This window comes from Melanaphis sacchari, unplaced genomic scaffold, assembly GCF_002803265.2.
Source record: "Melanaphis sacchari strain LSU unplaced genomic scaffold, SCAv2.0 Contig31_pilon_pilon, whole genome shotgun sequence".
Taxonomy (NCBI): domain Eukaryota; kingdom Metazoa; phylum Arthropoda; class Insecta; order Hemiptera; family Aphididae; genus Melanaphis; species Melanaphis sacchari.
Genome location: NW_020271193.1, coordinates 3,685,600 through 3,829,778, shown reverse-complemented (window position 1 = coordinate 3,829,778; position 144,179 = coordinate 3,685,600). Strand labels below are relative to the sequence as shown.

The window sequence follows — 144,179 nt, the reverse complement described above, 5'->3', positions numbered from 1 at the left end:
ACATAATTTACATAATAATAGGCACATACTTGAAAATATTTTCACTATCTTATTACATGTATAAAACACTTGACTTGATATGTGGATTTAGTATACCTACTTAAACATAGTAGTTACCTATACTATAGTCAAAATTTATACTTGTACACGGTCCTTCAAATATAATGCCAATGTCAATAAAATATTTCGTTCACATTTAAATGGCTCAATTTTTCATATACTCCAAGCTTAATTACTTATTATAAACACATACTTGTACCATATATAGGTTTATAAATACATGTAAAAAAGTGTTAAGTAAAATTTATTACGTGTGCAGGAGAATTTGATGTACCCCATAAATATATGATATATTAAATAAACCTCAAAGTATGTATATTCAAACCTAAGAAGAAAGTAAAACTATGTAAAGACAATAATGTATACATTTATGACGCCCTGAATAAATGCGAAAAAACCAGTCGGACTACCTTGAACGAGAAACTCTGTGTTCAACGGTACTTTCCATTGAATCTTGTGATGCTAATAATTGTGTGTCAGTAATAAAAACAATTAAAAATACCAATTTTCTAAACTTCCGATTTATGTTTGTCAACATTTTTTTAGTTGATTTACTTTTGTTTTATTATAACCTTTTGTACATATTATGTACAATAATGAGAATCGTATATTGTTAACAATGTTAAAATTGAAAATATCCCGAAGAAAGTTCATTAAAATTTTTTTAAATGGTCAATTATTGCATTACGTTGCGTTGTACAAATTAGAGTAATAAGTGAGTGGTACATAGTTTAAAAAAATGTTAATTATAAACAGTGGTTACATAAATGAAAGAAAATTATTTCAAGTTAAACGAATCAATCGTGCAGTGTTAATTAATACGAAGACAGAGAAAATGAACAAATTAATTTTGCTATTATGTTTATTAAAATTTTTTTAAATTTTTTTAAATTTGCTTGATCAAACTTTTGATTTATTTTCATCAGATAATTTGGTAGAGTTTGAATGCGGCTCATAAAAACTTTCTAAACTGATTTCGGAAATGATTTAAAAGACTACGAGAGAACTCACGTTTTCAAACAACACTAAATGGCCATAACATATTTATTTTATATACTCGAATGAGTGCGGTTTTCTGGTGACAGTTATGCCTTAAGATATGTTATTTAAACTGTGGTCAACATTTGTTTGTTTGTCTAATATATATATATATATGTGTGTGTGTGTGTGTGTGTGTTTATATGTTTGTTTTGAATTAAGAGAAACCGCATGATTTATTTCTTCTCCAATTTCAATAGAACGTGCTATAAAATAAAAATAATATACATTGTATACTAAGAAAATATTTTAACGACGAACAATGCATGTAATTTAATAATATGTGTGTAATGTGTATATATTAATAATCGTTAATGATATTGAATTGATTAACTATTTTTTTTTTAAAGGAATTTTAAAAACAATTTAAAGCAAATAATACATCGACTGTCAAAAAATGACTGTTTATAATATATTTCAAAATCTATATCAATTAAAAAAAAATATTTATGCACATAACATAGATAAATACATTACATAATAAAATCTTATTACTAGTACCTATATATTATTTTATGATTACAAAATTCTACCTGGACTAGGTATTAAAGAAACTGAGCAGTTTTATAATTTTGATCAGATTGCCTAGATGCCCAGATGACCTAGAGGCATTTGAAATAAATTTAAATAAAAATATGAAATTTGTAATTAAACACCAGTGATGATTAATAAATTTCTTAAATAAAATTCAATAGAAATCTATTGTTTTTTTAAGTTCCAAAATTATTATTAAATCACACCGAAAATGCAAAGAACGTACCTACGTAGTGTATAATTTGTATAGCTTTATAGCTATATAGATAAATTTCATATTTATAATCATTCGCTTCAGAGCTTCGAAAAATTGCTAAGAATGTTTTCATGGTCCGGAGGTGTATATAATAATTTCGATTTTCTTGTCGTCTTAGCCATGTAGCAAAAAAAATTTAAAAATATTCATATTATAAAGTAGGTACAAAGTACATACAGACGAAAGCCCAAAATGCATGTTGTCAAAAACTATTAAGATTCAACTAGAAACATTTGTGAGATGCGATGTAATCATCGTCTAACAAAATCCATAATAATACAAAATTTGTTATTGAATTAATGTAATCAATACAAGTTATAACTACTACTACTACTACTACTAATACTAATAATAATAATAATTTATGAATAATAGTCACACTATGTAATAACAATCGCCACATCGATAATAATATATGTACATTTCTAATCCCCGTATAGTATAGTGGCTGTTTAAACGTTATATTATTATTGCAACTCGAATGGAAAGTATAAATCATAATCGGCGTTCATCACTTTCACGGGGGCTTGATGCAATCGTCAATATTATTCGTTACACGTCCGAAAACGCTGTCCAATAGGTATAATATAATAATAATAATATTATACACATACGTTAAAAGAGGCATCCGTAAAATATTAGGAATAAAATTATCATAATATTGAATACGAAAATGCTGTGTTTTTGCTATTCTGGCGTCAGCACAATATTCGGTGACCTGACAATCAATCGTACTGTGAAATAATAATAAATATCAATTTAATGCAATAATATAATATTATTATAATAATAATACGTCTAGTAAACGAAATAGTCGCTGGTCGTCAGTTGTTTATTATATAATACTACTATATAGTATGTACACTATGATAGGTACGACCAGCGTGTTTCATCGTTCGGATATCGATGCAGAACCACGAGTACGCATGTTACGAGTATAGATAATAACAATTATTTTTGTCGGGTAAGAAACGGTTATCAATCCTTATAATAACATCATATTATTATTTTATTATTAACTACCTCTAACCACTCGTTTTTTCGTCAGTTTATTCTCGTCAATGTTTAGTTATTATCTATGAACAAAATTTCAAAAAAACCAAACGCCGTGTCTAGTTTTGAAACGAGAAACCGACGAGGATGTGGCGACTGTCCGATGAAAGCGTTGCTAGGAATATTATTTTAGATTAACATTTTACTATAAAAATAACCAAGTCCGACGACTCTTCTCCAGAACCGGTTTGCAGAGTGATTCATAATCCATAAACATTATTTTTAATTGAATTCGGCTACATTCGAGCTACACGAATGAAATAAATGCGTTGATGTTTTTAGTGTCTCCTCGACGATGCGATGATAATAATTTATAATTAATAATAATAAAATCGTATTCACAAAATTTTTAATTATTCATAGTACTGTGAGTTGAATTTTTTTTTTAAATTTCGTTACTTTCTTCTGCAGTTTTGCAATTTCTATAGATAAGATAATTGACATTATTAATTTACCGTAAATTATCATTAAAAACGTATTATTTATTTCATTATACCTTCACGGGTTTATGAGAATATCTTTAAACACGTTTTCAAAAATTGAATTTATTATGTAAATCTTGCAAAATCGAAAAAGAAAAACTAATTGGTAATACCTGATTTTAAAATACGAATTATCTTGAATTTTGACTGAAAATGATTTATATTTCAATATTATGGAAATGGAGCGCGAACATTTTATTAGTAATAATAGGCTACTGTTCTAATGTTGCACCTACAGAGGTATAAAATTAAGAATTATAGTGACCTTATAAAAAATCGAATAAAATCATGGATAATAATTGCTGTCAAAGTTATCCTCGATATCACAGTGAAGCAAGTAACAAATATTATTAATATTTATTAAACTTCATTGAAATTTTAAGAAAGTAAATAAAGGCCTTAGTAAAGTAGATATATACCTTTTTTAGTTAACGGGACGCGTGCAGACCGTGAAACTATAATTGTATGACTTGCTCGCGTTGTCGTGCGATAGCGAATGTTTTTTGACGATGTCCGTTTTAAGATCTGTCGGAAAGTAAAATATGACGTCAATCGATCTATGTGAGGTTCACACAATACGGATATCCGATAGATATCTGGTGGAGATTACTCGTAGACAAGCACGAGATATTATATCGACGATGAAACAGAATATAAGCGCGTTCGTATCTATATATGTATATTATAAGCGAGTAATACTGACTATTAAATTATTATTACTATTTCCGGTATGCGGAATCATTATGTATATACTGTGTATATATTTTGTTTTATTATTGTTATTAGTATATAATACGCGAATCAAATGCGCGGTGGAAATTTTGTTGGTGATATTATAAAGAGTGAGAAAAAAAAATATGGAAAAAAATGTACACCGTTGATAATTTGTCGATTTGACACACCGATATCACCGTGCACTTGTAATATTAACACGTGTATATAGACAATCATTAGCGCATTATCGAAATGTATAAGATCGCAAGAAACGGTAAAGTCACGCGGCTTTCTATGAGTGGTCCGCGAACCTCCGCGCCCGTTTTCTGTATACGATAAATTTTTTCTTCGCTGAAAAACATTTTTAGACGATTTATTATTATTTTACGAACATGAGGAAAAATTAATTTAATAAATCACTTTACGCGTTCGCGGTGTTATTGTCATTTGTTATTATTTTGGTTTTTTACACACGTGTAGATCGAGTGTTGTTCGTAGAAGCTGTCTCCTCATAACACTGCTTTTAAATACCCGTAAAATGCGTACGTTATAATATCGTGTCAAGTGTCAACTGATATATAATATACTATTATAATAATATAATACCACATAGACATCGAGTGACGTGCTATTAAAGTGCTAGTTATTGGCTACATATCTTTTTTGACTGCAGTGTACGAATAATGAGGAAATGCCGTTGTCACTAATATATTATGTAGGTATTATACATCGGCACTTACGCGTTGTATAAACGGCATTATACATTATAATGTTACTAAAGTTGTGTGTAGACTAAAATTGGTAGGTAGTCTTTAGTAGTTTACAATCATCTTCTGCCGAAAAACTTATAAGTAAGGGATAATCATCGTATACACATTAAAAACAATTTTGAATAATTTTGATATGATACGAAATTATAGAAAATATGTATTAAAAATAATAACGATTGAAACACAAAAAAAACCAAGTAGATTTGATATCTTAATCCCTCCCATCATGTTTACGAAACTGTATATATTATATAATATATACATACATTTAAAATAATAAATCTTTATAAATTAAATATATGAGGCAATATAATATATTAAATAATTAATAACGTCAGAAGCTCATTTGGTTCTGAAAAAGATTATAGGAGACTCGCCTTACACATTTTGTAGTCACGCTAATGAGTATTACTACTTAATGGCTACCGATTATAATATATTTTACCTACCTATAAGTATGTGTGCGTAGTGCGTACCTAATATAGTTTTGTGCTTCAAATATTACATAACGTTTGTTAGCATTTTGATGATTTTGAGAACTTATGCAAGTAGTAATATGACTCTTATATAAATATTTACATTTTAGTAGATTACCAACTATATTTCATTAACTTGACCTGCATTAGTATACTATTAATAATAAAGTTATGTATGATGCGTTTTCACTATAATTTATGGATTATTGTTCTAACTATATAGGTTTACTATGTCTCATAATTGTTACTCAATAAATGATTTCTACAAATTAAAATGCAATGCAATTAATATATCTAACTTATAATAAATTATAAGTAATATATTTATGACGCGATTCCAAGTGATTATCACGTTTTATTCCAAATATAAACATATTTATTAGGTTAATCGATAGTAGATATCTATTTAAGTTTCATTATCTTAGTGTACTAACTTACAGATTACACCAATCAAATAATTTGTAAGTTATTTGTTACCTAATTATAATTATGTGAAAATTCAAAACATAATAATAAAATTTTATAAGAGGTTGAAGGTATATAACAGCATTTTTCAACTAGTTGTTTATTTTAATTTTAAAATACTACGACGCACAAACAGCATCATCTCTGAACTAAAAAAATCTTAATAATCAATAATAAATCCTCAACTTGACGTTTTTCAAAATATATTTCTAAACTGGTAATATTCTAGAAAAAATATTTTAGTTGCCTTCTTGACTACATAGTATATCATCGATTAATTCTGGATTCTACAAACAATTTTTTAATATATGTGTCTACTAATCATTAAGTTTATAAAGACTTGATGGTTTAAAAAATTATTTTTGTATCTGTCATTTCTTTTGACACCCATCACGGACATTCAAAATATTTTCAAAGCCTGTGATAAACCAATTTAATCGCATTTGAATAATAATTAATATAACCACCATAATAACTTGTATCCACTCGATTTTATGAAAATATATAGAAACAAAAATAAAATATATTATTTTTTTTAATTAAAAAAAGAATTATTTTTATGTCCAAGAAAATACAAACATACCATACCGTATAATATGTATAATATATACATGTAATATAAAATTTTAATTTTCAAATTTCTGTCATTATATTTATTTTAAGTTAAAGAAAGGCCATATAAAATATTATTCATTTAAAATTTAATAAAAAAAATTGTTGGAAAGTGTTTTATGAATCATATAAGTTTACTAATTAAATAATAATAGTCATAGTACATTCTGCAATTTATTGTAAACATAGCATGTGAGAAAAAAGAAAGTGTTTTTTTTTCTCCGTAAAAGATGTTTGTTATTTGTTCAAGTCCAGAAAAAATTAGCCACTCCACGTTTATATTACAACGACTCTCGTAATCGTCGAAGTTTCACCATAGAGCAACGTAAATATTTTTTCTATTTTTTAAATGAATTTTGTTCTCAATAACAACTGTACCATTTTTGATATCATCGAACATGAAAATTACTAATATTCTATATTTATTAGACACAAAATTTATTTTTAACAAGTAGACGATAACTTCTTCAATCGGGTAACCTTGAAAATAAATCGAAATTATCGCGGGGAAGCATACATGCTATGCTATTCATACATGACCAACCAAGGTCTCGATTTCTTGACCAGTTTAACCACTTTCACGATAGATCTAATAAGAGAAGGAAAAAAACTAAATGTGAAAAGAAAGTATTTGGGCCACCCAAATCCTGTATTATACTTCCGTTGGTTGACAAAAAAAAAAATTCGCAAATGCAAGAAAAAATTAATTTGATGAAAAATTCAGCAGGTTTTCAAATGAATAAAATCCCAATTTAATTGTTTCAATTCTTACAATGACAAGAAGTTAAATTTATTGTTTTGGATTATTTTAATATAATGTAGTTCTTTCATAGTTTGTACATCAGTTTAGTTAAGTACATCAATATTCAATAGTCAGCATATGTTTTCCAATTACAAAATTTTCCTCTTTAATATTTTGCTTTTATAACATATGTTTAAATTATATATATATTTAGAGCAAAATAATAACAGTACACTTTTTTTTTCAGTGGCCGACGCTAGTGGACGTTATTCGTCACAGCTGTTTTTCGGTAATGATTTTTGGTTGGGGTCTCATACTCTCTGCAAGGAATTACAGAACAAAGCGACCAATCAATATGTGCCGCCGTTTGAAGCTGAATTCTATGTTGCGAAATTGGCAATAAAATTACATGATCAATTAACCCCTAAAGTAAGTACCTGCAACTATGTCGTCTAATAATAATTAGCAATATATAATACAACATACGTATTACTATATTAGAATAATAAGATAGTGCAAGTTGTATCATACTTTGTAATATACCTATAGAATTTGTGCAGTTATTATGAGTTTATGATTTTAGGTAGGTACCTATATACCCATTAAATTATATAATAAGATTTGACATCTGACTAACGAGTAAAACCATAGACTAACAGTTTAATCCAAATGGTGTTATACACGCCATTTAGGTACATATTATTATATTGTTAACGCGTGTTGTATATTATTATTCATTATAATACGTTGGGGCAAACGATGATTTAGTAGGATGTGCTGTCACGGACATAAATGAAAAATTATAGTATGTATATATCATATATATATATATATATATATATATGTAAATAAAAACAAGAGTCATGTGATGATAATAGATAAAAATATTACAACACGATAGTTTATATAAAATATACAAAAATGTCAAAACTCAAAGGTCATAAGGCTGTAGGTTGTCAACATTTTCAAAATGATAAATTATCATTTATCAGAGAAAGCACAATAATTACGATAGTCAACTATTTGTTGATGATAATCTTAGTCTAATTTTATTTTAATAATAATATATAAACCAAGTAGCAAATGTACACAATTTCAAAAACTTGAGTTTTTTTTAAAAAAAATTTTACTGCATATAATTTTCATATTGAATATTTCACATTTCATTATTTTCAAACTCCATTTATGAGTTTTGTGTATTATAACATTCAGATTTTTATTTATTTATTTTCATTTTTATCGATACTAAAATTGATGGGCTAATGGCTAAGATTGTTTATTGATTTGCATAGATAAAGTTTTTTAAGTACATTATGCCCCGTCGTAATTAACTATTTAACTTATCATAAATATTTGGATAAAAAAAAAAATGTGGTATTAACGATGGATATAATGTACGAGTATATACATTTAAATAAAATATATAAAGGCGTTTCAATTACAAACAATTATTATAATGTCTCATAGAATATTTAATGCTTATTTAAAATTATATTATGGTAACAAAAAATATTTGTTTTTATAGACTAGATTGATTTCACTTGGTTTGTGTATGCCAAAAGATTGCAGTTCTACGGATGTGCAAAATATGGTTAATGTTACCAAGGATGATAGTGGATCTAATTATCGCAGTTATAGTGTGCTCAATGTTAGAATTGTTCCAGGTACATACAGGTTGTGGTCGGATATTAAATTTCAAATATTATTGTAAGTGAAGATAACTGGATTTTAAATTTAATATTCACTTGAAAAACATCTAATATTATTATATTCATTTCGAAAATATAGATTGTTATTCATAAATATTTGATATTATTTTTAATAGTTTGTTTTTCATGGGTTTCAGGTTTGTTGTTGGGATAGTATCTTTATTGACAGTGATAGGATCAGTATATGAAATGATATTAGAACGTCGAAAAGTAAGAGAATTAAAAAAAAGGCGTATAGATCAAGGTAACAATAATGAAAGTGATTCTAAAGTGGAATTTACATTGGACAAAATGCATGCTATTGAAAAGATGCATAATATGAAAGATTGCGGAAATGGTGGTGAAACGTTATCAGACCAAGACATGTTATTTAAAGGTAAAATATATAAATAAATTAACAAACATATAATATTTACTATAATAAATTACTAAAATATTACGTTTGTGATGAATTAAAAAATTAATATTTAAAATGAAAGTAATTGAATTATTTTTTTCTTACTTATTTGGAAATTTAATCAAGTTTTCGATCAATAAAACTATTACAGGTGTATTTGAAAAAAATGTAAATGCGTTTAAAGATTAGACTCACGACTAATGATTCCATAAGATATTAAAAACATTAAATAAATAACTATACCAGTTGTAATAAAGAATTAACACTGTTAAAATATTTTTAACTAAATATTCAGTTATGAATAATTTTACTGATTCAATAAATTGTCCTTCAAAATGATAATTAATATTCTATAAACATTTTTCCTATGCTTTGTTATTATTAATAATAAGCCAATTTAAAAGTTAATTTATTATTTTGTTCAATTTCGTTATTGTTTATTTTATTTGTTTGTTCATTTTTTGATAATTAATATTCGTTAGACTACTAGAAATGGTATACGAGTATACATTGAATCTATAAAAATATATCTGAAAACTGTGATTGAATTGTATTGAATATTTAAGACATGTTTAAGACTTATTGTTAAATCCAATAAGTTAAAGTTGACTGTATTTTTTCAGTAGATAGGCGCACTTATATTGTCTATCTTAAACCAAAACATTCCATTCGAACATATTCTTATTTCTTTGTATACAAATATATTATATCCATGTAAACTAAAAGATAATGTACCTACGATTATAATTTCTTATTTTTCTGCTGCTGCATTGTTTTTATTGTACTTAAATACTATGAGTTGGTACCTAATTTCATAAGTTAGGTTGCTGATTACATAAAAACTGTTTTCTACAGTTCTAGATAATCACTTTTTATCCTAACATATTTAATACACGATGGAAAATCTATTAATGCATAATTTGTGGTAAATAAAATATTTTCTGGTGTAGATTTTCAATTGTATTTACAAATGAAAATGCTTAACAATTCATATAATATAATCTATGCTTACATTATAGATTAAATTAATTTTTTTATAACTTTATATTTCATTACATTTTACATTCATGCTACATGACTTTGTTTTGTATAGTTAGTCGCAACGAACAAATTATATTGGCTTTTTCGGCTGTAAGTAATGGCCGAAAAATTTTACATTGCGGACCAGCGCCATCTGAATCGTTGACTTGTGTACACGGACTTCGATTTTTAAGTTTGGCGTGGGTTATAATGGTACACACGTATTTACAAGTGTTTTCAATCGCAGGTTAGTTCAACGTTTGTATAAATGCATAAATGATAAATGGATTTAAATGATGACATCGAAAACTAATGATTAACAATATATTATTATTTTGTTTTAATATGAACGTAGAAAACAAGACATTACGGACATTGACTGAGAGGAACTTTATGTTTCAAACAGTGAGCAACGCAACATTTTCAGTAGATACTTTCTTTTTTATCAGGTAAAATAAATAGCAATAATAAAAATTGCAATAATTTCTAATTTTACGTTGCCGACATATTTGTTTGTTCGCAGTGGTCTATTGGTTACTTATTTGTATTACAAGACGACCAACAAAAAAGATGGACCAGAAATAGCTGTATCTCGAACTCCGAAATGTAGTTCTTCTATTCTGAAAAATGATACGATTAAATTTTTAAAACTGCTGGGATATAGATTTATCAGGTAATTTTATAAAAATAACTAGTATAATAAGCAATAAATATATATATATTTTTTAATCAAATATCTATTTAATTACAATTTGGGGAGTAAATTTTAAATTTGAATGTTAATGTATCTCCAATTTGGTAAGATAACTATTGATTGATATAATTATTTATACCTATAATTAATATCTCATTTACTATTCTTATAATCTTAACATTCAATAACTAGTTAGTAATTAAAAGTTAATTTTTCTTCAGACAAGTAATAAATTATCATTTGATAGATAGATATCTTAATGCATTTATTTAGTTTTGAACGAACAAATCCAAACAACTTACGAGCACGTTTAAAAACACGATAAGACAATATTTTTATCCAAATGTATGTCCTTAACTTAATAAAATATAAATAAGTTTTATTTTATTTTATAATGTTTCAAAATTATATTACTATCTAAAATAATTTTCGTAATATAAATTGAATATATAATTACAATAAATTGTCCATGAAATGTAATGAGAAAAATAATATTTTACATTAAATTTGAGCTGAGACGATAATAATACCTAGGTATTATGAATACGAATAAAAAAAATCATGCGTTATGTCTCGATTAGCAGTTGGACTAGGTCGATTTACACTTAACGTCAATTTTCTATCATTGCACACACTAATTTCATAAAATTAATAAATCATTGCAATAACAAAATATGTGTTCAGCGCTAGGAATAAAAAACACTATTAATTAGACGTCTGACACAAATTGTATAATAATAATTATAGTTCAAATATTACTTAGATAGTGATAGTAAAGCTATAGTTAATAACATTGCGTTAAGATCGTATACGTTGCTGACCATGCTTTATGATTGTAATAATATTATACTGCAGGTACAGCTATTTAAAAATTGACTAATACACGAGCCTACCGACGGGAAATTATTACGTTTTTAGTACATAAACCCGAAATGTGTGTAACCAGCATATTGGTTATATTATATTATTATGTCGTAATACTCGTATAATGTCGTTAGATTTGATTTTATTGACCTACAGAAAATAAAATACCTACGATAAAATAATGATAGGAAATATTATCACATAAGCAGTAGGTAAGTCTGGATGTCTGATTACTATAATTTCGCGGTTATGTTAAAATTCGTTAGAAACAGTTGACCGTAAATAACACGAGATTTCAATGTTAAAATTAATCCGAATAATAGATGATGTGAGTGTACTTGCAGCAAACTTGGACGGTAACTCTTGTTAAATCGGAACAGTGTTTTGCAAGGACCTACTTTTACTTGAACGTCAATATGCAACGAGTTCAAGTGCGTTCAAGTTATTTTTGAGATTTTTTTCTATCTTTCTTATATCTCAACTAAACGTTATAATAAGATATTGCGTAAAAATGAATAAGTTTATAGTATGTGTAAGCTAGTTGATGTCACATAAGCAATTTACACACGTGTCTTCCGTTTATAGGCACAACACGCGCTATAGATAGATCGCAAAAACAAGAAAATTATTTATTCTCCTCTGATCGCCTTATTAATATTTAGGTTGTGTCTTAACGTGTATACAAATTGAATCAAAACTGTTTGTAGTTTTCTAGTTTGATAAAGGTTGCTCATTAGTGCACTCTATTAATTCAATATAAACGAATGCATTTCATTTTCAAAAACTTATTTTACATTTAATGATTTAAATAATTGCTTAAGTATAATAGCAGTAGATATTATAAGATTTCAAAACTAATATTTTATTACAATACGCGTTTCATAATAGTCATAAACTATGTATACAAAATCATTATATTATATAATTGAATATATACTATGAAGACAATCAGGAGTAACGAGTTTTCATTCAATTTTTTTACAAAAAATAAAACGCGTTTTGCTAAGTTTGTAATACCATTATGTCTCTCCCGTTCATCAACAGTTGTTCAAAAGAAAAAAAACTATTTGATAATTAAAGTTAATATTATAGTGAAAGCAGACAACATTTTAATCATATTTTGTGTACGTATAGTATTTTCGTGCGTTTAAACTGTTATAAAACATAATTAAACGTATATAATTTCTATTGTTATGAAGAAAAAACGATACTATCAACATATCTTTATTGAAAAGACTCACAGTTGTAATCACGGAGCGTTCATTAATATCGTGTATTCTGTGTGCAGCGAGTATCATAACAATATGTATAAACACATATAAATAAATTAAAAGTACTAACTGTAACACGTATTGGTATTATTCATAAAATAATGGTAAGTTTATGAATGAATGGTTTATAGCGTCATTCTGACTATGGTGGATACTTTTTTATTTTTTGCATAATATTGAGAATTTGGTCGACAAAAAAAAAATATATATATAATCATCTCCTTTTTTTCTGAGAATCCTCTTTTTACTTTTTAAGTATGAACAGTGACTCCACACAGTAACTTACTTTATGATACGATGATAAATCAGAATTGATAATAGTCGAAAACCATGATAGACAATTATGCCTGATAAGTACGCGACATTTAGAAATGTCAAAGACAAAATATGCTTCTGTATGATTAAGTATTTTTACGTAAGTGAAAAATTATCATCAAATTACAGAAATTTTTAAAGAAACTAGTTGCATAGCACTATAGCATGGTTATAAGTTTTAGTGTGTAATTTTGGGGTTTTTTTTTTGTTATTTTCTTTAGTCACAATAAATTGTCACATGCTTATTTTAAGTGGTCTTCCAGTGTTCGATTTTTATAATACACGTGTGAAAGTTTAGGACGACTTTCGTTTTTCATTCCGAAAAGCATACCAGATAAAAAGAGTAAATCATCATTTTTATTACATTGTCGTGGAGAAATAAATTATGAAATTAAAGTGGTCTTTATATTAATCGTTTTCCTATTTTCTTTTCTAATTAAAAATACAAATTAAAAAATATTTATTACTCTAAAATAGTTCTTACTAAGTAATAAATACTAATAATTACTGCACATAACTATTTTACATACTTTTAAGATTATCCATTTAAATTTTATTCTTAATACTTTTACCTACTTAACTTTTAATTTTATGTTAAATTCAGCAATGATGCTTCAGCTTCATTAACTTTTTTGAACATTAAATCTAGTTAAAATATAATATTACTGATTAGAGTGTTTTTAAATTAATTTGTAAGACCATCTAAAAATAGTTATTAGAATATAAAATATTCGTTTATTTGATTGTTTAAAATTTATTATTTTAACTATATTTAATAAACACGAAATAAATTAAATTCTAATCATGTTTATATACAAATTGTAATGTACTTACATACTAATTTTTTAGATTGACGCCAGCGTACATGGTCGTTCTTTTAATGGCGGAGGTGTCTAGCCGATGGCTTCGAAACATTTCCGTCTTTGAACCAGAGAACAACAACCACATAAGTTGCGCTAATTATTGGTGGAGAAATATGCTTTACATAAACAGCTTATATCCCAGAAGCGAAATGGTGATTATCTATTTATTATTTATCTATTCATTGGGCATTAGTCATTTCAAACATTTTACGTTTTTTACAGTGCATGTTGTGGAGTTGGTATATGTCCAACGACACGCAATTTTATGTTTTAGCAGTCATACTACTACTTGTTTCTGCCAGGTAAATAATTAATCATTGACCTTAAAATATGATTTTATTGTATTATGAACATATACAAAATATATATAATGGTCACAAAGGTACTATTGAATTAAAAATGCATTGTCAAATATTTGGCCCCAAAGAGAATTTCATAGTTACACAAAACATGAATGCATTACGACTAAACGTATACAAGAGACATTTTGTTTTTAGATAATTGAATAGAATTGAAATAAAATTGTAAAGTGTTGCTATACATAAGTCAATTATTATTATTTTTATTATAGACATTTTAAAGGAGCAGTTATTGGATTGGTGGCGTTCTTAATTGGATCATGGGTCGTCACAATATTTATTGCAGTACATTACAATTTTAGAGCAAGGTAAAAAGTTACAAAATATTCAATTTTAAGTTGTTTTATAAACATATAGCCAATACTGAAAGTTTGTTGATTTTATTCAGCTAATGTCGTTCAATAAATAATAAAACAAATTATTAAAAAAAAGAAATAATAAGTAAAAATAATTTATTAAATTATTATATTAAATGTGAAAATCATTTTTTACCTCTCTTTATAATATTTATAATAAAATAGAATTTTTTTTAAAGGATAGAGGAACCATTTGGATTATTTGATCAACTTTATGATAAACCATGGTCAAGACTTGGACCATATTTGTGCGGCATGTTCGCTGGATGGTTTTTGTTTGTTACTAAATGCAAATTAAAAATGTCTTTCGTAAGTATAAATTCATGGCTATAAAAACTTAAATATATTTCAAAATAAAACGTGTTTAGGTTCGTATCTTATCATAATGTGTCTTTTAATTTTTTTTTTATAAAAAAAGTTGTGAAATGGGTCACAATAGTTGCTGAGTCGTTAATATAGTTAAATTTAATTTGAAATTATTTTTATTGTTATCATATTTGCATTGAAAATTATAATCAATAACAGTAAAACAAATCAATTGTTTATTTCGGAAAATTGCCGAAGGCTTAATAATTACATTTTAATTAAAATATTTAACTTTGGATAACTGCATATAATTACCTACTTAGATAAATAATTATAACTTTAATCTAATTAAGGCATCAGTAAACAGCTACAGTTGTATTTAATTTTTCTTTTTTAAATAATGCATTTTATTTTTTAAATTAAGCCAATTATAAATAAAAATGTATAATATAATTGTATGTATGCTGTTTTTTAAGAATTTACTTTTACACTGATAGGGATATTATTTTTATGTTTAAAAGCTAGAATAACTTAAGCATATTATATTAATTAATAGTATATTATACTATTTTAGAAATTATAAAAGTATATAAATTAAATTTAATATTTATTTAGTTATCATTAAAATCAGTTCATATTTCAGTTGATTTAAAAACATTATAATGGTGTAACGTCTCAGTGAATAAATTAATATTAATTTTTATGTGTGTACGATTAGGTATGTTTTGAAAATCATAGTTTTTTTTTTGTTCAAATAAAACAAGTATAAGTAGTGATGTAATTATATAAAAATTATATAACATAATATATATCTATTAATTATAAATTATCCCATTTTCGGTATATTTTAACGATCGCTAAGTGAACATGCGTGAATAATTGAAAAGTAAGCCGATATAAACCATTCATCTATATTTATATATTATTTAGTTATTGGCATTTTTTCGAAATTTTAATATTAAATCGTTGTTTGTGTGTAAGAAAATAAATAAAAGAAAATTCAACATTAAAAATTGTGATAAAATTATACAATTACTTAAAAGTGTATAAAAAACAACTTTTAGTGTAAAATTTATAATCAATATAATATTTTTTAGTCAAAAGTTCAAAATATTGAATACTTGTCATGTTATCTATGTGTAATAAAATACATAAAATTGATTATTAATTTAATTGTTTATCATATTTAACTTATATAGTACATAACTTTGTGCCTCCAACACAATCTTATAAGAACTAAGGAGCTAAATTAAACAAACCAATTAAACGAAATAGTTAAATCTTGTAAACGTGTAATAATTATTATAGACAAATAATGATGGTTCGAATGAATAAAAGTGTTAAGTGATATTTTCCATAATTTTTTGGGGTAATACTGTAAATTGTAATAGATATAAACATTCGCTTTCGTTAATCTCGTATCCCTGAAAATAATGATTAATCTGACTAAATATTTTACTGTAATGACGTATATTACGTTATGAAAATTTGTATGATAAAAACGATTTTCAAAAAATTACCCTTATGTTTTTATCCACTCATCGACTTTTGAAATTTATTATTATCGTTTGCACACCTATATCATATGTCCATTGTCTATATTATTATAATATCGTTTCATAGTTAACGGTTGCCGTGGGCTGGTTCCTGTCGCTGTTCAGCTTGGCGTACCTGGTGTACGGACTTCACGTAGTGCACTTGGACCTAGCCGGTTCCGCCCTGTATGCATCCGTCGGTCATTCAGCTTGGGGTGCTGCGCTCGCTTGGATCGTGATCGCCTGCTGCACCGGTCACGGGGGTTGTGTCAACTCGGCGCTATCATGTCGCCTACTCCAACCTCTTAGCCGTCTGACGTACTGTGCCTATCTTGTCCATCCCATTATCATGACCATGACCAACTTCCAAATGGACGGCCCGTTGCACCTGCACAATCTGATCACGGTAAGTGCATTCAGCGGATACAATACTTATTGGCTATCGCTGTAACATATAACCTAGCAGCATTTTGAAGAATGTCTCACCGCATTGTTTACATCCACCTCCTCCTGAAATATAAGTGTTTAAATTTAACTATAATTTGACATAAAAAAAAAAAAAAGTATAACAATTTAAAATTTTCATTGTCTTAAAACCCCGTAACGAGTTTAATTTACTACGTTACAAACGGGTGGGTGATCAAATTTAAGAGTAAAATATTATATTTTTAAAATCCACTCTTACTAATAATGAAAACGCTTCAATCGTATTATCATATGTAGGTTAGATTTTTTCTTTTTCAAATCACAAGCATTTGTTTACCTATTATTACGACGACGTTGATAACAATCGTGTGTGTATACTTTCACTAATGTCACTAGATATTATTTAATTAGTGATTAACTTCGAACGTATAACTGTAGTAGGTACATTATAGTAATATTGCATAAAACAACATAAATACATAACTGCGGTATGTGCGTGTAATGCGGGCGATCAAAGAAAGTACAATGTTTCATGGTGAGCTGGAGAATAAGAGATTTATACATCGTTGAAGTAACAATCACGTGATTTTGCCTGAGAACACTAACGAACGGCCATTAATGAATTCTGAATAAAAACGGAAATAAAATTCTTTTAGATATCTCACAGGTGAGTCTTGGATGTAATTTTATTATACAGAATAGTTATGATTGTGATTTTGATTGTGTGAATGTGTGTATATGACGTGTGTGATGTTTATAGGTGCAGGTAAATTTAATTGCTATGACACATATATGATTTAGTATATAGAAAATAATAAAAGAAATTAGTATAGTATTATTGTTATTGTTTTTACGAAACATTCTTAGTGACAATTGATTTGTGTTTAATAATAATTATAGTTGTCATTATCAAACATATCTTATCAATAAAAATATAAATATTTTATTGCTAAAAATGTATATATGTACAAACGGAGAAAGTAACAATAATTCATTATTGCACATTAATTTATACAATAAATTGTTAAAAAACGTGAACCAAAACTATACAATACTGTAACGTAGCGCATTATTTATGACGCCTACGCCGAAAATTAAATTTTCTAAAAGTTATCATCCAAATCAGATAAATATATATCATGAATACATCGATAAGTTTTGTTGAATACATAAAATACTAACTGGTTATTGGGTGAGTCTCGTGCTGTTCTATTAAATAGTTTGATAAATGTATACATAGTGAATGGCAAAAACAGTTCATAATAGATTACCGTATATCGTTAGAGGTAATTTCGGAGACGGCGGAGGCGTGAAAAAAAATAATATGTGCGTAGGATGGCAATTTCAGTTTCTGATAATATGTAGCTGTTATATGCAGGTTGTGCCTCAAACGTCATTTACGATAGGCATAACTTACTTTTCACCCTTTCCACACTATACTCTATCGATTTGTTAGAAAATAGTTTATGTTTTTGTCATCTAACCGTTGACGACAAAACAAAAATGACTTTTTAATCGACCAATGTGTGTTTACTAATTGCTTATATTTTCCAGATGATATTGTACTTTGGCAACGCAGTAGCGTCTTTCTTGTTGTCTTTCTTTATTTCTCTCACATTTGAAGCACCCGTGGTGAACCTGCTCAAAATTATGTTGACGCCACCGCGGAGGAAGAAAACCTCGATGGAAAAAAACAGTTCCGAATTACAAGACTCGTAACACTGAAAACTGTTATAATAACAGTATAAAATTTGTCTAAAGATCTTTAAGTATAGTTTATATTAAATTATTTTCTAATATTAATAAAGATATTATAATGTAAATTATAAATATTTTCCAAAAAATTATTTAATGTTTATTTTTTACCACCCGAAACATTACTATAATGTATTGTTTCATAAGAATATGAATAAATTATTGCAAAATTCTATTCGATAAATCTTAGACTACACATTGACTCTACTTTGATGCTGTTACTTCGAAGTTACTGAAAATAAAGTTTTCAAACTATTACATATTTTCCACTCTTATAAGTTTGTCGTTAGTGATATTACAGCCATTAGAGTTAGAATAAATGAAGATATAATACAATTGAGAATTTCCTAGGGGCAATGATAATTTTGTCATCTAATGACTGTAGAATTAACAAATGTTTTTACAAATTACAAATAACATTTTTTGAATAAATTCCACAAGTTTTTATGGATCTACTTTTCTTTAAACACGGTTTATTCCAATTATAAGCTATAGCTAAATAAGTATATGATAGAACCTGTCATTAGTTTTTTAAACTAACACATTTTTATTATTAAATCCTGTAACTAATGTTAAAAAATATATTAAATAAAATATAATATTTAAACTTCATAAAATAATAATGGATAATATGTAATATTTTAATGGTGATTTCATATTGAGTCATAAATAATTTTGAATTGGATATTATATTATTACATATTTAATTTTTAAAGCGTACAGTCACTGATTATAAACCGAAAAATTAGTGTTTCCGACGTCATTATTTTTCACTGATAAGTACAATATTTTAGCTCTTAATTCATCAATAAAAATTATAAAAACAGAAAAAATAAATTGCTAAATGCTTGTATTCTTTAAAAATCTTCTAATAATACAAAGTACTATATGATTTTCTTATGTTCGTTGGTGCAAAAAACGTTGTACATGTTAACATCCAACATTATTTAAATATATTATTACTGTAGATAAACCACATGAATTATATATAATTTAGTGTTGTATAATATAATACTAGGAATACCTTCATGGCATTTTGAAATGAATAATTACGATATTTTACAACATTACTTCCAGGGTAAATTGTATTAAGATTGCATATACAATGCGCCGCGTTATAAAAACATACTGATACTATCATATTTATTTTCATTAGTTAAAATATATTTCAACATTAACTTTTTTTTAACTAAAGCACACATTTTTATTTTCAAATGAGACTGTAATTTTATTTATTTTTTAGAGTCTATTAAAATAATCAATATTTATATGTAAGTTGAATAAATATTGCATGATACAGAATATATGCTGGTTATCATGTATGAAGAAATATGAAATGTATAATCTGAATAAATATAATCAAATTAGACATAAAACTTATATTTTTTTTTATATCCACAATATTTTTTCTAAAATTAAAAAATAAAAATAAAAAATGAGGAAAGTAAATAACCATTCTACTGTACAATAGATATTGAGTGAACCTCATCGTTGAGGAGTAAATTTTAATGTATGTGTTAAATTAGAATCTGTAATAACAAATGATTCTAAGTGAACACGCTCTATCACTTATCAGCCTATAATTAAAAAATAAAATACTATTTTAATATATTTTGAACATATTTTGGTTACAGTATGAACTACTTGTAAATCTTAAATTTAATTACCAATCCTTAGGTATGAAAATTAAACATTTCATACATTTGTAATTTAACCACAACTTGACCGGCAAATGTTCGTGATTTTAACTAATTTTTTCAAAATTTGAACTTCAAATACTTATAAACAAAAATTGTGCTTATAAATTTTTAATATTTTTAAATAAGTATGATAAAAATGTGTAAGGAAACCTATAATAAATTTTAAAACTTTTCAAATCAAAATTGAAAAATATTGGTTTGGAGTTACAGTTCTCGTTTTCCTCAGTTTTTAATTATGTTTTTCCTAATTATTTTGAAAAGTACTGGAAAATTTTTGATTTGGATTGCCTCTAAGTACTAACTAGATCCAATTTGCTGCCAGAAATCATATTTAAAGTTAAAAATCAAAGCATCTATACACTGATGCAAAAAAAAAAATAAATAAATAAAATAAAAAAGGATTAAATAAAATACACATTGTTTTATGATTAAAACTCTGTCTAGAATCTAATAATAGTCAACTTTATGAGATATTAAAACTCTTTTATAACTGCAGACTCTTTTGTAATTCGCTTTCCAAGAATGATTTTCTAATTCTGTAGCTGAATTGTTCATTTTATCTATTTTATTTTATAGATTAAATTTCATGTGTTAAATTATTTTGTATGTAACCATGCTTGATTTCATTGCAGCGTATGTAAGTGACAAATACATAACATGATTTACAAATGATACATTTCAATAAATAAATATTATAAGAATCAAATGATTAGTATTTCTCTAGCTAATTTTAATTTTACTTGGTCTTGATAAGTGTAATATTAAATAATATGAACAATGGGTATTTAATACCATAATGTAAACAATTTAAACCATAATATGAATTTAGAATTTTCGCACTTAATAATGTTATTATACACTTATAATTATTGTTCGACGCCAAAATTTTGGTTTTGTAATTTGATCAGTCAAATAGTTTAATACAAGAACCTACATTCTAAATATTATTAAATTATAACAATAAAAATAAATAAATTTTATGGATCAGTGGGTCCAAGGGCAGACTGTATGTTAAGAGGTTCGTGTAGTTCATCAGCTATTACTTATTGGGGCTCAGAATTGAGTATATTAATACATTACATTTTAGATTATTCATCTTTCTAGTTAATAGTTTTATCAAAAAAATTTTCTATACTCTTACACTTCATATAATTATATAAATATGAACAATCTATTTATGAAACAAATTGAATTTAAACATCAAATTAAAAAAAAATTAATAATTTTCTGGCCTCTACATAAAATATTAATAAATACTTAATATCCCATTGACCACATTGTCTATAATTTTGATTTATCACGTTTCATTTTATTGCAAATAAAAATAATAAACACATACGTATTATATTTGATAAAGAATGAATTATTAACAAAGATATATTGTTCATTAATAATTAATGTATTATGTTGGTACTTTTGTAATGTCCAAGGTTTTCAAGAAGAATATTAAGACATAGTTATTTAAATTAAAATGATTATATAGGTAATATAGATAAATACTAATATTGACATTTATTTATTGTACACAGTACATCATGTATTATAAATTTACTTAGAATTTGAGAGTAGTAGATACTGTAGACTCTACAGTGTAGAGCAGTGGTCGGCAATAGGCGGCCCGCGAAGGAAAAATAATTGGACCACAAAAAATATATTTTTTAATAATGCTGGTTTTCCACACATAAAATATATTTTATCTATTTTATGATATATTTAGAGATTACGATGGTGTTTATCGTTTATTGCTATTTACAATAATAGTTGCGATAACACAACAATTATTAACTAATATCTGAGTTTTAAGTTTTTACTGGCCCTCGAAATTTTTTTTTTTTTGATTTTCTGGACCTCCATAAAATTTAATTGCCGACCTCTGGTGTAGAGCGTAGAATGTAGATACTCAATTTTATGTGCGAATGTTGAAATATTGCATTGATTACGACATGAATGCGTTTGATAAAAAATATGAAATTATATTAGTTTATATTACGAACATTACTAACGCTTCGCTTATCGGCAATAGTGTAAAAATACTCAGCTTACAATATTCAATTTATAGAATTCTTTGGATTTAAAAATCCGTGGCAACATTATTGTATAATTCTTGTAGTCTCGATCATAATTTCTTATAAGCTTATAAGTAAATTAATGATGACATAATCGAGTGCCCGGTAGACAATTGTCTCTCGCTCCCTGGCCAGATCATCATTGAGTGAATCGAATACGAGAATATTTTCATTAGAATAAAGGTCAAGAACACCGCCAATTTTTTAAATTAACATATATATTTATATTTAATTATTACGATATGAGATTGAATTATTTGAATTTATTATAAATACATAGATTATTTATTTTACATAAAAATTAATATTTACGCGTGTGTAAAAATAAAATACAAAAATACCTATAATTTAAATATTTATATGTTTTATAAAGGTTGGTTGAGCAATTAAAACAAATAGCTTATTATATAATATAAAAAATATACTACTGCTCTAATTCAAAATATTGCACATACTTTTCAATAGGTAGGCTCTTAAGTCTAAATTAACAAGATTGTTATTATTGAACTATCTTAAATGTTATCTAAATACTAAATACAGATCTTAAACAATTTATATGTTCGTATAACTGTATGCAAATGCTATGAATATAATATTATGTAATTAATCTAAAGTATATATTATACATTTTTTTACCTTATATAACTAATAATTACCTTGTAAACATACAAATTATATGCTTGTGAATTTATACTACGTATTTATTCTAAATTTTACCTTTGGAGAGAATTTTAAAGAGAAATACTTGGCGTTTCGTCTAAATTTAAGTATATTATTATATTATTATTATTAAAAAATAATTCTTAATCAAAACACGTAAAGGCTAACAGAGATGCTATTCAGTCAAGCGGTAATCAATATTGTACTTTAACCAATATACCTATGTACCATATACCTACTTTAAAACTTTGTACAACTGTTGGTAAATGAATTAAATTGTACTCGCTAAACACCATAATTATAGTTTATACTCGATAGGCTTAACAATCACAATGAAACGACATAATATTTTAAGCTTACAGTGTTTGTTTTTTTCTTTTAATCAACTATAAGCTACATAATGCTATATAATACGTACGAGTATGTACATTAAGAACGCCAACGTTTAAAAATAACACTAATACCATAATCATAATAAATTATCATATAACGTAGATGTATTCTCTACATGTTCAGTCTAATAGAGTCCCGATGGGAAATCTGTGAGCTTCCCCGTGGAAACAGACATGTTGATGTGCTGTAGCGCTTTCAAGCCGTTTGAACTACCACCTGAACTCAGCTTGCACTTAGAACTCGGGTCTTTTCCTCCGCCGACGGTGGTGGTGGTGGTGGAGTCCTTGTATCCGGAATACAGTCCAGCGTTGTTGTGGCCCCGGGTCATGAAGACCTTGGGTTCTTTAGTGACCTTGCTACCCATTGGTAAGTACACGGACCTTTCGGACTTGCAGTGGTCGAACCTTATGACAGGTATCCGTGAATCGTTGACGTTCCTAGTGCTCGCTGACCTCGTTACCGGTCTATTGTGAGCATACATCGAGTTTTCCGGTTGAGTCGCGTTGCCGAAGACGTTGTATATCGATTTTCGTCTACCTCCGTCCTTGGTTTTCTCCTCGTCCTCCACGCGGTGACTGTGCAGCGCCAGATCTGAAAACCGTTTTATCTGTTTCTGGACCGAATGAAACGTTTCGCTCCGTTTTATTTTGGACTTAATTTCCTCATCATCCTCCTCGTAAGCGCACTCGGAGTCGTTGCTCTCCTCGTCGTCCTCGAAAAATGGATTGACTTCAAAGTTTTTGTTCATGAATAAGCTCCTGGACCTCCTTGGTGGTTCGGGAACAATTCTGGTAGGTATGATTACCACGTCGTCCGTGTCGGAATACTCGTAATACCGTTTGGAATTATCGCTGCTCACTGACGACATCTTTCGTCCACCACCCGACTCAGTGGACGCATCATTTATGACCTTATCAAAGTCTTCAAGCACTTCCTCAATGGTCGTATCACCTTGTGATACGCTATACATTTTGTAGGGAACCTTTACTTTCTTAGACGATACTTCTTCTTCGCAGTCGTCTTGTTCGGAAGAACTGATACCTTCGTCTTCAGCAGAATTACCCCCGCCTTCAATTTTATTCTTTTGCGATATATCCGCGTGATCTTTGCGCGAAGAAATTACACGTTTCTCTTCTTGGAGAAGCTAAATATCAATAACAAAACGATAAGTAAATTAATTAATATATCAATCGTCAATCGACAAGTATGGTTGTATGTTATACTCACGTGAATTTTTTTTTCTAGCATGACTACTTTCTCTCTAAGAGACTTAGCCTCTCTGATGACCTCATCATGCTGTCTTTTTAGTGATTCAACATTTATGAAATTTTTCTGCCATCTGTATATCTCATCTGATACGGAACTCAACAATGGAGATTTGTTGGAAATATTCTAAAATTACGACCGTGTTAACTCAAGACGATTATTATTTTTATTTTTTTTTAATGCATCTTACTTTTAGTATAGCTGCAGGTTTAAAACCAGCTTGTTTGAGTTCGGCTTGCACATAAAACTTTGTCTGAAGATCCGGACATGTTTCTGTGAAGGCGTTTATAAACTTTAAGCCAGCCAACAGCAGTTCCATACCGGAACTGCCGCTACCGGACATCATTCCCACTAGAAATCTGAATCTGACGGGCTCGGCAAATCTAAGTCGCATGGTACTCATCGCGTCCGAAACCGTATTGTGTCCGTCTACCGTACCTGATTCACAGCACGCCTTGGTTAGTAACTATAAACACACAAATGCAATCGAATTGTCATCAAATATAGCACAATATTTTCTGTCAGTGAAAACATTTTTGAATCGTACGTCGTTACGCTAAGTATAACACAGAATGTTTACTGACATTAGATAGATACTAAATCGATATTTTCGTGCTTTCGGTTAATTATTTTACATATTTGTTTATAAGTAATTGTATAATATTAATCTAAAACATTGTGTCTTAAAAATGACTCGACGAACAATTATTAATACGTTTAATTTCAAACAGAATACGTTCTCACAAACCTCCAAAGTCAGTAGACGAGACTGATTAACAGTGCTCATGATGCACGCGGCGAGCGTATACAGCCCGGCCGGAGATATAGCCAATTTCCTAGCCGCATCCTGACAGCGTAGGCAATACTTCAAACATTGCAGGCACGCGTTTTCGTCCAATGTGATACGGCGCTGGTTTGCTGGAGTACATTTTGTTTGTGTGCCGTTTTGTTGGATAGTTTTCAGGAGCTCCAGCAACAACGTCACTCCGTCTATTGGGTCGCCGACGAATTCTTGTACGAAGCTATAGATTTTTGAAGGAAAACAAAACAGAATAAAAAAATTATACATTTAAGTACCGAACAACTCTTTCCTTTTTTTTTTTTAATTAATTAACTAATTAATAGTTTAAAACTTTTGACCCAATATGGATAGTGTGATTGGTACCTATCTTCTACAGTAAGGACACCATCACTTCTAACATCCTGTGCAAGGCCACAGCACGCAATCTTACATATTATATCGCAGACATTCAATTAAACTGGACTGTTGGTATTCCGAATTATCAATTTATTTTTTCATACATAGTACGCGTACGACGTACTAGCTATACTATCCAATATATACTTATATTTATGTATTATATTATGTGTTATACTAACCGGCTGATAAACAATTTATTATTACCTTTTACGTTACATTTTTATCTCGTTCCCGCTTGAAATAAATGACCGGTACCGGTTTTAGTGGTTAATTAATACTGGCAGTGTTATAACCGTTATTCTTCGGGTAAGCCGGTCGAGTTATATATTTATTTTATTTTTTTTTTTTACGCACGCTCATACACTAGGGCATTGGGACTCTGTATTACGTTATAATTTTTTTTTTACTAGTGTCAAACAGGAATAGCGAATAACATACGCACCACTATAATTAAATTGAACGTATTGATTCTAACAACCGATAACATCTCTTTATTCTAATGACCTACAAACAAAATCACATTTTCGTGTTTACAACGGTTTAATTTGCGGCGTGTAACTCGGTCGTAACAAATCGTAGCCAATTCATAAAAGATGTACTCGGCTACTTAATTTTATTTTACCATACTTGAAAATAATGGTATTCACTAAGTGTACTGCGTCTTTATTTGGCATATCGAAAGATATTTTTACATTTCTCAAAACGTACTATTTACTTATTACCTAAAGCTTTATCTTAATTTTCAATTTTTACGCCTATTTTTAATTTTTTCCATTAAAAGTTTAAAAATAATTTATTATATTTACTATTTTCTCAATATAACTTACAATTCATTAGAATATATTTAGTATGAAACGTAATCGAAATAAATTGAAACTATTTGAAATCAAATTTATCAAACAATAATTGGGAATTTTTTATTAACTCTAGAATCTGTTTAATAAATGATTATAACATTATTTTTTTATTTATCCATTACCGGAATACAGGATGCAGCGGTTTTTAATTAATTTTATCATTTGTATTTACGACGAATACACTCATTCCTTTTTTGGTAAGTCATCATTTTCTACCAAATGCAATAGATGTATTATAGCCTGAGCGTGAAGAGCTTTAAATTATATAAATAGCTTAGGAACAATTGAATTCGCGAATTTAACAAGGTTGTTTAGGTCATAATTACAAATGTGCTAAAAAATACGTGATTTGAAAATTAATTAGTTTTATTTTTATTTTCATTTTATTTTTTTTTCTATTGGACTAAAATCATGTGCGCGATATGTAATAAAATCTTTTATCTATATAAAATGACCTTTATAATGTTATGTATATAAAATGGCTAAACATTTTTAAAATTACTGGGTTAATCTAAAATTTAATTTTAATAGATAACCGTGAAATTGTGATAAATGATCTGCTTTTAATCAAAATATTAAAATTCTACGATTTCACAAAATATAGTATACATATACTAAACAGTATATACATTTTACATCACTCTCTTAGTTCTAAAAATGAAATTAATAAATAAATTAATAAATACCTGAAATACGCAAGCTTTAGGTCGGAACTTAGTTTTTCCAGTAGCTCGGTAGCTGATGTGAATTCTTTTAGTGTCATTTCGGTTTCTTTCGGTTCGGGTGAGTCACCATTGTTGGCGTCCGACGTAGGCCCTCGTTTTCCAAATTTTCGCAGGGATCCAGCATAATCTTCCACATTATACACCGGTGGTCTTGGTTGGTCCTGTGACAATAACACAGAATTATCAATATTTTTTTCATTTGCACTTTTGCGATTATAGCAATAACAATAAACACAAATATTATAGTAAGCATAAACTGGTTAGATACAAAAGACGATTTGTTGTTAAAATTTTTCATAAAAAAAATATAAAAACTAAATTTTCAAAATAATTGTAAATGATAATTAAAAATAAATATTATAATGATATGTAATAATGGATAATATTTTACTTTTACAAAATATATTATAATTAAAACCCGTACTATTTTAACAGAAATCTCACTTTTAAAAACCGTAGTACCCAAGCATGGGATACGCGAGACAACGTTCCTTTTTCACGATTCGTTCTTTTTTCACGATTACAAAGCCGACAGGACTTCATGATTAGGGCGCGCGCACAAGACTAAGCGGACGTACTATTATTTTTTTTTTATTTTAGTAAATAAGACGGTTGTCGTATAATTGCCCATCCCCGGATAGTTTAATGAAAATAATTTCACTTTTCCGCTTTGCAGTGATTAAAAAAAAAAATCATAATTTTTATTCTAATACGATGTTGCTATTATTACGTGATTATAGTTTTAATGAGATCCCACGTTACAAATGAATAGCTGATTATTTTGGGAGCGGATTTCGCTATAAGTACAATTCTGTTATAATATGCTGAAACTCTAAACTTCTTTCGAGTTGTTATAATTGCCTTGTAACAATAAAACTTCGGTCAAATATGAAAAAAAAAAACACGAGCAACTTACTCGTGCATGAGAATTTTTCACACACTTAATTCTCTTCCCATCCATTACCCAATACCAAGTCACATCATCCTGCCAAATTGTATTCGTCCTGGGTAAATCCTCATACGTTGTCTTACCCTAACGGTATTCGATAACTGTACTACATAACTTAATTGTACGAAAACATTAAATAGAATTAGAATAACAAATATTACAACAGCACCCACACACACACACATAATTATCACAAGTCTTTATTTAACGTAATGTTATATGATTTGTAACAATTATATAAATTGATATAGGTATATAATAAATTAAACAAAATAATATAAGTTTTGACTATTTTTTATACAATTTAAAATATGAAGATTAATATGATTATATATATATATTATATTATTATATATTATATTATATATGGATTAAATGTGTATGTGTTTTTTTTTATAGTATACCAATCAACGCTTATAGTAATTATCTAAATAAACATTTATACTTAAAAATGTATAAATTAATTCGTATAATATAAAGCCAACCATTATCAACAAAAATAATTCAATTATTCAATCTCGCCACCTTTTAAAACTCATCTACTATAGTCTATAATATTAATAGTTCGAGAATTTAAAAGAAAATTCTATTTTTTCTGAATTCTACAAAAAATATTGTTTTTCTAATACGAAATTTGTTTCAAGTATAATGAACTAACTAACGGAACTGTAATTTGTATTTTTTGAATTGTATATTTTGAGAACATTTTTCGTATATTTTACGAGAAAAATTAAAGTTTTATGAACTACATCAACCTAAAGAAGTAAAAATTAAAAATCAGTTTAATAGGTCAAATTATTTTTATTGTGTATTCTGTTTATACCAGTTATATGTATGAGACAAAAAAGTGGTGGCAAATTCAATTTTTAATCTCGTGCGGATAGAAAATATGTATACAATATATTATATCAGTAGTAGTATAAAAATGTATGTTCTAGTGCCTAGTCCCTAGTCCTCCTAGTCTATCCACGCGCCTGCTATCGCGTATGTGCACGACAATACCCTCTAGCCCCCTCTCATTCTATCTATACATATCACATACGTTAGCATAATGGTGTGTGTATCATACGCTATGATATGTACAAAATCATTCGAAAATAAATCAAACCTTAACAGACACATCAAAAATGTTCACAGTTTGTACATATTGTTTTATTTAAAAAACAAATTGTATAACAAATATTAGTTTATTTTTATTAGGCATTACTAACAATTTTCCAACTCGCAAAAATACGATAAAGTCTACTCCGCAAATTATGTAGTATCAAACCCGCAGGCAGGATCATCAAACCAGGATCAACCAAGATTCAACAATTTAATTCAATATTCTATTGATTTCTTCATACTCAACATCACAATATTCCCGAGATAGTTGATAATAATTAAGTTCCAGCCATTTATTCGTTGTTCGACTCTTGTTATCCTGTTTAGAGCTTGAATTTTTAAAAATCCAGTGTTTGGTCACCCATGTTTCCATATCCACTGCAGACATTTCTTTTATCAAATTTATTATTAATTCCAAAACGCATTGAATGTCTACGATATTTGACGATGATGATGATTATATTGTATATAGTAGTATAAACTGAGTATAGTAGCTATAGATTAGTTCCACGTTAGTCCTCAAAGGACTACCGAACACGATCGTGTATATAGCTTAACTGAAATTAGTTTCTAATACCAATTGTATTAAACCCAATTTGTACGATTGCTTAATGACCCTTTTTACGTATAATTTTCTCGATTAAATATTTATTTCGGTGATTAGTTTTGTGTATTTCCTCAAAATGAAAACATCCAGCAATTGGTTTTCCCATATTATAATCTTGCAACTGATAAGTAACGGGTAATTTTTTATTTATTTTAATAATTTCAAATATTTCCGTAGACCAGTTTGTTAAATAACTTTTATAAACACACCTTTTTGGATATTAATCCGCACATTATCGCCTACGTTGAATTAAATTTTACATTATTAATTTCACGCTGCTTTATTTTCACTGTAAGTGGGTTAGCATCTGCTTATACCAGCGTCATTCTAATAGTTCTACATTTTAAATTATTATACTCTTAAAGCAACCCCGGTAAAATAGAAATCCATTTGTGAGAGCCTCGCGCAGTACCTCCGCTACAATAGCACCTAGGCCACGTAATCGACGTATTTCCGGACATATATTGTGTGGTGCGAGTTGCAATGGTCAATACAGCGATCGGGTCAAAGAAGAGGGCTGTAAAATTGTTATATCCATTGCCAATTCAAGACAATGACGATACAAGGCCAAACGATAGTTAATGAAAAATGTATTTATGAAAATTAAGTTCAACTTAATACCTATTTGCATGATTTTGTAAAAATACTATGTTAATAAAGGCAATTTTATTATTCTATATTTTTTCAGTGTGTTATTCAACTATATTGTAACTTTTTCAATTAGTATTTTTATTATATCCAATATCCTTTTTGATTGTAGGCTTATTTTTTATATTATATTTCAATTAATTTTTTAAGTTATTTTTGTTCTATTCGGCGACAGTGATATAAATAATTTATTATATTTTGAAGACTTTACTTCAAGGTGGTCTCTATGTTTAATGTACAAGTAATAGATATTATCAATTCACATTATACATTATTATCGTGCAGATAGTATTTATAATATCGCTCTGGATCGGGTAATAAAAGGCACGGGTGTCCAGTCCAAGCTCAATGACGCGTCAGGAACATTGCTCGTCGTATAGTGACACCCAAAAACAATCATTGTAAAATAGTGTGTTATTTCAATATTCATTTATTAATAATAAAATCATTAATTATTAACAGTTAATATTTAAACTATAAAATATAAACTATAAAGTTTAACAACTTAAATGTAAGCAACGCTTCACTGCGTACATACGCCACGCCACGAATCACTGATTCACATTATTCATAAATTATACGAGGCATGTTCACAAAGTAAGAGTCAGTACTCTTACTGTTTATACAACTGTTTGGCTTATAGAAAAAATGTATAATATACAATATTAGTTTTAGTATGTGTTAGTTTGGCTGGTAATGCACATTCAATTTTTTTTGTAAGTGCGAAATCAGTAAGTACTAAGTTTAAAATGCATAACAATTATTATAATTTTTAATTTTTTTTTTTTTTTAACGAACTCAAGAATAAAACTATTAAAGAAAAAAATAATGAAACGGAAAAACAATCTTTATCAATTGTAGAAAGCACTGAAAATAATTATGCCAGCATTATGCTAGCCCTTACTGAAAGGTAATCGCAAATTTCTAGATTATATCATGCCATAAAACAATTGTCAAAAGACAAAAAACATTCTAATTTCGTAAACAATATCAATGGGTCAGCTAATGTTGTTATTTATGAAAATAACAACACGATCCATCTTAACAAAACAAGTATATAATGACCGCTGCCCATGAGTCACGCCGTCCGGTGAGTTGTCATTATTCATACATTATACAAGACATGTCCACAAAGTAAGAATCAGTACTCTTACACTTTATACAAATGTTTGGCTGACGTGCTATAAGAATTTTTTTCCAAAAGTGTGCACAGTGGGGATCTCCTGAACCCTCAAGCACTGCCGATCCACATCATTACCAAAACTTGGCTCGTAATGTTCGTTTTTGTGAAAAATGTCGATAAGAAATCTCGCCAAGTGTAAAATGTGCGCTGTTATAAGGTTCCTTCTCGCAGAAGGAAAACCTCCAACTAAAATTTTTTCACAGATTTAACGGAAACATCCTATAATGTCCTATAATTTTTTTTAAGAACACGCACCTACATTTAAAAGCAAATTTATCATTATATTATTACTTTTATATAAAAACAAAAATATTTAATTTGAGAATTAGCCACTATAACTTCTTAATTCGGTGGTATTTATTTAATGAAATGTTCTTGTCAAATAATTAAAAACTATTTTTTGATACATTTAAAAAAACAGCACAAAAAAGATTTAAAAATAGCTTTTTTTTTTTTATTCTTTATGTATGAATAATGACAACTTACCGGACGGCGGGACTCGTGAGCAGCGGTCATTATATTCTTGTTTTGTTAAGATGGATCGTGTTGTTATTTCCATAAATAACAACATTAGCTGACTCATTGATATTGTTTACGAAATCAGAATGTTTTTTGTCTTTCGACAGTTGTTCTATGGCATGATATAATCTAGAAATTTGCGACTACCCTTCAGTAAGGGCTAACATAATGCTAGCATGATTCTTATTAGTTGTGTCTATAATTGTTAAGGATTATTTTTCCATTTCATTAATTTTTTCTTTAATCCCGTTCATTTCTATTAACATTGATTCGTTTTTTCTATAATCGTTTAATTCTTGGGCACGTTAAAAAAAAAAATTGAATGTGCATTACCAGCCAAACTAACACATACTAAAACTAATATTGTAATATTTTTTATGTTAATATATATTTATTTTTTTTAATATCCTCGGTGTAATTATTTTCAATCTAAAAAAAAAAAATACCTAACAATATTATTTCCAGTTACAAATTACTGGAAAAACATTATAATATTATACACTTATATTAATTAATTAAGAATTTATTATTTCGAACAAAACACAATTTCGAAGAATGAATTACATAATGGTTATGTATTTAAATATTTATTTAGCCTTGAACGTAACCAAGTTTGGTTGTTGATTTTTGTTTTTTATTAGCCAAGTTGCATATATTAAAAAATGTAACAATAATACATAACATTTATTTATAAGCATAAGCAATATTCATACCGATATATAAATGAGATTTCGCGGATTTGACAACGGCTTCCCAGAGGCCGTTGAAATGTGGAGAGCATGGTGTTATAAAATGCCACCACGCACCAAATTTATTTAAAATGTTTTTAGTTTTTCCTGGTAACTCGAGATAAAAATAATTCTTTTAACTTTTGTTGCTGAAGATTTACACCGACAAAATTGGTGACATTATCAAAATAAATATCTATGCATATGCCACTACGATGGTCGAAAAAACGATTGAGCGCATTCAAGAATGCTTCAGTAGTCAAATTACTTAGCTTTTCACAACAGTGTCATATACGCTCCCTTGTAAAAGTTACATTATTGAGGGAGAAGTAATCAAACTTATTGAAATAACAAATAAAATTTGATTTATAAACAATGGGCTAGTATTTCTTATCTCTGAAATGAGATATGAACTGAATGGGATTTAAATTCAGAAACTCGCTAACTCTGGTATAACTTCAACATTAAAAGGATATTGCTCGTATAATAAATTAGATATTGTTTCACACTATAAAACTGCTTAGGACGATGATATTAAAAATGTTAATAAAGATTTTATCGAGAGCAGTATGTTTAACGGATGTATTAATCTCAAAGATTTGTTTGGGTTTTGCGAAGACTATAAACGTATTTTAATAAACTGCAAATAAATGTAATAGTAATAAAAAAATAATTTTTTTTTTCTTTTAAAAGATAATAGTTTATTTCCTAATAATTTTTTGATTTTATTTTTAGTTTTTTTGCACATAATGGAAAAATATTTACAACTAATAATCAATTTTGAAACAATATAAGCAATCACAAAATGGCTCAGTTCTCAAGCCCGTTTTAAAAATAACTACCGTTTTCAAATTGAATTGACAAAAAACACCGCTATTTTGTGCAGATTATAAACGAAGTATAACGAGTATCTAATACTGTAACTCGATGTCCGTACTTGTTATTTGTTGTTTTTGATTGAGATAGCTGTGATAAAAATATAAAACTATTCAAGCATTTTATTTCTTAAAAATACAAAATAATATACTAATTTGCATAGTAGTTTTTTGTTAAACATGTACACTATACTTATATAATAAAGCATAATATATTATTTACTCAAAACACACATTTATTTTCATGAACGGTGTATAACCTTTATGGATTTATCTCACAAAAACACAGTTGACACTAGTTTATAATTTATATGCATTTTTAAACTGAATTTTGAAAATAAAACATTAGTGAAAAGAGTCGTATTTAAGCGCGAAAGTAGTTTGAATTCATTTTCATTTTAGCATATTTCGTCAAATAATTAACAAGCAATAAGAATATTACTGATTAGTTCATTATTTATAAGTAATTTGAAGGACATTTTTAATTTTGTAGTTTTTAAAATAAAATAAAAAATGATTTTTAAATCACGGCCATACAGATAAATACCATTAAACGTATAATTTATAGTAGAACTATTTTAACCTAATATCTACAAATTGTTAAAATTAACTATTAGTTGTATTTCAACAAGTAAATATAAACATAGGATTTTAAAAAGTAAGTAGTTAATTTATTAAATTATATGAAATCAGACGAAATAAATTACTAAAATAAAATCATAATAAACATTAATTTACGTGTATGGAATACCTAGCATATAGCATAATATTCATTTTTTTTCTTTTTTTTTATGACAATAATATTTAATAACCATTAATATTAAAATGCACAATGAAGTGTTATTGATATTAAGTGTTTACAATTTATTTTATAATTTAAAGAGTAAAAATAGTACCTAACACAATAGTGCTTTTGTATAAATAATAATATGTTTATTTAATTTGTATTATACTAAAGGCTAATACTAAATTGTATGCGTTCATTCATGTACAATAAAAACGCCTACTAATATTTCATGTTGAAATAGAAAGTATTTAAAGACAATGTCGACGTGAATATAGTTACGCATATAATAAATCTGTTAAGATTAATATAATGCTTAACTGTTCAGATAAAATTAGTATTTAATTTACAGATTTAAAAATAATAACTACATCACGAATGATAAACAAAGACAAATACTATGAATATAGCCATACAGTATATTTATTTAATAGTCTTAAATCCACATTATTTTCGTGGATTATAAATCGCCAACCAGTGATTTACTATTTAGCATGTTTGCTACAGTAAATTTTATTTTTAAGCTATCCCTAAAAAAAAATCATAGAAAAATTATCACGTAAAATACTATTGTTAAGTATTTTGATGCTGATCAGAGTTATTTAATGTAGAATAAACTTTAGAGAACGTTCAAATAATTTTATATGTTATGACTTATGGCTTATGAGTAATATTATTATACCTACTATCATTCAACATCAAACGTAGTAGGTAGTGATAGTATAATTGATAAACTTAAACTATAAATTTTATTTAATTAATAATAACAGTAATAATGGGTTTTTTATTGTTATGATTTTTATTATTAATAATATAAACATTGTATAATATGGGACGCCAATATATTATGGTGAATCAAATTGGTTCGTCTAAAATAAAAATCACATGCGTAAATAAATACGCCTAGCAGTTTGATTTTCATCTGGTTTATTCATTATAAATTCATAAATATATGCACCAATCAATTTAATTTTCATATGATTTAATTAAATTTCACAGCTAGTTTATTTCAAAATAAACCCACGTCGAAATTCACTCTCTACACGAATAATATAATTCAATCATGTATATTACAATAATAATAATAATAAAAAATATTCTAAACCGAGCTTTCACAAGCCCAGTTTGACTCAATATTTTTTAGTTTATTGACAACATAATTACAGTATAGATGAATACTTGATCATAATTATATAATATTATCATATTATGATATAAATAATATAATAATACGTATACAAGGTAAAAATCTCATTATTTCCAAAATTATTAACGTTTTTGATTTTTTTTTTTTCAAAAATGTTAATAGTTTTCAAAATTTGTAATTAAGTGATATATCATATATACTTTATACAAGCATCGCCCAATAAATATAAACCTATTAAAATAGAAAATAAATTTTTTACGTTATTTTAATAAGAATTAATTTTCAATGAGTAAAATTCTCTAGTTCTATTATAGATTTAAAAAAGAACTTACAAAATAATTAAAAAACGATATTGAAATAAATTATTATAATCAAAAACAATTCAATATGAAAATTGGTATTAATTATTATGAACATTAATTAATAATTTCTTGGAATACCGTGGAATTAATTTGTAATTTTTTATACACATTTTTATAAAATTAATTTATCATCAATATACCTATTTATTCTTAAATGGTTGCAAACTATACCCGGTTTATTTAATTAATTCAGATTATGAGAAATATGGCAGTATCATGTATTTGGCATACCAATCAAGAAATAAAATCACGTCGATAAAAAGGAAATGTGGGAAGTAGAAGAGAGAGACTGCAATCATTAATAAGATGGTGATTCATTTAGTACTTGTTGCTAGATATAACTTACCTAACATAAATGTTTTAATTATTTAATCAAATTATTATTTATATATGTGTGTGTGTGTGCGTGTGTGTGTGTATGCGTGTAATGATAATTGATATTAAAATAGTTTATGTTAGTTGATTTTCAATCAAATTTTATTATTAGTTGTTTGTAGACATAACTTTAAATAAAAACTTTATAGCCATTTTCCAACTGGTTTTATATCTAATATCCCGAGGAAAATAATTAAACATTTTATATTATGTGAAGTATCGTTTAGTTTAACGGACCAACATCGCCAAAAATCTTACAAACGTTACTTTCGCCGAGGACATTCCGTTATTAAATGTCGGTAGGTTTTCATATCAAAGAATTGCGTAGAAATTTTATTGTGACAACATACGTGAATATGACATTTACTTATGTGGTCGTGATTAACAGATCTGGTGATATTTTAAGTACGTATACGTACTCAAATCTCCCATACTCCCATACTAAGAATAACAAGACTAAAATCTTTGTTCAAGGATATAAATAGATTGCAGTGAAAGAATTACATTCATAATAATTATTCATCAAATAGGTTTCATATACAATTTTTTTTTTAAATAATAACTATATAATCTAACGAAAACAAAATTAACTACATTTTAGTTTTTTTTTTTTTTTTATAGTTAATTGAGTAAGGCGTGTACATTTATGTTACGTAATTCGATTATATTTAAGAACAATATGATATGAACCATAAGTACTTATTTTCGTAAAACATTGGTTATATGTGGTAGTCGTCGGGACTTTTTCAAACAACTAGGTATTTATCTGTGAGTATAAATTATTTTTTATCTGTTTCGATGAAATTCTATTGTTTAGCAGACAAAAAAAAAAACATTATTTTAGAGATAAGGTGAACTATGGTGGTACTTCGACTATATAATTTAGTTAGAGAAAGTAATACCGATATGTTACCACATGCTTATGTTTAGTATTTAAAATATTAAAATCTTGTATCAAATCAATAGTTCAGCCTCCTTATTTTAATTTTATTTTACACTGCAACATGACGAGATCGTAAATTAAAAAAAAAAAATAATAATAATACGCCCGTAAAATTACTAATATGTATGTTTTTATTAAAACGTTATTTTATAATAAACCATCAATTGAAATATTATAAAATATATTCGGTTTATTAAAAAATAACCTGGAGGCCTTAAATGTAAAATTTATGCACGTGTAATACGTTAAAAGTTTTAGTATATAAAACTAATTATCCTACAGAACTAACAAATGAAAATATGATAAGGTAATAATGATGAAATATTTAATTGAATTTTAAATACAGAACTAGGAGAGCTGACGTGTAAAATACGCGCACATGCCTCGTACACCCACGCTCAAGTCTGATACGATAATGTAACGAATGGTAGGTATGATTATTTTTTATTATTATCATTATTATTTTTTTTTTTTTCAGGAAAATAATTGCGTCTGTTTATATCGCGAAATGCACACAAACTGCAGTGCAAAACGCGTACGTAGAATTTGCGTGAAAAAAAAATATAAGAAACTGGACAGTAAATTAAAATGTATAAGTACTTGCGGAATGTATTTGTGTGTGTGTTCGTGCGATAACGTGTAAACGTCGCATAATATATTTTTCTCGACGCCATTTATCTCGGGGTGAGATTCGTCGTAGGACGACGGACGACCGAAGATTTCCGGCTCATTGTGTCTGGACCACCTTGTGTAGGTATATATATATTGATACATACGCATACGCCGGAGACTAATTAAACGATTATTCTTTATTTTTCTCTCTCTCCCTCCGTATAAGCGACCGGGGGAAACGATAACATCGAAAGTATATCGATTTTACATATATTATTATATTATACGCGACGTACGACGTATAATATTAAATGTTTATATCTCTGTCTCGCTCTATTTTTCCATCTCTCTCTCTATTATATAATATCCACGTGAGCGAGAAATGTGAATAAAAAGAAAATTCGCGTATGTGATGCGCAATACACGCGCGTATATTATAGGTATAGAGAAGTATATCTCGTCGTCATAGGTATTATAATAATATACAATATAATATAATGCGTAGTATGCCTAGCTGCGGGATGCTCCTTACAATGTAAATAGAGAGCTCACGAACTGTAAATACCTTATCATAAAATTATCATCAATCATGCGTTCGGATAAAAAAAAAAAAAAAAATCCGCTGGAGTCGTGATCCGTATTAACGATTATCCTCGAAGACGACATTGTATTTTATGTTTATTGTACACATATACAAACACACGGGTATATTATATGATTTCCGAGATCCGAGTGTTATTCGTGTATTTTTTGAAAAACTACCGCTACTTATAATACGTGTAACGTGCTATAAAACCTTCAACGGGAAATATTCGTCGATTTACATATATTATTATTATTACATGTTTATTTGAAAACAAAATTATGATCGTCACCGGGGGCAGTGGTCGAATGACGGTGTGTGTGAGTGTGTGTATGTGCCACTGCGTCGGGATTCTATATGAATAGCGGCGACATTATAATATTCTATTTTTTTTCTAATATATTATGTCTGCTATACACCGTATAACTGCGTTAGGTATTGTGTGTATACTAATACTATATTACTTACTGCGCCGGGATATACCGACACGTGATATCTCTACGGATGAATTAAAGGACGTCACATATTATATCGTGAAAAAATGAAATAAAAATAAAAAGTCGACGGCTTTATGCGGTACGTTCCGAATTTGAAAATCCAGTCATATACGCATCATAACATATCGTTATCAATATTCTCTGAACGATACGTGTACGACGTATCAATCGAGTTCCGTCGTAAATAAAATTACCAGTGCCCATCATACTCACCATACCTATACGTACAAGCTATCGTACGTATAATATTATATACTATACGTTTATATAGTATATGTTATATAACACGGGTAATACATAATAATATAATACGTCTGTGCACCATGCTCGGTCTTCGGGTAAGTATACGCATTTGTGTGTGTTTCTCTCTCGATAATATATATATAAATAATATATTACATATATAATGTCCAACTGCACATCGTTTCTCTGATTTCGTCCAGCGGACAATAGTGTATATAAATACGTGATGCACTTGGTAATGAACAAATACACGCACGCGGTACAAATGCGTATACATTCGTAATAATCTAATGTGATCTCAACCCTCTACGCGCGCCGGTCGTCGTCGTATTTGTACGCGTATGCCTATACGATGCGAAGCGACTTCGTACAGAGGGACGGTATTAAATCCGACAACGAGGTACCTATATACATATTTATATATATGTATACTGTATATACATACAATACCCTATCTATTAGGGGGCCATCAATCTTCGTTAAGTGCGTTTCTTGTGAGCTTATACCTACACAATATACACACACACACACACACGTTGTATATTATTATTATTATTATTATTGTTGTGTTGTATATTATAATGTATACATATAGCTAGTAGGTACCGCATGGGATTCATCGTAATCACAGGAAAGCGAGGAAATATTGTTTCTCTCCTTACCAACCGACATTTTATTTTTTATTATTATTATTATTATTATTATTATTATTATACTACACGGGACCAGTGACAGTGAAAGACTCGACGGAATACCGAGCACCGGTGCCATACTGCTATAATATTGTGTACGTCTATAATAATAAGTACCTAACCGACACGTCGCTGCAACAGGTACATATAATGTCGTCGAATCAAAGTGTCGCATAATATTATAATTTATTCCGTGGCGTATAATATCGTCATTATACTATTCTAACCACCCGGTGTTCGGTTGATACTTGTGTATATATTGCATTCCGCTGCGCGCGATTTGTAAACGAGGATGATAATAATAATATGTACACCGCCGTATACCTATACACAAACACGGGTGATATGACAAAGACTGCGCGTACATAAAAAATAGCTAGATATGTGCGTGTGTATAAAAAAGGGTGCAAGTGTTTTTATTACGGCGACGACCGCTCACGAGACGAAACATCGACTCCAAACGCCTACGTATCGTACAATGTTTTATGGCCGTTCGTCGCTCGAAATACACTTCTTTTTACTTTAGAACGATATTAAATTAGTTATTTATTTATTTATTTTTTAAATACTCCGTTGAATTACACCGAGAGAAGAGACGGAGCAAAACTTGTAAAAAAAAAAAAATCCCAACCCATATTGACGAAACGCCAAAAGCGTATATATATATATTTTATAATATTATGTATTACGTAACACCGTCTTTTAAACGCGTAAGCTATAAATCTCGTTGTGACTCAAACCATTGTGAACTGCATAATATATACTCGAATTCGATAAAAAATAATAATAATAAATGTTTTTTTTTTTCGTATGTGTGTATATTATAATATATTATACCGCACATGATTCTTGATTATTTCGTTCTTTTTGTAAAAAAAAAAAAAAAAAAATAAAAGTAATAATTATAATTTAAAATGTAGTAAATACATCCCGCACGTCTGGTGAATGTGCGATTAATGATGACACATTACATAAGACTCGCGACTCGAGGACCGTTTAATGTTTATATATTGCATATAATAGTATATAATAGTATAAGCGTGTCGGCGTGCGCTCTTTGATTTTCTATACCACGGTATGAAATAATAATGTATGGGTACCCTATGGATATTATAATACCTACTAAGCGCACGGTCGTGCTGCGGTGGTTCGCGAAAATTTTACTAGCAAATAAAACACGCGAGCCTTCCGCGAGAGGACACACCGTGTCGTGTCATTGATAACCGACGTTTCTTTTTCTTCACGTGTTATATATACACCTGCACGATTACATATTATATATTTTATTATAATATTATATACTTACTTAAATAATATGTAAGGTGGCGGCGGTTCACCTCGGCACAAAAGCGGCGAAAAAAAACCCATTAAAAATACGAAAACACCCACCGGATCCCTGTGGGCGGTTTTGATATTACACTAGCTGCAGTGTAATACTCTCATAACATATAAAAATATATGTGTGTGTATGTGTGTATATAGGCGATTAGACCAAAAGAGTAGCACGGTCATTTCATATTTCCTAAATTACATTGTCCGATTTCAATGTCAAAAACATGAGGCCCCCGGTCGGGTTAACATCTTTTCGAGCGCCGCCCACACGCAGATTTTTATCGAGCCACTGCGCACTGCACATGATATCACTTTTTATTTTTATTTTTCATTGTTTACGCGCACGTCATATTATCGTTGTATTATTAAATTATCATAATACCTCGTCTTTACGATAATGCACTGCATATTATGACGTCAAGAAGATATTGCGAACCATATTATCTCTATCGCTCGTACTATTGAATTTGCCGACGAGATCGATATAGGAATCGTTGCGCAAAAAAATTGTCCGTGGTAGACAGCAAGCAGGTGCCTATAACCTATAACCTAATCGTAAAATCGGTTTTAAACGATGGCCGGCACGGAATCCAAATAAATACAACGTAACGTGTAGAGATGGCGTATTGCATGTCTTACACAATACTGTCGTCGCTAAACGACAAACGTGTACGGTAAATACGTATAGGTATACGGGCATTGATTATAAATACGATTTGCTATAAAACACTGACGTTCTCGCGTTTGGTGACCGCACAGGAGGATCGTTGGTATCCACCTATAGCGTATAAACCTCGAGTCGTCTGTCGTCGATACAGGTGTTCAATTACGATCTATTACAATTTAATACGCTCCGACGCCCGTCGATGCGAGTGTAGCGAGTTTACTTATAGCTATATCGTCACATCGGCAGTGCCCCCTATTAAGTCCGGTAATACACGCAGACTATCTGATTTCGAGTGTCTCGTAAGTCGTAGGTAGTCATCGGCTTGCGGTTGCATTTGATTTTGCGCGTCTCTCGTTTTGCGAACGAATAAAATAATAATATTATGATAAAATATATTATAGACTTTTTACGGTTATATACACTGTGCGCCTCCCCCCCCCCCCCCCCCAATTACTTGTTGCGCACAACACGTATTATATTATGCGTCACTCGTGTACGAAACTAATACCCGTGTCTTAACTCTTAGTAATGGTATTGTAATGCACGTGATGTACCTACACCATTAAACTTTCGCTGGTTTCGAGGTTCGTTCGTGTAACGATCGGGGTGTATTAAGGATATAATATTAGTTGTCCATTCAGAAAATAGACACTCACTTGAAAACTCTGTTCGGTCGAAAACGTGCACGAACTATTCCAGCTGGCCGAACTGTTCCGCGATGACACCTCTTGCACCACCCGCAGCCGAGCCACGTGATCGTTCATTTTGCTATTCGGTTTCGCCGATATCTGAAAACATTTTCAAAACGACGGAAATTATTAACACGTTCATCGCGTGCGTGGACTAAAATTTTTACGATATTTTCGTTGTAGGTATTCGTTCAATAACTCCAAACGCGTATTTACTGTATTAATACACATACACGATAGTACACAACATATGTTTAGACAAATACTATACGCGGACATGGATTGTATATATGTATCATGTGATTTTTTTTTTCCATTACACTGTGTAAACCTATAATATGTAAATGTGTAGTAGTGTATATATAGGTATTAAGGGGTCAACATCTCACAATTATAGATAAATAAAATAATGAGGCGAGCAATAAAAATTTGGATTAGTCTACTAAAAACCAGTTTCTTCGACGGATAACGCTATTAAAAAAAAACATACACACTCACAAGTGTATACCTATACGTTCTACGTATATTTATTTCAATGGGGCTACATAATATAATATAATATATTATATGATAAATTCATTACAGGCATATATAGTATTGTTTTTGATGTACAAAACCACTTGGTGAACCTGGTTGCAGGTGAACGGTGATGCAGTTGACCAAAAAAAAAAAATAAAAATAAAAATAAATTCTACGTTCTGTTTGGTTATTATATTATTATACACGCTATTCGCGTTTTATAGACCAATTGACTGTGTCATATTTTTATTTGTGAATTATTTTTCAAATAAGTATACAACTTTTGCTTGTTTTTTTTTTTTCAAACCCGTTATTCGGCAAACTAGCGGTAAACTAAGTAATAAACCCCAAAATGTATATTATATATTATTATAATAGAGCCTATAAAAAGGGGACAATTGTGTGACTCCCGGTCATTTTCGTCTGACGACAGTAAAATCATACACGCCAATAAACGTGGTATTGTTTGGTTAGATGAAAATGTAATACATAATTATATGTGTGACCGTGAGATGCACGTATGATAATATTATGCAAAAACTGTCACACGATATGATTTTTTTCTGTTATTTTTTACACCAAGACGATATAATTTGATATTTTTGAACGCATGTTATATTTTCATTAACACGGCCTGTCGACATAGAATCTGATCATCCCGTTTGATTCACACATTTATATATATATATATAAACAAGTGTATTACATTTCAAAAAAACCACGAAATTTAAGCCTAGGTAATATATGCTTTACACCAATACTCATATACTCACCATTTGCTAAGTATATTACATGAGAAATATGTATAATTTTAAAAACACAAGGTACATTTAAAAAAAATACTTTGTCATATTGACTTTTTTGGATCTGTTATTATAATTTTTAGGTTTTTTTTTTTTTTTTTTTTTGTTGAAAATTTGCATGTTATATTAAATACTTTTTTACAAAATTTAAAAATGTTTAATGTAATTAATGGATCTGCTTCCAATAAGCTTATAAACTTGAGTCAGAAAACATAATATTATATTATATTTTAGTAGTTAGTACATCATATAATTATCGATATTGCATATGTTATGCTAAAGAAATCAAACAATTTTACTTTCTTATTTATGACGCAGTTGAACTGATCAACTTTTATTAGATTAAAAGTTATCACAATATTATACGTACCATTTTATATGAAATGTTCACATCAGGTTTTAATTCGAATCAAAGAAATTCTGTTAGTTTTCTATTAGTTGATTTCACTATAACTGGATCACGATATGTTTAATATTATAATAAAAAACTGTCCATTAATAATAGTCGTATATGTATGTTTTTAATTGTTTCGTGCACAGTTCATGAAGTGCTAGGTATATTTTTAATTTGCGGTAAATCTAAAATAAAAACATCGGGAGCCTTTCGTGCAGAAAATCATAAATAATTATCACGAGTTACGTATTATTCTCAAGACTGATATTTTAACCTGGATGTGTTCAATATATTATGGTATGAGTTTGTAGTTACGTGTTGTTATTAAGTCAGAAATTAAAATGTGGTAACGTAATCGGCGCATTATGAGCACTGCTTGCATGAAGATTAGACACGAATAATTACGAGTACCTGCCACGCACAGAGGCGACCGTGATGGCGGGTGTTAAATTAGAAAATACGAGAGTACCTACCTACTTATGTTTTAGTTTAGTTTTTAGTAATAGGTATACATATATTTAAGTATTTAACTGGGTGTTCAAATGATTGATTATATATTTATTTATATAACTTAAAATCTATTTTTAAATTAAGGTTATTTTATTTGGAATATGTACACTGTACATTGTCTAGTCTACGTAATAATATAATGCATTAGTTAAATTGAATAAATTTATAAATGTATAAATGAGTGAAATTATTAGATAAAATATTCATCGATATTATTTAACGGATAAAATATATATAATATATACAATAGGTAAGTTATTATTTTAAAAATATATTATAATTATATAATAAGACTTTGATGATTTGTCCGATTTAAATTACTTACGGACACCTATATAATATTTGTATTATTGTGACTAAGATAAGAGGTCTCTGTCCATTTTTAAACTTAACTTGAGTGTATTCATTAATCGATTAGGTATAACTATTTTAAGGTTGTTATTGATATGAATTCAATGAAATTTAAAATAAAGTAGATTGTTATAATAAGCTTAATATTATAAATTATTATACTCAATATATTTATAATTTTATTTTGACACATTCTTAAATGCAATTTAATTTATACCCTATCAATTTATCAACATTGATTTCAAAAATATATTTTTATTCAAGATAAATACAGCACACGCTGCAGTGTTAGTGCGTTACATTTTATAAAGTGTATGGCTTTTATTCTCATTTCTATTCTATTGCGCCATTGTCCATTAGTTAATTTGATTGTAATGCCATGTTATCGACATGTATGATGTATCGTTTATTATTTATCATTCAATAATATCCCTTTCTAATGTTCTCAATTCTCACAAGGTCCCTATCCTATTTCAGTTCAGAATCTATTAATTATACTCCAATATTTGAATACGAATTAAACGCTAGCGCTTTATCTCTCGTTTCGACCTAATTGATTTTACTGCTTAGTAATTTATCAGTTGCATTTTTATTGCAACTAGAATATAATCATGCAATTCCAAATTTTAACATACCAATATTGTTTTTTGTTATAAAAACAATTAAATATTAAAAATCAAAATGTATATTAGATTGCATTTAGATTGCGCATAAATTGCTGTTAACAAAATCTTATTATGATGATGTACAACAAAACAAATAAACCCATAGTTAGTACATACAATCAATCAACACACACACACACATATATTATACGTATGATATTTAGATAAAAAAATAAGTATATAAAGTACATTATAGTCATATTTTGAGAGCGTATAAAATAATATTATGTTCGAAAGAAGATAGTATAGGTATACATACATTCGTATACAATATTTGAACTATTTTCGAATGGATCGCGGTCATCCATTAATGCGATAAGTGATATTAAAAAGTCGAAATCAATACAAACATCAAATTATCGATATTATACTGTCACTATTCACTGTACAAAGCGATATATGCTTTTAAGATTTCGTGTAAAAGAAAGCAATAGTCGCGTACCGCATACAGATATGAAAAATTCTATTGTAAACACCTTGCACTAGTACGTATAGTTTCGCGTTGTAAATAATATCGACCGTTTCAAATTTTAATCACTAATACGTCAATATATTATCTTATTGATAAGTTTCTAGAGCAAGGAAAATGAGTATAACTAATAGCTATAAAATATTCAATATTTCGGATAATAAATCGCATCCTTTCCCCTTCGAACACGCGTTCAACAAAATTCGTTTAACATAATAATAATATCATATTTTCATAGCCATCATACACTGTAAATTTGATTGCATAATATCACAGATACACGGTGTGTTATATGTATATATATATATAGTGCGTTTGACTGTGTTCTATACGCTTAGTCTAATATAGTGTAGGTACCTATATAATATCGAAATATCTTGAAGTTGCGACCGCGATCAGTTTATATAGGTACGTACGAGATGGATAATCGTTGGGCGGAGTTGTAAAGATTTTCAGCGTTTCTTTTTTTTTTTTCTTCAAATTTTATTTTACACCGTCATAATATCATACATAGGTATACCGCGGCAATAAAATATATATATACATAATAACGCTCCTCTCGTTACACTCGTCATCGTCTCGACGTATGTTATAATAATATGTATACATAATGTGTAACTCGCATAGTAAGTGCGCGCGTACAGGGTTCTACATATATTATATTATGATGCACGCACGACGAATTTGGCGGTACCGAATTATCGAGTTTAACAATCGGGTTTAAGAGCGGCGGGGTCGACGACTGTTTGAATTATGGGAGGTTTGAATCAAATTTCGAACGTCTTGTTACATAACCGCTGCAGCGATCGCGTATAAACGGTCTATATATGACTTGTAATGTATTATTATTATTATTATTATTGTTGCGATGTGCCGTTTTATTCGCAGACGATTGCGAAACACACATATAGCTCGTATCCAATACATATATACATATTATACATTAATTAATTAATCGCAGAATATAACTATATAACGCAATAACTCCGCACGTGGTCAAAGTATATATAAAATATGTATATATATATATATATAGTGACACTCTGCAGAGATTGACGTACGTCCGTCTTCGGCGCGCGTACTGATCTCGTAATAATATTATTATATTATAATACGACGACCAAAGGTGTCGACCGGGCTGTATAATAATAATATGTAATATGATTGATCACGTTTTGACGTCTGCCGCCGTCTACGGTGTGAATTTTTCGAACCGGGTCACTGTGTACAAAGTGATTACGCTTTTCTTTTTAACGTTAATCAAGCAATAACTTACTGTAGAAATAAAAAGATATATTTTTCAACTATTTTGTTCCTATACGCTTATAAGGGCAAACCGTTTCACATTTTTTTCACGAATTCCAGTATAATACCATGTTCACAAGATTCGAAATATTTTAGAATTCCATTTATATATTTTCTAACCTATCGCCATGGTATTTGCGATTAAATAATCGACCTGTATGATGCATAATAATATGTACGAAGCCCATCGTTAAGCTCAGGCCCCGAGCAACGCGAACATTATACAACGGTCACGGGCGATATTAAAATAATAATACAACATTTTAACCAGAGCATCGGTGGACATGTATGTGTGTGTGTGCGCGCAATATGTTATAACTGTTTATTTTTTTTTCTTCCGCCGACGCCTCCCGCGCGCAAACCAAATCCGTAATACGTAATCATAACTCAAATTAACCCGTCAATGACTAGACTTAAAAAAAAATTCAAGTTTATAATATTATCATTACGGGCGCGCGTTCGCACAGCGGTTTCGACACCGTTTAGATGCGAACACGAAATAATATGGTCGTCGTACGTACCTATATACCATACGTTCCGTCAGAAACACGACGCCCCAGATTGCAGGACTTTACCTGTGATATGTAAAGCAGCGTGTAGATAAACATCGATACTGTATAAAATAGATTATAGTTTGCGCATAGATGCGATGAAGTATTTCGATAACCTACACGCATAATAATCGTTCGGCGAAGACGTGCGACGGATAGATTTATGCGATATTACACGCGTGGAAAAAAAAGTTTCGACAGCGCGCGCTTAACCTGGCCGACGTTTGTGTGTGTGTGCATATGTTCGAGTGTTTTTTTTTTTTTTTTTATCTATAATATAGTACCGTAAACACGCGTAGACGTTTGATTATGGGTATTATTTAATCGCTTTATCGTGTATGCGTGTGCGCACTTTGCTCTGCAAGACCGTATGCGTTTTTTACGGGTTTTTGCAATACACACGTGTATTATAAAGAACTCGCGTGGTAACGCCAAATTCTCAGGCGACAACCGTAAATTATCAAATTGTTCGTCGTGGAACCGAGCCAAGTTTGTCGAAATTAGATTGCTCACTCGCTCTCGTGCGGAATATACGAAATAGGTTAGGTCCACAGATTCGTATAGTATAGCGTATGACGCGAGGACCATAAAATATTCGCAGGCCGCAGCGGTAGATTTATCTATGCTATAGTTTCGTTGAACGTGCGCAGCATCTCACGATGGTCGGATTAAACAGCAATAACAGATGTTTTAAATTCTGGTCGAATACTCTGTTTATCCGAATACGCCGTATATTGGTGAGTAATTCGCGTTTTTTTGCGCACGATAATAATATTGTAATGCTGCGCTGCAGTACCGTTGTCCTGTCATCGCTGTGACGCGGACGCGAAATTATTCCGTCGCGGTAGGTATTATTATTATTATATTCGATTTCGGTGTTAGGTGCCGAAAAAATACAGCGCCTGCCCACAAACTAGATCTCTGAGGTACGTTTCGTCTGTACAAAACGACCGGGGAAAAATAACGACGTGATCGGGATAGGCACTTTCTACAAAAATGGTTTTATATCTTTTTCCGCTATTTTTATACTGTCACACACCATTATTAACACTTGCGCCGGAATGTATTTTACACGCAGGAAACGACGCGCGTTGCGACACACGCGCCGGTCAGTTTCACCTTTGCTCTACAACACTATTATACAGCCTCAGAGAAACCACTGCCGGCATAAAAGACATGTCTGGCAGAGGAGAACGGGACGTATAATAACACCATACGTACAATATAATATAATTCACGATATACGTTTGTACACGCGCCGTACAATGGCTGTGCGCAACGTGTTTAATAGTAATGATAATAATAATAATAATAATAATAATATTGTAACAGCGACGGCGGCAACAGAAATATCATAATAATAATAATAATAATATTATAAATGCTGCCATTATGAAACCTTTCGGCATCGACGTCGACCGCGTATAACTCCCACGCCGCGGACTCGAGTAGGCACCTACTACGCTAAACGCCAAACGCGTTGCTGTAAAATAATAATAATATAGTTACAGCGAACAGTGTACCTGCAGCGTATATGCGCATATGTATACACTATAATATATTACGTAGGGACGTAGATATATCGAACAATATAGTCTTACGACAATATAATATAACATTGTTATTACCTTATATATTATACTAGGAACCGGAATATGATCGGAGCGTACAGAAACGGTAGAGTCGTTTCGAATCGTTTTTCATTTCAGTAAGACCCTAATCTAAATTGAATCGAAAACGATCAATATGGTACCTATCCGCCACAATCGCGCTAAAGTCATATTAGATTGTATTATTATATATACGTTATAACATTATTAACAATATAATAATAATAATAAATTACATTGTTACGTTTAATGTATATTATGTACTTTTAAGTACAGCCAGAAAGGATTTCCGATGTGTAGATCCGATATGTGTCAAACACACGATTTAGTTTCACGGCGGCGTGATAATATTTTTAATTGTGGGCGTATTTCGAGGAGATTCTTAAAGAAACTTATAAAAACGCACTTCGAGTTAAAGATTATTATCTACCATAATATACGAATACTATTCGAATCGTTTCGACATTGAATAAATGTTGTCAACAGACACCGAGAAACACTGCACAAGTTTATGTAATAATTAATAAGTAATAACCGTTAATCATGAAACATGAAACAGAAGTGCATACTTAAAAATATTTACAAAATAAATACACTAAATATTTTTAGATTATTGAATGTACTTCAACAAACTCTACTTTATTTAAATTATTTTTTTTTCATTAAATTACTAATAATTTAGTTTAATATACAAATACAATTTTAAATATTTATATGTACTTAATAATAAATAGTTGTTAAAATTAATATCAGTAACTTTGTGATGATCTATAATATATTTTTGGTTATACTTAAATATAGAAATTTCTATAGTTCTGCTAATAAAATGTTTTTATTTTATTTTTATGCTAAACTAAAATAAAAAAGATTCAATTTAAATTTAATGTTTTAATTTTACACATTCTAACAAAACACGTGATAATATAATATACAAGCTCATATTTCAGGAAATTTAAAGCAAATTTAATAAAAATCCAACATTTTTCCAAATAGCAATTGAATAACTCCGATAACGATAATCCGATTGAACCTTAAATATTTATTAATTTATTTTTTGACATTACACTAAGTTACAAAGAAAGTCTTTTAAGTATGACTATTTTACATGCAAATATTTCAAAACGATTTAGTCACTATTTTTAAATAATCTGTTTTATTAAATTATAGTTGTAAACGTTTGACATTTGTTTCGTATTTTATACCAGAGATTCCATTTTAAGCATAATAAAACATCATTATTCATTAGAAAAAAATCTATATTTCTTGTTTATTCAACTGTATTGCATTTATCGACTCAGTTCAAGCCTTGCGTTAAAGTCTCGGAAAAAAATAATATAATAATAATTATTGGGTGCGGACGGACTACTCAAAACTATTATATAAATATCAAAACTGAATAACTTCTAAACATAATAGATTATTATTATTATTATTATTATTATTTAAAGATGTGGTTAAAATCATTTTTTATTATTTGAAATCAAAGTTTGCATAATCATGATTATTTATTAAATAAGTGTTATTTTATTTAAAAATGGAGTTAAATAAGTGGATTATATAATTTAATGGCTGTATATTTATTGTTTTTAATAAAGTAAATAATTTTTAATAATGTTAAATTGCTTGTATTATTCTGAACAGTTTATCGAGAATAATATAATATATATCAGTAATATTATATAGAAATATTACTTTTACGAAGACATTAAAAACAATAAAAGCTACTAATAATTACCTATAGCTAATATTATTTTTATTTTACTACACAATTTAACCTGTTTTCTGAATTACTTCATGCAATTTAAAATTATTTCCACCTAACATATTAAAAATTATTATTTAGTATAATATAGTAAACTATAGTATGATAAATGTACCATAACAGTAATAATAATCGTAACCAAGTTAAGTTCTTATAGAAAAATAAATAATAAGTGTGAATTTATGTGAAACACGAAGAGTTAAATTATGTGATTAGTTAGGTATAAAAATTTCTTTCTAGTTAGTTGGTAAGTAACTATTGAAAAAAATTTTCATAAAGTGTTTAAAACTAAAATCAAATAGGTATATTGTGATAATAAGGTCTTCACCAAAGATTTAATGGTAAACTAAAGAATTTTTCATTTAGGGGTATCACGTTTAAGCGTATTTCGCACTTCAAATTTTATTAATATTAAAGCGTATACATTATATTGATTACAGATTTTATACCAAATTAATGACTCATTTATCGCCTCGTATTAAATTACATATTATAATAATTAATAAAAATCAATACTTATTTTTATTGATTTGTAGATATAATATTATTTACGTTTTTTGTATAATATATTTAATAATAAAAAGGACAAAAAACTGAGAATACCCGAAATTTTTTTGACAAATTATAGGTAAAAATAGAAATATTGAATGCAATTTTCCATAAATGTGCGAGTTACCATAATATCAAACAATGTAGGTAAAAGTATGCATATCATTGCATATTAGCTGGTTGTATAAGCAGCAATAATGATGAATCGAAGATGATAATTGATAACATTGCCGTTTATAATATTATTATACACCTAGTCATGTCGCTATGTCAGCGTAAAAAACTTATGGTAAAACCGTTGATGGGATTGAGGTATTTTTTTTTCGGCAAAATCTTATTATCTCTCCTTTATTTGGACAAAACGGTTTAAACGAAGAGCTCAAAAAACACACACATTATACGCATTGACGTCGTACAGCAGAATAATGCACTTCTGTATAATATATTATGTATACTACAACACTACCAGAGCTAATTTGCCGGACAATATTTTCTAATGAATCCTCGCTACGCCGATAATGGACGTCCAATACATTTTTCGTTTCGGACGTCAATTTTTCACCGTCCGGCACCGTCAAAATAATAACACTACAATATAATAATAATTATACACATAATTCTACTTTGTGCACGCGCATATTATAAACACCTAATAATAACGACCGGGCTACCTGTTTGTAAAAATAATAATCACTGGTGTTCGTCTCATTAGTTGCACCGTCCATCGGCGATCGATGGAAGTCCGTCGTCTGATGAAGCTGTTGACCGGCGACTACGACGACGGCGCGCGGCGATTTGAAAACACTTCGGGCCATCGACGGGCGACGTTATGTATTATTAATATCAGACTGTCGGTGATAATATTATTGATGTCGTGTGTCGTGTCTTGTACACGGGTACCTATATAATGATATCGTAGTGTTTACGCGAGATACGCACCGATAACGTTTTGTTTTACATAATATATTTAGAAACAAATTGTTGTACGTCGCGATGGTTGTCTACGAATGACAGACAGACACGACGACGGAAAAATATATGATATGTTACGAGTACGCGGATACGGATATCGTATTTACACCTAGTATTACAGGAATATAATATTGTCATTGTCGCACACCCGCCACCAACGCCGACTGATTCGCACTATCTCGCACCATAGCCACCGTCACGTCTTGTTCTGGTCCTGGCGGCATACAATTGAAAAACGTCTCCACTAATATAATATAATGATCTATAACCGTACAATAATATCATATTATATCTATGTTTGGTCCTTCCCCCCTTCCTATTTACCTACCACATTATTCGCGCCGCGGGTGATCTATTTACCGAACAATCCGACACAATGCGATCTGTACGGGAAAAGTATGACGTTATAGAAGACCGACTGGAAAAATCATAAGTATAATAAAATTACGATTCGTTTAGAAAATATCATTTTTACAGAACAATATTATCATAATCGTTTTTGTAAGATTATAAATGCCTACCATATTTACGTCTATCCTCTCGTCGTTGAATAACACAAATGCTGAATTATTAAATTTAAATTTCAAAAAATCTATGAAAATATCTTAATAGATTCTACTTTATCAAAATATCTACATATTAAAATGATATTTATGTATTATTATCCAAACTCTAAATACTCTAATACATCCTATACATTCGAACTGCTTGTATATTCGACCGTCGAATTCACACACCATACCGTCTTCGTCTGTCAGCCACAATAATAACATGAAAACACTGGGCATGTAAAATACGCTATCTACATGCGAGTATGACTAATTAATTATTCATTGCGCCGATAATTCATAATCTACGTATATTATTTATAGAAAGTATCTATTTAATATTTAAATGTACACAAAACAATTGTAAATAAGTGTCATAGAGGCGTGTGGTATTGTCACTATTCTTATTATAAGACCAATATAAGTACCATTAATATCTGAACTATTTAAGTGACTATAGATGTGTTTCACTCCTTATCTGAACGTAAGCATCGAGAAAAAGCCGATGCATTTTGTAGGGCCAGAGGTGATATGAAGAACAAGTTTCACCAAAATGTTACCATACTACACAAGTCTAAATATACAGTATGTTTAAACTGACTCCATATAAGTGACATAAAAACCGGTCGAGTGAAAATCTTTTCGTAGGATCTTTGTAAAAATATACAGTTTCATATGCCTCTAAGGTTGTAATTTAAAAATAAGAATTATTTGTCAATATATTTCAATAAAAATTTGGAAAACTCAAGGCAAACCAACATAGCATTATAATAATCGCGTACGTGTTGTTAGATAATAAACCGTCGTTTACTCGTTCAACGTCTCACTGTCAAAAAACTCTAACTTCTGTATATCATTTCAATTCATCAACAAGTAGGTAGTTTATTCATTTTGGTGAATGTGCACTATATCGGTTAGACATACAGCCATTCCGATAGTTATATTTTTTTTTAGACTTTTAATTCGGTTTATTATTGAAATCCGTCATCATATTTTGTTAGCGTCGTATCCATTTCATCGATTATTCGTTAATCGATGGTATACTACAACTTGCAGGATAACGTAAAAAAAACTAATGGAATGAATAGGTATGCAGAAACATCCATAAGATACGAACGACAAGGTTAGAGGTGTATTTCGTCTAAAACTTACTTAGGTTACTTATATTATCCACTGGATCGAAAAATTAAATTTTCTAACGCTTCCACCGAGACCAACAATAAAAATTGTTAATTAAACTTTCTGTGTAGACATGAAAAAATATCATGTTTGAAAAAAGTTAATTGTGTATCAAGTATAAAAAAACAAATATAAACAGATTAAAACTTTATCATATTTAATAAATGCACCAACACCAAAACTTCAGCTATCAGTTTTAGTTACATAGGTAATATATTATTTAGAAAGAGAAATCTAAAAAAGTTATAACTTATTCCTCATAATAATTAACCAATTTATACAACTTGAATACATTTAATTTTTTGACACATGATGAATAATACATTTTTTAAACATATTATTTTGTTTTTTCCGATTGCTTGTTTATTTATGATGATATTTTTTCTTCGACATTTTTTCTCCAAACTTTTTTACCATTTACCGAGTTTCACTATATTATGGTCCATCGTCAGGTATTCGACATGCGTGACGACTCACGATAGCGTAACGGTGTTACTAGCCTAGAGCTGATCAAACCACTTGAATGAAGTTAGCCCCCCTTCCCCTTCATTTTATTGTACTGACTTCAAACCTTTACCAATATCTTTTAATCAGAACAGTTTAAATCAATTCCTGTTATTAAAAAAAAAAATTTTTTCCGAAAAAAGTGTGAAATTGCAAATTCTGAAATCAGAGTTTCCATTTGTTTTAAAATATCGGTATAAATTTAAAGTGAATAATATAATGGATGTATGAGAGGGCCTAACTCTACTCACGTGGCGAAACCTTCATATTTATTACAGGGATCCGTGCGCAAAACCTTCATTTGGATGCCTCACAACTGTCCTAACTGACCATACATGGTGAACAGATCGCTACCAGTCGGACTCTGCACGAGCAACGACCTCGTGTGCGTTTCCGGTTTCTCGAACTTTTTGGTTCGACGACCCCTGTCGATTCACAATTGCGCAGGCCATTTTCCGCCGCAGTTATTTAGGGCTTTATCGAACGGCTGTTTGCATCGGTTGCAATTCAGCGTCAGTGGTGTTCCTCAGGACAGGAATTTTTATGATTTTCTGTTGTTCATTTCATCCACCTAGCATTTCCGTCACCATTAAAATCCATCATCATAAGATATTTTAAAATTTGGTTTGCTATCAGTAGTATTATACCATATTAGTATTATTATAAAAGTCAATTTTAATTGCATTTTTAAATTTTGATGTTAAAAAGAGACATTTTTATTTTACCAAGACATTTTTGCCCTTTTAATATTTTATACAAATTGTTATGTAAATAATGAAAAATTAATTCAAAAAATAATTAATAATTGACTATAACCATAGGTATTTTAAGTTTTTTAATTTACAAATTAAAAATATATTTGTCTTGGAGCCAAAAAACACGCATTTATTTTATTGGTTTGTTCTATTTAATTTTGTTAATTTTTATGCATTCCCCGACCGTAAACGGTAAAATATTTTATATTGGTTTTTATTAGGTACTTGCTAATAAACCTATCAGTGAGAGAACAATTTTATTATATGTTGAAAACGATTTCTTTCATCCTGGAGGAAAATACTGAAATTAAGATTAACTCACGATACTATAAACTATTTAATATTTTTTTTTAATAATGTACGCTTGGTCTATTTTAGTAATATTTTCCAGTGGTTTTAATATATCTAATATGAGTTTACAAATTTTAGCAGGTCTAATATATTTTATTATAATTTATATATATTATGTACCTACCATATATGGTCTATTATTATCATTGAATGATTTAGATTATTATTTCATTAGTTATATCATTATCTTTAGTACAATATTATAGTCATATCTGATTCAATGGCCACTTGAATGTAATTGGAAATGTACTTGGATACTTTGCAGTACATGACTAGCAATAACATTTTTTATAAATTAAATAAATTTACAACATTTTCAGCTTTAACATTAATATATAAAAGTAAGAACATAATATTAAAATAACATTAAACGTTATTTCATGATTACAGTCATAAATATATTTTGTAATACACTAATACTTATTCAGGACCAAAATTCACCTTTTATTAATCACAATATTTTTAATGATACTTTAAATTAACAATAATATTATTAAGTACTATTAAAGAATAAAATAATGTTCTATTACAAAATCGTAGTTAAAAAATAAAATAATTAGACTTGGAATACTTGGAAAATTTACGTTGTTTTTTAATTTTTATTAATGGTAGCTATGTATCTTCAATTATTTAAACAGGTTATAAATATTTAGTATAATAAATTTGATTGTAGTATAACAATAAAATATTTTACAACTTATATTAATTACAATATGTAAATATTAAATAACAATAAATTACAAAACGTCACAGTCACCGAGTTTCATAATCAATTTTACTTTATTCTATCATACGTATATCTATAAAATAATACAGTTTTATGATTGACATTTTACGTCAATTGATTTATTTAATAAGTTACAACCAAAATAAAATGTCTTTGGTATCTTTATATGTAATAATTTTCATTACATGAAAAATATACATGTTTTAAGTATTGTATTATGTATTGAGATTATGCAAGTTCGGATATCTTTAAAATTTTTTTAATACTTTTTATGGTACGGCATTGACGTATACGGGGTATTAAAGACACATGTCGTACAAGATATATTTGAAAAGGATTGACTATTTGTACATAAATTGGGTCAATGTCTGTAGGTGTTCTTTGTTTATGCAATATAATATGGTTTACCACAAGATCTAACAATATGTCATATACGCGAAAAAAGATTATTTTTTATCTTTGAAACTTGACAGTAGTTTTAAATAAGTCTACACCCATGATCAGCGAACGTTGAACAAAAAAAAAAAAAAAAATCTCATTCATCGGCAGACATGATTGTAAATAGTCGGCATCGCGTTCGATAAACGATAAATTAGGAAGTTCCAATATAAGGTTATACTATTATACAGAAAAAATAACCATTACTTAAATAATCATAATGCATTATATTATTGTAGTAGGCACTCGTACAAAACGTCACAACTCTTGCAGACAGACAGTAATAATTTGAAATAAATGTTTATACTATGCTCGGATATTAGTTTCAATAAAATAATATAAGTGCACTATTATAATTTATCGTGTTTTGAGATCGCATTGTGAACAAAACAATTATTAATATTTCTGTATTTTATTATAGTATGTAATATATTTTCAAGACGTCGAGTCAAGTGTATAACTATTTACCAATGTTATGAAGCGAAATACGTTATAGTGTATTTATTACCTACTGATGTTAGATAGGTACGTTTATACGTTTATTGGCTTTGTGTGCACATCAAAATTTCTATTTTAAGTACGAGTTTATATAGAACCTATATGGACGTTTGTATTGTAATAATTTATAACGATAATTTATATTTTTAGTTTTTTTTTTTTTTTTTTTTTTTTTTTTAACAAAGCTAATCAGCACTAGTACGACCACGTAAATTAAACGCCAGGTTATACTTTTAATTTGAATACCTATAATGTGTCAGATTACAACACAATTATATATTATAGTATTTTAATTAAATTCGATATACCAGTTTTAGGACCCTGCAAAGACAATCTCGTACGTTACACGATACTTCGAATGGTAATATATCATATTATTTAGTCCAATTAATCACATTTACATTGTATGTAATAAATTATACCAATATTTAATATTAGTTCTTCTATTGGACAGGTATACTGGTATATTAGCTATACATGTTATTCATTTATTATTTAAGAATATACGAATTATAGTAGTTTTAAAGCATTTTCATTTTTATTTTTTTCATTTAATGTATGTATTTACCAATATCTAAAATAAAAAAATAAGTTTAAAAATGTGTATTTTATAAAACATCAACAGGAATAGAATAGGCTATAGGAATTTACTTTTCTCTTTTCTAATAATTGTAAGTCGGATGTCACTTGTGATAAAATAACATTTATATCATTTATCCACATGCTTATTTTAACATGGAAACTCTTAAAATATGTGACATGTTCGGTAGCACATACCTCGCGAGACGTGTTCTTGGTGCTAATGTCAATCAAACTTCAATTAAATTTCAGCTTGAATAATTTGAATCCACATCTCTGCGTTTACAATGGTTTGTTATTTCCGACATGATAGGGAAACGTAAAAAGAAATTTATTAATATTATGATGTATCAAATCGTAGATCATGTGAGCTGTGTTTTCATTGAAATAGCGATAAATTAGTAAAAACATGAATACGAGTATGAGCGGTAATAGGAATATAAAGTATCATATTTCTGAGTATAAATAAATAAATAAAAATACTATACTTTATTCGCTAGTGGTATATCGTAAATAATTTTCTCGCATGCATGTACCTTAAACGATTGTATAAAATAATTTTACGGCGCCAGTACAGAGTCAATCATAATATAAATCGATTGCTATCATAATTCGGTACGGTCCATGTATCGTAAATAACATGTATATCCGGTCAATCGACTACGTTATTATATTATTACATCGTCATCAATGCGGTTGAGACTTAACAAGATTGTCGTTTTACCAATCGGATTAAGTATGGATTAGTTCTGGGTATAGGTATCTATATGCTCGGATTGTCGTAGAGTCCGTGTTTATAATTATTATTGGGTTCTTATTTTTAATTTTTTTTTTTTTTATTTTTTTAATACGACTTTCGAAAAATACAACTGCATCTATAACGGTGTTTCCGCCGTAAAATAGGTAGGTAAGTATAATATACACGTATACACGTTTATAATATGAGACTGCTGCAGATATAGCAAATAATTATATCGGACAATCGATCGGACGTATTCGTTATGTATATAGACACACACAAACATATATATATATAAATACCGTACGCGTATTTACTTTAGCCGCACGAATCGAATGTGGATACAGTATATATATATATTGTCCACAGGATTTTGCTCGTCCGAAGGTAACGCGTTGCATGAGGCTGTACGGATCGATTTCACACTTATTATACAGCAATCATTATTGCCTATTATAAATCGTTAATAACAATAATAATACATTACGAAACTGCAGTTGCAGACGTTGCTGCAGTTGATGCAGTCGAGACGGCTCGACGGCGGCGGCGGTGACGCGAGAATCAATCGGTGGTGGCGGGCGATTTATTTTTAAATATTTAGTATGCATTTATACACATATATATATATATATATGCATTATATATACGTTATGTATTAGCCGTGCACACGACGAGAATCGTGATCGCACCGATCGCACCGATCACACTCGTATCGCAATAATAATAATAAATTACAAACGCAATATATATTATATTGTTGCTATTATTATTATTATTATCGTCGTCGTCATCATCATCATCGCGAGTCGTAGTAGGTACTATCGTGATAATAGCCGTTGCCGCGGAGTGTAAAATGTGTAGCGTACAGTAATAATAATAATAATAATATTATTATTATTATACATAATAGAAAGATTTTTCTCGAGTGAGAGAGATACAGTTAAGCCATTAAAACCGATTAACTGGCACTACTCTGGCCCCGTGTAAGCAAGGACATAACGGGATCGACCTGTTTCACGCTTACTACGCGATATCGGCGGCGGCGGTGACGTCGTCGTGGTTTTTGCGTTTTCGCTGCTCGTTTTGCGCACGCGATAGACGCGTATATTATATTATTAATATTATTATTATTATTATTATTATTATTATCATTATATCGGACGAAAGCACACGCGCTCCGGGTCCAAACTCTAAAGCTTTACAAATCGAACACACGTTTATAGCATACGTCTGTGACACGCGCACGCACTCTCGCGATTTATATGCGTAATGATATTATACGGTACCTAACGCCAACTATACGCCATATATGCGCAATATCATTATCATTATTTTTGTTGCTGTAACGACGTGCGACGACGACTAATAGCCAACGATCGCGTCCGAATAATATAGTTTACGATGTAATATGATTACAATATGTTATCATTTAGACAATAGACATGTAGCCGGCACAAACGGTCATCGGCTATTATATGACGTTCGCGGTTGTCATTTCAATACCTCCAAGAATCTCAAATCATTCGAGGTCCGAGTGAATCACCAGCTGAAATATGTCAGCAGAACAGCGTTCAACACACAAACAAAAAATAAAAAGTACCCAGCGCATAATAATTGTTGCTCGGACACAGACGCGTTTAAATAATTACACAGTTTCAAACTAATTGGCGAAAACATATTTTTTCTAAAATTAATTTCTCCGAGAGCTAAGTCGTCGTATGCAATAGATCCCTATATAATTACAGATGTGTTATATAAGCTTTATCCGTTCACAAACTCCTCGACGACGGAAATCACGCTGATCCGGCTTTACGCGTAACAAATATAAAGGTCTTCTCGTGATGAAAACCACTGTTAATTTCTGATTTGACGGTTTTATTTTGCTGAACGAGCTCCAAAAGCTAACACTAGAAAAGTCCATGCCTTATCGGTTTAATTTTATTTCGTCTTTCGTTGAAATTCAACCGATGTAGTGAAGTGTGATATATATATGTTTATATACTGAGTGATTCGTTTAACGAATACTCATTATTTCAAAATCTATTAATTTGTTTTTGAAAAAAAACATTTTTGTTTAGTTTCCAGTCGAAAGCACAATATTTTTTTTGAACAAATTATATTTTTAAATATTTTTTTATCGTAAATTTTTTACCTTTTAAGTGAAAACCTTATAAAATTATAACAGTAAAAAATATAAATATCGTTTAATGTTTATATTTGTCTGAAAGTTATGTAAAAAAAGATATTTTAAAAAACGTAATAGATATTAAGTGTTATTCGAAAAAAGAAACTATGTATACTTAATATATTATAATACTGTGTGATGTGCATAACTGTGTATTTCATAAATTTTGATCATTTAAGTTTTCACTCAATGATTGTTCACACAGAAAACCAATAACGTATAAAAATACCTACAGTATAACCTCTAAAAATCATATACCAACAAGGTTTTAAGTAGGTACAATGCTTAACACTGTAAATATTATCACGAAGTGTTATTTACTCAGTACGTATAACAGTAATAAAAAAACGTTCGATTGATTTTTATCATTATTACTTTTTTCAATAAATATCTTATCTGTAAGCTATCATAATCTTATATTATTATGCTTGATACAAACGTCCTTGAAATAACACAATAAAACTTTCAATGATCAGTTGAAATGTTTAAATTAATGTCAATTCCTTATTGGGACACGTTCGAGACATTGTTGTTGACAGTTAATTACGCGCGTCAAACAAAATGAATCCGTTTAAACATTATTAAGCTCCGTTATAAAGTCTTGAGCAACGATACTTTGGGATAGCGGCAACGTGGTCGCATTATATTGCGAACGCGCTTAATGTTTCAATCAGTATAATATAATACGTACGGCTACTTATAAAAATGGCATGACAATATTATTATTTATCATTAGCTATACGTACACCAAATTCATAGATCTATTAGCATCAAATCGTCAACCATACTTACTTATTATAATATGATATTCGTTTCTACCGTTTGTGCATTTTGATGCGTTTCTACATAACTCTGACGAAAAAAATGTTAAAAAAAGAACTACCTATAGATTTTCCACAATAAGCGTGTATATATATATATATATATATATATTATACGTATAGTTATTGTAGGCATACAACTGTAAACGGATATCTGCGATTTCACGCGTTATTTTCAATGCAGATATTTCTCACGTATTTTTTTTTCGATTTCGCCTCGACAACGACACACGCCGTCTATTATTATGTGAAAAATTTGCGACAGTTTGGCGAGAGTCATTAACGTGGCACATCACCTTCAATGCCATCACATATCATCGTCATCATCATTGTGTTATAAATATTTCACAATAGTGGAATAGACTATAGTTTTACAAACGGTATGACCAAGTTCGCAGGATCGAAAAGTGTATATAAACGTAATTTCTAATGATACTAACGCTTTGTTATCATGTCATTTCGCATTAAGACGAACAATGAAAGGACAAATAAAAATGAAAAATATGTTGTTATTAATATCGAAAAACATCACTGGAAATATTAACTTTGAATTGCCATCTAAACTATAAAATTCATAAATAATTCAGTAGTAATTAGTTATTTTTTAGCGCGTCTTTCAAACAGTAACCACGAATACACGCATAATTGCTTGTATAAAAATTTGTTATTAACATATAATGACTTAATTAAATGGAATAAACAAGTATGTAATCCAACTGCGATAATCAATGTACCAATTTATATTTTATATATATATTATTTTACCTATACATTTGGGCTTAAACAAGCGCAATGTTCAGGAAAATATTAAACTAGATTAATATTATGCATGCATAATATAGTTTATATATAACGGTTTATGAATGTATTCGTATATTATTAAAAAATTGAGTTTAAAGTGTTTTTTTTTTTTTTTACCCCATTAAATAAAGCTATATCCACTGTAAATCAAAAGTATTAGTAGTAAATAAGAAGACAGACTATATTTTAACTCGATTAAACTATACACATCACATTGAAGTTTATACACGATAGGTAACTAATTAAATTTTTATATGCATTTGAAGGTTATAACCTATATTATACCTATCGGCTGATGTTGCTTAACAAACGTGTGTAATGTGCACAAATAAATAAAAAACTATAAAATGCCATCAAACCTTTATGGTTAAAAATATGAGGTGAATAAATATAGAGTATATTACGTTCTATTAACTTCTTCATATTGCACAATAGACGATACTCGTGTGTGATTTCAGTAAATAGAATAATAATTTTTGTCTGAAGGTGTAGTAAACCGTCGTCAATAATGATTATTTCTATAACGCCTTTATACATTTCCTAATTTTGTCAACTGACGTGTAATTCCAGCTATAGTGAGTCGTTTATTTTCAAGCCACTCCGTTAATGTCATTCTTCTACGACTTCCACATTCCACGGTAACATACTACGCGTGTAATTACATTTACAAACCGTGTTTTGTTAGGTTATGGTTAGTTCAAGTTTATTTTTCAAGGGACTGAGTAACAGTAAAATCAACAATCAGTAAATTTATTATTCTATTGATATATGTGTTGTATTTTTAGAATAAAAATTGTGTACGCAAACTCAATTTGTTAACCACTCTTTAATACGTTTCATTATTTTTAAAAGTTTTAATACTCACAAAATTTATAAACTTCATACTATGACTTCTTTTGACAAATACTAATATCGACATTAATTTTAAATTTACTTCAGGATACTGAGTTCGCAAATTTACCTACACCTACACAAATTAGAAAATAATTTAGTCGTGTAAATTGTATTTGTTTTACATAGGTATTATATTTTATACTCGCCATAATGAAAAATATTGTATATATCTCAAAAATAGGTATCTCTAGGTCGTTACACTTAATGATTAATGTCCGCGATTTCTCGAACGCTCTATATATAATAAATAAAATATAAAATTGTTTAAAGAAAAACTTACCAATCAGTGAGTAAAAAAATTAATGTATGGCTATTATTATATACCTGTAGGTTGCACGAGTCACGAAAGTTTCCTAGTATTATTAAATGTATAATATTATAAATGGTACCATATTCTTAGCAAAAGCGATATATTATAATATTATATTTGTATAGTTGTAGTCATGGTCCATCATATAAATTTCATGACGATTTATTGAAATTCTAAATTGTAAAAAAATGTGGAATTAAACCGAGACGCATAAAGCATTTATTTATTTTGTATGCGTATTTTTTAATTTATAATGTGCGTATATATATAATATATATATATATATATATAATTACTTAACTTGACCATTATTTTCTTCCTCTCTTTTTTTATGTTTTCTATATATTTATACCACTTTTTTAAGTAGCCTATTATATATCCTACTGGTACTAATGTACTATAAAATCATATCGATGACCAAATTAGGTGTTTTGTGAAATTTAAAAAAATGCAATTCAAATTTAGTACAACACATATATATCAAAAAATATTATTTTGTTTAAATTCGATACTGTATTGCTTGAATTAAAAAAAAAAAAAACAGATTTTCACAAACACTTTTTATTTTGGTATTTGAGTATGAGATCAATTTTGTCAATTAATGATTAGATATATTTTATACCAATTACATTTACCAAGTAATATTGGTTTTAGCCTACGCGAGATTAGTGGTCGAGTAATATTTTATTGTTTTTGTCGTTTTGAGAAGCATTAGTTTAAGTATAAATCTATTGCAAATGTATCGTGAATAAAGAAATGAAAAATAGTAAATATAGAACTATAATATATGGTATTAAAAAATAAGGTGATATTTTTCTTTAGATGGTAATTTAATTAACTTTTTAAATTCAATTACCATCAAATTTTATGATAATAATAAATCTATTATGAACTCGCATTATTCAATGCTTCAGAGAGTTGATATTTATTTTTTTTTTTCAACGACTATAGATAGGTATTTGTCATGCGGAGATGTGTCTTGAGAAAAAAAAATCGACTTCAGCGGTCATGAAATCGTGAGATGTTCAAATGCAAAAGGGATTATTAAAATTCCCACACAAATCGCTGCCCGTGCTCGCCGGCGATCGGCGGACCTAATCGACAGAAATAATAATGATAAAATAAATGTAGTAATTGGTTTTTCGCGGGTACGGGGCTGGCTGAATCGCGCACCACAACGTTGTGTCGCGTTGTCCCGACATGCGATTTTCGTCCCAAACAACCGTTACACCCGACTTACCGCACAGCACGCTCCGCGTACAAACACAAAAGCACATAAACGTGTACCTATATATATTATTATACGACTTATACATATTAAAAAAATATATAAATATATTTATATAGATATAGATATGCATACAATTTATTTTGCCGGCTATTGTTTTTCTTTAGTTGTGGTACGGTCGTTTTAGAAATAATAGTATTATAATATAGTATTGTAGTGCAGCAGCACAAACAGCGGCGGTGGTAGTGGTAGTAAGGAGAAGAAGAAGAAGAAGAACAGCAACAACAACACCATTATCATACACGTTATAATATATTATATGTTGTAGTGTCTACTGCAAGTGTGTTGGGGGTCACGACGGTGGGTTTTTTTACTCTCGTGTGGTGTGTGTGTGTGTGAGCGCGCGGCGGTGGTAGCAACTCCGGTAATTATAAACTAACTGTAGTGGAACGTGTGGAAGATAAAAAACCGTGACTCCGGTATTCAGATTAGGATTTGCACGGGGTCTGTTACACGTTGGCGGGTAATGGTAGTACGATAATAATAAAAGACTTATAGAATAGGAAAATCGTCGTCGTCTTATCTCGCATATGGGTACACGCTCAAGTATATTATGCGATAACCCACCGCCCGACTCGCGGCCGAGTACCCGTACCCGCTGCTGAATAGCCATTAAGTAGTTAGGCCTATAACATAATAATATTTTTGGTCCGACTCCTGTTAAATTATTATGCAGTGCACGCTACAGCAATGTCGTGATGATATTGTATTTCGAATGCGCGTTCGTATTGTAATGTATAGGTACGAATTGTACGATGTACAGATGATACAGTAAATACTTATATTGCAGGCACATTGGTAGATAGATATACGCACACCATGTTACGTGCTGAATATTATTTTGTCACGAATGCCATTATTTCGTTTTTTTGTATACGGTAGGATATATTATTGTAATAACGTGTAACCGACAACGAAGAATAGCGCGTAAATATGTGACTCTGTTACGCTATACACACTCCGACAGAAAAGTATACATACGAGCGATAGTATATAGTATTACTATGCACGGTTATTTATCGATCGATTAAAAATCAATATTGTGTTCTTACGACGGTTATTATTTGAACCCTTTCGATTGTTGAATAGGTCGTCGATCAACGGATAATGACTACTTAGTTGTTTACAGCTTATTGATATTGCGTCTTTTTTACAACCGAATGCGCCGTAAATGCACGTCATCCCTATTTTTAGTAGCACAATATTATATTAAAATCATAATAAATTAAAATATTACGAGATAAAATTATGGGAAATTATTTATATATATATATATATATAAAAAAATCACATAATATTCCTAGTAAGTAATATATTATTATGGTCGCTTTAATGGTTCTGAAAATAAAAAAATCAGCATTATCTAACCACCCTGACTTACGTATACTTATTAATTTTAATACATTTATAACCACTGTGGAGACACAATAATAATATAGTATTATAAGTTGAAAGTGAGTTTTTAATTAAATAGTTAAATGGAAACGCTATGGTTTAAAATGGTCTTTAAATATAATATCATATCATAGTTTTGATATTTTATTATGTAATAAAATAAATTTGTTATTATTTATGATCATTTTTATTTTGAAGTATATTTCCATACCATATTAAATATTTATGTGTTGGTAAATGTTAAATTATATTTTAATATTTAAATGTTTAAATGTTAAGCAACTATATTTAACGTAGTAAACTTGAAATGTAAAATATATAAATCAATTAAAATTTATTTTAGGACAATATCTTACGCGTGCATTCGACCATTCATTAAAGAGGAGAGCGCATTTTGAAATTTAAATTAGCAAATACTTATTTTAATAGAGATGTTGTCATCTTCAACACTCACTGGTCACTAAAAATGGAAACGGAAACTAATTTATATATTATGCAATTAGTACTCGTAATAATTACTATGCACAATCTGTAGCAATCGTCGAGTATGGCAACATCATCCATGACGAACATAATGTATTCAGTAATTAAAAGGAATTTTCTGACATAAATATGGGTTTTTTCCAAAAAAAAAAAAAAAATATAAATCTTGTACAAAAATAAAAAGATAATGTACCAAGGTGTAACAATTGAACAGGCGATTTTTTAAAGTGATTATTTTAGTTCAAATATGAAGCAACTCCGATAAAATTATTACATCATAAACCATGTTTTACTAATACATTTTTTTACATTTAATTTGATATTTGATATTACCGGAAGTATTTAAAGTTATACTTTTACTGTTTTAAAAAAAATATTGTACACAACTGTAAAAAACTTGAAAATTGTTTTCATTAATCGACTATACACCAATATAGTACCAACATTCTCGTTCAAAACACGTTTCAACCAAGACAAAAAAAAAACATCAAAATCATGTCTTACACGTCTATATAAAATACAACTATAATTATTATTATTATTACTTGTAATATGTATTTATCATATTATGGGGAAGCTTCAATGATTTAAAACCATTACAATTTGTAATGTTTTTATGATAATATTTCCAATTACTTCACAAACCTAATGAGTTTATTATTTTTTATCACCATCAATTAAATAACGATCTGATTTTTGAATGTGACGAAATACAACGTAGGTATGTTTAATCAGTGTATGTGTGTGTGTGTGTTCACGTATAATGATATTCACGTGTACGTAATTTCCGGTCAGTAGGACGCAAAAAACTTGTCTCGTGATTACAATTATTACGATTATCGTTATCTATGCGTGTCTAAGAATATGTCCGTTCACACACGATTATCGCCTAGATCAATGCATGTATAATATGCAAAATGCAAAGCTGCTGTTTGATTTATTTAGGCGGCGAAACGGACTGATGTTAAACGGCCGACTTGTCAAAATACACACATGGTGTTAGTAACGACAAAAGCGAAAACACAAACAGGTTTTATAATGTGAACAGTGTTGATACGAATCAACAATCACGTTAAATGTTTCTCGGTTTTTATTTTATTATATTTGTATTTATTATAAACAATTTTTCTTACAAATATCCACACAATTTATACCTACCGTATGGAGGCGCTCTTATGTAAAACATAATCAATATACATAAATTATTTTTTTGAAATGTATAAACTTATTGCCATAATATAATGGCTCGGTGTATGTCGGGTTACCACTAATATGCGACCGAGATAATAAATAATATTTATTTGGTATTCAATTACATAATTTAATTCATGAAACAACTCTTTGTGTGCGATCATTAGTCATTATATATGCTACACAAATATATTACACGCGCTCATTTTTAATAACCATTAGTACGTGTAACTTATAATTTTTTCATAATTTTCAATACGATTATTTAAATAATACTTTTTTGAAATGAACATAAATTGAAATAAATAATGTTTATCGTACCTTTTCTAACAACAATTACAATACAATTACGATAGTAAAATTTTCTACATCAATTTCACAAAATCGAAATACCCACGAATTTTAGAGATCTGTACCTACACATTATGAAAACGACATGGCTACCGGGTATCTTTTCGTAGAATTTTACGATCTTCTATAACCAAACAAAGTTGGACGACGTATTTAGTTATTAACTGACCCGCTGGCAACTACTTTCCACGTGTGATCTTCTGTGAATGAATCAAATCACTTTCTGTTTTCATCCTACGACGAGTACGATGTTTTTTTTTTTTTTTAACCAACAGCGTTTTGCCAATAAATTTTATCTGGTCATGAATATTATTATACAAATTACCATATTTACGGGCCAATGGAAAGGCGTATGTGACATTCTAAAGTTTACGATGGCGGTATATACGAACTCGAATGCATTATTTTATTGATCAAATACAAAACAGTTCATTTCCGCTTTAAAACTATTTTATCGAATAAATATTTTCGAATATGATTCTCACTGAAATATTGATAACTCCGGCATAATTGATATTTGTAAAGCGTCCAATCCATTGTATCAAATTATCATGTTTTGTTTCGGAATGCGATTAAAAGTCGATATGATACGTGCTTGTATTTTTATATCATTGTACGATCGCGCGTAGATATTCGGTATTGTATATAGCATTATGCAAATATTATATTATCTTATCAACAAAGAGAATAACAATCCTAAGACCGATTATAATTATACGTTTACCGACTGAGAACTTCAAACCATCAATTTATTGTGAAACTGTGCAGACACGTGATGGGGGGTTTTCTGTGCATTTGGTTTGTACACACTCCTGTAGAAATTCCTATATAATATCAACATTGATTTCTCCCCTCCCAGTCCTCTCTATATAGCTTAATGCTTAACGGTTATATTATACACGTACGGTGTACGGATAGTGCACCTATAGTAATCTCACGATATCCAAGCTCGCTTAAATATGACCTTGGTTTTTTTTTGTTTATTTGTGGTCAGTAGACATCTGCATGGTTTTTGAATCCAGTTGATTTTTTCCTATGGCCCTTAACCTCTCGTCGGATAGGGTCTTATTAAGCTTATATACTATGCACTAGAATGACTTGTTTCGTGGATCTTTAGAATATAACGTATTATAATCTAGCACGTCCCAAAAAGTAAACAACTTTTTTTAGGCCTTGAAATTGGTTTTTTTGTTAAGACATATTATATTGTTCCAATGGCTTGCATAATCATTATATTACATGTTTCTAAAACATATAATCGAATAATTTAATTATACAATTATTAAACTCTGGGGTTAAGGCCCCGAAGGAATAGATTTTGTATAATTTATAAATAGATAATTGGTATATAAGTAGAAGATAGAACTATTAGACGAAACGTTTTTCGATGTAAATATCTTAAAAATTGTAACCTCTATTCAGCTGATTCTGAATAAATTATGCGAATTAAATAAAATTATCTTCATTATTGAACGGTATAATAAATTGCATTTAGTGTTAAAAAAGTTTATAATTTGAAAGCCATAAACCGGTAGTCGTTATTTAAACATTATGTTTATGATATTAAAATGCAATTTAAATTGAACTGGATTAAGATATGTATATAGTATACTACTTATAGCTGATTGAATACATACGAATATATATTATACACACACATAGTCAACAATTATAACATTTACATACAAGATATACGAAACCGTAAGATCAATCAAGTACTATCGTAGTATCGTGTTGCCCTTATCATACCGTGTGAACTCGACCACTATAGGAAATACAAAATATTATAAGCCGCGGGATCATACGGGAACTACGGATCAACGACCAACAGGAAGTCGGGGTATGAGTGTGAAGACGTGGGTTCGAATGTTCTAGAGTCTTTTGCAACGATCTGTAATTTTGTTCAGGTGTATACGAAAATATAAACAACAAAAAGAAAGAATTTACTTATATCATCGTTATTATACTATTACGCTGTATTGTTGAGGGATAAAACGTGATGGGGTGATGACGAAAACAATGACTCTAATAACTATTATACTATTATTCTGTTGTTAACTGTAGAAAACTCAGGTGTTGTTTAAAAAAAAAAAAAAAAAATTAGTAACGGAATTTAGTGGATGCCGCGTTGGTATACGCTAATGACCGGACTGAACAACTCACCTGCGTATAAACGACACATGTATTTATACTTGTATTTATAAAAACACAATGATTCACTAAGCGTGTTCACCCCACTCTTATCCTTCATAATAATGATCTTATTCAAACTCTGATATTCGAAATGTTAAAGTATACTTAAGGACTATATTTTAAGAAAGTTAATTAGATTTTTCATACTATTTAAGGAACGTCCTAGAACGATACAAATCTTCTTTTTTTTTTTTTTTATATAGTTATCAAACTTTTTTACTTAAAATAGTTAAAAGAAATAAAATTGTTTTGAAAATTTCAAAAATAATCTACAACTAAATTTAAAAAGCCGTTTATTCATTATTCAATTTTATGTACTAGTGACTCATGATAATATGTTTCGGATGTATAAAAGCCATGATACTTTGAAAATATTATAGGTAGTATAATATATTTATTATTAACATTCTATGGTTTGAATTAATTGTCCGAGTGTAATAGAACTATATTTGATATTAAATATATTTTATTTTTTTATTAAGTCATTAATAAATTCTTAGATCATATATATATTAGTAAGTTAGAAATTAAACTAATTGAAATTTCTATTTAGATATAATAACTTATAAACAAATCATCTGCCTCATTACCTCAAAATTTTTAATTCACAGGAAACTCTTTAAACGGTATAAATATCGAAATGTATGAAAATATAGTCCATAAATATACTTAAGAATTACAAAATAAAAATTTAAATAAATGCATCATATATTAAAGAGAAAAACAAGAATGAGCATGCTTAGTAAATTATTCTATACAGATTATATTTGTATATCACATAAATTTGTTGAATATTTTTTTTCATTATTTATAGATGGTGCTTACGATAAGTAAGGTAATAAATATATTTTTACGCCACTCAAAAATAAAAGATGATATATGGGAAAAATGGTGAATGTTATACACGTGTACTTATTTATCAGAAAATAAATAGCGCTGTAAGAAATAATGAAGTTAAACTATTTAATAAAACATACGAATAGGTAATTTACATGACGTATTGATTTCAAAGAAAGTTTTTTGCATTTAAATAGTGTTGTGTCGTTTTATTATTTAAATAGTAACATTAAAAATCATAAAATATTTGTTTAATATATTTAAAATAAAATTCTACTTGAAAAGTTTATCAAAACACAAGAAGACCATTAGAATAATATAAAATTGAGATAATTTTAATTTAATTAGCAGCCGATATAATCGTTTGAATAATATGTTCAAACCAATTTAACTTATAAAAAATTTGAACATATTACTAAATGACGGTGATTGACTATTATATTACTAGGCGTACTTTGTTCATAATATGAAGTAGGAGTTTCACTAGTATACTTATTATTAATGAGTGGTCAGCAATGAAATGTGGGTGAATACAAACCTAGTTATCGAAGGCGGCTGTTTAAAGTTAAAACAATAATATTTGTCTTCATACAATAAATAAAAATGTCTAATGACTGATGTATATATATATGCGTAACCACTATAATTATGATTATTACATTATGTTTTAGAATTATTTCGTAACCATGTAATAAATTTAGATGCTATTATACTAAACTTAAGTAGTAACAGATTATTATAATATCAGGTTTATGTAAATTTGTCATAGTTAAAATATATCATATAATATGTTATAACTATAAGTACCTCCTTTGTTAAAACTCTTTAAATATTTCAAACAGTTTAATATTTACAATACCTGTCTACTTGCTATAATATTTATTTAATATTAAATAACATGCATTTTCCCAAAAATATGTGCGTTGAGTTAAATTCCAATAAAACATTACTTTTCAGTAGTAATATGTTAATTTTTTAGGCAAAATATTTTAAAAACAAAGTATAGTATAGTTATATTATAAACCATATTACGGCTCAGCTTTTCGATCAGAATGTCGTTTATTTTACATTGTTTTTATAATTTATACATCGGTGTTTGAACGTGGGATTATGAGTGGGGTACAGTAGGTATACCTACGTTAATCATCGGCATTTGAGACCAATATTTTAACAGAAAAATTCATTTTAATATTAATATAACATACCGTTGAAGGATTTTTTTGGAAACATGCCATACGAAAATAATCGCTTTTCGAAGAATTAAAAATCCACTGGGATTCGATGTACAGTCAAGATCGAGAATAATATTGGTAATACGATATTTTTAAAATACAATTTTACATAATTTGGCCAGTATTATTTATGCTAGCGAATTTTAAATACAATAATTTTCATACATTTACGAACGCATTAAAATATTTGTATAATATTATTATGAAACCTGCCCGAATTGATTAATTGAATTATATATTTACGATTTAAAATTGTTAAAACGATATTGGCGCATGCTATATAAATGTGCAGCACATTTGTTTATAACACGATATATACATATTTGAAAGTGGTTATAATGTATTTCCAGTGAGATCTTTAATTAATGCACATACAATTTATAAGCTTTCGTGTTCTATTACAGCGACTAGTAACATTATTGAGATGTAGACATTTCCGATGTTTTCTTAGCGCTAACGCGTATTATGTTTCCCAGTGGACTCCCGAAAAGACCAATGGCCCAGCAGGTGGTTAGGCTGTCCCCTAAACCATATACCGCTCCTGTAACTCATCAGTGTGGGCTCTGCGTGACGACGTCACGGTGCGCATGATAGCACAGCGTTGTGAAACGTTCCGCACCTCCAAGTTAAACTTATAAATAATGTAATATACTTATATTTTATACAAACATTTGTAAATTTATTCATTATATAATATTATGGTTCTCAAAGCAGTCACCTTGACCTTGAGCTCCGCTTTTCTCGTTCTGAAGAGGGTTATATTATACTATAATATACTATGTGCCATAGGGAAGCACGTTATAATATACTACCGCCGTAGAACGGATAATCGCTTTGTATCGGCGACGTATATTATCAGCTATGCCGCTATGGTATTAAAATATAATAGCCAGTACAAGCGTGTTTCAGATAAAATATCACATCTCCTTTAAAATTATGTTTGGAAGTGATTTATGAGAACAACTGGACGTATCGGAATAGCCATAATGTTTCGTATGATGATCGATGATTAAAATGATACACGAACAGTGGACAGCGTATACGCCGGGTATCAAACCCTACACGTGGGATTACTAATTTAAGTATCATAATATTATTGCGTGTGTACGGTATTATTTCTTGTAACCAGTAATTAATTATTCTATGAAGTCATAAAAATTTAATTTTTTGCAAGGAGACGGTGGATTGGCAAAAAAAAAAAATATATGGAATTATTACAATTTAATTATTGATTAAAGAAACACGGGTTTTTCAATCTAGCTTAAAGATCTGACTATAAATTACATCTCAATCATAATGTAATAAATACTGTTTAACTCTAAATACATTTCGTATTAAATAATATATACCTAGTGGTCAATTCATTTCAAGGCAAACAGATATTTAGCATGAATTAAAAAGTATGATTCGGCAAATTTAATAATATAGGTACAAATTCACACAACTGCAATTGAAAATAATACTAATAAGTTTTCGGTAATTTTATGGTCTGATGGTGTAAATAATCAATAAATGTGATGTTAAATTTGATCATTCAGAAAATTTTTACTACATCCTTGAAACGTATTAAAAAACACCATGTAGTCAAATCAATAAGTTATTATACAACAAAAATTATACAGCGCATTGTTTGGAAAAAGCCGAACTGTTATGTCTAGAATACCTGAGTTCCAAAAAAAAAAACCAAATTGCTTCGACTAAATAAATATAAGTTCATATACCTCAAACAGACCATTTATAATTTATAGTGTCGAGATAAAAAAAAAAATACTGGATGGATATATCGATCTACCGCACGAGCTACATTCCGTACATTCATTCGGCATTTTCTTAGTATAATAAATGGTTTCTTCAGGTGTTTTTCTGAAGGTTCTTAATTTACATTTTTCTCCATGGCACACGATTGTGATGAAGTAGAGAACTCACTAAGCATAAGTATACATGATTAGGAATTATTACTGTTTCGTAACCGAAGAATTATCACCTTCACGTTTAACACACTCAGTTAGTAATTACGTATATGTATATTTTTGAATGCCAAAATGTACCATTATCATATCATAAATAATTTGTATCGCTTGCGAGTATAATTTAATACCAAGTTTTTATTTAAAATTCGATTTTATGGATCGTGTGAAGTGTATTAAAATAGTTAAAAAAAAAAAAGTTTGGTATATAGATATTATATACGTATGTAATATAAATTATAATATGTACACATTAAATATCATTATTATCCTTGCTGTCCAACTTAATAAATAATCATACGCTTTGATTTCATTTTAAAATCAGCAAATCACGTTGACCACGAGTATATTTTCGTTAAAATAAATAAATATAGATTTAAGTTAAAAAACATTGAACATAAGAATGATACATATATTTATTATGAGATTTTCTATCGCAACAGTTGTTATAGTGCTATCCATCGAGTAATTCTAACATACGTTATTGTGTATCATAGCGATGCAATGAACACTATACCTACTCGTTTGTATACAAGATAATTCACCTAGCATGCACATTGCTCACCTCTTTTTTCTTCCTCAATAACACAGTGATTCAAAATCTGATTTTTGTAATTTTTAAATATATTTAAAGTTCATATTTTCTAATTACTTTGATTTTATTATACTACTTAAGAAATTTCCTGTGGAGATTCAAATTTCTGTTTTTCAAACGACAACCGGAAAATTGCTTTGAAAATGTTGTAATCAAATCAAAATACGAACAACTAGTTTTTGAGTTACTTATAACATTGTATAATAAGGATATCTACGATGATAGAGTTGGAAAATATGAGGGCTATAGTGATTTGAAAACTTTAAGAATTGATATTAATCTATCAACATTTATAATTTTTACGGCCGTAGTTTAAAAAATACTTTAAAGACTATTAGTATGAACATTTAATAACTAATAAACTGCTCGTTCAAAATAATAATTTATGAATTAAGTATATAAACTGTATCTACCATTGAAGTTTTAAAAAATATTATCCATTAAACAATTTACAGTAAAAAAAAATAGTTTTAATTTAAAATTCAAGAGTTTGTATTGCCATAGAGCACTCCTTATTGAGTATAGTAAAAAAAACATCAAGAATTTTAAAATATGTTCATTAAGTGTATTAAAAAATACCAAAAGTCAGAGTTTTAATAGAATTAATCATGAAAAAAAAAAATGAGGGTGAGCATGCTCGGTGAATCGTTCTGTACATATTTATATACTTATGAGTAACTTGAGCCTGTGTAGCGTTGATTCCTTTTTATATTATGATCTGACAATATTATTTTGCGTCTCCCGGCTGACCACAAAAGAATAAGCTGCGTGTAAGTCTTCTAAAATGTGTGGTCACCAAATGCAGTGCGTTGAACGTAAGAAGTAATTCGAGGACTTAAGGTTGGGGAGAAAAATGACTGTGTGCATGTCGTCGCCCGACCGATAGTGGTCGTGTGTGTTCAGATATGCTTACACCAACATTTACTCTACAGCGTTTATATGGGAGTGCCGTGGGTTGTGTTGTGTATTGTAAACTATCAAAAGATTAACTGGGTAGGTAGTTCCCAAAAACGTCGGATTCGTATTCTATATTGCGTTATTTAATACATATAGTTTATTGTTGTTGCGTCGCTTTGCAGGTATAATATAAGGAATCGCATGCTGTTGTACGTGAAAGTGGGCGATAACAAAAACTACACCTTGCAGACAGCCTTTAAACGATAATACATAAATACACAAACCATATTATGCAACAGCATGCAGACAACATAACCCACATGGCCAAGTTCTATTGGATACTGCACCCTTTTGTATGTACTTGTACATTATACGAAATGTAGTTTGAAACATAATACGAACTCTTGACTCAACTCTATCCGCAGGATTTTTTCTATAATATATTATATGGTGTTATAAAATATTCCGAACAATTAATATAGTTAATCATAAAAAAAATAATAATAATAATAATAATCCTATTCCTATTCCTATATGTATTTATATAACGAGTGTGAGGTTATTTTCTTTAATTATCTGATCGCAAGTCCATTTGAAGGTTGATCGCGTTTAATTTAAATTTTAAGCGCATTTCAAAAATGATAATTTTGAATTTTAAATTATTACATCATTTAATGCCATATTATTATATATAGATACTTCGTTATTTGAAGTGTGTGCATTATTGTAATTATGGCATAGTATATAAATTGTTATTAAAAGTGTATGCATTTTCCTTGCACAACACGTCATGGTGCATCGTCCTTGATTTAACATAGGTACAACAAATTATATTATATAAGTAATTATCTCGATTCTTGATTAATATACATGCACATATGGGACTTTCTCTAATTCGGAAGAAAAACAATAAACGTATTGAAAACATTAAAACAAAAGATTAATGTCCTTGCCCTCGGTTATGTTATTTTCAATTCACAAGAGTCGTTCAACAACACTTCTGGCCTGAAAGTATTTTATTTTATTTAAATGATAGGTGTATTTAAATATCCAGCGATCCGATCACGCGTTTGAGCTATAATCGCGCTTTGAGGCTCTGGCTTGTGGACCCACAGACCGCACTGCGGACGATGCAAGTAATGGTTGTGTCTGTGCACGACCGCTATTCATTTCCAACAATCGAATTCCGTGCACGATATACCGTACGCTTAATTTTACGTTTGAAATTCGATTATTGTACACACGCACACACATATATTATACATCTACGTAGCTAGTGTTCAGCGTTTTGTTTTTATTTGATTATATAGATCGAAATCGACGCACCTACCAATTGCAAAGAACTCTTTGAAATTTTTATTGTATTTTGCGTTACACCACATTGCATTGACGGAGACCTAACCTGCAACTTAAACTAAATTGTCGATCTTTCCAAAAAAATCCATAAACGACCAGCTGCATAATTTGAACGACTGCTAATTGGGCTTTTAATGCAAATTTATATAGTGGACGACCATAGTCGTGTCCGTCTATTCGCCTCAAAACGATTCACTGTCGTTGCTTTATAATCGTATGTATATTATATGCGCAGACTACCCGTTCATGTATAAGGTTAGTGAGTGGCTAGTCGATCGAAAAAAAAAATATAATATTATTATACTTTTAAATTTCCGACTGTCCATCCTTGAAACGCATAGTATGTCTCGAATGCTCGATTTATATGTATATACCTATAGATATTTGATCATTATTTTAATGTACACAAAAGTTATATTGTTCTTGTATGAACGTTTGCAATGCGTTTGTTCGCGTACAAACAACATTACTATGTGTATGATAATATATAGCGTGTGAAAAACTTAGACTTCGATATTTAATTTTTTTTTCATTACGTACCTATATCTTTCGAAAATCTATGATAAATATTCTACTGATGTATTCAACGTGGCATTGTCGTTGGTGATAAATATACTATAGTACCTACTTTTGTATACATAATTAGTGCGTAATTAATTTATAGGATTAAGTATATTATATATATCATAAAAAAAATTATTTATTTTACGATTCTTACACGTTTGATATAAAGGCTAAGCAAGTGTCACTATAATATTTATTGTATGCGAAGGTGAATTAAAAATTCATAATTAGCTATAATTATTCATGTAATAATTGTAATACATTTAGCGACTACAAAGACTTTAACGCACGTGCACGAGTTAAATCAATATAAACAAAATAAAATGTAAAATTATCATAGTTATATAAACTCAGATATTATTGTTCTTTTGATTTTTTATGTATGATATAGAAATAAGATCTAAACATTGCATTAACGAATACAAGCAACTGTTTTTAAAACCACGAGCACATTAACCTAATATTATAAATTTATAACTATTATCCTGAGTATCCTTAATAATATTATATCGAATAAATTATAAAATATGCCACAAGCATATAGTTTACTGATTTTAAATATCAAAAAAAAAAAAAAAAACAACTATTTTGTGTTCCAAAAATTGATATCAATCATTATACTGTCACGTGTGGAGTAAAAACGTTTTATTAAAATTTCAAGTATAAAACAAAACCACCGCTCAATATATGTTCTTATTACGTACCTACATAAATGTAGTATACACACGTATTACCTATGTTTAGTTATATTACTATTATATACTCTATAATATGCGTATAAACGGACAAAACGCATAAATACGCTGCGTACCTACAGCTGACACATACCATCACCAACAGGCACACACGTAGTTACACCTCCTCAGACGTCAAGGTTCAAGTCCGGTCGGCTCGTAAGTCAAAAACAATACCCTAGACACCCCTTGATCACGGCACCGCCGCCGACACACGAGGTCGCAGGCCGGTCGGTCGGATTCCTACCCACCGCGGCGGCACATCCTATGACGAGCGAACGCACGTCCTGCGCGTATATTATAATACATTAATATACGTTTCTATATGCGTATGCCTACCATACGGTTAGGATTACGAACGTTACGACGTCCAAACGCCCATTGTGTTCTAGGTTTACGCGCGTCAATACTCAGGCCATTCGAATGTTTACTAATGGCGTCCCAACGCGATATTATATTAAAATAACAATAATTATATTTTGTTGTTAATTTTTAATAAAATTATATCGTAGGTATTCGCGATTATTGGTGAACTATCGCCACTCATCGTTCAAGACGACCATTTGGAGTATATCGGAAACAGTCGACCGACTTGCAGAAGATATTAAGTATATGTATCATGCTAAACACAGAAACTATACACGAAATTGCGATTTACCGGTGACAAATGATGATACTGTAAGATGTCACAAGTCCAGACTTTTGCGATCAAACTGAACTCTTTCTTAAATTGAACTTGGACCGAGCAGAATTTGCAAATAATAACTCAAACCCGGACCGGATCGGACTATTCACTTTTTATATATAGTCCAAACCAAAATTAAGCATTATTCGTTAACTTCAAAAATCAAACAGTTTGTAATACGACTAAAAAATAAAGCCAATAGGTTCCACATATATATAATGTATTGTAATTCGTTTAACTAGCTACACGATTATTTTTATCTAGGTTTTAAATTTTCGTGTTTTTGAAAACAATTAATTTATCCATAACGTTACGGCATTTTAACCACACATATTGCTAACTTAACCTAATATAGATTGAATAAGTTTTTTAGGTTTTGTTAATTTTTTTTAAAAAATTCGAAAGGGAATAATTTTTTAAACAATTGCAATTTATCAAATAGGTACCTAAATATTAACATCAGGGATTGAATAAATAGTTGTTTCTTGAAAGTTTAAAGTTTTGATGAATAAATTAATGGAATACAACCGTACAACTTTGAGGAATCTTCTTATTATTTACTATTCCGATTATAAAAAATAACTTTAAAATATTAAAAAAATATATTCTATTTCTGCGTGGAAACATTTATTTATTGAAAACACAGCTAAATGATTGGTTAAATCGTTGGAGTATAAATGCTTCGAGCGTTCTTTTAACAATTATTAACATATGTACTCATTACGTAAATAGCCGTATCGCTTGCAGTATTAGTGTGTACAAGGGGAAACGTATATTATTTCGATTATCATTATTACAATCTAGAACCGTTTAAAAGCTTTTCTGAACCATCTATCGCAGTATATCATAAACAATAACGCGTGTAATATATAACATATAATAATAAATTGATGGTGGTGTCAGGTAGGTATAATATATTATTTCGTTCGATTAATCACTCGATAAATGAAATATGATCTGTCAGTTTAACGAAAATTCGATAAACTAATGGCGGCTGCAATCGGAGACTTAACGATGAAATTACACGAAAAAAAGGTACGTAAATCGGCGTTATGGCGTTAAATAAAAAAAAAAACTGTCGTGCGATTTTCACACATCGCTCGCCTGCGTTGAAAATGATATAATTTAATAAAAGTACGCACGTACATTGCGTGTATAACATAGGAGGGGAGAGAACGACCGATCGTACCTAATAAGAATAGTAATAATACAAAATGGAATTGATAATACCGTTAAACGCGAGACGATAGTTTAATAATATATGTATATTGTAGTGTACATACATTATGTGCATAATAGATCAATATAAATTGACGCCTCGAGAGTTCGACCGAAGATAATTCAACGGATGTTTAGTGTTTACACAGGATCGACCTCGTTTCGGGCGCGCAGCGGGCCAAGCATTGTTCTGGACCATCGAGTATATATTACAATATTATTATTATTATTATTATTATTTTATAGGTACCGCACTGTGCCTATCGCGTTATTATTATTATTATTATTATTATTATTATTGTTTATTTGTCAAGGCGTTTGGACCGTATTATTTTTGTAACGCGTACACAATAATAATATTGTTATAATATTAGATGTGTGCCACGCGAAATTGCGAGATACGAATAAGAATAATAGTGTATACATACGTTCAGCGGATCGGTTTACACGGTTCGTCATCGTCGATAATGCATACCGATAACGCGTACATTATACTATCGAGCCATCGAGTGCGCGTACAGTTTAAATACAATATAATATGTATACATGTGTTGCGACTGCCGTTGTTGTACGTATATATACCTATTATACTACACATTATAGTAGGTATACCGGCTATGGTATACCGAGTTCGCGTTAACCGTAATCCGAAGCAGACGATCGGAATGTCGAGCCGGGATTAAACGCGTTTTTTGGCACATAATCGTTTTTTTTTTTCTTTTTGTCCGTATTTTTTCTCCTTCGAAAGGGTATAGACTACGGATTTACCGCCAATGTAAACGTATGACTTCAGGTATGTACCTGCAGTAATATATTATGCACCTATTGCACCTGTACCGACAAGCACATTTATACGCACTATCCGACCGAATTGATTTTTGTGCGCCGCTACTGCTACTGCCAATACGAGTTTCGACCGACACGAATGAGCGGAAACTATTATTGACCAGGGAATCGTACATAATATTTTAATGTACGAGTATTTGATTACGCGTCGAGTCCCCGGGGTAAATTACGCAGGTCTATCTTTCTGGTGTATAATTTCCGCAAAAATAAATATACGTTTTAGACGCGTATTCTTTTTAAATATCATTTATTATGATGTGTTTCTGAATATTGTGATTATCCGGTGATGAACACGATTAGGTACATAACATACAAATACGCCGTAATAAATCCACTATGATGGATTAGGTGAGAAGAACCGTAATCTGCGGATAATTAATACGGATGTATTTGGTAAAAATATGTTATTTTACCGGTAAACGAATGGTAACGGGAAAATAAGAAATCGCGCAACAATAAGAAATTCCGTGTAGAGTTCGTGTGGAAAGTTTAATGAGGTTCTACAAGGGTATAATATTATAATCTAAAGTACTTCTAAGGATAAGATTTTTCTGTATAACTAATGAAAAAACAATTTTGCAATTTCGTTGATTAGGAAGTACCTATAATATAATAATATTATTATAATTTATAAATTATAACAATTGATCTGAAACACTGAGAATATATAATAAAGCTCTAAAAATGTAAATAATTAATGAACTTGTTCGAGTGAGAAAGAGTCTAAGGTCAATAATTATTATTAAAGTGAATCCACCGATTACATTAATGTCTAAGTAATAGAAAATGCTTTTAAAGAATGGTTTCCTTAACCAACTCTAAGTGAACTTCATAAATTAATAAATACAGTCGTTATAAACTTTATCAACACGTCATTTTCTTATTTTAATTATTTGACTATGGTTATGTACAAATTATTAAGGTTAATTTAAAGAAAAGAGAAAAATATAAAAATTAAGCTGATAATTATGATGTTTATTAATTATTAGAATCTACAAAATGTGTACTTGCTCAAGTGAAAATAAAGTGATAAACCACGTTCACAAAATATTTAATATGATTTTCAGTGCATGAAAACATTTCTCGAAAATTCATTATTTATTGTATATCAAAAGTTTTCTTTAAATTACAATTAGCTGGTAATATACTTGAATGTGTATTATATTTTATCTTTACAGCTTTATCAGTATATCATATCATCGAATATATGGGCACAGACATCCGAAACATATAATTTTAAATTTTGCCGACACAAAAAGAAAACATTAATTTCATGGTATTGGAATTGTGAAAATGCAATGTATTGAATTTTATTCAGTTGAATTTCCAGGTTAATCATGAATAACCCACGAACAATGATTCACTATTCTTTATTATGAATTACAATTTTTAAGTTATGTTTCTTCTATAATTGTTATATATTTATGTTGGGATGCTTGATTGAAAGAAATTTTCTTTTTTTGAAGAAAGTTATTTATAAGTAGTGTAAGTAGACTGTATAATATGTATAAACGTCAAACCGTAAATGAAAAATGTTCAAAATTTTGAAACTCATTAATACAGTTATAAATAAACTAAATAGATAAAATGTGTTCAGTTCAGTTTTTGTACAGAAGTAAATACATTTTTTCATTATGTACATAAAGCTATTTAGTTGTATTAAATCGCAATAGAACATTCATTTGACAAAACAAAGCAAGTATTAATATAATATCATATATAAAATTCACTTGGCGTAACATGATACTAAAATCCTGAACGTAAAGTACTGTATTGACATTCTGTTTAAGTGTCGAGAGTAATTTTTACAATTAAATGTTAATTAGTGAGATAATGAACTGTTAAACAAATAAACATTCAAAGTGTTTCGACTCCAATGCACAATAAAAATAACTTCCGGTAGTATGCATGAACCATGAAATTATTTTTTAAGTACACAAAATTGACTTAACCTTCTTTATTACAATACTCTGTTTACAAATACGTGGGAATATTTAATAATTTATAATACACATCAAAATATTATATAAAATTCAATAATAATAATTTAACTACAAGTCGGTTTTTATTTTTAGTGCCTTTTCTATGTATAACTTGTCACAATTTTTTTTTTTTTTTTTTAATATCTCTTTCATGAAGAATGCACTTCTAAGTAAAATTCCAGCAATGCGGAATTATGTTTCATTTTTAATTATTTAACATTGCATGTTTAATCGTGAAAGTTTAAATTTTACTCTATCGTAACCTGTCTTGATTCTTCGTCGATTAGAAAATATAATTGCGTAAAATCGGTAGGTAAATAATTTATGAACAGGACCCGAAAGTTATTCAATAATCTAATTCATTTGATGTATCATAATATTTCTATATTATTATTACGGCCTACCACATACAGTCGTAATACACACACACACACATATATATATATGTATATGTATAATAACGTTCGGTCAATATAAAATTAATCGTTTTTACTAAAGCAAACGAGTCGCGTCTATTATACACGTGTTACAAAAAGTAAAAAATAAATAATGATTCCTACTTAGAAATTCTTAGTACCCATACTATTTTCATAAGCATACACGTTGTATATTATTATTGTTGTAAGCTAACTGTTAAAAAAAAAATAAAAATATATTAGTACTAATATGACTGCTTAGTAAAAGACGTAATAAAAAATAACAATAATAAATTATAATAGGTACATATTTGTTCATACCTTTATTACGGCTACATGTGAAGTAAGTACGTAACACACTTGAGATTATCTAGCTGGTATGGATTAAGATTAAATATAGCCTAACTACTTCCATTGTGTGCATATCTTCTACCTCTTATTTTATATGTATTTTTTTCGCCACGAAATCAAGTATAAGTAGTAATTACGGATGTGGCTGTGACCATTAGTGGCTTTAACCTTGAGCTTATTTGCAAAACGGTTTTTCCACACCCCAAATAAGAGGGTATTAATATTTCACTGTCTCAATATTCGATAACATTGCAGTATCATACTTATAATAGTTAAGCGTCATACATATTTGGAAACTCTCAAATAGATTATTTATCATTTTATTTATACGAGATTTTTTTCTCTTGTTTAATATGTAAATAATTGCATACTATGGATGTATAAAAAAATACGCTAATGAATTTCTAACATAGTAACATAAAATAAACAATTTACTCATACCATAATATTTTTATTTTTTATGTTCACCGATCACTGACTAGGTAATAATAATAATAATAATAATATTAATAATCAATTACATTATAAACACGTAATATAATATTCTGCTTTTAATCGTGGGGAAAAATTTTAAGTGATAAATCATATTATACTCGTTTATTTACATATTATATCAACCTTTTTAAACGTTAAATAATATAAAATATAGTATATAATATAATGTGCTGACATATTTTATCCTGGAAATCTGGTACCCATCATATTCGCTACGGATATTTAATAAAAACTGGGCTAAAGCAATTAAATACACATTCTTGCATTTTCACATAAAATAGCGGTTTCGTTATGAATGTTGGCCAGTGGTTATAATTTATGAAACAAATAATTTAGGTAGACACAATTTATATGTAAATCTGTATCTATGTGTGTGTGTGTGTGTGTGTGTGTGTGTGTGTGTGTGTGTGTGTGTGTATAATATTTTATAAAATTTAATATTTTTTAATCAATTAATAAGTAAATATTTGTAATTACTTAATATAATATACACACTAATACCTAATAATATTCTATGTTATGAAACAATTTTTTTTCAGTGACTATCTATAGATTTTTCATAGTTATATAAACGTTTTAGTCCATAATTTATATTCCAAACAATCTAAATCATCAAAACAACATTGGAGATTTGAGTAAAATCGATGTTCTATAACATCAACTTAAACTTGCTGTGAATATGATTGATGATGATGATAAAAATGTAAAAAAAATAGTTACTTAGTTATAATTTCATTATAAGAAATAAATATTCAGTATAACACATATTTATTCTAGTAATGTAATAAAATGTTAAAATTAATTCAATTTCAACGAAGTTGAAGAGATTTGACAGATTGACAGAATTTATTTAAAATTCTTATAATACATTCTTACTTGTGGTTTAATTTTAATTGTACTTATACTTATTTCTTTTACCAATTTAAGAGTTTATGAATCACAATTGTTGTTTTTTTTTTTTTAATGACATAATTTTTTTTTTGTACTTTTTACATGTTAAAAAAATTTAGATCTTCCCTCTTTTCGAAAAATTCCTGAGTACGCCAGTGATTAGGTATACCTGTTTAATAAATATTTTCTCAGGTTAAATAAAGTATTTCCGGAATGTAACATGCATAAAATAAATCGATTAATTATCGTTTTACAGATGTCAAATAAATAAAACGTGTAAAAAGTATTACAATATTATTTGGCTCAGTTACAACTCGGTAATTATGATATTATGTTGAGATTGTTGGAGAATTATAAAATAATATTTATGTACAAGATACAGCATAAAAAAACAGTTAATATAAATATAAGCGAGTTTAAGTTGATATTTAATAACAAATAAACACTGGCAATATAATATGTATTACATATTATATAGATTAAATTGTTATGCCCATTTATAATTATTCATTCAGTAAATAAAAAACTAAATAAATATTTAATTTTTAAAAATACGTATTTTTTATTTTAAATATGTGATATAGATATTCAAAAATAAATTTTACCTAAAAATGTTCAGCAAATTTTGAAATGTTTACATTGCACGATTCGTGTCTTTTACCATGTCTGCTATAGAGTATAAAATATGTTTGTTTAATGTGGGCGATAAATATCAATCCGCTACTTAACTCTTTTTCAGTTAAATAACACGCTTTGTGTTTATAACCATTGGAAACATAATAAAATGACGATATTAATTTAATCAACATATAAAATACTTGCACATGCACATGCAGTGGTGTACAACCTATCGGATTTATGTATGAAATAAAACAAAATAATATGCGCTTACCATGTTCGCGTCTTTCGGTTTCCTGACCATTTATGCGACCGCTGCAAAGGACACACACACACAAATACGTATTATTCGCGCGCACATAAACAAAAACGAGCAAACGGTGCCAATGTAATATTATATATTTACGCACAGTAAATATATAATATTATAAATTAAAAACGGTTCGCAGAACGAAAAAATTGGCGACGATTACGCACCGATTGTAGTTGCACAGATTACTGACAATCCCGTATCACAAAGTATAGCCCCGTGAATCGCACTTAACGTTTGTCGACAGAAAATGTCATATAATTGATGTGCCCTGACGATACTTGCGAGTGCGTTTAAAACATATTTTATGCGGAGGTACACGGTTAATACCACGAAACACTACATAACCGTTTACGACTTTTTAACTTCTTATGCAGTGTATATATATATAGGCGTTCGATAACTAATTAATATTATAAATTTTATTGTAAATCCGCCGAGTTCGAGGAGCGTGCTCGAAACGTTACGAGACGGAACGGGACGGACGATCGCCGCGCGTGAGTATGATAGTGCGTGTGCGGCTGCTGACGAGCGCATGTGATGTGCCCCGACCGGCCTGCATTATGCTCTTGAATGCCGCCGCCGCCGCCGCCGCCGCCGCCGTAACCCGGGCAAACCAGTTTCGTAATGATTGTTGTTGTTGTGTGCCGCCGCCTTGGAGTACCCGCGGGAAAAAAAGTGGGCCGCCAGCACCTGACGTATCGGCAAAACACGAAAATTTTTTAAAAAAAAAAAACAAAACAAAACAAAAATAAATGAAAAACAAATTCTAGACTCCAAAAAAAAATTTGATATAAAAAAAAAAAATTGGATTCCTCTTCGAGTTTGCTCCCTCTTTAATTCTTATCGTGAGGCAACGGCGTGCGAGGAACAGTTTGTGTGTGTATACATATAAAAACATAGTCTCGTCAATTCAAAATATGTAGTCGTCGTCTGAGTATTATTATACGCATAGGTATTGGGTATAATAATATGGGTACGTGTATAAATACTAAATTATACCTACAAACATTTTTGAGGACCTTACGCGGTATGTGGTCGCATCTGAAAACGAATCACGTCCAACGTGTTCTTGAAATTCGACATTTTTTTTTTGAATCCAAAAGCCAATCGAATTCTAAGCGATCTGCGAATTTCAACATAGTTTATAGCCGTGTATTCATAAAAATTATATGAAATGTGGATATAATACTATTTACTAGTGTTGATCAAGCGTGATTAAACTATTCAAAGATATAGTCCAAACAAAAAAAATCTGAAGTAAATTATATTTTAATTAATACAACAAATAATATGAGATTCATTAATAATATTAAATACAAAAATTAACAAACATACTCCATGTAGAATTGTATGACTTAAAAAGTTTAGTAAAAGATATTAATAATTCCATCCAACAACGGTGAAGTTGCATTTAAATTTTACTATGATATATTGACATTGACCATAGTCCATAAATAAAAAAAATAGTAATTTTATTGTGACACTCTAAATATTTCAGGTACTATAAATAAATAAACAATAATTAGATACTGAATTTTTAACATTTTGATTTATTGTTTTTATTTTTTTAACCATGGAAAAAGTTTTATGCTATTTTACTTTGATTTTTACAAAATATCAGCATTATAATTATTTAAATTTAATTTGTAATTTGTACGATTACAAAACTCGTAAAAAATATTTTAGTTTTTTCAAATCTATTCTGTAAGAATTATTCATATAATGTATTCGTATTTAGTTTTCAAATAATTATGATTAATGTAATATGTTGTAATTATATTATTTATTATTTACAACAATTGAATTACGTACAATTATAATATTATGTTACAATAAAATTAATGTATAAATTGTTAAAAGTTAAATTCAATCTCTTCGATATTAATTAATATAATCTTATAAATAAAATAGTCTACTATCATCAATATTATCCTTTCGATCTGATTAATTTGCATGCATATACACGTATATACATCATAATATTAAATTTATGCAATAGGCATCATATACAACAAAATCTGTGACTACACAAACTGTAAAACTGTAAGAAATTAAATTACACATTCATTGAACCATTTAAATCCATAAACGCGTGTACATATATAAATAATATAGGTACCTATTGGAAATAAGATTAGAAAAAAATATGTCCATCAAACTCATACATTACGACCTAGGTTAAAAGATGACAACATTTTACACGAGAATGTTCGATTAAATCAGTGTCCATTGTCCTAGTCGATTAGTATAAAATATTAAATATGAATTCATAAAAAATTCAATCCACTGAAACAATGATCAAAACACCGAAAGTTTAATTTGATGTAGCGCGAGAATTGATGGTGTATTTTTTTTTTAAATAATTCAACAAAAACGCGTACATTATAAAACTTATGGGAATACAAGACATGTAAAATTAAATGGTTTGGGCCATAATTATGAAGTCAATAAAATGTTACAATGGCTGTTTGTTGGTGAAGATACTTTATTAAAAAAAAAAAAAAAAAGAAAATAATTTACTAATTATAACAATTCCGTTAACCCCAGAAGTTATAATTACACGGGATTTCGCGAACAAGAATATTGTTACAATAAGTTTACTGTGATATTTAAAATCTACATATTAATCTAAGGATAATAATAAATATACAGAACAGAATAATAACTCGAGAAAATACACTTTGAATAATTCGCAGCTAAGTACATGGTATGGACGCTTTAATATGTCTATACGTACGATAATTATACATTTTATACTGATCTCGTTCAATTTAGCGTGAGACCTCCAGCGTTTTCGCAGTACTGTAAATTTCGTAGGCTCGTTACACCTAAACATTAGGCGTAAATAGGTGACCACGTATTTTATGGGTTTCAAAACCTATATATTTCCAGCGAACAGAATGCGTATTATAATAATATTATTATAATACGTCCGGCGATTATGTTATACAACGTTAAACTGGAAACGATTACGTCTCAAAATATAAATAAAAACCATCATCCATCACAATAACGGTGTTCACAGGGTGCCGCTGGTGCACCCACTGAGATTTCGAAAGTTATCATAATAATACCTAAATCTAGATTCGTTAATCGATTTTATTATTTTTTTTTTTTTTTTTTTTTTTACTATTGCGCTTGCATCCTCGAGATTTTGCAATCGAGCTGCATATTATTTTATACGCGCGCCCCCGCAGAGTGTTTGCTCGTAGATTTATAGTCGTCCGACCGCATTCGGATTTTTTTGAGTCTCGTAATCATAATTTTTATCCCCGGTGTCCCGCCACATCAAAGTCGGGCTGTAATCGGAAAATCGATATGTCATGCAAAAATGTCAAGTAACTGGCTGTCGTAAAGCAGAGCTGCACAACCTGCCGTATATCGAATCGACGGTGTCGGTTAAAATATTATATTGTTCTCAATAATGATCTGCATGCGATATAATTACACCACTCGCCCGTCCGTGCTACGTATTATATTATTATAAATGTACACGGAGCACCGGCTATAGTTTAGAGCAATAATAGTATTATGTACGGTTACGGCGAAGTCTTTACGGCGATCGAATTGTATATAATATTATGATGTTAATAAAATAATGTGTTTTGTGTGCTATGTATAATATTACAGTACAAGGTACTTCGATTAAAAAAAAAAAAAAAAAAACACATTTACGTGAACGAGCGATTTACGCATCTGTAAACAATATTTTATATAAATTACCTATACTCGGTTTGTAGTAGTTGTCTGCGCATAAAAATGATACAAAAAAAAAAAAAAAAAATCGAACATTCGATGTAAAGCATCGTCTGACCGTATGGTGCGTGATATGAACGCGTATAAATATCTCCGATATCAATGATAATATTGTGTGTGTAACGTGAAGTCTCTGACGCAATTAATGTAAATTTTAATTACAAATGTTATGCGACTGTATACCGTCAACCGTGTACGTTATAAATACGAATGTACATTATGTTTGTGGGTGTGTATGATAATAAATTCTATTGAATTGGTAGTTATCAATACCAGCTATTTGTGTACAATATTATCGCGTGTGCGCGTAAACGTACAGGAGAGGTATCTACGCGGAATGTGAGTATTGTAAAATTAATGTTCAACTACGCGTGTACGTAGTTGTGTCGACAATAATTATATCGACAAGTGTTTATCATCGATGCGATTTAACTGTAACGAAAGGCTTATTAAATATTTCTAACTGCTGTCCACAACAACGTTCATGACGATCGCGATCAGTGATGTGTAGACAGACTTCTTTAATACGTACATATTCTATATAACTATGTGCACATATTATCATATAGTTATCACATCACTATAGTCTATTGGTACCTATTACATTAGTTACGCATTGACATAATTCACAGAGTAATTTCTGCGAATGCTCCTAACACTGTTTTGTTTAAAAATTCCTAAAGACTCCAAACTCACACAAAGAGCTTGATAAATACACGAGCTGATATAGCTTAACGATCTTATCATACCGCTGTTGTACCATGAATATTACGATTCACTAGACTACGTAGGTATTTCTTCGACTGTCGAAAGTGATTAAAGTCACTATCGACCATTAATTGTAAGATGTATAAAATGCGCAATAATTAACTTGCATCACGCTTTTACAATATCAAAGCGATCTCATTACATTTGGATTAATATCAAACGCAACCCACTCGAGTCGTACATTAATAATATTATATTAGGTATATTGATATCTTCAAGTAAAATATCGCGGGTACCTACCCAACTAGCCAACTGATATGTAATGTTAAAGGTACATAATAATTATATTACAGACGTATTAGAAACGTGCTATAGGAAATAATAAATCTACAATGTATTTGATCTGAGAGACGGTTCTATAGTGGTTTTAGCTGTAGTTAGAGAATCGAATAAATAACAATAAATACTATATACACTGCTATTAAATCGCAAAATGGTTTTACGTATGACTCTCGTGTAATACAACATTACATCTTATGTATATTAAATAGTATAACAATATAATCATTTACCGTTTATTCGTATAGCCCCCAAAGACATATTTTATAGACGTAGATATAGATATATCCACGTGTATGTAATATTACTGATGTAATACTCTTAAACGTGTAATAATTTAATAATAATATTAAGTAATACTTGCCTATAGTATATAGAATCATTGGACATCCTTGGTATTAGGTATTATTTTATTTTCATAAAAAATCGTTTTACGGATTACTGGGCTACACTGAGATAATTCGTGTGAAGGCCCAAGGTTATCTATGTGTTAACATGTTAATACTTCATACACAAATGTTTACAATTTATGAGCGGAAGTCAATATAATTTACAATAATTAGAGACAAAAATAAGATTAAAAAAAATAATGGGATATACCTACTTAGATTAAAGTAAATTCGTGGATCTCACGCATAACAGGGCCATATTTATACATGAGCCAGTGTGAAATTTGCTTTTTAAATAGTGGTACTATAGTGATAATAGCATATTTATTATTTAGCTGGGCATAGAGTTATAAATACTAATCTTTTTAAGTTTGAGAGTATTTGTTTAATGCGTGCTTGGCGTATTAACACTAAAGTTAAACAGATGTAATGGCTTGTTTTTTTTTTTTTTTTTTTTTTTATATGAATATGAAATATAATTTTTTTCTTATTTAAAAGAAAAAACAATATAATACAATGATATTTTTGCTATAAATAGGTAAACTGTTTTGTTGATGTACATAATATGCTACTGCTACTTTAAAAATCCACAGCCGTTATGTCTGAACGGAGAACAATAAAATATACTACCGGGACGGAATCAAAACAAAAGAAACCGGTGTTTTCTTTATTTCTCGGCTGATTGTTTTCAAACAGACGTTTCGATTTGGCGTATTTAACGCGCATCTCGTTGTACAAGGTTGTGTATTTGGTCCCAGCAATACTTTATTAGAGTTGTATAATAATTCATACTTAGAAGCTTAATAGTGGCTGCGGGATTGTTTTTAAATTCGACCACGTAATTCGTTTTATCCCTTGGGTAGTTGGGTGTACTACTGATTTCCTAGGTAGACAGACGTAATAATACGGTTGGAACAGCAACGAAAACAATTATACGTGTAATTTGGTTTTTGTTTTTAATTTAGATTCCGAGACGATTCTGGTCAGTCGCGTGAAATGATTCTATCAATATTATACAACGCTTAATGTTCTGTTATTATATTACCTGTCTGATTTTTTTTTTTTTTTTTAATCTATTGTCAGATAAAAGCATTATGATATTAACAGGTCGGCTACTCGAATTGTATACATATTCGTTTAAATGAAGCATACATTCTTAGGTATATATCATATACATAATCTGAAAATACGATGTTTAGTACAAAATTCTTTTTGTTGACATGGATATGGATGATTTTTCACACCTATATGTTTGGTCTATGTATTTTTTTCTATGGTTTTTGGATTCGTTATTTTATTTATATTTCATTCTAGGACATAATAATTATGTTATAGCAAATATTCTCTAAATTTCCCATGAAGCTATGGAATATAATTGACCCATTTTTAATTTTACCTAGTAGTTTTAGCCTAGTATTTTTACTATGAAAACACAGTAAACTATCTTACAATATATTATCATATAATTATAGCGTAATTACTAATTTTTACAATATATCGATTTAAGTTAAAACTATTAAATGCCTGTATTAAAATTATTTTTCTTAGCGTATCTTTCAACTAAGTGAAAAATATTGAGTTTAACTATTATATATAAAACTCCTCATAATACGAATGTTCCATTAGGAGTTCAAAATTTCAATTTTTATTTATCCAAATACTTCGAAAAATATTCTGCTTTAGAATATGAAATTAAAAATGTTCGTTGTCATTCAAAAAAGTAAAAAACTTAAAAAAATCATAACGATAAATATATATATATATATTTTTTAAATGTTGTTTTATTTTGACTGGAAATTATTTAAAAAAATATTTTTAAAAATATAAATATATTTTGAAGTAATAAGTGATGTGAATCACCCAGGTAATACATTTTTGTGACAAATATTTATGAAAACTATAAAATAATTTAGCTTATAAGTTTTTAACTTAAAACCAAATACACAACGCATCTATGTACAATATATTGCCTATTGTACATTTATGGAGGATTTATCAATAAACTCAGTGCTTCGTTTGGTAAATAGACGTTTCTTCTACAAAACATCTGAAAGGAGTATCAACTTTTCAGCAGTAATTATTATTATTATTTCAAATAGACAATGATCAATAATATACATCTATAATTTATTACTTCGTTATATTAATAGAAATATTTAGATTTTTGTCTTTAGAAAAAGGAATTAGACATTAAATAAAAAAAAAATAATTTCATAAATAATATATTGTTAAAAAATATAGGAGAAAATGTCTGCATTAAAAAAATGTATTAAAAGAAGATAGAAGATGTTCTACTGCACCAAAACCACCGGGTAAGGGAGAACTCATTTACCTAAAAATCATGTCATCTGTGAATTGTGAATCATCTGGTAATCATCTTTGAAAATAAATTTGCTACACTAATACAGTAATATTAGAGAACGAATTACCAGCGATTTTCTATGTGAATTAGCGTGTTTTGTGATACACCTTGCGATGGTAGTGTTTGCGTAGGCGCATGTAAATTTCGTCCAAAAAAAAAAAAAAAAAATATATAAAATTAATTAACACTTATAATAAACCATCCTACGTATAATAATTTTTTATGAATGAAGTTAAAAAGTTTAAAATTAGTTTTTTTTGTATTTTTCAATCAAAACTATGTATTTTTTACAAACTAGTAGTATTATAGTTCTTAATATCATACATTCACTACTTATTGTTAATATAAAAATGTTGTGTCATATTCATATTAATAATAGTAATAGTCATAAGTTATAACACACACAGAATCATTCTAAGTATTTAAATGAATATATATGAGTCTGATTATGATTTGATTAAATAATAGTAATAATCATAATTATAAAGAAGAGTCAAAGTTTAATCATCTGAAAATTAAATTTAAAATTAAACAAATTAAATCACTTCTATAAATTATTATTTCTTATTAAAATCTTCAAAATAATAAACAAGTGGCGAAGTTAATAGCAACATGGTGAAAACCCCCGTGGCGGTCTACGTGTTCTTAAATATATTATCTATTTATACTATGAATATTTTTTGACTGTCACAAATATAATAATTTACAATTTTAAACGCTAATAAATATTGAATTACATAAATTGATATAATATTTTTGGAAATAATTATATCAACCACCCACTGTGCTAAATTACGCCTAAAACTAAAATGAACGACTTTAATAATTAACATAAAATAAACGTAATACCCTGAATATACTTGCCATTTGGTGATATAAGCTAATAGACCGTTTCCGCTCGAAATCGTTTTTCGTCTGCATACAATCAAACATACGTCTTTGAATTCAAATTTAATACACATCAATTAAGTGATCCACTTGACACCAAATGCACAGCAGAGCGGTACGCACTTGCCTACCTTTTATAATATTTTAATACTTCCGTTTACAATGAAGGGCACCATATGATGACTGTATGACCCACACAGACACGAGGGCCTCATCGGCATTTGTCATTCTATATTAATTACCATTCCGTGTGAAGTATGCGTTATAATGTTAGTAAAAAACTTTCAAAACATACCCAAAAAAATGTTTAATTGATCTCTTTTGAACAATCCCACCAAACATTTTTTACTGCTAACTTCACGCTTACATTTTTTTCTGGAATTTGATTACATTTATTGAAAATACGTTCTAACAATAACGCTGAACATAATTCTTGATGTGATATCGTCATTATTTTTAGCAATGGCACCTTAGATTTTGTACATGATAATTTAAAGTCACATTTGCTTGATAATGATTTTGACCTTACACGCATACTGTACGTACGTTCTATATTTACGAGCTCCGTACTTCGTACTTGAAACATCCGCAAAACCGTTTATTAAAATAAAGACAATGCGGTCAATTTCAATAACTCTTCGTAGTATTTTCAAATCGTTTATCAATTATAAATGGTTTTGATAAGTTTTCAATTTTTTTTTTTTCTAAGGAATTTGTCGTTTCAATTAATTTTCATAATTCTTACATCGTTAATTTATTCGGACCAGTAATCGCCCGATAAAACGTAATGAAAAGAATAATTTGCTATTTACGATAATATTATACGCTTTGTTAATTAAATAATAAATATAGTTTTAAATAACTCAGTTATATTCAATTTCGTTTACATTATACGTACTGAAAGATATCGTCAGTTGTATCCCCACAGCAGTCTGAGTATTTATTGTGTTATTATCAATTAGTTCTAGAATTCGCATAAGTATATTTTCTTCGTCCGGCATATCAGATAAATAATATGTAAAATGTAAAATTATCAAATATTTTTTAGGCACTTTTTAAATTTTTAATAACATAATAAATCGATGAAGTAATAAAAGTAATTTTTGGACGGTTCACATTCCACCTATCACATAAAAGTCTCTTTAGCACAACACAAGATTCAGGATAGTTGTTCGATTCAAGTTCGGTTAATTTATTGTATCCCGCCATAATTTCGCCGTAAAAATGCCACGATAAAAATGTAAAAAAAAAAAAACAAAAATATTATGAGTAATAACAAATATTGTAAGTAATATTGTAACTAATAACATATCGCTACAATCATTGATGTAGCTCACAGTTCTGGTTAACATTATTAAATTGTTAGTAATATCAGATTTGATTAGATTAGAACATCATAAATAGAAAACAAAAATTAGTGTACATATCAAAATGTCAGCTGTAACGTCTGCAACCATAGCAAAAATTCCTCATGTCATTCTAGTATATAATGCATCAAAAAATGGAAAATCATTTTAGGATTATTTTATAGAAAATAAAGATTAAACAGAAATAAAATTATTTGAAAGAGCGTAGGTATAGTTATAGTATGATTCGAAAAAACATAAACGTCGATTATATTAGTTTAAGAAAAATGTATTTCATACTACTGAGCATTGAGCATAACCATGTAACTCATAGTATTACTAAAGCTGAAGCTAAAAAAACAATGGCAAGACATAAAAATATTACAAAGACTACTAAACTTAGTATTTAGGCATACCGACATCACAAGTATGATATATTGTACAATAAACAAATAGTTATTTATAATATATTGTTTTTAGATTACTCATAACATAACAGGACATTAACCGAATAAAGTTAGGATTAACAAGCACTATTCGACGGATTTAAAAAATTTAAAAATTAGCTCTTCCACACCTAAAATCAGTAACTGAACTTTAGTATCAAATAATTGCACAAAAACTACAACTGGTGAGCTTTTCTTTAAATACATAGCATTGATCACAAAAATTTCAATAAAACAAGATAGGCTGATTTTTTAATTTTTACTACCAACAATAAATTTACAATTGATGAAACAATGTAAATATTAGTTATGTGATAGTACATTTTTTTGTGAGGTACTTAGTATTTTAACCAACTCTTTGTTATTTTTAGAATAAATTATTCAAAAGTTATACCAGCTATTTTTGTTGTTAAATTGTATATATTGATATTATTTATTTATTCATAAATGTTTAATAAGTATTATATTATAATCTATAAGTATATTTGTTTTTTGTCTTCACATCAAAAACGTTAAAAATTAAAAAAAAAAAAAAATAATAATATTTAGAAATAATTGATGAGATTAGACAAATTCTTATTTTAATAAATATTTTTAAAAAATAACAAAACATAATTATTTACTTACTAAACTTTTGCCAATAAAATACATTATCTGTCACACAACAAAGGATATAATATTTGCTTTAAGTCATTTAAGTTGTCCTTAAAAAAAATTAATATTAATTTTGATCCTCTAAATTCGACGTTTTATAAGATAATGAAAAAAATAACTATTGATTAATTAACACGCTTTAATAATATATTTATTCATAATAAGTTATTAAATTTACATTATTTCACAACTAATTAATAAATCATAGAAATATTATCTGTAGAAAAGAACAGACAAAAACTAACTAAAATTGAAATGTTTATCAATTCTAACGTAGCCAAAATAATACTGGCAATGAAAAATATATAAAAAAAATAAATTTGGGGTCAAGTAGGTATAAATAAAATAATATAACAATTATTCTGTATTATTATTTACAAGAAAAAAAATATATATATATATATATAATAATAAGTATAATGATTTGGGACTTGATGACACACTTATCGTCTAGACGTCGGCGGGGCTGGGGTATGTTGCATACAACCCTCAACATTTTCTGGCCAATCACAAACATTTTCTTTTGGGTTAAACACTAAGTTCGATGGGCATGGCATATGATGTTTTCTTTCGCCTTCACACATGTAATACATTGTACAGTCAGCTTTATCTGGATGATATGATATATGACCATCTTCTTCTTCACATGTCACAGATGTCGCTAAATAAATTTATAAAAAATTATAGAGCCACTCACACTGTAGATTACATTTGTATACATTTAAATATTTTTAAATTAGCTCGCGTGGTTCTTCCAAAAAAAAAATTATGCAAATTAGATTATATTTATTATTGTATAATGTTTTCTTTAAATAATATGCTATCGCTATTGTTTAATATATTATATTATTCAATCGTTTTCATATAAAATATATAAGAAATATAGCATTTGATTATTTAAATTTTAAAGCAGAATAATTTCTACTTAAAAATTATTTTCTTAATTTTTGGCGTAAAACTTAATATCGATATTTATACTATATTACACATGATATATTTATATATTATTATTATAGTGTTCAAGTTTTTAATAATTAGTAAAATAAATAATTAATATTATTAATAAGATGTTTTAGCAAAACTTTAAGTTAAAAATATGTATTTAAATTTGATTAATATTGAGATAAAAATATTTCTTGTTGCTATGAGTCCACTATAATAATAATATAATAAAATAACAATAATAATTTTTACAAATATTATATATTTATATAATGCTTTGAAATATAATTACGGTCTTTGGTTGTATAAACAGCGTTTCTTCCTGTAGCTTCATATGGTCCATCGTATTCCAATTTAACAGTATATCCCGCAAGTTCTTGTTTCATGGCATTAATTAATGGATATTTACCAGTACCACATACACCACGATAATCGTCCATATCTACAGACCATATCATAACTCCACCAAATCCTTCTTCCTTTAACCAACTCATCTACGAACAAATATAATGTGATTAGTTCACCTTTGGAGTTGTTTTAGACAACATAAAATAATTAGGCACGTTATCACTTATTGATACCTTGGTTTTAAGACTTCTTTCGTCATCGAAACCAACCCACTGATCTTTTCTATAAGCAAATGGCACTTGTTGCTCATTGTCCCAGACAAGTGTAGTATTTTCTACGTGTAAGAAGTCACACACCTAAAAACATTTTCAAAGGTTTATATCAAACTTATAGTAATTTATAAGTTGTACGCACTTCATAGTATGCCATAAAACCCGCTTCAGAAGTGTATTTTCCAGCTGTACCACCACCAGATGCAGGAGCTCCAATATCAAACTTGGCTGGATCAACCAATGTAAATGACCTTCCATAAGTCGGCATTCCGATCATAAGCTTTTCTTTAGGGGCACCTTGCTTCACCCATTCTCTGGCACTATAATCCTATAAAATTAAATTTTAATATTATTAAGTATTTTAATTAAAAATTTCTTTAACCATTGTTTAGTTTTACTTACGACAGTAAGCTTCTTTTGGTAGCTCGTGGCACTTTCTAAAGGATAAAGAGGGCTATTGTGTCCAACTTGACGTTCCCACTGTCCGTGGAAGTCGTATGTCATCACGTTTATAAAATCTAAATACTTTGATATTTCAACAACATCATACCTAAATAAAATAAAAACATTAATTGCGGTTTATTGGATCAACTTTGCATTACTTACCCTGCAGCAATTGCTTCAAAACTGGCTGGTACGGCTGCCGTCAATAATAACCTTGGAAGACCAGAGCTCTTAGATTCTCCTTCGAAGGCTAATCGTAGTTCTTTCAATAAATTGACATATGCTGCTTTATCATCTAATCCTCTAGGATATTCCCAGTCAACATCCAAACCATTAAATTTGTGTTCTCTGAGGAACTCAATAGCTTCATACACAAACTGGTTCATACGGAAAACATTACCGGTAAGTTCTTTAAAGGGTGTTGATCCAAATGCCCAACCGCCAATAGCTAAGAGCACCTTTAATTTAAAAAAAATATTAATGGTCTATAAAGATAAAAGATTAAAATAAGATCAGTTATTCTAATATTTATTAGCTATTATGTTTACTTTAAGATTAGCATTTTTTTCACGAAGAGCCATCATTTCCTTGTATTGTTCAGTATCTTTCTCGTCAACATATGTTAGTTTGAAGTCTTTCAATGATCCGAATGCATAAATTACGTGAGTACATAAAGAAGAATCGATGTTTTCTGGAGTAAATTTACCAGCGCCGGGTCTCTTAATAGACCAACTAGTCATATAACATATAACCTGAGGTGCTCGCACTAACATAAACAACAAAATATTTTATAACCACCGATGGCATTATTTAAAATGTGTAAATCTTTACCATTCATGTCAACTACATCGGTCTGTATAGCAGTAGATGCTTGAATTTTGGACGGTTTAACTTTAGATAATACTTCACTGACACTTATTTTGATTGGTGACGGCTTAGTAATGGTTTCGGCTACAATAGTGTTAGCTACCTTTGACCAATCAACGTCTTCTTTACCTCTTTTTACTCCTCTAAGCTCTTCTCTATTATAATAAACGTCTTATATTAGTTAATGAATGTTACATAATTGATTTAAATACAAACCTCATAGCACCAATTAATGGATATTTCACATCTCCGCCACAGAAAGTACCGGTGAAATCATCCATATCTACAGTCCATACCATAGCTCCTCCGTAACCATTGTCTTTAATCCACTTCATCTTATTTCTAATAGATCGCTCGTCATCAAATCCAATCCATTGATCTCCAGAAATTGCATAAGGTACTTTCATTTCTTCGTCCCAAATATAAGTTGCACCATTTTTAAGTATTTCACAAATCTAAAATAGATACAAAAATAAAAATATTAATTAGTTACTGGACAATTTTAAAAGGCGTTTTCACATATTTAATTTTTTTAATTAATACACATGTTACTAAAAAAAATTGTTTTATAAATGAAGATATTTTTTTAAAAAATAAAAATAAATAATAATTTAAATTTAATTATACTATAGTAAAATATAAGGATTTAATTTAATATAAAATAATATAAATATAATTTAAGCTCAATAATTAATCTCAAATTAAATTAATTAGCTAATTATAATGTATCAAGTAAATAGTAATTGTTATATTAAATAAACTTAATTCATAATAAATATAATTACCTCGTAATAAGCTAAAAATCCTGCTTCTTTTGTATACTCTCCAGCTTTACCTCCACCTGATGCCGGCGAATTCACTTTATAGTTTGCTGTGTTGGATAAAGTGAATGTTCTACCATATGTCGGCATACCTATGATAAGTTTATCCTTAGGTGCACCCATTTTAGTCCATATACTCGCAGCATTATCAACGCTCAACTGTTTACGCCATTCGGAATCAGACGATGGGGAGTATAACGGTGCATTATGTCCAGTTTCTCTTTCCCATTTTCCGTGAAAATCGTAAGCCATTACGTTTATGAAATCCAAGTATCTAGTCAAATAATATGAATACGTTTCAGAACAAATGAATATGGAATTAAATATATTTAAAAAATATATATATATACTTACGAAGAAACAGCCGGTACGTCATAACCACCTTTGATGTTATCAGGACCAACGGGGACTGCAGCAGTTAATAACAAACGAGGTTTCTTCACTTCTTGTGCTTCGGCTTCGAATGCTTCTCTAAGTTCTAAAAAAAATAACCCCGACGTCAATCAAATATTTCCTAAATACTTATTAAAAATAAAAGTGATTTATTATATTATTTTACAAGGTACATACCTTTCAATAAATGTACAAAGTTTTTTTTGTCATCCTGTCCTTTTGGGTATTCCCAATCCAGATCTAAACCGTCAAAGCTACGAGCACGGAGGAAAGGTATAGCACTGTAAATAAATGTCTGCCTTGCATATCGAGTAGCTGACATATCCTTAAACTTCTGTGTACCAAATGACCAACCACCTAAAAAATGTATTATTGTATTACATTGTAGGTATCTTAAGAACTATACGTTACGATACAATTAAATGAAATATCATATTGTAATTTTATCAAAGATAATTATGAAATTGATTTTTTTATAAACTGATGAATAATGGTTGAATCTGGAATTTAACTCATTATACCAAGTCACGTGTCAAAATATAATAATAATAATAATAATAGTCATAACAACTAATAAAGAAAACTCTTTTTGTACTGTGAACTATTTCTTACTATTATATTATATAAACGACAAAAGAAAATATCAGAGAATAATAATTATTTATAAACACAGATAATTTAGATCGACGCGATGAGTCATTTTATTATAATATACTTTTATATTTTTATTGTTTTATTGTATATTTAAATACATTTATAAACGAAATAAAATTTTGAATAATGAAAAATTAATAACATAGATATACCTATAATACTTAGTATTAAATTAAAATAATAAATAATATTTTGACCAATTATAAATATAGATAAACTACTAAGATAAACATTAACTGAAAATAAAACAATTTCTATATAAAATTAAATCAAAAATGATGATAATATCGTCTTAAAATTAAATTATAGTTATTTATAGATGACATTTTACGACTATGCGTCATTATTTATCATCATAAAAAAATTGCATAATTTAAATTTTACAAAATTAAAAATATAATAATGTATACTTTATCTTGATTAATGAGTAGGCACAAGGAATATCATTAAATATTACTCACCTAAAGCTAATAGGGTTTTTAACTTTGGATTGGCTTTTTTAAGATTTTTTATTCTATCGTATAATCCAACCTTTCCGTCTTTGCTTTCATCGTTCGATTCAAATGACGATAAACGTCCTTTTTTCAACCATCCGAAGGCAAATATAACGTGAGTACATAATTCCGGATCGATATCTTCGGGTAAGTACTTTCCGGTTTTCGGTCTATATTGTGACCAATTTGTATAGTAGCAAACAATCTGAAACACGAGACTTCTATAATAGGAATTTTCTAATTATCACCCTAATCCTTGACGCCCTAATAATAGAGAAAGCTAACAATAAAATAATACGTGAACAAAGAGCAGGTGTGTCAACATATTAATTATCGTACCTACGTAGTTTTTTTTTTTTTTATTTCAACGACACTTTAAAAATATCCTTGGCATTTACACTGTTTACACTTCGGTATCTACGCGTCAAGTCGTTAGAATTAATAATTTTACTTAACGCATAAACAAAAAGAATGTCTTGCAACTAGGGTATCTATGTGTTAAGTCATTTACCATCAGGCGCATATTTTATTTCTTTTTTTTTATACATACAGCCATATTGTACTACACATGCAAATTATATTAATTATTATGAGTATGTGCTAAATGAACATACAAATGTCTCTTATTAATGAATACCTACGGGTGTTTTGTAATTTACAATGAAACTTAAAAGTTCATAGATACGTAACTCTTATGTTGAGAAAATTATGGACCACTTGAGATTAGATCAAATTATTCTATTGTCATAATAACGTAAAAATGAATAAGCTATATGGAAAAAAAATGTACACGCATGTACGTAATAAAATATAAAGGTACATACTACAACTACATAATACTTCAATACTTATACAAAACCACAAAATTAAACCCATTTTGTTCAAATTTATGACTGGTTCAATACATTATGCGAGTACAGCTGCTGGTACACCTTAAATGTATTAAATCAAAAATAAATACATTTATAATATAAATATACTACATTATCGAAGAAATAAGTCATGATCAAAATCTCCATTAATAATAACGACCTAAGAGTGCCTATTGAACACTAATTTAATATTTACTTGTAATATTACATTTACTAACTGTTGTTGACGACTATTTTATATCACAAAAAATATAAATAAGTACTAATTGTTTAATAAGTGTTTCTACATTTTTGTTTCATAGTTCGTTTTTCGTCAGATGGAAATAAATCGTGAACGTCAAAAATAGTTTTTAACCTCACAGTTTATAATATCGAAATTACTACTCTATACAGAATTTTAATTTGTATTGAATGCGTTTTATAACCGTATAGCCATGAATTTGTACATTATATTTTAACGACGGATGTTTCGAAATTAAACTCTCGAAAACTAAATACATTTGGTTTCATCAAAACTACTCTGTCATTTAATTAGAACATGTCATTATATTATTATCACTGTCGAAATAATATCTCATTGCGTAACAATATTATAGTCACTCACTGATTGAATAAGTATTTTTCAATTTAAAATCATAATCACACATGCCCTTCGGAAGATATGTTATATATCAATATATTATACACTTTGTTTTTTTTTTCGTCAATCTTATTAATAAAAATAATATATCCTGACCTGTCATAAGTTTTATATGTTCGCATTTACACACAAAAGATTTTATTTATTTTTAATCTTATATGGTTTGGAGATATAAAGGTAAGGTTTTCTTAGCGGAAAACCATTGAATATAATTTTATATACGACGATAGTGACGTTCATTTGCCTGCTCAATAAACACTGAAGGACTATAGGTTAAATTATATTGTGCTAAATAAAATTCAGTATAAAAATCATTTGGTGAAGTGTAATACGGTTTTGAGCTGTACACTTCCCGTTTCTTAAACGTATTAAGAATTTACGTACCTTATATCCACCATCGTCCTGGTTGTCTTTCGCTGTAGTCACGTGTTTTTCCGTCGAAGCGTCTGTACCCGACTTCCTAGTGGCAGTACGGTTGCGTATCTTAAACTTGTTCACTGAAGCCGATGTTTCCATATCAACAACTGTGGAGGTGGCCGCCGCTGATGAATCTGAAACTGCAGTAGTTTCCTGCTGCAATTTGTTGCCAGTGGGCCGTCTCAGTCTTCTTCGGATTGCTAAAAACAAAAATTTGGACTTAAAAAGTGCTGACACAAGAATTGGCTAGAATTATGAAACGAAAGAGTTGAACCTGATATTCAATTTGAAAAAAAGTAAAATCATAATTGAGAACATTTGAGAAAATAACCACTTAAAAAAAACTTTAATGTAACATGAACAATTATTTAACTATAACAACCCTATCTCTCTTCTTACATAAAAAGGTATTTATTGTATTATATAAAATGTATTGAACGATAATCCAAAATAAAATTTCATTTTTATATTCAAAATATGAAGCATAATTTTATTATTTTAGTATTTTCCACAAAATGATTGTGTTATTAAGTACATTTTATAAAACAAATATAATTAAATCCTAATAATTAATAAATCAATTACAGTTGAATAAATAGGCCCGTTCAAATCCAGATTTGCGTATATTTAATCATAGTTAATTTAAACATAAATATTATATAGTATTGAATAAACTTTCAATGTATTATTTTTATATTTTATAGAAACTTCAATGACATGTAATTTAAATTACACTATTAATTTACCAAAAAAATATTTTATCTAATGTAATAATTAAGATTGGTAAAATTATATAAACATCATAAATTGTGTATGGTTTACGTTTTCATTTGATTTTTAGTAATAAATTGTATTTTTTATTATGTTTTATTTTATTTTTTTAACTCAGTTATGACTTATGAATAAATTATTCTCTGATTTATAGCTATGGAGCTTCAAATGTTTGATATTATTATAAACAATGGTTTAAAATAACAATTTAAAATAAAAAGTATAAGATACATTTATGTTGACAAAAGAACACAATAAAATATATAATTTAAACTAATGGCTGACAGTTAAATGAGTTTATCGTGTATTATTGTTGAATTATTTGTAGACATAGTTTACATTTTACGCATTGTTCTCAATCCTAATAAACATGATATCTTTACTAAATAAGTGTGTATACAATTTTTATACTGGTTTTCTAAACTTATTATTTTTATAATAATATTTAAGTCCTTTAATTTTTTAAACATTTTAGATTAAACCATTAATATTATATTATTTTTAAATCGTGTAGAATAGTAATTTATACGTATAATTTATATTCTATTATTTATGGTATGTAAAAATCTACAAACTAGAAAACATTTTTTGAAAACCTTCAAAATTATGCTCTATATTAATCATAATATTAATATCTTGATACAATCATTAAATTTAAAAAATAAATAGTTACGTTTTGATTGGTTAAAACATAAAAGCAAAATGTAAAAAATGTTGAGAAAATTGAAGGATAATAACGTTGGATTGACACGTACTCCACTATTTCAACGCAAGATCATTGTGTAATATCTATACTTTATTATACTTAGTGTAAAAAACGAAAACACACTGTTATTAGAAATAACTAATTACTAATTTTAACATATTTATATTTATTTTGTAAAATACTTAATCATTTCATAATAAATCATTGATTATTTAAGACTTGATTAACTACCTGGAAATTAAAAATGTATTGATAACGATCTTTATTGGTTAAAATGATTCGATTCAAAATAACTGAAAACATAATATAAGAATATAATATGATATTTTTAAATTCATTAAAGACAGTACCTACTCATAACTATAATTTGTTTGAGAAATTTTCAAATAACTATTAAACACGTTTTACGTTACAATTATTTATTTATGAGAAAAAATGGTAACAGTAATGAAGACGACCATGAACTAATTAGATCTATCAAAAAAAAAAAAAATATATGATCAAAACTTAGAAGATATAACCTTGTTAAAATAATGTTAGAACTTTTCTACAAAATAATATATTCAGAATCAATTAATTAGAACGTGGGAAGGGAAATAATAATAATATATTATATTCATGATTTATCACATATCTATCTTTTTCAAGTAAATTAATTGGAACTTTTTTTATGTTAATGATTTAATGTTATTTTTCCCTTAAAATTACGTGTAGAACGTAAACCATATTTTTTTATATTTTATGTTTATCAAAACAATCAGGAAAACGTCACAATTCAACACAAAAACATGATTTTTATATTAAATCTTATATAAATTCTTGTATCCATGTTATCATATTAAATAATTTCATTCAAATATAAAGTATATCCTATAAATTTCTCGATTCTTTTTTTTTTTTTTTGCACATACAACTCATACGGTGTTTATTTCAAGGTTTTTTCCCCATTAAGCTTGTAACGTACTGCACATCTAATATATACGTTGAATAGTGAATATGATCAATACGAATTTTTCATGCACACAATATTATATTGTTAACTTTAAAATTAATCGAAGAAATTTATCAACCCGTTACTAAATAATAAATATTGTAGTCAAACCATTAACGAACTTCGTGTTCGCACTGTTAAAACTTTTATTACCCACACGGTCATACGACTATATTGTACGAAGATATATTATTTCTTCTTGAAAAATTATGGTCCATTGAACAATTTTTAGATAAAAACGTATCTGAAAGCAACCGGTTTGATGGCGATGGCATAAAATGATTTGACTTAACAACAGTGATAGATTTTATGTGTTGGGAAATGATTCGGTCAATAATCCAGTTTAAAAAGGAAACACAATCGGTGGTGAACACATATTAACATGTACACCATTTTTGTCCGTGTGTGCATGAATATAATATATATTACATTGAGTAACCGTCGCCGTCGGGAGCTGGTTGAGCTAGTCTACCGATACACGACAAGGGTGTAATTATTATTATTAGATATCATATAGTGTTTATTCTGTTATTCAAGTATTATGCGTGTGTATGTGAGTGCGAGAGAGCGCACAGATCAGCTGGTTGAGGACGATTGGTGCGGGTCAGCGTAAAAAACGAGAGCGTTGCGCACGCGTCGTTGACAAAATATATATATATACATATAAATAAATAAATAAAAAGTAAAAGGTGCGCAAAACGACCGTTCGCTAGCTGCATGGCAAAACTGGTTCTCCGCGTGTCCGCCCAAAGATTATTGTCTGCGTCTGTCCGTCTACAAAATAAAACGTAAAAACGTATCCATGTAGATAATAATAATATTATTATATGGACGTGATAATAATATTATGGATGTAAACGCACCAGATTTCGGGTGATAGGACTTTTCGTTAGCAGACTTTTGCAGCCCTCGACGGACGTTCGGATGAACAGTTTTTGGTTTACGCATAAATCCATGAGCAACTCCCGCTAACGTTAGACTTTAAGTTTATAACCATTAGCCGGCCGGTGTGTAAGACGCGTGTATCAACGTAAAAATCGTTTTTAGTTATATTTGTATTATTATTTGATTTTTTTTTTTTTTTATATATCGATTTAGCCAACGTACGACGTTATGCGAACGTAAAACATTAACGGTTTAATGTTTAAATATCGCATCACAGATCGGTTTGATTATAAAATGTTATGACTTATAAGTTGTCGTGGGTGAAACGACAATAATTAACAAAAATACAAGAGCAACTATACATTCTAAAGCAAGTAATAATGTGAATTTTGTAATAAATAATAACTCTTTAAAATGACAATCGTGACTGTTATACCCATGAGCTATATTTTAAGAAAATTGTATAATAAAGTCATTATTTTGACAGATTTCATAATATTTTTATACTTTAAATTTTTCATAAATAAACTATTATAATATCAGATCTACTTTGAAATCGTAACCAAATGTCTAAAATATTGTATACAAATATAATTCGACGTGACACGTAGTATAATAAATGAATATAGAGTTGAACAGGGCCCTCTTGCACCATCTGAAATTTCACTTGCATTGCTAACTATTTATCGATTGTAATGAATATAATGTTTAAACTAGGTATTCAAATTTTAAATAAAATACTAATATACTAAAATTAATTTTTTCATACATGTTGAGTTTAAAATTTTTGTTAATTTTGTATACTTTTATTGTATAAATATTATGTTATTTTAATCTGGAGGTTAGAGACTAAAAAAAATTTAACCATTTATTTTAATAAGCTTTCAATATTTTCATTTAAAAATAAACCAGCCTATAACAGTAAAAAAAAAATACTAATCTTAAATGAAGAAATTTTTTGGATCACATAATTTATCAATGTTTTTACATTTATGATAATATATATATTAATAGAAAACTGGATTTTACAGACGTGAGTAAAGTGAGATTAAAACCCAATATCCAATCTAACTCTGTATCTAGTTCGCTTACTGTACGAATTATAACTATCAAATAAGTGTAAAAATTATATTTTATTATTTTGTTTAAATAAGCGTGAAGCATATTATTACGAAAGCAAAAATATAAAAATATATTTAATAAAAAAAATTATTCAAAGATAGATAAAATAATTAACAAAACAAATGCATACTGTCCATACTGAGTAGTCTAAGCTAAAAATAATGGAAAGGACGCTTTGCGTTTTTATAAACTATACAGCAGGGACGGTCAAACTTTTTTCGGCCGCGATCTACTAAAAATATACTTCACCATTGAGGATCGACTTCGATAAAAAAGTTTTTATTATTATTAAGTTACTATACCACCATAATTAATTTTCGTGAGCGCAGCCTAAAAATAAATTCTAGCACGATCGACTTTAAAATCGTTTGTGATCGACCGGTCGATCGCGATCGACTGTTTGGCCGCCCCTGCTATACAGCATATATTTTTGATTTTTGAGAATATGTATAACAATTCTGAAATAAAACGATATATGTTAGACTACTTTCAAGGATATTTATTTATATCATTCTTAGTAAGACAGTAAGCAGTTGTAATATTATATAATAATATATAATTGTTATTAATATAGAAATAAAATAATATTTTACCTACCTAACCTATTAATATTTATAAATTAGTTACATTTATGCTGTATTATGTTATAAGTTATTAAATTTAAACATTCATTTACTGAAACATTTAAAAAAAAAAATTTAGAAGTGATTACCACTAAATATAATAAAAAATGGTAAAATAGGTTCATAATATAACTATTAACTTAAAATTAGTCTTAATATTTTGAAAACTCCATAGTGTTTATAAACTATAAAATAGCAATATACATAATGGCAAAAACTTTTTTGTTCTAAAAATTAATATTTTTAATTATTAGAAGGAAAACTTTTTTTTCCTTTAAATATCCAATTGTACAAAATTTAAACTTCAGACATTCGTAAAAAATTGTACTTATGTATTTTTAATTTTCTTAATGTTGTAAAAACAATTTATATAAGGTATTTTATATTAAATTATTAATTTTTTTTGCCAAAAATAAACATTTTTTACTCACACATATCGTGAAAAACTAAGAATTTAGCATCTCATGAATAAATATAAAAATTAAAAATGACCAAAATATTCTAAATATTATATCGCGTCTAAAAAAATTCTAGTTTAATTATTTTTGTTAACATACAAATTGTAAATATATTATTTTATCATAAGAAAATATATAAATATAAATATTTTTGAAAAAATAAAGTACTAGTAAATCTCTACAGTTAATCATTTTCAAATTAATTTTGTTATAAACAAATGTTACATAAATATCCTTGTTTTTCCTTAGTAAATTTTGTTTTAGTTATTGTAATTTTCAAAATTCTGAGAGTTTTCTACACTAGATCTTATTTTCCATTAAAAATCTAATTTAAAAATTATAGCGTGTTTTTGTATTACTCGAAAAGATAATGACAAGATAATTTTATTATTAAAAATTAAAAAAATAAAACTACACATCGTTGTAAAACTAATAAATAAAATCAATGAAATCACTCAGAATTTTAAATAAATAATGACTAATAACATACAAAAATATCAATTCAAATTTTTATTATGTTAGAATTATATACTAATGTAGGTACATAATTTAATTAGAATACGTTTTATAATGTTCTTATATAATTAAATGTAACTCGTTATTCTTCTATTTTTGCGAAATAAAATCATATAGATTATTACGAACAAGTACTGAGCCTGTTGTCTTATCTAAGCCACCATCGAGAAACGCTGCAAGTGTTTTAATTTTGTAAATTTTTGAAATGTTAAAATCAAATAAATTCGCAAAAGATAATACGGTCCTGTACGTATACATTTTAACAGCTTGACACTGATATATCGTTTTAGGGCTGTGCAAGTTTTTTGCGCGATCGAGTGTTTTGCAATTATTTTTATTTTTTTTCTCCATAAATACCGTCGTTTATCACTGAACTATTACATAACGTTATAACGCATTAAAGTATACTTATTATTATTTGAAATTAGTGTTTAAAACATGAATGGTCGGTAAGAATGAGTATTTGTTTGATTTAGCCACATACCTAATACAAACTCATGTGCAAGACGTATAAACAGTTACAATATATTGTTTTCTTCGATAGGATTATGTCACACGATCGTACCAGCGGGATAACCGGTGCAGGATTTGGGGAAACCGGTCCCGATGAAATTGCAAATATTGCGCTTATCTATATAGGTACACTTATGCGTCGTTTTGAACCTTGACCCGCGGTACAATGACCTTGCACCGCTGTCCGGAACCAGTGAAAGCGCATCGGACATCCTGCGACGTTTAAACGATCGTGCGAATCGACCAGCGAAGACAAAAATAAAAAAATTTAAAAAAAAAATGTGTGTTTATACTATATAATATAAAATATATAGTTACACGCGGCCAGGATTCATCGTAATAATAGCCGTCATGTATGTGCTTAGGGAGAAAGTATATACTGAGGCGATCACACAATATTGTTTGCGTGAATGTTAAACTGCAGATATCATACCTGTTGCCGGCTGCAATAACGATACCCCCGAGCAAATTATACAGTTAATGTGTATGTTTGTGTGTGTGTGTGTGTAACTTCACCAGTTACTGCGGCAAAATTTCCATTGATAAATACAAATCTATAGTTTGGTTTCCAATAGCGTTATGTGAATAGTATTTAATAGTGTAATCGTTAATATATTAAATGTTATACTAAATAGTAAAAAAAAAAAATAAACCCACTAATCAGAAAAAATAAGACAAATAATGTATCACTTAGTAGATATAGGTTATATACCTATCTAATTAATTATTATATTTACTCGATTTGAAAGGAAAGGTGAATAACCCTAATAAAAAAAATTATAGCTTTATAAGTAATATATTATATGTATATTAACTCATAGATAGTGCATAGAATAGTATACATAAATCGGTACACTATAATAACGATACTAGTTTAACGAACTACAAGCAAAAAATCCTCTACAGCTCCAATGTTACATTAATAAACTAGATAGTATGAATTATAGGTATCCATAATGATTATCGTTTTAAATTAATCATCACATTATTAGGTAACATTCATATATTATACCTACGTAACGTGACGTCGGTACGGTATCGATGAAAATCATACACTTTTTAATATTATGAAATGTTTATTTCTCTTTTGACTTAATTATGTGAACTCTGGTTAAATAAAAAATGGTCAGTGTTGTATAATTCTCGAACGTTTCAATTACGTATAATAATATATGTTCTTCGGTCATTCAGTTCACGGTTTCATTAATTATATCTTATAAATTGTATTATTATTTCATAGTATACAACAAATACATTAACAATTTTTTCCTGTTATATTAAAATTAAACAATTATAAACAAGAATACTAATTATAATTAGGATTTACTTGTTCATTATTGGTATTAAGCATATCAAAAATATACATAAGTACCTAATAATAACTTATTATGTGATTATTTTAAAAAATTATAAATAGTATATACTTAATAAAAAAAAGTATATGAACTACATGACTTATATTATTTAGTTGATAGTTTTTAGTCGAACAGAATATTATATATTTATTTTCGTTAGAGTTTCTCCATACATTTCTACATTACAGTAAATAAAATGAAAGTAACTAAACATTTTTACATTTGCTTCATTGCTAGTGTTGTGATTTGAGCACCGAAATCTGTGCCCTAAAAAGCCTATAAAATATAACATGCTACTTCCAGTCATGTATAAAAACTGACCTTAATAAGTAATATACATTTAAGTCATACAGCGTATGAAAGAAGATTGCAAATTTATACTAACGCATTGCAACGTGTTAAATTTTCTATACAGTATACATTTATAACTAACTTATAAGATTTTCAACAACGATGACTATAGATAACTATATAGCCTGTTTTACCTAATTATTTAAAAAAATGTTTAAGTCTTTCTCAATAATTAAACATAGTCGACTTTACAATCTAATATATATGTATATATACAAAAATTAAAAAAAATAAGTTATTATAACCTATTATAAAATAACAGTATTATTTCCTGTATATTAGATGAATATAATAAACGTATGTTTTTCAAAAGATACATTTTTTATAAAAATCAATATTAAGTTTCAAACGAAATTAATTTTTACTTAATTAGCTAAATTAAAACGGTTATAAATCACTATAGATCGTAAATATTTTACTTAAAACTTACTTTCTGAATTTGTGTACGTGCATAGTGTTGCTATGATGGTTACAATGAGCAGCAATTTAAAGTGGAAGCAGAGCTTAAATTTTCTGTTTGTCTGAAAAAAATAACAATAACAAAAAATTAACAATAAAAATATAATATTACAGTTGAATCAGTAAATAAAATAATTATGCAGTCGCAGGTAATGATGATGGAATATGTATAATATTTATTTTAAAGGAAATAATGCTTAATGTTTTGAGATTAACCACGGTAAATCGGATTCACGTATTTGTGGAGATCCGTTCAATTTCGTACACTTTCCTCATCTAGGTATTTATATAAATATCACTAGCTTTCACCGATTTTCTGACTCTTTGTCGTCATGTATGACTAGCGAAAATAGATACAGAAAACACTGTTGTTCCGTCATCTTATGTATACCTAGTAATATACGTAGAACGTTTGATCGTCGCCGTTGTTGGTTGACGGCTGTCGTTAAAAAGAACGAACAGCTGATACACAATATATAATTATGACTCGATTTTCAATTTTAAAATTGAAAGAACCTCTTATTATTATTATTATTGTTGCTATTATTATTTGTAAAGTGCTTTAGTTTAAGTAACTTTTAAACATAGCCGAATCACAATAATTACTTATTCCCTAACATTCATTATTACAAAAAAATGAGTATAATTTTCAATTAAATACTTTGAACGTAAGTTTGCAGTTAATAATATCATCTCTTGGTATATTTTTAATTAAATAAGTAAGCTAATAATGTATTATCTACCTCCAAATGATATTATCATCATATTTCAACTAAAATATGTTTTTGTGCGAGTGTAATAAACACATCAAACATAATGCTCATAATTCGTGTTCCTATATAAGTGAGATGTTATTCGTTTGTATACCGGTTAGAATATCTTTCACGCGCACAAACATGCTAGGAAAGTTATAATATTCGTCGATTTTTGCGTATAATAAAATTATGAATACGAGATGAATACAGAAAGAGAGAGAGAGAGAGAGAGAGAGAGAAACCGCCCGAGTAAAGAATCATACATTAATACCCAATCCTTTCATTTTTAATTTTTCATAAAGGATTTAATTAGTGCGAAATTGGAGCGAATGCGAAAGCCAAAACAATAACGTTCGCAATAGCCAGAGATTAGTAATTAATTAATATATCTGTGCCCAGATAATAATATAATATAAACTCAATCCTCGCGTGTATATAACAGTCTAAGGAATCGCATACTCACAAGCCATATATTATACTCTGCACATGCATTCGGGCAACTCAGCTTTCACTGCCAACATACATACACACACAAAATAGCCTATGCGTATCGTTTTTCCAGTTGCACAACACGTGATCTGAATACAGATTAATTAGATAGTTTGAAAGAAGACACAGTTCTCAAGATGTGTATAATATATAGGATTAAGGCGAAAAACCTATAGATACCTAAACACGCGCACACATACACGCGCACTCGCGACGTGTGAAATAACCACACATTGTTTTTGTCAACCTTGGCTGGCAATACGATATTTTAGGTCGAGTGGACCTTTAGCTCTCAATATGTAGCCACCAAATAAGGTACTCATTAGTCATTAACGACCGACTTCCGAATTTTAAGTCCTACGTGTGCCGCTGTATTACCTACGAACAATACCATCGGTTATTATAGTTAATTTAATCATATGATATCTAACATATGTTTACAATCGACCCGATTACAATGTGCTGTATATAGTTCATCTCGGAGCTTTCGAAAAAAAAACATTATCGCAAAAATTATGTCTTATCAAACGTGACTAGTAGCTTTTTTCAGACTTTCTTAACACACGCAGCGACATTTTTCTAGCCGAATCAGCACAGGTACGTCAAACTCAAACGGCACTGAATACTAGTTTTATAATTTTGCATCGTACCTACAATCGTATCCGTCTATTGTAAATATCTTTCAATTCGACATTAAACTGCGAGCTATGTGTCTCGACAACATTATTATTAATGGATTACGACTTTTACAGTACTAAAAACAAAAAGGGACGTGTCTCATACATTATGTGTGTGATGGCTTGAAAAGAAACGGTTTCCTAGTTCATAGTGTTCTCACACAAACGGGTAAATATTGTTTAGTTTTTAAGCGAGTGTTTCATTCGTGTGTGCTTTATTTGTGGCTTTCATTAGCCGCAACAGGGCGTAGCCCCCTGGTTCACCTTGGACACGCTCTACATGAACCTCGACACATTATTTTGTGGTCCCCTACACGCGTGTATTTATTTTTTATTATTTCCAGAATACTCGCATATTATCACTGTGTTTTATGTGAATGATTGAATACACGGTGCTGCAGTGGTGATACATACGTGGACATTATTTTCAACGTATATTATGTAAAAAATATCATATACCTACACACGTGTTTGATATTATACGATATAATTACATAATCTGTTCTACCGTCAAAGCAGTTTTCCTGAAGTTCTCGTACCGAGAGGGAAATATCGCGTAGAAACGTATAGATAAACGAAATTACTTAGCTCTTTCTTTGAAAACTGCGTGAAATTGAATTTTCGGTGCCTAATCGAAAATTTCGTTGTCAACGAATAAATGAAAAAGAAAAAGAAAAAGAAATAAAATACTTATCATTCTCTCGTTTTATTATTTTAGATACAAAAAAAAATAAATAAATAAGGATAATAATAATAAAAACTTAACACATTAATATTAAAAAGAGAAGGGGGCGTAATGTGTACATTATATGTTCTTCAAGGGAAACCTACCGAATGGTGACCCACTATTCTGTAACCTCATTGTTGTTTTCATAACAATTGTCTTTTTTGTGTATAAATTATCCATCACGTGTAAAAAAAAATGTAAAATATAAACATAAGTCAGTATGTAGTGCATTATTATTATACACATAAACATATTTTATATTTTAAATAATTCATTCCACCGTTTTTCTTCTCTTTCTTTCTCTCTACATCCGATAACCCATTGTTAAATCACTGTCAATGTACTAGAAAGAAGTCTCTGTATAGAATGACACGAGAAGGCATTATACGTATACATATATATACATGACACGATGTTTTGAAATTAAAAAAAAAAATACGTAGGTACACGCGCTGCACGTGTCATATTTTTACCTGACCGTCCAGAAAATTCAAAATACGTACAAGTCGATGGCCGGCACGTTGGTGCAACACAACCGTGAATGTTGCGAAAAATAATAATAAGCAGATCAACGGCGTATACAGGAAAAAATAAATAGTTTGAACTAATTTTAAATATCATTTCATAAGAAATTTGAAGAATGGAGAATCTAAAAAAAAATAATATGTTTATACTATAGGTATTATAATAAACCGTAGTCACCGTTTCGTTCCATTAGTTTCATTAATGACATCTAAGTGTAAAATAATGTTTTGATAAACGATTACAATGGATATCACGATAGTCATATGATTAGTCATAAATCCAATGTAGACACTGCAGGTACACCGTGCTAAGATACGAATTTGAGTTTTAAAATCTAATCAAAATCAAAAATAACTAAAACAGCAGTAACTACTCGATATGCATATAGTGATTTTACCTTTTTATTTTTGTATAAAACTGACATTCGTTTTTTAAAAACGAACGCTCTTTAGCTATACTCGCTTTATATAAGTACTCTTAATACCTAACTAATTATTATTCATTTATATATAATATATTTATTATTATACCTATGTACTATCGTGTGCAATGAATTTTCCGCGGAATGCGTTTTTTTTTTTTCAAAAGCGCACGATGAACGATTGGCACAAATAAACAAGCCTGTTTGAGTTAGACTGGGTTACGCCTTTTTTTTCGTCCAAGTATCAAGTACCTACTGCTCCGGTACCATTCCAAGACAAATTTTGTCGTAACACCATCGAACGGTAAGCAGTGTTCGTTAACAACTTTTGTTTTGACTTAAGTACGGCCAAAGTCTGCACCCTCGCCTTTAACGTCACCCCCTCTTTCCACTACCATATAGGTGTCGGGCGTGGTCGCGGTGAACTCGGATGACCCATACACACACACATACCTGTCAAAACGAACATTGCGTGGATAATATAGCAATATCAATCGCGCACACTAAGTCATGTTGCCCGCGTTTGTGTTATATTCGCCGCACAGCCTCCAGGTAATACCGGGTGGCACTACAACACCAGGTATATAGGCGATAATGGGCGTTGTCGCCGGACCATAATATTATTATTACTATTTGCTATTTAATATTATATTATATTGTTTTTTTCTTCGTCGTGTTGTTCATGGTATACGGGTTTGTCCTGCGCGTTATAACGTTTTCCTCGTTTGCCGCTGCAGCGTACAGGTATAATGATGTATACACTCTCGTCAAGCCGGTAGGTAACGAAAGCCAAAAAACCATGACTCCGCGATCGTTTACAAAAACTGATCTCGTCCGGCCAACCGTAATAATTGATATTCCGTTCAGTACCGGCGCGCGTTGCGTTATGATCGCAGTTTTTTTTTCTTTTTTTTTTTTTACATTGTGTGAATAATAATAATGATTTGTGGTCAATGCTCTTACCGAACGAAAAATGCACATCAGAGAGGGGAGAGCTCATATTATTATTATTATACAGTAGCAATAAATAATAATATAATAGTAACGAAGGAAAAAATAGGCAATAATATACTATAAACCGCATACACACGCACTCGTTCTGCTGTTTTTCCGTTCGGTCATCGCATTGTCGTTGTACGTGTACCTAAACGTACGTAATATTGTATCGCGACGGCTACGAGACCAATAAATTGATCAAGCATAGTTTTCGGACCATCGGAACGAGCGTATAAATCGTAATAAATCGTATAAGTACATGATTAACGGACTTCGCAATCCGAGTACACGCGATTTTTTTCTTCTTTTTTTTTTATGTTGACGCAGATCGCTTTCGTCCGATAGATTTTATCAAGTACTAACCCTATCCAACAAAGTACCTATCTACCAAACTATATTTACGGTTATGAAAAATGATACATTACATCAGAATTGTATACCACAAGTTGTATGTTATAATGGCATCGATATTTCTGTATTAAAATATTGCATGTATTTATCTGAAGAAAATATTTATTGAAACACTAAGACGTACGCGATTGTGTTCTTGGATTTCTAGTTATAAAAAGCTTATTTTCTATAGATATGAACTGTGATAGCACATAATATAGGAGCTCTTTAAAATACCCTCAGGTATTTTGCAAACAACAATTTTATTGTTTTAAGTACCAGTCATTGTTCTGTGACTAGAATGGATTGACCTTTCAGTTAGTTTAAAGTACATCATGAATATAATTTAATATGATAATTCCGAAGGTTGAAAAATCCACAGTATGGCAAATTACAGATCAAGCTCAGTTAAATAATGCAAAATAATGTATGAAATATGAGAAGATAAATAAATTTAGTAAATATACTAAAAACGAACAATTCTTTATGAACGTATCCCATTTAAGAATATAATAATCTTGTATTACTGTATATTAATAATAATTTAATCTAATAAAATGATGTATAATACACTAATATTCATTTAAAATTTTATTTCTCATCATGAAACCAACATTAGTGCCTAATAACCGTTACACATCAATTATATAATTGTTTAAGTACATGGGAATAATAATAATTTATTTCGTTAATAATAAATACAAACGATGGTCAATGACTATAAATCAATACTAGTGAATATATTTCAGTAAAAAAAAAAAAAAAGTAAACGGAACTAGGTTGAAATTTTTGGTCAACATTTTGAAATATTTCAATGATTAGATATGATACCTATATTATCGTTTCATAACTTATTCAACTATAATAATAGATCAAAAAATAAATATTAAATGTATTTTGAAATAATAACTCACAGAGCTCGAAATATATTTTGTACGCGTGTTATGAACAGAGATACTGCAATTTCGTTAAATAGCCGTTAAGTACTCAATGCGTACTTTACCTATACTTCAACTACATATTATTATATTATTACTATGAAAATTCAGCTAAACCAGTTAATGGCATATGTGAAATATTTTTTAAACGATGATAATTATTATAACTTTTATAAAATGTCTGAATAAAACTGGTCAATGCTAAATGATCCCAAAGCGTTAATATAATTCCTATAATATATAGGTATAGGTAGTAATAATAACTATTTACGTACTGGGTTATTACGACATGAAAATTACGAAATCTATTATCTTACTTGAATTTAGTTTATTTAGATAAGTAGTAGGTACCTAACTACGTACCAGCAGTGTTACATATTACGTTGCTCAGGGATATATTTTTTTTAGTCTGTGGTATTAAAGTTGTATGCCATTTCCCTGGAATACGTTTCACTTATCATTACTAAACAAGTTTCTCTATTTATTATTATATCTTTGCAATAGGATTTTATAATAATTTCCACTTTCAGAGTACTTATGCATTATGCATTCATGTTTTTATCGACAACCAATTATTGATGTACCTATAATGTGATTATGCTGTTTTATTATTATTTTTAATTTTTAACAACAAATAAAAAAAAAACATTTAGAAAGTGTTTAGCTAGATTGTTGTTTTTTTCATACGTTATTTCAAAAATTATTTATTCGTGTTCGGGACATATAATTTTGTCTATTTATATGCAATATAATATACGATGCGAGGCATCATTATTGTTTCATATAATTTAAGTGACTATTGTAGAAAACGATCGAACATTATAAATATATTAAAACGATCGTGAAATATAATTGAAACTTTTACGCTACAATAGAGAAAATCGATGTTTTGTTATGTAGGGAAATCAGCTGCGAGAATCGTGCCGAATCCACGTTCATCGGCATCATATACTGTACACTGTGCAGATTCAAATAATTGTCAAAACTCTTGAGATCGATTAACGTCGAAAATCGTTCGGCAACCCATTCTGATCGTCTTGTACCACAACAAAAAAGGCAAATGGGGCATGTTTTTTTTTTTTTTTTTGAAAAAAATCTTAAGGAAACAATACTCGCTTGAGACGCATGTCATACAACTTTGCCCGAACAATTATTCGATATCATAAATTACAGTTGTCGACTACAATGGTATAGTTCATTGTAGGTATATTATGATATTGTCATAAACGACGGATTGCGAAGAAATGTGTTTCGGCAGTGGAATATCGCAAGCTGTCAGGATCGAGGTGCGAAAATCACGAATACGCAACCGACGTGTGTGTCCGCCGAGACGTGCCGCTGCGCAACCTTCGGCCGCCGCAGCAGTCGGTCGGTCGGTCGATCAGCTACCATTTAATACGTTTTCATAGAATCCTAGTTGGTGCCCCGGGGGGACGAGCGCGGTGGGGGCTGACCGAAATCTAAGCGACTTATATTAATCGATTTCTGCATTGTATTATACATTATATTGTATGTGAACATAGAAGTACACGCAACTATTTTGTATTAGAAAAAATAAAACAAACGGAGCGATATTATAATAATATAATAACATAGGTACACTATTACGCCCATTATACACATTAGATAGGCACCTATACAATATATATGGTCTGGTTTAACGTGTATGTTACAACTATGGTTCTATCGAGTCGGACGATTTTCTAAATAATCGATCAAACGGCAACACTTAACCAATCATAGTTTGTTTTACGTTCGAATTTAATATTGATTCAAAGTCATATAATTACCCATGGTATAGGTACCTCTATTATGTAATATACACGGTTAAATCGCTGCAGCCGTATCTGCACGTACAGAAATCGGAAAACCTTGGAGATGATACTACCGGTGCTATTGAAGAATTTGAAAATCCACCTCGGAAGCAATAGAGAACTATAAATCCGATTGTTGCAGTCAAAGGTGCGAATCTCTGATCGTAAATGATTATTAAGCACAAAACTGTTTTACGTCAACAAAATATTATTACTTGGACATATTTTATCGAGCATTTTTTTTAAATATGTTACATCATCTCAATACAAAACACAAACTACCTTTATACGTGTATGTACCATTGTACATATTGCCGAATGCCGATTACACTGTTTTTATATATGTACGTAACATTTCAATTTTACTCAATAATGCTAAACAAAAATGATGTATACATGAATTTTATGATTTAAAATATGTGAAAAATGGATTTTTAAATGAAAATTAACGATCTTTAAATTACCATGAAATGATGTACACAAATAAATATAATAAAAGAAAATCATATTATTTAATAATTTAATATTGATAATACATTGTATATGTTTATTTTTAAATAAATAAACACTGAATCGGTTGGCTACAATTTTATCATATTGATGATTTGTTTAAAAAAAAATTAATATTTTTATTAGCACTTTATTATTCTCTATAAAGCTGTCAAATTATAATCTAAAAATTTCCTGTTAGATCTCGATAAAGAAATATTTTAATATCATACAGTTAATTTAATGTGTAGTAAGTTCTAGAAAAGTCTGGTAACATTTCAAGGACAACTTCTTGAAGGTCGATAGTCAGATTGCTTACCACATTTTGAATTATTCCTATTTAATGTAATTTTAATATGTATTATATTATTAGTCGGAAGAATAATCGTGTTGGAACTTGTACATATGTATTTTAGGTTAAAAATGTAAATCGTAAATAAAAATGAATTTCAACGAGTGCATCCGGCTGTAATGACAATTGTGGGAATGAACACTTGAACTCGTTTAAATAATGTATATTTAAAATGTTTCTATTACTAACAACTTACTTTCAAATAGTTATAAAATGATAAGAACCTGTTTAAAAAGTTAAAAATGATTAAATAAATATAATATATATTGTGTATCATATAAAGTTACCTATCTACTATCTACCTAATAATATTAATACTATATTTTGGTGATTGAATACAATTTTAGAAGTATATGGTTATAATAAGGTCTGAAAAAACGCAAACAATATTGAATACTCGCTATATAGGTTAAAACAAATGTCATTGAGAGATCAAGTACGTTACAATTAAAAAATAAAAACATAAAATTGCACACTACAGCCATTGCGTCAATTCAGGAACACGATTGGCTTTAGTGTATAAAATAACCGACATCCGCGTATCTAGCGTACCTACTGTATATATTATATAATAATACTAGGTAAGACACGAATCGATAATAACGAAACTATACAATATAACGATATTATTGATGTTGTTAATCAACTAAAACCGAACACCACCGCAGCAGTAGTTGTAGTATTCTAATATAGGTACGCTGACAGATATGTAGTGCAATTAAAAACAAATATAGGCAAGTTTGTACGTCGTGATTCAAAAATCTATTTTTTAAGTCCATATGTTTTTAATTTTTTTTTCTGTCCCAAGGTTACTTTTCCTTTCACCCGAAATGCACGACATGCACAATTATAATATGCGAGTATCACAAAATATGTATAACAAATGTGTGCGATATAGGTACCTACGGGCATGCAACAAAAAATAATTACCGAAGGAGTATATCAATTCGAACCGTTCGGACAGCAGCGCAACGCGGTGATAATCGCATGTCATAATAACGTTTTAAAAATGGACGATACCTATCAAATATATAATAACAATATATAGGTCAAACACAAGCACACGAACAGTACGTATTAAATTATGCTCTTAACACGTATGGTATGTTACATTATAATAATATAATGTAGCGCATGGGATTCGAATTCGATCTGAAAACTAAAATGTTATCAATCATATATTTGTGTATTATAATAATGAGCACAATAATTATGTACACAATACTACGCTCGATGTCTGCGCGTTGATTAATACCTTAAACAGTCGCTATATATATGTATATATATATATAGGTACACAGTGAAAGCGAAAGCTTTCGACGATAACACTTTCGTAGGTAAACATTGCAATAATTCTATGCCTACTATAGGCGTATAAACATGCCTACATATCGTTATTGTATGAATAATTATTTTATGGACGAAGAAAATCTTAAGAATATAAATCGTACGCCATTTGATCGCATTTGTTGCGAACGAGCAAACTAGCTAGGTAGTCGAAAATTATACATACATTCGATGCTAACATTGTAAACAAACGGTTTACGAATATTTTAATAATCGTATGGCGATAATGTAATAACAATAATATGTAACCCTATATGTGCAGTACTAAATGTATATAATATTATGTATACCAGCTATTATGCGGCAAAGGAAAGAACTTTCACTGTCCGGTTCGACTCGTACCTATTACAGATATATTATATTAAATTGTTACTATCGTTGGATTATATTCTAAAACGAAATAAAATAATGATTATGATAAAAAGTCGAGCGCTTAATAGGATTATGTGTGCACACCACGGCGGCCAATACGTCCAGTTGCCGTTTTCGGTTATAATACGTATTGCGTCATTTTCAATGTATTAGCCTCTGCTGACAATAACGGACAATATTATTGTCCATTTTGCAATTATTTATATGGATGATACGTAGTTTTTCGTGTCGGCCCATCGCTACCACTTAAATATTAATATTAAATAAATACTCAGCCAAGCCCTCTACCCTTTCCTAGTACCTGACAATAATTGCGCCCTGAATACTTAATGTAATACTGCAGAGGAAATAGTATAGGCACACCGACGAAACGGGCACGAGCGACTTTCACGTCCTGATTAGTGATGATTAATAATATTATTCCGAAGACGTCCGAGAGGTTTTTTTCTGGGCACGGTTTAGACCAACGTTTTTTTTTTTTTTTACTTGACAATATTATATAGTAGCTGGTGTACATCACAATAACAAATTTTGTATCGGGAACTATGCGCGACAATGAAACATCCCGACAATCGTGGCGCCTGAGTCATAAATCATAATACCTACATAATATTATATTTTAAACCTATTGTCGAAATGACATTTAATATTATACACCGCGGTTACGTATACTTATTATAATACTCGCGTTTCAGTAACGTGGTCTAAATGTCTAAAAATTTCTCTGTAATACCATTAACTGCAATTATGTAATACAAAAATTATCATACTATAAAAACATAATTTGTTTACTGCGGGCGAGTGGTTTATCAATAATGCCTTGATGCTGTAAGATGCGCGTATTGTACGAATTAAGAGTATGTGTAATGTACGCATGTGCACATAGATTTGAAAATAATTTATATTTTTTTATAATGAGAAATTTCCATTATCATATGACATATTATACCATAATTTGAATTTAATTTAACTATTATTTTCTAACGACGATCAAACAACACGTAATATGACTATTATGCGATTTGAGGATCATTAAAAAATTAGCAAAAACTACTCCGTATCGTGCGTTATTATATTATTTTAATATTAAACTTGCGTAAAACGTATTCTATATTTTTTGTTGCCGCACGATTGCGGCATACATACACGTAGGTACTATTATATAGGTGTACGTACCATCTCTATGTTTTAATATTGAAAACTCGTCGCAAAACATTTAACAATATATTCAATCTACATTAAATAATAAATATTATACTCTGCTGCTTCCCAAATCAATACAATGTTTTCAACGTGCATTCCTGTATTATTTGTTAGTGAGCTCATCTTAATAATATACGCATTAGGCACTATTGGTAGCCGGTCGTATAAGTACACGGTTTTCCAGTTTTGTCTTCCGTTTTTTCATTTCGAAACCGGTTTTTTAACGTTCAGTATATGTATTTTTCGTAAAATAATACAAAAAATATATACATGCTTCCCCGTGTATATAATATACTATAATATGTATATGTATGTGTGTGTGTATGTGTATTATGTACGTATAATACTTTTTTCAACTTATTGTATGCGTGTATGTATATATTTTATTTATTTTATGTCTTTTTATTTCGTATAGTATTTTTATTTCAGGGTCAACCGATGGCCACACAAGAAATATACAACTATCAACAACAATAACATTCATATGGCTCACCGGACACTATCGATACATCGTTTTACCCAGGGACTTTGCGTCTGTTTTTCAAAAATAAAATTCTACCAATAATCTCAGTATAATGATTTATTACAGTGCGTAGTAGTCGTAGTATTATTCAAACACGACGTATATATTTTATATCACACGGTGATTTTGAACTACCCGTATGATATACAATAGTACCTATAATACACTATGCACTATACGAGAGAACAAAGCATAAATAAGTACGTGTTTAAATTCTGTGGCTGAATGTCTGCTTTGATATTATTTACTTATTTAATAACAATGTTACCTAACCTACCCCTTAAGAAAAATATATAACCTAATATTAATAATTACGAGAGACAAATAACAATCACGCGCGCAGATAGTTTCTATCGCAGTTTATTCGCACATAAATCACATTCATTAGACACGACGACGCATATTATTTCAACACCTAACGAATAAATAACACAAAACAAAATGTACAGAAGAAAAAAATAACGAGTATCGGCAACGGAAAAAAAAAACAAATCACGCGGCTTGTATAGTGGTTAAACGTACAGAGTACGTAATTCGAGGTGTAAGACACGGAATGAAAAGACGAGGAACTAAGACCCGAAATAAAAACGGTGGCGATTCCGCTATATTTCAGTCAAAAAACAAAAAAAAAAAACAAGACTACGGGGCCGGTTAGCGATCGTCGGCTAGCTGCTATACTTTGACCAGGACGGCGTTGAATACGGAACGTATTTGAAATTTGAACCTCCCGAACAGATCTCATAAGGTCCACGTGAGTCTCGCCCACCAATAATGTCTGATAAGAGGTGCATGATAATATGGAAGAGTCGAATTCGTTCGGTTGAAAGCATTTTTAATCGATCACAAGACGTCCTCGAACGGACGGCCGACAATTAAAAAAACCGTATAATGCACCGCCACGGTGCTATACACACGAGATCGGTCATACTGACACATCCAGATAATATCCTATCCTCTTCGTCAGTCGCCGGTCGCGTACGTCAACTGGGTTAAGTGATCGCGGCACACACGGACTAGTATATACTTATAGTATATTGACGTAAGTCGCGTAGGCGTCGATACGTGTGCGTATTGCGTGTAGTAGGCACTTTTCTACATAGAAGTGCCTGTTGAATAATATAATATATAGTCTTTGTTATTATCATTATTATTATTATCGTACCCGCGTTTCTATAATATATGTAGGTATATGTGGATGCGGCGGTGCACGCGTACCGCCGCCGCGCCGTGACGATTTGGGCGTTTTATTATTATACAACTAAATGTTGTTATAACGCCGCGGTCCTGAAACTGGCCGCATACGTGGGAAGAACAATGTTCAAGTAGCGCTTTGGATTTGTTGATTTTTCTCTTTTCGACATCGTATTCTCCACACGCGACCGGTACAATGGACGTGTGAAGTACATCTAATGTAATGACATAGGTAGCAGTTTTACGGTTGCGTTGCGCAGTGGCTACTGCGACATGTAACGATATTGTAATACCGTTGAATGTGGGTACCTACATGCAGTCCTATATAGCTTAGTAGTTTATAATATTATACTGGATACGTTATTATTATTATTTTTTTTTTAATTTTATAAACGTACCCATTATTTTTTATTTCAAACGCACGTGTCAACATAACAGTAATTGTGCAACTTCTAGACGCATGGTCTACGCTCTGCAGATAGACCGACGGCCAATACGTGAATGTGTCAACCTCCTTTCTCTCAGGGCAAAAAAAAATAATAATAACAGTCTAACGATAATAATAACAACGCGACACACGAAGAGTAAGAAAATTAATTACGGCCCCCACGTGACTTGATTAAAAATCATTATAGTATTACTCGTATTATATACACGGGTTTTATGTATTACAAATGTTTATTAGACGGTAGACGGCGAGTACGCCTTCTCATCACCTTTTCGTCTCATACAGATTCCCCTTACGAAATAGTGTTCACAATAAAATAATCGTACGTGACATATTAGTCTCTGGCCTCTAAAACTTAAACAGTATTACACTCATGTGTAATGCATACGAATAGCATCTAAAATTTGTATGCGTTTTTAGGTAGGTATCTATCCCGCTGACTTCCAATCGACCTGTCACCTAGCTATTCCAAATGTAACCAGCACCAGTCGTTTACTCAACACTAGCCGTCACTAGTGTTATTGACATAAATTTAAAAAAAAATTGAATAAATAAATCGTGATAATTTATAGCCGTATTGAGATAATTATACGTTGTTAGCATCATATTTCTTTTATTCAAAGTATAATGCATATAGTATAAAATGATGACGCCGTCGACAAAATATAACACGCGTGAAAAATTACATACGTTTACCAGCTAATTACCTGTAGCTACGAGAAATCTACATATTTTCTGTGTAATATTATCTAACAAGCGTTTTTTATTTCGTCTCGCAATCTCTTGATATTATACATACTATATAATACATTAATATAGATATATATATATATACATATCATATTATAATACTGCATGGATCGACAAAATACAATATGTATTCAGTAGGAAGTATTATATAGTATTAATTATTTCTTTATTAATCTAAAAATGAAAACGGTTTTTGCTTCACATCTACCTATCAGTAATAACTATATTATTAATTTACCACGTTAGTTTTTGGAATTTTGGAATTATGCGTGGAAACGCAGCGGGCAACGTATTATGATTATTGTACGGTTAAAAAAGCGTACTCTATGAACGCTAAATATCATCGATATAAAAACTCACACGATCTTTTTAATAGCTACCGAAAATAATGTTGAGTATAATCTATAAACGTATATATTTTATTATTATTTTTTTTTTTTTTGTTTGTTTTTACAATATAACGATGAGTTTATGGTTATTGGGATTTTTTTCGTCTGCCTATAACATCCGATAATATTCGCGCTACTGACCGCACCTCACGTCGAGCATATTAAATGCACTTCCTGTCAATATACAATGACAGTTGATTGAACTGTCAGGTTGCCAACACATTTATCTTAACAAAACACGTATGCACTTTACGTAATTCGATTCCTAGAATTAAAATAAAATATTCACTCCCCGAGTATCGTATCGGCGAATATAATAACAATAATTCGTCACATAACTCACTCTAAAATGTTTTCCATTGTTATTAATTATATTGGTCGATACAGGCTGCGGTAAGCTTAATTCGGAGTCTTAGAAATATTTTATTAATAGTATATAAATATTAATTTTAACGTTCATTATAACATTTAATCAACTTTAATTCATACACGTGGATAGTTCAATTCCTGCTAAATTAACATTGAAACTATTTTATAAACTAAAATAAATAAATATTAATCATTAACAAGGTTTTGCAACACTAAAATCATTGCTAGAGAACCACACCCTTTGTATACATACGAATGTTTTAAAATTTATTACTAAAATTAATTGATGCATAAACACACAAACACTGCTGCACTAGGTAACTGATCGAGAAAGCAATTCATTCGAGTGCCGTGCTACGATATATATTAACCGCTTTCTATTTAATTATGGAACACTATATCACATACCGGTGGCGTTAATTTTCACTTTTATGCATAACACACAGTATTATAATATAAAAAAACAGTATAAAAAGACACTTATGTAATGCTATGTCCCTCAGGAGTAAGTTATACGAAGTCCATTTACCCAGAGACTTAAACGTGGGTATGATAATGTTATAATCAAATAATATTGTGCCGGTAATTTTTTTTTTTTTAGTTTTGTTTCTTATCATACTTAAATTATTTGAAAAAAAGACAATTTGGAAATTAATTTGGCCCTTAGAATATATTATATTATTTTAATATTATACATTAAATTACCATTTTTATTTGTCAAAATCCAAATGGGAGTGCTGCCACTCGGTCACTGTTGTTCACGCACAAACCGCCCGGAACACATTTACGATTGCGTGATTTGTGTATATAGTTTATAGATACTTACGTATCTATATTTATTTTTATATGAATTAAAATAAACAAAATAGAAAAAAGCACAAAACAAAATCGAATTCTCAAGTGGAAAGACAAGTCAGAATCGCGTTGTGTCTAGATTGTAACTGACATCGGACAACGCGTCTTTACCAGAGGTTTGATCGGTGTGTACGCTACGAAAACGAGGACGTCGGACACTTGTCCTTTCTATTTTCCCCTCTCTCACCCTTTCGATACGTGATACAAAACAGACCACCACCTCAGTGGAATCGATATCTTAGAACAGCTCATAAATGGAGTAGAATTTTTTTTTTTTTTTTTTGAAAAAGTAACTCTCAAATCGACAAATCGTGTACCAATATGTATACAATCAGTGTTGCATTATGTAAGCGATGTTATTACCGCTTTATCATCATATGTATTTGGAGAAAATCGCTTTCCCCTTAGATGAATATGTATACAGAAAATTATCAAGAATGGCTTAGTCCCGTAAAAACAATTCATACACATAGATATACACAATAGCTTTAAAAATAACGTATTATTTACAGGATGTTTCCTAGCAAACAATAATTATCTAAAAATATATTAACAATTTTGAAAACATTTTTTTACGCATAATTTGAAGCTATTATAACGTTTTTGAATAATGAAAATATTTATAAAGTAAATATTACTTTTTTGATTAACAAAATACAATTTATAAATCATATACTTAAACAAGATGCTTTTCAATCAATACGAATTAAATTTAAAATGAGTGGATACTAAGTATTTAATTAATTTTAATATTTAAATTTTAAATACATGGATAATGTTGGTCTATACAATCTCCACTCATTTTAGCTCTAAATACTATTAAATAATTAATTACTCGTTCAAAATTTATCTTTTATATATCAAAATTCAAAACACTTACAAAAATGTTCTCCTTTAAAATGTGAAATTTAAACCTGAAGTTTTTATATTTAGTTTAAATTTTGATTTACTTATAAGTTTATAACAATAATCAATAAATATATATTTACTAGAAAATAAAATGTAATTAGTTTTAAATAAACATCTAGACTCATGTTAGTAGTATAAAATAAATGGGCATTTTTGACGATAGGTAGCTCTAAATACTTGAAACTATTTAAAATCTATGAACTATTGCATAACAATAAATAATATTTTAACTCTTTAGTAACTTTACTTGCTAAAGATTTGTATAAATATATATTTGGTTATCAATAAATAATAATTAATAAGTAATAATTTTATAATTAAAAATCAATAAGTATATGTATAGCTATAAGTAATAATTGTATTTTTATGATTAATAACGATTAATACGATAATATACTACGATGTAATAATGCTCGCTGTGCATTAACCATTGACAATCGAATATACGAATTATGCAATTATTAGTACCTAATCTAAAAGTAATAATTTATAACTGACACAATTTTATAGTTTTTGTTTATATTCAAATGACCACAAAAAGATATAAACCATATTTATGTATATATAATAACATGTCCTGACTCACCGATTCATCATCGCCTAGCCGGAACCGCTAAAACTATGAGTATGAAATTTGGTCAATGGTTTCGTCTTATGATTTATAGATGCACTAAAAAAGAATATTATAAAGTTCGCATTTTAAACTCGCTCAGGAATTTGTTGTACGGTAATGAAAAATAACTTCTTTTTTTTTCGTTTACACAGGATTGCCATTGATTAAGAAAAAATTTTATTGGTAACAGCGGTCTAATGATGGTTACCGATAAAAACTGTATCATAAAAATATTACAAATAAAGTTGTTATCATGTCGGTAAGTTTGTAGAATGGTTAATATAATAAATAATTATGTACCTGGTTTCGACTTTATACAATTTAGTATTTACTTACTGAAATATAAAATAATTTATCAATTTAAATGTTGGCAAGTTTTGTATCATCGCGACGTAATATAATGTTACAACAACTTCCTTGGGTATAATATGATGTGATAAATGTGATAACGGTGGTAAAATGATAAATTGATAACATTATCGTTAACGCTTTTGCTGCCAGCCTGCGGACCCGATGTATAGTTTGCACGTCTGCACTTCTGCAGTTGTTGTGTGAGCATGTCATCAGCGAATGCTTTTATGCTACACTCTCGCGTTTTCCATGATATAAAATTAATTGATTATTCTTGTTTATATTTTTATGTTTAGTTATATTATTAACTAGTGTTTTTCTATCATATTATATAATAAACGAATAGAGATAATTTATTGACTATTGGTGCGCAGTGTTTATTTCGGATGATGGCCACATTTATTCCTATCTACATAGTATCAACAGATCCAACAATATTTTTATGAGTATTTAAAAACAACTATTTCAAGTTTAATAATAATGAATACAATGATCTAAAGGCAATCTATGTTGTAATATAATATTGTTAACACTAAATAACCACACGCGGGCAAAACCGGGTTATTCAACTAATTTCATTAGTATAAGAAAACGTATTTTTTATTAAAAATATCGTAAATACACACGAACTATATGCCATTTTGCCATTATATCTATGGTAATTTAAATTTAAGATCAAAAATAGTATAAATAATAACTAATATTACGCAACGATTTAATTTAAAACATAACGTATGATTGGTAAAACTCACAACAGTAAGAACACGCATATATAGTTATTAAAATTAGTAAATACTTGTTAAAACTAGCCGATAATGCATTTAAATTTAAAATTAACTTATTTTCAAGTATTATCTAATTATTACATAATATGTAATTTATATATTATGTTATTGTTACTTGTTATCACCATTACAAATGAAAGCTTTTTATATAAATAAGCAATAGTATAATATAATAAGAACTACAATATTCTTCAAGTGTATACGACTTAAACCTGCAGGATATTTATAAAATAATTAAATGATATGAGTTATTAAAGAACTTCCTAAATAGTAGCAATATTTATTTTTTATTTATTTTTTTTTTGACGAATTAATATTTTGTGATTTTTTTTCTCAAGCATAATTCAGAAATAAATTGTTCATAATGTAAAATTAAAAAATAGATAGATTTCAGATTTGTCACAATAGTTACATCCTGCACTGAAATCTTACGCATACCTGTGATGGTGTAGTTATAATTATTAATTATTACATTTTAGATTATGCATAATAAATAAAAAGTTATGTACAATTATAATGATTTACCAGTGCTGCGGGTTTGTGCCCAACATTTAAATATATACATAATTACTTTATTATGCATCATATAAACGTATAATATTATGTTTCATAACTCATGCAATTTGTTGTAGTTGTTATTTATAGTATTATGAACAAGTTTACCTGCTACATAATTGGGTAACAATGACGAACAACCGGGTACATTTTGCGATGAATACGTCATAGCGATATGACTAAAATCTACAGAAAAATAAGGACGTTGAACCTTGGCTAATATATTTTTCATTTTAATCTTAAAATAAAATTTAATAAATAATTAATAACCATTTATTTCTCGATTGAACTTAGAAGTATAATATTAGTAAGAAAACGTTTTTTAATCAATAATCTACTGTTTTATTTTAAATTAATTATATAGTAAGTACAATTCGTTACAATATTGTGGATATATCAAAAAATTACTTTATAATTTATAATATAAATTATAACTTAACGTTTATTTAATTAATTTAATAACAATTTTATAATAATAGTTCAATCACTTTTAACATTTTGATAAGGAACATGTATGTTGTATATTATACCTATAGCCTTCTGTATTATAACCAGGGCTTGCATTTTGTTTTACGTTATTTACAATTAAAACGTTATACGAATTTTAAGTTTATCGTTATTAAGAATTTAAATGTTACGTATTCAACTTTTGCGTTTAACGTTATTCAGAATTAAAATTTTTAGTATATTTTATAATTTCTAACTATTATATAATTGAAAATTAATTATTTCTTTTTATGATATACTATAATATATAATATAACGTTTTGCATTATGTTTTGTTTGTTGATTTATCATATATTATTTTGTTAATCGTTATGTTTTGTTTAGTGTTATTTAATTATTTATGTTCATCGTTTTCCCGTTATAATTACGTTTACAAATTTCAATCGTTTTTTGTCAAATATAACATTTGTAAGCCCTGATTATAACATTTTTCCATATTCTGTGAATTAATAGTATTACATTTATTCTTACTTTTTATAGTGTAATTATAAGTTATAAATCGAGCTATATATACGAGTATATTACATAATATATTATACTTATTAAATAGTATCAGCAATATCGTTTCTAACTCTAAGTCCCAAGTCCTTACCACTGTTTCGATTACGTCACTTATTATTTTAATGAATTTCAGAGTTAGTTACTCTTAAGATTTCTCATTACGATAGTTACCAGTTTTTACGGCGAAAAACTCCGATTTAACACAACAAAATGCAAAAATAAGGAAATACTATATTTCATAATAATATAATATACTATTTACGTATAATGTATATATATAAATATATTATATATAAATCATAATAGATACATTGTGCAAAAATAACTAGAAAACAAAATATATTTAATTATAAAATAAATATTATGTACATTTTAATACTCAATATACATAAACAAATTTTATTGAATATAAATTATAAAACGTCTATACAAGAAAAAAATTTATAATTATTTCACTTATGTTTTACACGTATGTAAATGTATATTTTCTATGCAACGTATTTAATGATTAAATTAACATAATGGATATTTTATGCAAACTGAATAATGACTTAGACCTAAAACAATCGAGACACATCAAATCGAAAAAAGAGAAAACTGTAAACTTTTGCAAAGTTTGTAAAGATCAATGTTGCAGTGATGCAGAACAATTTTGCAACTGCCACTTGATACCTTCAAAACCATCCATTCGATGCCTCGTGCATGATAATTTCCTGTACACGTTATATACATTTAAGAATACTTTTTTTTATAATATATCAAATATTAGAATAATATAATTGAGTAATTTTTATATTTTACTCTTCAACGGTAATGTTATCTGATGATGAAATAAAACTGATATCAATTGAGTTTTGGCAAATAGCCGAAAATTAGCTGATGGGTTAACGATTTGATGTATGGATAAAAATAGGGTTTTTTATTCGAATACATCTTTGGTTAGGTTATAATATTAACCAAGTATATTTTTTTTTCAATATATTTGAAAAACTCCAAAATATAGGTACCTACACGGTGATTAAAAATTGACAAAATATGCAAAAATAAGCAATACCAAATTTTACCCACTAACTCGTAAGGCTGTCAGATTCGAATTTATGTCTTGAACAAAATTTTAATAAACTACTTGTAAATTTACACAGATTATGAAATTTGATGAATTTGTTTAGCACTATCGGTACCTAAACATTAAATTTTTTAACATAAAATATATTGATGATATTAATACATTGAATGCGATGGTTGTCATATTACTTATATTTAAATAAGTAATGTGTAAACATTTTTGTGTTTTTTGTTTGTATAAAATTTTAAAATTTAAAATACTTTTATATGATATTAAAGAAAATAATCAATCATTAATGACGAATGAATGTAAAAATAAAAAAAAAACATATCTTATTAAAAATACGTATTGAAATATTTCACAATGTCACACTTCATGAAATGTTCAAACACATAGGTGTGACTATATGATAGTAACTACGTGCTATGAATATTTTATATGTGGGTACTAAACTTTAAGTGAATCTGAATTAACTGAACTAACATATTATATGCATTATATCTACATATACTTGTAACGATATTTTTAGACACCTACAATTAATTAATGAAAACTATCTAACCTGTAGAAATGATTTGTAGTGGATAGGCTATTGTTGGGTTTTTAGTAATATACTTTCATTAGTAAGCATTATATGACATAACGATATTGATATTATTAAAATTCTTAGCGCTGTAAATGAAATTAATGATTAATTACTAATCCATTACTATAGAATTTTAAAATGCTTAAACTGTATAATATACAACAGAAATAATATTAATAATGTAATTTATAAGTGTCTAACTTATACGATATAGTTGACAATTCAATGACATCATTATAATATTTTGTATTTGATTGGAAATCATTGAAAAATTTAGTCATCTTTTGTAAGTAGTAAGTATAATATTAAATATTTATCTGATTTTTATTGAATACATCTATGTTCTACTGTTGTAACAGGTTTTGACCTCCCAGTATGTATTATACACATGTATAATACTATCCAAATATATATGTCAAATTTAGGTACGTATAGTTGCAGATTCGACCGGTTTATTTTCATAACATTTTACATAATCTCATCAACCTGGAAAATGGATATATATTTCCCTTATAATGTACCTTTTATGTCATTTACAAACATCATATTCGCATGGTAAACATTTATTTTATCTCATTTTTTGTATAACAAATAGGTACACAACACAATATCAAAAAATATTGATTAAATAAGCTTTTTATTTTCCCTTAGTAATAATAAATAATAATATTAGTATATAATAATATTTATTCGGGTACCTATTTTTTTCTAGATGCAATAACTTGAATAAACAAAATTAACTTGAAATGAAAGTCTCACAGTTTATTGACACCCAAATAAATATATAACTGCAATATAATTATATAGCTTTTGTTAATTATTTCTGTTAAATTAATTAATACAATATAAATTACCGTTGAAGTAACTTCGATCAAAGATAAAACGCATAGATACGTTAACAAAGTATTTAATGATGTTATGTCAATAGGTAATTAAAAGTGCTGGGATAGAGATGTAATTTCAGACTATGAGATATAATATTGTTTATGATGCAATACTTTGGTAAAAAAATGATGAGGTTAATCGAAAAAGTAAAATTAGAAAGAAATGTTGATAATTATTAGTTTTCATAATTATTGTTTATTGCTGTTTTTATCAAAAATGTATTTTTCTTTTTTGCATCAATATTCGTTTACACCAAACGTGTACCTTAGTGTTTTCTACGATTACTCGTTTTCACTAAAAACGATTAAAAAGTTTATTTTAAATAATATGAAATATTAAAAAACAGTACATTATCATATATTTTAATAACACAATATTTTTTTAGTAATAATAAATATTATTATTCTTATAGTATAATCTTATGATTTTATTAAAATGTTTAATACGCCTGCCTATATCGTCTTTAAATATTTAATTGTATTTTAAACAAACTTACTGCATAACAACTCATAATAATATAGAAATTATTATATTAATGAAAATGGAAGAATAAGATACACTTTTGATGGAAAAATTACACATTTGGTGGATACAAGTTACTCCTATTTTGATATTATAGGATTCGATAGTCATAGAAGTATACCATAACCAATAGCTTAACAGCTTAATTTGAAGAAGAAGAGTGTTGAAAAGAGTGTGTTTTTATTAAGATTATGATTGTTTGAATTATTATTTATTCGGCTCTTAAAAAGAAATTTGAAGTATGGGCATCTCTTGAAGTTGGATGTGTTTGAGAATTGAGCACCTCACATACAATGCAAACTTAGCTGGGTGTCTAGACCGTTTTTATCTATAGTAAAATGATTTGAGAGATGATCTTCCCCGCAACTGATGAAGTGGAAAGCATAAAATATAAATACAGACTTTGAAGTGTACAAACTGCACAGTCTTGGAAGTTATGACACTCGATAAAGAGGTACCTTAAGGAGGTATTGGATGTCCATCGGTTTCGAAGTTTTCTAATAACGACCTTATAGTTTAGACCAGCTATTCTTAATCTGTGGTCTGTGGCCCCCTAGGGGTCCGTGATACTCATATCGAGGGTCCACGATCACCTTAACACATAACATACATCAATACGTAGCATGGGTGCATTATTACAATATTGTTGGATTCTTATTTGTTTATCATGTATCATATACTCTATTGAATAAAAAGATAAACATATTTTATCATATTTATATTACTTTTTTTATGAAAAAATAATTTTAATATAAATTATTATAAATTTGGTTATGATAACATGAGATGTTTTCTAAAAAAAAAAAAAGAAGTATTCAAAAAAAAAAAAAAATAGTAAGGGGTCCGTGATCTATAAAAGGTTAAGAACCGCTGATTTAGACTATAGAGGCATAAGCTATGACAGCGATAGAAATAATGTGTGGTGTTTACGTAATGGCGTGTGCGTCGCTTGCGTGACACAGTAGGACGACATTACAATAATTCAAGAGTAGTCAATAAGGACGAATAATCAAAATTATTATGTTGACTTACGCAAAAATCCATTAGTACTTACTCACAAGTTATAATCATAGTATGTTTTTCGTCTGTTGTGTAGTTTGTTTTATTATAATATTAAGTCCGGGAGTAAATGATTTGTTAATTAAGAATTAGTTTCTCAATGATATCAATGATACACCTCGACTAATGTCTGCATATTGTTCTCATCAGTCACCAACGCGACGCGAATCGTTTAGGTGAGCAGAGTGATTTTGTTTTTTGTTTTTTTTTTTTTTTTTAAAGCTTTATTTCTCGTATTGAGTACATGGGACGGGCTTTATGGTGTAATGCGTAAAACGAATTTTGTTGTAAAAAATACCACGATAACAAAGTGATCCTGTCAGACAGACGTCTATCCGTATAACAAGACGACACCGAACGACCGAACTAATTGAGTATATCTAAAAATATGTATTTTTAATTTTCAATAAACAGATATTACGATTGCTCACTGCAAAAATAATCACGTACCGTATTATTAAATATCATGGTAGCCACAACCTTGTTGTTCAAAGAATTAAATTCATTCCACGAAAATCGATTTCGCATTTTAATAGATCGAGGACTTTACAATGAGTATTTTTGTATTAATATATATTCTGCTGTTAATCTAAGCTCGTAGATATCTATTATTATAAATATCGAAAGATATCTTTGAGTTAATATAGAGTGACATACTTTCTCTGATAAAATTGATTAAAACAATATTTTCGATAATAGGGATTAAGGTTATAGATTACGTTTGAGACTTTGTTACTAGAGTAAAGGATTTTATGCTCTAAAAAATCTAAAAATATGCATACATTTAATGCCTTTAAAAATTATCATATATGCTCTAAAAAGATGTAAAAATGCTAAAATGTGTTCTTAAAAATATTTTATTTTTCATTAAAAAACCAAAAATTATAAATTTATTTACTATAAAATAATAAATAAGTATTTTTAATATTATTTTCACAATAACAAAAAACTGTATCTAGTCAAGAAATTTTAATAATTAAATTAACACAGATGAAAACATATACGATACCTACAATCAAATTTACATTCACTGACCGTATTCGGCGTATTATTTATCGACCGATTTCGTGTTTGAAAAACATAAATAATTGGGAAACACGTGGTAGATAAACTATTGATCATTTTAATCTATTTTTTCAATTTCTAGAAAATTATTATTAAATATTGTTTAGTACGTATAAAATATTATCTTTTATGTCAAATATTGTCTTAATTTTTTTTTAGACAAAATATGTACTTGAAATACAAATATAACAAAATGTGCATTTAAAAGAAAAAAGAGTTAAATATGTAAAATATGCAAAATAAAAATGATTGGTTTAAACTTCTAGTACTATAAAACAAATTTCTACATTACTTAGCTGTGTTTTGAATGATTATTGAAAAATAGGCTAACTCCTACAAGTTCCTAGCCTTACAGTTATTACTTTAATATAAATAAACAAAAGCACTGAAAGGGACAGGGGGAAATTTCTCCTCTCCGTTCATAACTAACAAATTTATTAAATTTTAATAAAATTTTAAATTAGGAAAAGAAAAGATGTAAATATTCTACACACTAAACATCACTTGATTATTGGTTGTTCTCCTCCTCTTGAAAACAAAATTTCTAACTACGTTCTTGTAAAATAAACATTTTATTTTTAAACTTTAACTTCCCAATAAATATAATTAAGTGAATAATTAAATTATATTTTTTCAAATATAATTGAGTTTTAAAAGTTGAGAAGTTAATCTAAAAGAATAACTTTTGAACGTGTATGTGCGGACACTGCGGACGATACAAAAATCATATTAAATTATTTAAGTCACAAAAACAATAACATATTTTAAGTAGATACGTCTTACATTTATTAGTCTTAATCTGATAAACTCAATACATGTACAAGTAAATATTTTTTCATTTATAACATTATTTTTTTGATTTTTAAGACAAATATTTTTAAAACCTATATCTAAAAATCTTAGTCTTTTTGTCTCTTATTACTCATGGTAGTAGGTTTTAGATTTACCTACAACTGTAGTTTACTAACAACTTAGCACTTAATACTAACAGAATTATTGCATAATTACCACGTACCTATCACTGTATCAGATAACAAAAACATTTTGTAAACAGTTACTTTTATAAAATAATACTATTAACTTTGTAATTATGTAAAAGAATTTCTAAAAAAAGTATCATTTCTTACATCCTAATTTAAATACAAAACAATGTACGCTAAAACATCAGAAAATGTAATTAAGGTACTCGGATTCCAGAACCCCTTCCACTAAATCATGCACCGATTTACCTACAGTTGTTAATAATATATCATAAAAGTTTCTAAAAACTACATATACCTACTAAAATATTGTTGACAATACGAGTTGAAAACCTCAATGATAGGTAAATAATTTAAAATTAAATAATTACGATTAAAACCAAACAACAAAATATTGTATTAAAACAGACACGTTGATAAGTTTTCGTTTATAATTAATAATAAAATGTATAAAAGAGTACAATTGTACAAAGATGTTTTGAATTTCATTAATTAATCCATATTACTACAATGTAGAAACTAAATAATTTACAATTAACTTTAATTTAACTTAAGCTAAACGAGATGAAATGGAAATCATATACTGTTTACAATATTTGGACGAAAAGGGAAAGGTTATTTTTTCCGAAACAGCTGCACCCGCAAAAACACTTCTTTGAAATATTGTGTTTATTCTAAATAGTTGTTAGTGATGTTTGCACAACATTCCTAAAGGACTTCATCCTTCAACATTCCCCTATTTTGAAGCCTTTTTTTCTGGAAATTTAATTTGTTAAAAATTAAAATGTAATCCTGCTTAAAACAGGCCGAAATTAAAATACATCTAAGATAACATTTAGTATTTTACAATATTATACTATTGTAAAGTCTTTTCGTTATCAGCTGCTCTTTATAATAGTAGGTCGTCTGTATAACGGTATAAAATGTATACTACTTAAAAGTAGCTTAAGTGCCAAACACGAAACGGTATACATATTAAAAAGCTAAAATAAATAAAACAGACCGTGAGAGTGTTTTGTTTATATTCTTCTTCTTATTATTATTATTATTATTATTTTTTTATTCGTATTTTTGCTCGCCTTCACATAAAATTGGCTAGAGCAGTTAACATACTATTTTCATACATCATTTGTCACAATCGATCAAATTAATGCCTGTAATAATAGCGTCTAATGACCTTTATCTGCGTACCACACTCGGCATACGCTAAGAGTGCCACCACCTCATCACAACGGGCACCGGTCGTTGTAGTGACGAAAACCGAAACGAAATACTGTTATGGAAGGCCATCGGAATTTTCAATATTAAATATGATAAGTACATAATACAATATAATGTTACTGTACTGACAGCCGACAGGAACAATAAATGCGGACGAGAATGTAATCTGTGTACAGTTAGGCACAGACGTACGCCAAAGGTTTTTTGGCTGTGGACGATGTGCTAACGTTCGAAATAGTATCTATGTAATAGCGTAGTGTGTCTACAACTACTATTATTGTTTTCACGCCAAAAGTATACATCGAATTGAGATGGATGACAAAAAACTCAAAAAAAAAAATCGCCATGTTAATGCTTAATATGAAATTGTTCCAAAACGACTACTTAACGCAATAATTTAACTTTCAAGTATAACTGTGTCACCTACAAATACTATTTGTCGTCGTATATTATCAACAGTCTACACAAAACATTCTACATGATTAGATTCAAAAGTTTAACGATTATTCGCGTGTGTTTGTCATTCGTATTTATTTACAAAATAAATAAGTTAAATTGGTTATTTGTATAGACATATTATTTATACCGTTAAAACTCGTGTGCAATTTTTAAAATAAAAAGGTGTATCTACCTATACCTATTGTTTAAAGTTTAAACAAAGAAATTTCATGAAAAAATCAATAAAGTAAACGATGAAGTGTGAGATGGCGTTCTCGAGGAATGTTACAAAAATAACTGCAAACAAAATTTCGATGGGGGATTTGTATAATCAAAATACTTATGTTGCCAAACACGTAGTTGTCAAACTTATGTGTATTTGTTAAAAGAATCCATTTTTCGCTTAAATCAATTAATATTAATGGAAAATGTAGCAGTGAATTAAATTTGTGCCAATTAATAGAACTCGTCTGAAATCAAATACGTGATATGAAGGTAACTACAACTATAAAATGGACATGTAGAAGTTTACATATCGTTTCAGAGTAGTACAATATTTGCCGTGATATTTATGTTGTTCAATTTGAAAAACGTACGAAAATGGGTGGTGTAGGAATCAAAGAGCAAATAGACGAATTTTTATTTCAAAACAAGCGGAAATACGATCGTGGGAAGATCCGGACAGACAATAATATTATGTACTCATCAATTTATTCTAAGATTTTAAATTTAAGTCGGCTTTGATTCAATATGAATTTTGTTTCTTGACAATCATCATTACACATTTTCTATATTGAATATGAGTATTGGCCATTGGGTAACTAAATAAATAATAGTCACAGTTCATTAAATAAATAAAACTGTACCTTTTAGTTACTTAGTGAGTATAATAATATATCTACTTATTTACTTCATTACAATTTTTTTTCACTAGTCCACCATTATTTATAAGTAATTATTACGTAATATGATGCACCAAAAAGAATGATTTAAATGATCATTAATAATTGATTATTGCACGTAATATTATGTTAACATAAAAATATACACCCAAAAAAAGATTATATAACCATGAAAGTGGATCTATAGATATCTATTTATAGCTATAACTATTGTATATTACATGTGTAATTATTTTATAACGAATA

General features: G+C 28.8%; 3 protein-coding genes across 4 annotated transcripts in view; 1 reads left to right on the top strand and 2 right to left on the bottom strand.

The window, feature by feature from the left end:
• The window catches only part of LOC112596374 (nose resistant to fluoxetine protein 6-like), a 21,544-nt gene extending 2,445 nt beyond the window's left edge, over window positions 1–19,099 (top strand). Inside the window, exons 2-13 of the mRNA XM_025342020.1 lie at window positions 7,450–7,631; window positions 8,728–8,909; window positions 9,049–9,287; window positions 10,402–10,575; window positions 10,684–10,777; window positions 10,852–11,001; window positions 14,322–14,487; window positions 14,558–14,637; window positions 14,907–15,002; window positions 15,230–15,359; window positions 16,980–17,297; window positions 18,872–19,099. Coding sequence (XP_025197805.1) covers window positions 7,450–7,631; window positions 8,728–8,909; window positions 9,049–9,287; window positions 10,402–10,575; window positions 10,684–10,777; window positions 10,852–11,001; window positions 14,322–14,487; window positions 14,558–14,637; window positions 14,907–15,002; window positions 15,230–15,359; window positions 16,980–17,297; window positions 18,872–19,036 — 1,976 coding nt within the window. The 3' untranslated portion in view covers window positions 19,037–19,099. The remainder of the gene's footprint in view (window positions 1–7,449; window positions 7,632–8,727; window positions 8,910–9,048; window positions 9,288–10,401; window positions 10,576–10,683; window positions 10,778–10,851; window positions 11,002–14,321; window positions 14,488–14,557; window positions 14,638–14,906; window positions 15,003–15,229; window positions 15,360–16,979; window positions 17,298–18,871) is intronic.
• Window positions 19,100–23,461: 4,362 nt separating this feature from the next.
• On the bottom strand, window positions 23,462–88,705 carry LOC112596392. Of its 2 annotated transcripts, XM_025342047.1 has the most exons (7): window positions 88,128–88,705; window positions 43,447–43,578; window positions 27,902–28,101; window positions 25,906–26,179; window positions 25,348–25,623; window positions 25,119–25,283; window positions 23,462–25,035 (listed from the first exon to the last, which is right to left on the bottom strand). In XM_025342047.1, the coding sequence occupies exons 1-7, from the start codon at window positions 88,155–88,157 to the stop codon at window positions 24,016–24,018; spliced, it is 2,097 nt and encodes a 698-aa protein (XP_025197832.1). In that variant the 5' UTR covers window positions 88,158–88,705; the 3' UTR covers window positions 23,462–24,015. The 2 variants fall into 2 exon arrangements, with proteins under 2 accessions (XP_025197832.1, XP_025197833.1); XM_025342048.1 differs by lacking the exons at window positions 43,447–43,578; window positions 88,128–88,705 and adding an exon at window positions 28,385–28,489.
• A 10,666-nt stretch (window positions 88,706–99,371) lies between these two features.
• On the bottom strand, window positions 99,372–131,103 carry LOC112596304 (probable chitinase 10). The gene is made up of 16 exons (XM_025341909.1): window positions 130,839–131,103; window positions 114,940–115,030; window positions 106,186–106,418; window positions 104,257–104,494; window positions 103,319–103,498; window positions 103,103–103,226; window positions 102,713–103,022; window positions 102,144–102,382; window positions 101,892–102,082; window positions 101,609–101,826; window positions 101,223–101,518; window positions 101,019–101,166; window positions 100,759–100,944; window positions 100,578–100,700; window positions 100,289–100,490; window positions 99,372–99,715 (listed from the first exon to the last, which is right to left on the bottom strand). Exons 1-16 carry the CDS (start codon window positions 130,839–130,841, stop codon window positions 99,498–99,500), a joined length of 3,000 nt encoding a protein of 999 aa, XP_025197694.1. The 5' UTR covers window positions 130,842–131,103; the 3' UTR covers window positions 99,372–99,497.
• Between the last annotated feature and the right edge of the window lie 13,076 nt (window positions 131,104–144,179).

Coding starts and splice junctions, on each gene's coding strand:
- LOC112596392 (XM_025342047.1), bottom strand. CDS start 88,157: ATGGTCAGGAAACCGAAAGACGCGAACATG. Junction 28,102..43,446: donor CGACCGAACAGAGTTTTCAA/GTGAGTGTCTAT, acceptor TTATTGTCACAG/GACCAACCAAGACCACCGGT. Junction 25,036..25,118: donor TGCTAGAAAAAAAAATTCAC/GTGAGTATAACA, acceptor ATTGATATTTAG/CTTCTCCAAGAAGAGAAACG.
- LOC112596304 (XM_025341909.1), bottom strand. Junction 100,701..100,758: donor GTTTTATGGCATACTATGAA/GTGCGTACAACT, acceptor AAATGTTTTTAG/GTGTGTGACTTCTTACACGT. Junction 100,491..100,577: donor AAAGAAGTCTTAAAACCAAG/GTATCAATAAGT, acceptor ATTTGTTCGTAG/ATGAGTTGGTTAAAGGAAGA.